Source organism: Punica granatum, chromosome 4 (genome assembly GCF_007655135.1).
Source record: "Punica granatum isolate Tunisia-2019 chromosome 4, ASM765513v2, whole genome shotgun sequence".
Classification (NCBI taxonomy): Eukaryota; Viridiplantae; Streptophyta; class Magnoliopsida; order Myrtales; family Lythraceae; genus Punica; species Punica granatum.
In genome coordinates this window covers 33124807-33253865 of record NC_045130.1, presented here as the reverse complement: position 1 = coordinate 33253865, position 129059 = coordinate 33124807, and the positions used below count along the sequence as shown (strand labels likewise).

General features: G+C 38.7%; 15 protein-coding genes across 17 annotated transcripts; 10 read left to right on the top strand and 5 right to left on the bottom strand.

Annotated features, from left to right (window-relative positions):
- Positions 1 to 2811: 2811 nt before the first annotated feature.
- Positions 2812 to 4386, top strand: LOC116202549 (metacaspase-9). The gene is made up of 2 exons (XM_031534133.1): positions 2812 to 3236; positions 3610 to 4386. The coding sequence occupies exons 1-2, from the start codon at positions 2882 to 2884 to the stop codon at positions 4224 to 4226; spliced, it is 972 nt and encodes a 323-aa protein (XP_031389993.1). The 5' UTR covers positions 2812 to 2881; the 3' UTR covers positions 4227 to 4386.
- A 5970-nt stretch (positions 4387 to 10356) lies between these two features.
- On the top strand, positions 10357 to 16670 carry LOC116204343. The gene is made up of 9 exons (XM_031536429.1): positions 10357 to 10628; positions 11622 to 11992; positions 12199 to 12268; positions 13768 to 14051; positions 14171 to 14263; positions 14375 to 14473; positions 15814 to 15855; positions 15942 to 16173; positions 16272 to 16670. Exons 1-9 carry the CDS (start codon positions 10553 to 10555, stop codon positions 16364 to 16366), a joined length of 1362 nt encoding a protein of 453 aa, XP_031392289.1. The 5' UTR covers positions 10357 to 10552; the 3' UTR covers positions 16367 to 16670.
- A 4306-nt stretch (positions 16671 to 20976) lies between these two features.
- On the top strand, positions 20977 to 25060 carry LOC116204086. Of its 2 annotated transcripts, none has more exons than XM_031536149.1 (2): positions 20977 to 21131; positions 22321 to 25060. In XM_031536149.1, exons 1-2 carry the CDS (start codon positions 21125 to 21127, stop codon positions 24408 to 24410), a joined length of 2097 nt encoding a protein of 698 aa, XP_031392009.1. In that variant the 5' UTR covers positions 20977 to 21124; the 3' UTR covers positions 24411 to 25060. The 2 variants fall into 2 exon arrangements, with proteins under 2 accessions (XP_031392009.1, XP_031392010.1); XM_031536150.1 differs by lacking the exon at positions 20977 to 21131 and adding an exon at positions 21142 to 21338.
- A 452-nt stretch (positions 25061 to 25512) lies between these two features.
- On the top strand, positions 25513 to 27852 carry LOC116202464 (probable aquaporin SIP2-1). Its single transcript, XM_031534034.1, has 3 exons — positions 25513 to 25951; positions 27080 to 27340; positions 27561 to 27852. The coding sequence occupies exons 1-3, from the start codon at positions 25664 to 25666 to the stop codon at positions 27720 to 27722; spliced, it is 711 nt and encodes a 236-aa protein (XP_031389894.1). The 5' UTR covers positions 25513 to 25663; the 3' UTR covers positions 27723 to 27852.
- A 187-nt stretch (positions 27853 to 28039) lies between these two features.
- LOC116202463 (magnesium-protoporphyrin IX monomethyl ester [oxidative] cyclase, chloroplastic) lies at positions 28040 to 30560 on the bottom strand. The gene is made up of 5 exons (XM_031534033.1): positions 29999 to 30560; positions 29486 to 29550; positions 29059 to 29386; positions 28784 to 28882; positions 28040 to 28485 (listed from the first exon to the last, which is right to left on the bottom strand). Exons 1-5 carry the CDS (start codon positions 30464 to 30466, stop codon positions 28222 to 28224), a joined length of 1224 nt encoding a protein of 407 aa, XP_031389893.1. The 5' UTR covers positions 30467 to 30560; the 3' UTR covers positions 28040 to 28221.
- A 383-nt stretch (positions 30561 to 30943) lies between these two features.
- LOC116202462 (histone-lysine N-methyltransferase, H3 lysine-9 specific SUVH1-like) lies at positions 30944 to 34942 on the bottom strand. Its single transcript, XM_031534032.1, has 3 exons — positions 34799 to 34942; positions 31855 to 34273; positions 30944 to 31478 (listed from the first exon to the last, which is right to left on the bottom strand). The coding sequence occupies exon 2, from the start codon at positions 34136 to 34138 to the stop codon at positions 31895 to 31897; it is 2244 nt and encodes a 747-aa protein (XP_031389892.1). The 5' UTR covers positions 34139 to 34273; positions 34799 to 34942; the 3' UTR covers positions 30944 to 31478; positions 31855 to 31894.
- A 15461-nt stretch (positions 34943 to 50403) lies between these two features.
- LOC116205268 (alpha-L-arabinofuranosidase 1) lies at positions 50404 to 56931 on the top strand. Of its 2 annotated transcripts, none has more exons than XM_031537809.1 (18): positions 50404 to 50626; positions 51304 to 51515; positions 51819 to 51873; positions 52304 to 52515; positions 53037 to 53158; positions 53260 to 53413; positions 53615 to 53684; positions 53868 to 54013; positions 54107 to 54152; positions 54263 to 54315; positions 54412 to 54556; positions 54639 to 54757; positions 54851 to 54919; positions 55008 to 55111; positions 55371 to 55427; positions 55759 to 55957; positions 56260 to 56400; positions 56549 to 56931. In XM_031537809.1, exons 2-18 carry the CDS (start codon positions 51333 to 51335, stop codon positions 56699 to 56701), a joined length of 2028 nt encoding a protein of 675 aa, XP_031393669.1. In that variant the 5' UTR covers positions 50404 to 50626; positions 51304 to 51332; the 3' UTR covers positions 56702 to 56931. The 2 variants fall into 2 exon arrangements, with proteins under 2 accessions (XP_031393669.1, XP_031393670.1); XM_031537810.1 differs by lacking the exon at positions 50404 to 50626 and adding an exon at positions 50650 to 50782.
- Positions 56932 to 60850: 3919 nt separating this feature from the next.
- On the top strand, positions 60851 to 64622 carry LOC116204997 (E3 ubiquitin-protein ligase At1g12760-like). The gene is made up of 4 exons (XM_031537403.1): positions 60851 to 61598; positions 63459 to 63578; positions 63776 to 64079; positions 64192 to 64622. The coding sequence occupies exons 1-4, from the start codon at positions 61180 to 61182 to the stop codon at positions 64351 to 64353; spliced, it is 1005 nt and encodes a 334-aa protein (XP_031393263.1). The 5' UTR covers positions 60851 to 61179; the 3' UTR covers positions 64354 to 64622.
- A 17-nt stretch (positions 64623 to 64639) lies between these two features.
- Positions 64640 to 65841, bottom strand: LOC116204998 (50S ribosomal protein 5 alpha, chloroplastic). The gene is made up of 2 exons (XM_031537404.1): positions 65617 to 65841; positions 64640 to 65182 (listed from the first exon to the last, which is right to left on the bottom strand). Exons 1-2 carry the CDS (start codon positions 65705 to 65707, stop codon positions 64830 to 64832), a joined length of 444 nt encoding a protein of 147 aa, XP_031393264.1. The 5' UTR covers positions 65708 to 65841; the 3' UTR covers positions 64640 to 64829.
- A 15504-nt stretch (positions 65842 to 81345) lies between these two features.
- Positions 81346 to 82524, bottom strand: LOC116202351 (calmodulin-binding protein 25-like). Its single transcript, XM_031533875.1, has one exon. The coding sequence runs from the start codon at positions 82305 to 82307 to the stop codon at positions 81663 to 81665; it is 645 nt and encodes a 214-aa protein (XP_031389735.1). The 5' UTR covers positions 82308 to 82524; the 3' UTR covers positions 81346 to 81662.
- Positions 82525 to 90476: 7952 nt separating this feature from the next.
- On the top strand, positions 90477 to 96959 carry LOC116205587. Its single transcript, XM_031538219.1, has 14 exons — positions 90477 to 90631; positions 91275 to 91974; positions 92073 to 92107; positions 92204 to 92282; positions 92371 to 92449; positions 93370 to 93441; positions 93630 to 93745; positions 93965 to 94021; positions 94343 to 94502; positions 94724 to 94949; positions 95082 to 95192; positions 95647 to 95772; positions 96140 to 96191; positions 96570 to 96959. Exons 2-14 carry the CDS (start codon positions 91321 to 91323, stop codon positions 96726 to 96728), a joined length of 1926 nt encoding a protein of 641 aa, XP_031394079.1. The 5' UTR covers positions 90477 to 90631; positions 91275 to 91320; the 3' UTR covers positions 96729 to 96959.
- A 2789-nt stretch (positions 96960 to 99748) lies between these two features.
- On the top strand, positions 99749 to 103391 carry LOC116205442. The gene is made up of 5 exons (XM_031538052.1): positions 99749 to 100217; positions 101308 to 101420; positions 101502 to 101873; positions 102084 to 102846; positions 102989 to 103391. Exons 1-5 carry the CDS (start codon positions 99968 to 99970, stop codon positions 103057 to 103059), a joined length of 1569 nt encoding a protein of 522 aa, XP_031393912.1. The 5' UTR covers positions 99749 to 99967; the 3' UTR covers positions 103060 to 103391.
- A 3873-nt stretch (positions 103392 to 107264) lies between these two features.
- Positions 107265 to 108188, top strand: LOC116206319 (Werner Syndrome-like exonuclease). The gene has a single exon (XM_031539150.1). The coding sequence runs from the start codon at positions 107405 to 107407 to the stop codon at positions 108122 to 108124; it is 720 nt and encodes a 239-aa protein (XP_031395010.1). The 5' UTR covers positions 107265 to 107404; the 3' UTR covers positions 108125 to 108188.
- A 1109-nt stretch (positions 108189 to 109297) lies between these two features.
- On the top strand, positions 109298 to 111334 carry LOC116203828 (cysteine proteinase inhibitor 6-like). Its single transcript, XM_031535773.1, has 4 exons — positions 109298 to 109654; positions 109890 to 110109; positions 110604 to 110749; positions 110911 to 111334. Exons 1-4 carry the CDS (start codon positions 109439 to 109441, stop codon positions 111025 to 111027), a joined length of 699 nt encoding a protein of 232 aa, XP_031391633.1. The 5' UTR covers positions 109298 to 109438; the 3' UTR covers positions 111028 to 111334.
- A 133-nt stretch (positions 111335 to 111467) lies between these two features.
- Positions 111468 to 115073, bottom strand: LOC116203827 (cytochrome P450 98A2). Its single transcript, XM_031535772.1, has 3 exons — positions 114546 to 115073; positions 112401 to 112798; positions 111468 to 112283 (listed from the first exon to the last, which is right to left on the bottom strand). The coding sequence occupies exons 1-3, from the start codon at positions 115027 to 115029 to the stop codon at positions 111639 to 111641; spliced, it is 1527 nt and encodes a 508-aa protein (XP_031391632.1). The 5' UTR covers positions 115030 to 115073; the 3' UTR covers positions 111468 to 111638.
- Between the last annotated feature and the right edge of the window lie 13986 nt (positions 115074 to 129059).

The window sequence follows — 129059 nt, the reverse complement described above, 5'->3', positions numbered from 1 at the left end:
CTTAGTACAATAAAAAGGAAATCCCAACTAAAAATAAAGGGCACGGCCAACACTCCTCAATATCAAACCCTGATACGCCGGTGACTAACTAGTGAGTCAAACTAGAGTAAAGATGCTAAATTTTCTTTTTTCAGTTATAAGTGAGGTCCATAGGACTAGTACAAGTACTTTACTTTAAGAGCCAAACACTCGAATGTTGTCATTGAAGCCATTTCTTGCATAACATACAGGCCCTTCTACAACAGTCCTTTAATAACAACGAGAGCACCTTTCAAGATTCCTACAACTCCACCTCGGCACCTATACTTATAGCCAAGCTTGTCAACGGTACCCAATGAGATCAGATTTTTCTTTAATCCTGGGACATGCTTAACATCACCTAATAATATCACGCTACCAATATGCAACTTGATTTGCACTTCTCTCACCCCGACAACATCGCATTTGTCACCATTAGCCATAAGAACTTCCCCACCTTCTATGGACCGATAAGTAGAAAATAATCCTCTATCATAGCAAACATGGAAAGTGCATCTCAAATCAAGAATTTACGAGATACTTGATGTACCAGATATAGTGAGAATCTTAGCACCTACATTCCCATCACATGTTGCTGTAAGAATATCTCCTCTTAGCACCTACATTCCCATCACATGTTGCTGTAAGAATATCTCCTCTTTCGTAACTTTCCTCCCCTACTACTGCATCCCACGAGAGCTCGCCTTTCTTGCCTCTTCGCTTTGGATAGTCCCTCTTGAAATGGCCTTCCTTGTTGCAGCTCCAGCAAATTAGCTTTCTGCTTCTTGACTTGCTCCTCCCACGAGACCTTTTCTCGCTCGATCTACCCCTTACTACTAGGCCTTCACCGTTGCCTCAATGGTGCTCCATCACCTTCTTATGCAACTCCTTCGAGTTCAACGATGCCTTGACATCTTCCAAGGTGATGCTTGTCCTACCATGTAGCATAGTATCCACAAAACTCTCGTATGCTTCCGAAAGAGAACACGATAACAACAAAGCTTGATCCTCGTCTTCAATGTTGACGTCCATGTTTGCGAGATACATCACGATCTGATTAAAGAGGTGCATGTGATCACCTACGAAGGTCCCCGGATTCATCTTCAACTATTACAATCGTTGTTTCAAGTACAACTTGTTCGTTAGGGACTTCTACTGATATAGCAATTCCAACTTTACCCACACTTTCAATGCCGATTCCTAATTGCATACCTGTCGTAGAACTTTATTCGACAGGCTCAACTGGATGGTGCTCAGAGCCTTCGACATCACCATCTTCTTCTCCTCTGGTGACAAGGTCGCAGGTAGCTTCCTCTCTCCTTTTAGTGCTCCCTCAAGGTCATTTTGTACAAGCAAAGCCTTAATCTTAATCTTCCACAACCCGAAGTCGTTTGACCCGTCAAACTTTTCCACCTTGAACTTAGCTTCCGACATCTTTGTCCTCTCCGAGACCTTGCATTGATACTAATTTGTTGTAGAAGATGCCAAATTTGAGGAATTTAGACCGAGAAGAGAGAAGAAATAACACTATGATATAAGCGGTAAAAACCTCAAAGTGAGGAAAACATCCATGGACAAAATAGGGAGATTCCATTAGATCAATAAACCAAAGATTACACACTCACACTCGTATTTTTCAGCCCCCGTTACAAGACCCAACCCGAGAATAGCCTCACAATCCTCTCAATTCTCACCACTCTCTCACTCTATGAACCCTAGAGACTCCAAAAGAATAAACTTGGGAATTCTCAAGAAGATTACCCGTTATTTTCACATAACGTGTTGTCTTGATACAAGACCATCTTCCCTTTAAATGGATACAATACATTCTCAATATCTTAAAGATATCATAATATAATCCTAATATATTTTCCCCTTTGAAATATTTTAAAGATATTGTACCATTATCTCTAACATCCATAGAGATAAATTTTTTTTATTTAAATATCTAAGAAATTAACAAAATCCCTATAAAACATGAAATATAATTTTAGGATAATCTAAGGTCTCGCCTCTTCCTTTTTGGTCCAATTTCGTTACCACTCCGGTCTTTGGATCTTCGGATTCTTCACTGAATACGAGACATACTCAACAAAATGGTTTGGGATCAGGATACAGAATTTTATCGCGGAATTTTCTAGGTCAAACATATATGGTCTGCATTTGACTCATCTGGGGTGATTATCTGACCTTAATAAAACAACACATAAATTGTAACCAAACTCAAAATCTATGACTGCCATCGCCCTCATGTCCTCTCTATCCATTAATCAATTAATTTAAGTTAGCCTAAATTTATCAGAGTTTGGGAATGAGAGAGCAAGAAAACCCAAGTGGAAAACCTTTCTGCCGTTATTGATGGTTTCTTCCAGGCGATGCAGTAACGTAAAGGAACCAACTTGCAGCCAAAGAAGCTCAAAAGAAATTAAAACAAAATCTTAAGACATATATGCGCGGCGAATTCTTTTATGATCTCCTGCCCGAATAGAATTCCTCGAGACATCACATCGGCAAAATGATATTATGCAGTTCCATGATAATATTCTTACTATCTACATACTTTTACCTCGGAGAAACCGAACCTATATGTAGGATTTCCTTGTATATCATTTAATGAGTTTCTTCAAGCCTTCAGGTTTATGCTAAAACCAGACATTCCTGAGCTTGAAAGCTAAAGAAATGCCCCAAGAAGCAATGCTTGCTTCGATTGCCCAACAACTCATGAAATTAATTTCCGAATTAAAACTCTTTCCTCTATATAATCCCTAAGCCAACGTATAGAATTATCAGACAACAGGACTTTGATCGAAATCCTCTGAACTCTTTCTCAAGAATTACGACAGATTTCGAATTTTCGTTTTCAATGGAGAAGGGGAAGAAGAGGTTGGCCGTTCTAGTCGGGTGCAATTACCCGAACACCCAGTACGGGCTGCATGGGTGCATCAACGACCTGCTTGCCATGCGAGAGGTGCTTGTGAAACGGTTCGGGTTTGACCCGCAAAATGTGGAGCTCCTTATGGATGCTCCGGGCTCTCCGGTTCTGCCCACAGGCACAAACGTTAAGGCAGCGCTCGACAGGATGGTGGACCGGGCCGAGGCGGGAGACGTCCTGTTCTTCCACTACAGTGGACACGGGACCAGGATTCCTCGACCGAGGCACAAGCTTCCCTTATGGCAGGACGAAGCAATTGTGCCCTGTGATTTCAATCTCATTACCGGTAATAATCAATACATAGTATTTCATATAGTTCATGGATATTGTTTCGAGAAGCACGTTTAATAGACGGATTTAAAAACGTTTCATGGACGCATTTACGTATGGCAATACCTTAGCTTAAAATTTTCTTGGCAATTATTGATTTCTAGATCTTGATAGAATTACATTGTTCCCGATCATTATAAGCTTAAGAAAAATCATGAAAATTAATATTAAATATCTCTTTTTCCTTGGGATAAACCACTAAATTAAAATATTTATCCATCTGTGTGTATTTGTGTAGTTTTGTATCCACTAAATTAAAATATTTTTTTGAGTCGATACATTGAGGGGTTAATAAAAAAAAAAAAGTTCAATATAATTTTTTTATGCAGACATGGATTTCCGGCATATGGTGAACCGGCTACCGAAAGGTTCAAGCTTCACCATCCTGTCCGACTCATGCCACAGCGGCGGCCTCATCGACAAGGAGAAGGAGCAGATCGGCCCATACACCGCCCTCTGCGACGGCGGCGCGTCTCTCTCACACGCCCCCAGGACCATTCCCTTCAACTCCCTCCTCCACCACCTTTCCTCACTCACGAAGATCAACACCTCCGACATCGGGACCCACCTCCTCGAGTGCTTCGGCTCCGAGGCCAGCCTCCGCTTCCGCAGGACACTGGAGGAGCTGGACGCCCCAATCGACCTGCCAGTGAAGCCGGACGAGGGGATCCTGCTGAGCGGGTGCCAGGCGGAAGAGACATCGGCTGACATGAGCCCCTCGGCGGCTGCAGCCGGTGGAGCGGGGAAGGCGTACGGGGCATTCAGCAACGCGGTGCAGATAGTGCTGAGGGAGAACGCAGGCCGGCGGCTGAGCAACAGAGAGGTGGTTGCGGCGGCGAGAGCGGTGCTGAGGGCCCAGGGATTCGCGCAGCACCCTTGCCTCTACTGCAGCGACGAGAACGCCGATGCCCCCTTCCTCTGGCGGCCTGAGCCTGCCGAGGAGTGATGAACCTCACGAAAATTATCGAGGAGCCTACCGCTTAATCCCGATCCACACGATAAATTCTCTTATTTTCGCATGTTTTCCATTGCCCGAAATGTACTCCAAAAATCTATATGAAAATAAAATCCGGGGCCAATTTCAATATACATCCTATAATTTAAGACAGTTTCGAAATGCACCCTATGATTTAACGTGTTTTAAAATACACCATGAAAAATAGTCAAACCATCTCAATCCGTTCCAAACTGCTAATAATGCCATTAACACCGTTGATTTTCAGATGGAAAGAGGTCACATGCAATTCATATGATATAATATCACGAGCACAAAATGAACGAGAAATTAAATAGACAAGGACCGATATGTGTTTTACCCTTTTATTCATATATCTCGCATCTCTTATCTATGTTTTATTGGGTAAAGGTAAAACTTGGCCGAAGCAACCCATCCCTTTTTGCAGAGCGGGTAAAATTCTATCGCTATAACAAGAAATTCGCCAGAAAGATATATAGTACATAGAAATTCGCGGAACTTATAACTAAAGGGTGCGACATTATACTTTGAGGATGATCGTGCTGTGCACAAAAAATGACTTATAATAGATAATGGAAAAAATGACGGATTTAACTTTTAAATAATGCTCAAACATCGACTTAGTAGATTAGAGAGAGTCGTGAATCATATCAAAAATTTAAAAAAATTTATTATATATATATAATATAAAAATTATAAGTAAAGCATAAATCAATTGAAATGGATGGATGAAGTAGAACATGTAAGAAGGAGAGAGAGAAAAGGAGAAGCGGGAGCGGAGAGAGAGTGGAAGAGAGAAAAATGGAAAAAAAATGGATAGTTATTGAGATAAATTATAATGTTGTTCTCAATTATGTGGCTATTATTAATTAAATTTATTTTTAGAGGGATTTTTTGAAAAGTAAATAATAGATGAAAGTCTTGCTTTTGAATTTATAATAGTATAGATTATGCTAGCCAGTTGAATGGACTTAAATACATTAATTTATATAGAGTTAAATGCACTTTGTCCTCTAATATATGACGTGAGTTCGTGTTTGCCTCCTACTCTATAAATTTTTGCAGAGTACCTCCCAACCTTATCGGAGAATAAGCGAGGTGCTCTCTCAACCAAATTCCGACAAAATTCTAGCCAAAAGAGTTAAATTCGAAAATATGGCACCGATCCTTCATTTTCCTATCACCAAAGCTTTATTGAGCATTCTTCACACCAAACTCTCATTCACCACAATCAATTAATTTCCCCTGAACAAACAATGTAGTAAAACCCTCTGACCCCTCTTCACTTAAATGACCTCCCCTCCCTAATCTTGGTTTGCAACATTTGCTTCAACAGTAATCTCGTCAATCTCTTGACAACAAATTGAGATGGGACTTGACCTATTATTACCAAAATAAAATGATTTTTAGAGCCTCGCCACGTAGCCTAATCATGTCATTAAACATGTCAGGAGCATTTCTGTAAATTATAAAAGTTTGGGGATATCTGCGTAATATTAGTAAAACTTCAAAAGAACGGCATCGTTTTTTACACGGCAAACAGATTTAGATTCTGAGTCTAGGAATAGACAAAATCTAGATGTAACTGTACATGGTGCTGTATGACTTAAATTATGTGATTGAGTGGCTTCTAGAATCTGAACGATGACGTCGTATCCGAATCATACTACCTCAGAATCTGAGCAGTCACGATGTCGTTTCCAAATCACGACTACTAGGCAGTTACAGATCGAGAAGATAAACATTATCCAAGGTGGATTGCGTCAAAGTTTTGGATAATATTCACGTGGGGGATAAGATGACGGTTAAAAGCAATTGGATAATAAGGAGCCCACGTTCTCAAAGGATCAGAGAGGATATTTTGTAACCACCAAGGAGGAAGAAAAATCGATAAAGACAAGAAGATCCCACAAGATTTCTACACCAACAACTCATTCAATAGACAGAATCTCTGTAGATTTCACAGTTCATGCGAGCTTTATCCTTAGGAAAAATTAATTTAGATATTTCAAGCTTGTAGCAACAGGGTGATCCCCTCAACGATTCAAGTTCACCAGTCTATGGCGATAGAATCATATCCTCAACGACACAGTCACAATTCCATCTGCTTGTTGATAGAAGGTCTCGCCCTCATTCCACAGCCATTCGCTCAGAGCGTTTCAATGTGGTTGCATTCCTTCTACTTCATCTACAGGCGACCCCAGCCTGAGCTCAGAGCCTAAACTACTTGCCTTGATGGAAAGCAGAGTAAACCATCCTATGTAATTTTGGTTTGAGTTGTTTATCCCTCTTTCTTTATGTTGTAATTCCATAATTGTATACATCTCCATTTAATGAAGTATATTTCCTCCTTGATTGTCTGCTTTAATTGAGTGAATCTCTTTAGTACACATAGTCATTCTACGGAAGACATTACCAAAAGATTTAACTTGAGATTTGAAAGGAAAAGAGGTTTTCTAACTTTTCTCTCCATTACAGAGGAATTGTAAATCGCTTTTCTCCCTTCACCAAAATCCAAGAACAATTTATTGGTGACCACAATGGAAGGTAGCTCTTTAAGTTATTAAAGAAACGCCACAAAGAAAGCATTCTCGCAATCCTAATCAAGGTGAGGGTTTCATAGACCCCATGTACTTGATATTCCCCATGACAATGTGGAACAAAATCAGGGAGGTGATCATCCCATGGACTTAGTCATTGAACAACAAACTGAGGTTGTGGGTGACCAACTTCATGTCCATGAAGCAACTGAAACTATGATTGTTGATGAACCCCCTTCTCAGGTCGATGCCAACAAGTCTCTAGTTGAAGAATTAGCAGAGTTTGAGGAATAAATTAGCAGAGTTTGAGGAATTCATTAGCCGAATGAAAACTAATGGAGATACTATGACTAAATTTGTTAATGTTTTAGAAAAGTATAGGAAAGTCTTTGACACTTCCGTGCTTTGCTTCCAGCCACAGTGCGCAGGAAGAAATCCAAAACATGTTTAGACAACTTGATGAGAATATAAGAACTCAAACTGAAAAGATTACGTATGATTTGAATCAAACCTTATCTGAGCATATGGAAGAAGTAACTCGGCAAGTAGCCAATCAGGCCATTGCAGATTCTGTAAATAGAAATGCAGGACCATCTTCCTCGAAAAGGAAGGAACCTATGCTTGATCCCAAACCCTATCCACATGCTAGATCGGTTGGAAGAATTACTCAAAGTCCTATTAGTATTGAATCACACATGGTTCATTTCTCTAAACCAACTGCCCATACTATGTCATATCTTAAGGGTTATGACCAGAGTGATAGAGGACGCACATATGAAGACCCTCCTCATAGAACCTCTAGATAAAGGGGGAACTTTGATAGGGATCATTACCCTAGAATGTCCTATTCTTATAGGAATAATCCAGTTTATGAACGAAGGATTCCCAATCAGAGGACAGAACCCAGACGATATATAAACTTATAAAATTATATGGGGACAGATGTCATTCCTATTAAGGATGAACACCTTACTGTACAAATCTCTCAGTGGGTAGATGATGAGCCTTTTCCTGTAGGTTTCAAAATTCCAGATTTCACTAGATTCTCTAGTGAAGATGACATGTCCGCAGTAGAACATTTGACAGGGTTCTCCTGCCAAAGCAAGGAAAAACGTTCATCTCAATAAGGACCCTTTTTTTCCTTCTCTAGAGATTGAAGAGGTGAATGTGGTTGTTGTTATTGGTTCAAATTGTTTTACTAATGTCAATATTGATGCTTGGCAGGAGGATGACAACAAGACAATGCTCACCAATGAGCTATTTGCTGCTATGGTTTCTACAGGAATACTTCAACTCCCCATAGTGACAGGCATTGAGGTGAAAGACCGGGCAAAATTCTGCAGGTGGCACCACAGCTGACAAGTGCATCGTCTTTAGGAATGTGGTAAAAACCAAGTTAAAGACTCGGGCATTTGCTATCACTCTAGAGCAAGTAGTTGCTCTTGACTTGTTAAATGTGCTGGTGGAAGCATTGTCCACACCAACTAAGGACTTCAGGCAGAATCTGATGAAAAAGGAGTCCAATGTCCAGCTTTTGGTGGACCACATAAAAACTACCATGACCCACATGTGCAGCCCTTGTACCTGAAGACAGGTTAATGCTGTCAGCAATGGAGGTTTGAAGCTGACCCGACCCCAAAGAGGTCAGATTCTGAATGCTACAGTAGAGTCACAAGCGACGTCTACTCAGATTAAGCAAGCAGCCAAATGAAGGGTCATCACCATGGGGGAGAATTCCTGGGAGAATATTCATGCTGGTTTCACCCCTATAACTGAAGGGAAGCCAACTAGAACCACTAAACCTATGAGCAAGAAGAAGAAGAAGCTACCAGAAGTAGGCTAGTTCAGGTAAGCATTAAAGGTATGTGCCTTAAAGCCAAAGTGAGCACTAGGCGTGTTTCACAAGCCTATGGAGAGAGAAGAATGAGAGCTGAATGAAGACAACTTCAACGGCCGGACTGTAACATGGTGTATATTCTCTCAGCTGTGTTTGAAGGGGAGTGCCAAAGAGGAACTCAGGGAGACATGCAAGATGATACACCTATCAATAAGGAGCTAAACCTAGGAGGCTTCGAAGATCTCATGCAGGACTCCAAAACAGGTCAGTATGATTTATTTTATTGAGTTTCTCTAGACCCTCTGACCCAGGTGGTACGTCAAACCATCTAAGACTCTTATCCATTACTTGCAAAATTAAAAGATTTAAAATTGATAAAGTTCTCATTAATAATGGGGCTGTTGTAAATCTGATGCTTGACAAAATATTCAGGAGTCTTGGTATGAAAGACTCAAAACTTGAAGCTTGTGGATGTTATGATATGTGGGTTTACAGGTTTTGGCCTGAAAACCAAAGGCATGATCAGAATCCTAATAACTGTGGGTACTTTCACTAGACCTACTACACTCTTTGTGATAGATATCATGTCTAATTACAAAATTTATTGGGATGAGAACGGCTCCATCTTGTATCCGTTTTATAGAGAGGTACGTATCATTATAATGATTAAATTAAATGTTATTTTTTTATCATAATTTCAGATGTTTAGACTTAAGGCTGTACAAGTACATTAGAAGGTTTAGGATGGTTTGGATTTGGACCTCAAAATAATTAAAAGGATAATAGGTACATAAAAAGAAAATTCATAAATAGAAGTTGTTGGTAAGAAACTCCCTCAGCCATTCTGAATTATAAAAGGCCGCATTCATACGATGTAAACCTTACAAAAAGACACTTTGGTTTAATTGTTCTAGAGGTAAATGAATTTATGTTTTTTTTTTCCTTCTATAATTTATTATTCACGGGAGATTCATAATAAAATATAACTGCACAAATTATATCAAAATGCTTGTGAAAAGGATACTTGTTATTGTATTAGTATTTTATTTTTATTTTTATTTTTTGTTTAAAAAGGAGGCTGTAATGAATGATAATGAAAAAAGTGGAAATAAAATGATACGAAATGTCTTATTACATGAATCTAATTAGAAATTCTTGATTCTCAAAAAAAAAATGTGTAACGAGGGAAAACTATATAATATCCTGTACGTGGTATAAGATATTATCCGATGTTTTAGTTAAGAAAACGATGATGCCTTGTTGGATAACAATAACAAACTCCTTAATAAGGAAAAGACAAATCGGAAATGATTCACGAATTTGTGATTGTGATTGTGATTGTAGAAGAAGACAAAAATATATGGGGCCCACCAGTTTGACTTTTGAAATATGAAATGAATGGAAGGTATAGATAATTAATTATAATGGGATTGTATTTTAATAATATATGGGGCCCACCAATTTGACTTTTGAAATGTGTGTTTTGTTGTGTAGTGTTTTGAGTTAAAATTAAAGTTAAAATCTTAAATCACGACTTTGAAAACAAACGGAGCGGATATATCTTGCACGGCTCAATCGAAGAAATGAAATGACAAAGGCGAGAAGGGCAAAACCGTAAAAACAAAAAAGATCTTAATTTTGATTTAACTAAATGTTTATTTATCTATCAGCCTCCGAATATCGATCCTTGATTTAAGCCCCCTCACCCGAATATATAACGGAACAGCTTATTTCTGTCCGAAGAAATAAATAGAAAATCCAAAAAAAATAACAAATAATAATAAGATAATAATAAAAGTACGGAAAATTACCGTATAATTTGTTCTTCCTTCCTTCTGGAACAATCTCCGTCGTCTCCTCCGTTCTTCTGAAAGGAAATCTCTCGACGGAGCGGAAGAGGGTAAGCTTTGCAGGTGAAGATGGCGGATCAGCTCACCGATGACCAGATCTCCGAGTTCAAGGAGGCCTTCAGCTTGTTCGACAAGGACGGCGATGGTTCGTCTTCGTCTCCTTTTTCCTCTCCTCTCTCTCTCTCTGTTCATTCACGTCCGGCGGTGAATACGCTGCCATATCTTATGTGTGTGCGTTGTTTGTATGCGGGACTGCGAGCTCCTGCTTTGCGGTAGATCTGCTTCCGGTTTGGTCACTTGACTTTGCGGATTCGCGTTGACGTTTAGCGTCTGCCGACTGCCGAGTCGTCGTTGGAGCTTAGATGTAGGCAGCGTCTGATTTAGGTCATCCTTTGATTTCTGTTGCTGTCCGGCTTAGTTCTGCGCATTTGCTCCTCTACAGCGTCAAATTGGTCTTGTTTGAAAGGGCTCTGTATTATGAGCATGGTCGAAAATATGCAGAAATTTCTTGTTGTCATCATGTGCTATTGTCTTGTCGGAGCTGAATCTCTGCCGTATTTCCTTCACTGCCTCCATCTTTGAGTTAGATTTCATGGTTTTCCCTAATTTGAAGCCTTTAGGTCCATTTGATTTGCGATAGAATTAGAAGCTTGCAATAATTGGATGTTTAGTTCGCGGTAGAGCCTGGTTAGATGCAGCGGGGCAATATTTGTGTCAATTACGTGACTCTGATAAAATTCAAAGCTACCAAGAGGAGGACTGATTTGGCAATTGGCATCGAAATCGAAATCAAAGTTCATGCTATAATAATAGGTGGAAATAATTGCAATAGATGTTCTTTTCTGGTATAAGAAATTATTTTCTTTAGAATGTGCCGATGTTGATCGGATTTGAGATATTGTGATGTTAATATCTAATGTTGATATGGCTTGTGATGATCATAAAGAATCTAAGCGTTATTCAATGTGATGCTATAAGAAAATTTGCATTGTCCAGGGATTATGTCGGCTGTTACCTGTAGATCTTGGTTTTCATTTTATTGTTGAATTCGTGGGCATAGGTATCATCTCTGTAGGACTAGGAGTGGATAAACGGGTACGAGCTTACTTGCTTTTTCTATTGCTTGTGAATGCTGCAGGTTGCATCACCACCAAGGAGCTTGGGACCGTGATGAGGTCACTGGGGCAGAACCCGACCGAGGCGGAACTCCAAGACATGATCAATGAGGTCGATGCTGATGGTAACGGGACCATCGACTTCCCCGAGTTCCTCAACCTGATGGCAAGGAAGATGAAGGACACTGACTCCGAGGAGGAACTGAAGGAGGCTTTTAGAGTCTTCGACAAGGACCAGAATGGGTTCATCTCCGCCGCCGAGCTCCGCCACGTGATGACCAACCTTGGCGAGAAGCTGACAGATGAGGAAGTTGATGAGATGATCCGCGAGGCCGATGTGGACGGCGATGGCCAAATAAACTACGAAGAGTTCGTGAAGGTGATGATGGCCAAGTGATGATCGGGTTCCACCCACATTAGAACCAAAATAATATTGCCTGGATTCTGTTGTGATGAGATTCTTGCGTGACGTTTCGGAGTTATATATATTATATGCCTTAAAAGGATGTAATGTAATGTAATGTAATGATCTATTTCGTTGGTCTGTCATGGAACATTTGTTGTACCTCCAACTGATAGTGTGTACCTGGTTGCTTTTAGCTGTTGCTCCTAATTACCTTTTATCGTACACCGAAATGGAGTTGGAGAACTCTCGAACAGTGGCATGATGGTTCATATGATATCGTATTAGTTCGAACTCAGTGCCATATTTGACAGTCCGAGTATATAAGAATAGCATTCGCAACATCTTAACAAGCAGCAATCGCCTCTTCAGCCCTCGATATGTTCTTCCGTATCAAAGCTAAACGCTTGATAGCTTCACTTTCTTCCTGTCTCCATTGGCATCGACATAGACTATACGTCCTGTCTCGACCCATTTCATCTCTTGTGCTTCCATTCTGTCCCGACTTGTAATGCGACCTCTAAAGATGATCTCCACGAATTCAAATGGGAAAAAGATAAAAAATAAAAATAAATAAAAAACCCCCTTGTGGTTTGGGGTCGGAACAAATCGTACCATGTTCTTTTATTTGGGACAATTAACCCCCATGTGGTTTGTTCCGTTAGATATTGAGGGTTACGGCGTTAATTTTTTTTTGTATTTTCAGTCCTTAATTTTTAACCTTTTAATCATTTTGATTCTAAATCTTTTTTTTATCATTCCTATTCTCAACTTTTCATTTTGTTTCATTTTAATCCTATAAGGAAAATCTAAAGGGAAATAGGGGTCGGGGCCGCTAATAGGCTACCCCGACCCCTCCACCGAGGTCGCCGGTACTCACAGAGGATACCGGTAACCTCGGTGGAGAGGTCGGGGTCGCTGATTGGTGGCTTTAACCCTGAATCGATCGAGGACTCCGAGTCGGAGGTCCCCGGTCGATTCGGGGTTGGGGCTGCCAATCGGCGACCCCGGCCCCTCCACCAAGGTCGTCGGTGTCCTCCGTGGGTATGGCGACCTCGGTGGAGGGGTCGGGGTCGCCGATTGGCAGCCCCAACCCTGAATCGACATGGGACTTCTGACTCGGAATCCTCGGTCTATTCGAGGTTTGGTTGCCAATCGGCGACCCCGACCTCTCCACAGAGGTCGCCAGCGTCCTCCGTGGGTACCGACGACCTCGGTCAATTCGGGGTTGGGGCCGCCAATCAGCGACTCTGACCCCTCCACTGAGGTCGCCGGCGTCCTCTGTTGGTATCGGCGACGTCGGTGGAGAAGCCTGGGTCTCCGATTGGCGGCTCTGATCCCTCTTTCCCTTTCTATTTTTTTTATAAGATTAAAATGAAATAAGATGGAAAATTGAGGATATGAATGATAAAAGAAAAAAATTTAGAACCAAAATGATTAAAAGGTTAAAGATTAAGGACTGAAAATAAAAAAAAATTAACGCCGTAACCCCTATGTCTAACGGAGCAAACTACAGTAGATTAATTATCACAAACAAAAGAATATGATGCGATTTGTTCTGACCCCAAATCACAATGAAGATTTTTATCTTTTTCCCAATTCAAATTAACAACAGTCACTCCTCGACACATGGGATCCGATTCCGATACTCTCCATCGCGAAGACAATATAATCTCATCGGGATGGTGTTTAGTCCGAATATACTGAGAACGGTAAACGAGCACGTGGAGCAACTGCCTACCAAACGAAGAGAGGGATGACGTGAGAACCAAGTCCTAGAAAGGGGTTAGTTGGCGCCATAAATCATGTGGGTAGGTTTGACGGTCTGCTTCTGTTCTCTATAGAAGAAGCCATTGAAGTCTTAACCTCCTCAGCTCTGATCTTTCCATCTCTCTCTGAAACCCTAAGAATGGAGATGGAGAATTCAATGGACGAGAAAAAGAAGAAGAAGATGAAGATACTCTGCCTCCATGGGTTCAGAACCAGTGGGAGCTTCTTCAAGAAGCAGATCGGCAGATGGGATCCTTCCATTTTCGCTGCCTTCGATCTCGTAATCCAAAACCTCTAATCCATCTGTTCAACTTCACGATCATCAACTTATAATTAATGAAATCAGCAAATTAAGAAAAGAATCAAAAGAAGATGAATCTGTGCAATCTTTGCTCTCAGGATTTTCCAGATGGGATATTCCCTGCTGGAGGCAAATCAGACATAGAAGGGCTCTTCCCTCCCCCTTATTTTGAGTGGTTCCAATTCAACAAGGTCAGTAATAAAACCGAAAGTATTCTCCGTATGATTTGACGGTGACTCGAATTTCGATCTTTTCTTTTTTAAATGAATCCATTGATGTGAATCTTTTCGTTATGTTATCAGGGCTTCACGGAATACACTAACTTGGAAGAATGCATTACTTATCTGTGTGATTACATCATGACCAACGGTCCTTTCGATGGCCTGCTCGGATTTTCCCAGGTACGCATACAAAGTCGGACTGAAAACGAAAGTTTTCTCGATAAATTTTTAATTTATACCAATGTACATTGAGATACTTCACCGATGCTGATTATTAGGGAGAGAATCGAGGGATATGATATGGAGAAAATCAATTAGGGATATCAAAGAATATTTGATATTTATGATATTGTATAATCTTTGATATATTTGCACAATTGTTGCATTCCATCTACTATAAATAATAATATATTCACACCATTTGGTGTATGTGACATTCTAGCAAATTCTCTATATTATTTATGGTATCAGAGCGGGACGATCTTGCTACTGCTGATTAAAGCTTCCGCTAAATACGTTCTCCGGCGCGTCCGGGCGCGCCCGGCAACCTCAATTTTGCACTTGTCAACCCAATTTCTCTACCTTTCTTCCACAATTCTACCTGGGAAAGCTTCATTTTCCTCGCCTACTTAGATTGTCTGAAATAAATCTCTCATCCCTACAGATTGTCTCCGTCTCCTGCTTACCGACAAGAATACTTCAAATTCTTTTGTCCTACTGCAGCGATAGTCAGCATTGGATTTGAGTCACACAATTTTGAGTTTTTCCTTCCTCTCTCTCTCTAGACTTGTCTGCGGAATCTCTCTCGTTTCTTCCGCCCCAAATCTCGACAGTTATCTTTTCTGCAACCACTGGTCGTGCTCGACCTTCCTTAAATTTTTGGTTGTCCCGAACCCCAGTCACGGCCTCGTCTTCTCAAGTCTCTCTTTTGCCAATGCTCATACCTTTTCTCTTTGTTGGCCTTTCCCTCTAAACCTTTCACGCCCAATCTCCTTTAAAACTGGGCTATTGCATTTTTTTTCCCCTTTCAGCCTATTCTACTTGTGGTCACGGGCTTTTACACTGCCAAGGACGCTATTGCATTTTTTTTCCCCTTTCAGCCTATTCTACTTGTGGTCACGGGCTTTTACACTGCCAAGGACGTGAAAGCCAGCTTTTCCAAACCATTTCTAATTCACTTCATCAGGCGGCGACCAATCAACTCAATGGTCCTCTTACGGAGGGTCTATTCACACTGCATTTGCTAAAATCAGTTTCAAGCTCAACGTGCGGCCTCCCCGTTGTGCTTGCGGGGAGTATTAGGGAGAGAATCGAGGGATATGATATGGAGAAAATCAATTAGGGATATCAAAGAATATTTGATATTTATGATATTGTGTAATCTTTGATATATTTGCACAATTGTTGCATTTCATCTACTATAAATGAGAATACATTCACACCATTTGGTGTGTGTGACATTCTAGCAAATTCTCTATATTATTTACTGATAAAATATTTCTTGTTTTGTCTAATAATAGGGCGCAACGCTCTCAGCTCTTTTGCTTGGTTACCAGGCGCAGGCAAGTCCCTAGTACTCCAAATATTGTTTATTTTATATATTATATTGAGCAGGTTAATTTATTTAACTAATTATTCGAGTAAACAGGGTAAAGTGTTGAAAGATCATCCGCCTCTGAAATTCTTCGTATCAATCTCGGGATCGAAGTTCAGAGACCCGAGCATTTGTGACGTAGCGTACAAGGACCCGATCAAGTTAAAGTCGGTCCACTTTGTCGGGGCCAAGGATTGGCTAAAGCTGCGGTCTGAGGAATTAGCCTCCGCATTTCATAATCCCCTCATAATAAGGCATCCTCAAGGCCATGTCGTACCAAGATTAGGTGAGTATTTCTCGTCTCAGATCTTTTAGTTTGAAGTTTTAATTTTAAACATCAACTGCTGATACCGAACTATTTTGTTGTCTTCAATGTAACACCAGACGAGGAGGCTACCCGGCAGCTGAGCGACTGGACGAAGGGAATAATTGTCGAGCATGGCAACGGTCCAGTTACCAGTAAGGCTGCAGAAACCTAAAATGGACGAGATGGCATAAAGGAAGAGAGTCTCGCGGTCGGAAACCAATTAGATCAGAATGGCGGGCTGAAAGTGGAGATTGAAAAGAGAGATGTTGAGATTATGGAGCCTGCCAAAGCCTGAAGACTAGTTAGGCTGTTTAATTATCCTTTATTTTCCGAATTCGGGTGACTATAAGTTTATAACTTTCAAGCTAAAGCCAACTTGTTTCTTCGTGTAACCGTTATATATAAAACATAATAAAGTCACGCAGATCGCGAAGATGTAGGAGCGAATTAATTTTATGAAAACATTTAATTTAGGACCGGAATGGCTACAAACATATTGGAGAGCAAATGTTGACGTTCTCACACAGTTTCAGTGACTGTGGAGGACGACGATGTTGAATTGTTTATCACCTAGGATTATCCTTTTTTTTCTTTTTTTGGATAAGTGATGATGTTATTAAAGACCAAAAAGTTCACGATCACATTTACCCAAGACAAAGCTCAAATTGAACAAAACAGCATCAATAAAATACAATTGGACAGAATCAAGCAGAACAGAGCTAAAGGGACATCTTGGAATTTTAAGATGCAGAATGGGAATAACGGATACTCGACCCCTCACATCGGAGCATATCGTAGCCACGACTCCATCTGGATCACAGGAGGTCCCTTGGAAAATTCTTTTGAGTTTCTTTCTCTCCGAATTCTTGCACTTTGGGTGGAATCCGAGATCACCTCTCATGGAAGCTGCATTCAACATTTGAGAGAGTATTTCCGTTACCAAGATAAAAAAGATAGGGGGAAAGATGGTCCCCTTGACGAATACCTTTGCCTCCTTTAAAATAACCCGTTAGAGAACCGTTGACAGAGATAGAGAACCAGGATTATTCATTTTTCATTTTTAAGGTTCCTCTCGTTTCACTCTTTTCATTTCCTTCTCGATTTGTTTTCAGTTTCGGCTTATTAATTATTTTCGCCATTTTTTCCCGAATATATTGGTCCTAAATCGATGTTTTTCTCGCGTTTTCTCCTCCACCAGCATCGAGGATTATCCCCATTATGCAGAATAAATTTTGTATAGTTTTGATAGATCATGCTCCTACTTGAACACATTAAGAGTGCGTTTGGATTTAAAGTTAAGTTGAGTTTTGGTTTTAATTGGTTTGTAATGATTGTATTGTTGAATTATAAGAAAAATATGAAAAAGTAATAAATAATTGAGAGAAAGTAATGATTAAGTAATGATTGTGTTGTTGAATTGTGAAAAAGTAACGACTAGTTGAGAGAATTTAATATTAAAAATTAAATTGAATGGTTAAAAAAAATTTTAAAAATGAAAAAAAAGTAATGATTGTGATGTTGAATTGAAAATAAGTGAAATTGAGTTGAGTTGAGTTGAAAATTTTTTAAAAAACAAACACACCCTAATTCTTTATATATATATGTTTTAAAATTTTTGAAATTCTCACGCTATTGTCTATGGGGCTCGTGGTTGATTGTGGTTTTATAATGGGTTGTGAAAACCTTAGATAGTATTAGTACCCAATAAATAGAGGATGAGTTATCAGAACAAATAAAACACAATTATTTGGAAAATGAATGTAACATATATCTAAGTATATATTGTTCAAATCTTAAAATTCAATCTTAGTCATCGGAATAATCTAATTTAATTTCCATAGTCAAAGAGAGTGTAGCACATAGGGGCACGTTTTCGCCATGATAACTAAGAGATTCCAAATTTCATACTCGTTGTAAGACTATCCATACCTCTTTATTAGTTATTAAAGATTTCAATTTCATTGTATCAAATCCATGGACCTTCATTATAACCGAAAATAGGTAAAACAAAAGTCGTATACGTTCGTGTGAAATAATTGTATCGTAGAATTTTTTTTAAGTGCGTAGACAAGAATTGCATTCCCAAAGTTGAATCTAATCACTCTTCAACTTTTGCTTTCTCATTTTTTTAGAATGCTTTTCTTTTAGAAAAAGAATGTTGTTTATGGGACTTCAACTATCCAACTGATAGGATCGTCCGACCATTGAGCTCGACTTACCGGTTTGAATAATCTAGTGGCTTTCGACTGCTTCTCTTGCCTCATTAGATTCATCACATTATGACTGTCAAATGTAGAATCTCTTAAGTCATATTTGGTACATCGAAATGGAATATAATAGGATAAGTGCCATGATACGAAATATAATTATCGAGAGAAAAATGGTCTTTTTTTGGTTGAAATTAATAATATGAAGGAGTATAATTTAAGACATGTACTTGTGTACGAAAATATTCTCTCTTTACATATATAGGAACTCGAAAGAAAATATATGATATATATAAAAATTAGTTGAAATAATGAAATGAGCATTATTCATTCCTTTCTATCCATCCATCTATTTATCTATCTATCTATAATATATTAAAACGTAGTTACCTTAATTCCGAGTTAGGAAGTTGTATCGATGCATTCCATCCCTCTCTCTTGCAATTGTTTTTAAGTTGGATGTAACCTATTGTTACATTTTGGAGGAAGAGAGGAAAATTGGAAAAAAAAATGTGATGCAATATCAAACCTTCGTTTTCAAAGTATGTTTCACAATCAAGTGATGATGAAAGTATATATAGAATAACATATTTTTTCAGTGTACACTAGCTATCTGGTATTTAGAAGCTCAATATTTCGTTTTATCTAATCAAAGGAGAATTGATACTAGTTATAATGTACAGGTCAATGCAACATTTCTAAATGGTAAAATATAGAAAATTTCAATCAATTATATATGGTTTCAATTGCATCTTAGTCCGTCATGAAGACTATACACGCACAAACACATAGACTGTTATAGTATGTTTGATTTTAGAGCTGAGTTGAGTTGAGTTTTGATTTTAATTGGTTTGTAATGATTGTGATATTGAATTATGAGAAAAAGTGTGAAAAAGTAATGAATAGTTGAAAAAAAGTAATGATTGTATTGTTGAATTGTGAAAAAAATAATGAATAGTTAAGAGAATTTATTATTAAAAATTGAATTAAATTGTTAAAAAAATGGATAAATTACAAAAAAAAACTCAAGTTTTGTAAAATGTCTCAATTTTGTTCTAAATTTTGTTTTGTAACAGAAAAAACCATAAGTTTTCTAAAATGTCTCAAAAATGACCTCCGTTATAACTTCCGTCAATTTTTGCTGCTGATGGTGGGTCTCTTTAACAGTCCACGTAGGTCACACGTAGGCTAGTGGGTCCCTTTAACAGTCCACGTAGGTCACACATAGGCAAAAATTGACAGAAGTTATAACGGAGGTCATTTTTGAGACATTTTAGAAAACTTATGGTTTTTTTTATTACAAAACAAAATTTATGACAAAACTGAGACTTTTTACAAAATTTAGGTTTTTTTTTGTAATTTACCCTAAAAAAATTGAAGAAAAATAAAAAAAGTAATAATTGTATTGTGGACTTTTGTTGTGTAGTGAGTAAAGTTAAAGTTATAGTTAAAATCAGATTGCGAAATCAAACGGACCAAAGTTCCTATCAACAAATTAATTATCGGGATCTACCTCAAAATCGTCTTATTAATAGGCAATTAATGTACACATGCTCAAACTTACATCTAAATATAAAAGCCCAGTTTAATAACCCTACTTAGCTCTAATTTCTGAAAATATTTTTGTTTGACTATTTTTTGGTTACGAATATATATATATATATATATATATATATGGTAAAGGAAATTATAGATTTAATTAGCATTTCTGTACGTATAGAAGCAAATGCCCTTGCATTCTTCAAAAATGAGAATGTGCACCATTGTCGTTTTGATATTTTTGATAATTTGGATTATCCAATATCGGAGAACTCAATATTTTCTTCAATTGATTTTACCGTACAAAATTTTCAGTTTAGATAAGACAACTATATAAAACTCCATTTATCTAAGTGGGACTGAAACAATAATTATATAAAATGGATAATAGTGTCTTGTTCGCCATGGAGAAGATTCTATGCACAAAATAATAAGTTTCGGACGTTCTTCTATTTAATAAGTGGACTAAAAAGTAAAATCTCAAATATAATAAATTAACGCGAACGATTCAATTCAGCTGACTAACTAAAAAATTGTTAATAACTTTTTTCCTTAAATTTTTCCGCTCTTGGGCCGGCAGAAACAACAACGGAAGCTGCATGGAGGCGTGGCGCGATAGCTCTCGATCAGTCGATATTCAAAAAACGGTTCACATACAAGAATACGAGTTAGATGCAAGACGACGATAAATGGCGACATAGAAAAACTATTTTCGGCAAAAAAATCTGTTTCCATTCCGTTCGAAACATTCCGTCGGTGAAATTAATTATGCCGAACGAATTGGACATTTGGTCCAAATCCCAATTATTCACGCATTATGTAGGCCCGTGACGGCCGTCCTCATCGGCCCGGGACCAGTAATAATTAATTAAAAATTGAAATGAACTTAATTAATTAAAAATCATTTATTTATTATTTTAAAAAAAAAGATGGAAAAAGAAGGCCACCAACGTACTGCCATACTGAAAACGAAAGGCTACTGTTTCGCTGTCTGTCGTTTGTCTTTCACTTTAACGAATACAACGCTGCGTGACCACAGAAACGACGTGTCGTTTAAAGACTATAGAGAGAGAGGGGAGAGAGAAGGATTAGAATGTTCTACTGCCCGTCTCCGATCAGAGAGAAAGGATCTGAGAGAGTGAGGAGGAGGAGGAGGAAGGAGAAGAAGACCTTCTGCCCACGTGATGGAAGGTATGGGATATTCTTCACCCTCTCTGATCTCGTCCCTTCAAAACCCTAATCGTCGTTTCAGCTCGGGGCGTCTCCGTTTGACTTGATTCTTACTGGGTCGTGGAATTTGGCTGACTCTTGTCGGAGGGCGTCGATTCAGTCAAACCATGCTTTTCTTCTTTCGGAAGGATTGAGCTTGTGGGTCCTGAGCTTTGTCCCTCTAGTCGGGTCAGTGAGTTCTTGTAGTTCTGTTGAGCTGTGTCGAGGAAGATTGCTGCTGTCTTCGACTTGTCTGCTGATGAATTTACATTCTGGGCATCGTGTTCTTGAAGAATTAGGCTTTGAGTTGATGTCGATCGGGATTGATGGTGTCTTTCCTGGAGCTGGGACCTGTTGCGAAATACACGTGCTAGGGTTGATGACTGCGGGAAATGAGCTGTTTTTCATCTGATTTGGATCGAATTTGGCTCCTTATAGTGTACAAAACAGATGCCGCTGAACACCTTTTTTAGAAAATTTGAGGTCGGAATTGAAGAAATGTGGAGAGTGGTGTCAACAAATTATGCCACAGATCACGTTTTTTGGCTTTTTCCTGAATTTTATCCAAAAATCTAACCTTTTTTTCTTTTTTACGAAAGTCCGAACCTTTTTTTTTTTCCTTCACATTGAAATATAGGATTATGTCAACTCATGATTTTGTAAACAAAAGTTGAAAATTTAGGTCAATCTTGGAAAAGCCAAAAGAAGCGACTCTAGGCGTAATCTACCCCAGTTACTGATGCCCTTCACTGCTGAATACTCTCGCCTATTTCCAATATTGATTTGCCATTCCCGGAAGTTTATCTGTTTTCTCTGTGCGCTCATTGAGTTTTTCTGTTGCTGACTTGCCATTTTCTTCCCCTTTTCTTCGTATGAAGATGTTACATTTTAGCTGTAGCACGAGGCTCCAGTCATAACATTGGTATCTAGAATCATCGTGGCCTGAGAATATAAACTTACAGAGTTTTTATGGTATCCCGACTGGGGCTTTGTTGCCCGACATTTTTCTCAGGATGTCTAGAAGCATTATGATTTAAGCCATGTGTGGCTTCTTTTTGTGCCAGCTACTTGCAGATATTCCATCCTGTGTTGTACTAATTTTAAATTCCTGATTTCTCTGAGGTTCCCTGTTATGATTGATCTGGTGTTTACAAATCTTTATCTCTGACAGGTGGATCCCCTGATCAGGAATCAGTGGGATCTGGAACGAGAAGATCTAGCATATCATCAGGCAGTAGGTCAAGGAACTGCAAGGAATTCCTCAGTGGATTTGTTGAGTCTGATCACTTGACTGAGAGACTTAGAGATTGGTTGGAATCATTATTGGAGAAGTCAGCAGCAAAAGCTCCTGCTTTCGATGTACCATTTGAGTTGATCGATCTTCAGAAGTTTGACTATGCGCTTGAAGGGATCTCGTTTCAGCAGCTTATTCGAATGCCAAGTGCTGTTTATGGCTCGAACCCCGATGCTGTAGAAGCTAATGTTTATCTTGCCATTGAAGATTTTCTCCACACAAGTGTAAAGGGGCTCTGGGAGGCGTTTTGGGGCGACGATGAAGCAGTTCCTTTCTCTGTTGCCAGTCTATACAAGCCAAATTTGAAATTTTATAGAGCCGAGAAAGCGATCCCTGATGGAAAGCTTGCAGATCTTTGTGCCACAGCGGTAATGCTTAAGAACCCAAGACACCCACATGGGAAATGGGACCATATTCTCGAACTGGCTCTTCTAAAGCCGGTTATCATGGATTGTACCGCTGATGGTGAAATTCAGCCTGATTCCCCGGTTTTGGCCGAAGCCCTTTTCTATGCTCTTCGGATGCTGTTATCTCGGAGTTTGAGTAGATTGAGTTTTTCTCGAGGTTTCGATTCCATTTTTGTTATTCTTGTAGATTCTCAATATGGTGGAGTCGTAAAGGTTGAAGGCGATGTGAATAAACTGGATTTTGATGTGAATAATGTCTACGATTGTGCTGCTGAATGGATAAAGAGGCACTGTAAAATCTCGGTCTCTCCCATTGATCTGATCTGGAACAAGCTTGGAAATGCCAACTGGAGGGATATCGGTGCTTTACAGGTTCTCTTTGCAATTTTCCACTCGATTATACAGTTTGCTGGAATGCCAAGGCACTCCATTGAAGATTTAGCTGCCGATCATAGTTCTCGTCTGCAAACGAGAAGAATGGAAAGGCAGCTAGGAAGCACAAAAGCAAACGAAAATGGTCTGTTTAGGTTCCAGCAGCGGAGCGCTTCTCCAGAAATTGTCGAGGTTCAAGACGATTCAGTTAGAGTTGAATCTAGAGAGGCAATGAAGCTAGAAGTAGGATCTGTACTGTGGTTGGAGGACTCGAATTACCAAAAGGGATATCATATTAATGAAGTCTTGAGCAATGGAGAGCTCCCATACTACGTTGCTTCCCCTGTTGAAGAACATGGGAAGTCTCTGTTTCTGTACGTGGGCTCTCATCCTTCTCAGTTAGAACCTGCATGGGAACACATGAATATATGGTACCAAGTCCAGAGGCAGACTAAGATACTTACTGTGATGAAACAGAAGGGCTTATCAAGCAAGCATCTGCCTCAGTTGAGCGCTTCCGGTAGGATTATTCACCCAGGTCCATGTCGGAGGCCCAGCTCAAGCAGAAACTGCGATCACCCATGGTGCGGCACCCCGATTCTAGTGACAAGCCCTGTGGGAGAAACAGTTGCCGATATGGTCAATTCGGGTCACTTTGGGGCCGAAGAGGCTATAAGATGCTGCCATGACTGTTTATCTGCTCTCTCGACTGCATCTTCTGCCGGGATTCGCCATGGGGACATTCGACCCGAGAACGTGATCTGTGTGAGATCCGGCTCAAGACAACCTTATTTTGTGCTGATTGGCTGGGGACATGCAATCCTCGAAGATCGGGACCGCCCTGCAATGAACCTTCACTACTCGTCTACCTACGCCCTTCAGGAGGGAAAGCTGTGCTCAGCATCGGATGCTGAGAGCTTAGTTTACATGCTCTACTTCTCTTGTGGAGGAGATTTGCCCGATCTTGATTCTGTTGAGGGGGCTCTTCAGTGGAGAGAAACCTCATGGTCAAGGAGAATGATTCAGCAGAGGCTCGGGAACGTATCGACAGTTCTGAAAGCATTCGCTGACTATGTTGACAGTCTTTGTGGAACCCCCTATCCTATGGACTATGATATTTGGATCAGACGGTTGAGGAGAAACATGCGTGAGGAGGACCACGGGAAGGAAGTATACACATCGAGCTAAAGTTTCCCAGTATACAGTGATGGAAGGAACAATTGGACCATATGAATCATCATCTTGGTCATGAAATTTCGGGGTGGGAAAGGAGTCGGTGATTTAAGGGGCAAGAAGATACAGGGACTAGATGTTTCCCTGATGATTATGCGATGATTCTAGTGTATCATGCTCCTATTGGTTGAGAAAGTCATACAGCACTCCTCGGGGTCGTATGATGGAAAGTCTTCGGGATTCAACTTAATACTGCATGTTGATGCACTGAATCAGAAAAAGTCTGCAGCGCACGGGTGATCTCTCGGGCTAGAAATGGAGCTCTGTTGTATTCGATTGTTTGTCTTACTTCCTTTTTTGCATTTTGATTGTATAGATAGATATAGTTGTTGGGATGGCGAAGCAGTCCGGTGTAATCGTTAAACGAGAGTGTGCAAGGTGATGTTCTTCTGAGAGTTGTGCAGTGTACAGGGGATTATTCCTGAGTTTCCTACCTCTTGTTCCTCTCCCTCTTTTTCCTTGTGCATTGGTGTGTTCACAGAATTCTATTATTCGAGCCACTGAGCTTCATATGTATCGATCTCAAGGATCTCCCGTTTATATATCGATCAACCTTGGAGGTTTTGCATTATATGTAATAAAAATTATGATCGTCTTGCAGTTTCCTAATGTACGTCTTCTTTTATAACGTTTTCTGATAATGGAGGTCGACATGCACATGAGATTGACAGAGTTGTCTATTACCTATAGTTAGGACACGCCCGTGAGACTGCCAGAGTTGTCTATTAGCTATAAGTAAAGTTAGGACATGCCCGTGAGATTGACAGAGTTGTCTATTAGCTATAATTAAAGTTTGACGATTTAAACAGCTCGATGCTTGTTCTATTTAAGTAAAGTTTTGAATTTACGAAATGCTCGATCTATTTAAAGTAAAGTTTTGAATTCGAATTTCGTTAAAAAAGAAAAAAATTATGCTCGGAGACCGATCCAGTTTGAACTCAAAGGTCAACTCCCGACGGCCATTCAAACATGGAGGTCTCATGTGGGACCCACCCCACCCTCCGAAAGTACCCTGAACGTCAAATGAGGGAAAAAAGAAGGTAATAACGGCCGAAAAGGAACGGAACGAGACAGCCCATCATCCCGTCTTCTTCCTCCTCCGAGAATCTCCATTATTGCCTTCTGATAAGCAGAGGGAGGGAAGAAGGGCCGAAGAAGGGGGGGATAAAGGTCGTGTCTTTCTCTTGTCTGGTGGAGCGATAATCAAAATGGCGTGGAAGACCCGGCTGGTGTTCTTTGATTTCGTCGTGTCCTTCATGTGGGTATGGTCGGGCACGTTGATCAAGATGTTCGTCTCCAAGGTTCTAGGGTTGGGTCACCAGCCCGAGGCTGAGATTGCCAAGTACTGTCTCTCCATCGCCAACATGTTCTTCTTCGCCTTCCTGGGTAAGGTCACCGGAGGTGGGTCCTACAACCCTCTCACCGTGCTGTCCTCTGCCTTCTCCGGGGGCTTCAGCAGCTTCCTCTTCACTGTCGGGGCTCGTATCCCTGCTCAGGTTAGCTCATCATTTTCCCTCCTCTTGCCCTTTTAGACATATATGTTTTAAGTCGTTGTTTGTAAGATTATTCAGTTTTTCAAGACTTCAAACCGCAGCTCTTTTCTGGAGTTGAATTGGGATTGCTTCGAGCTTGGAATTTGAATTGTTTAGGAGTAGATTTGCAGCTGGAAGGTTCCTAGGATTAGTTATCATATGTTGGTTAGGAATATTTTATAGTTTGACGTGGTTTGGTATAGTTCGACGTGGTTTGGTCGTGGTTAAGTGATTTGTCATGGAATGGTTTAGGATAGTTCGGTGCTACTGTTTGTTGGAGAAGAGTTTTACTGCTGAAAATTCAATTGTGCAGAGGTAGAAACTGCACAGATCTCATGCTAGCACATAGACTTGAAGAAATCATATACTATTACGTTGTCAAAAGTCAAAACTGGAAGGTCAATTGGCTTAATGATTCGGGATCGCCCTCGTTGCGATTGGATCGGACTCTCGGCATGTTTTTTATGTGAACAGATTGCTGAGGTAGAATTTAATGCAGCTTCCATAGACTCCGGATTGAGAATGTCAGGCCTGTTATTTAACGCCATTAATGCCGTTAACATCTCAAGAGGAAGGAATAGAAAATTGGGCTTCCTACTACATGGGTTAGGCTGATATATACTCTTTGATATCAAATCTGTTTTTATGCACCCAAGAGAGTTTATCCTGTAATTGAGTTAGCGAAGACCATGAAAAGCAATTTAAGCAGCAAAGGCGGATATCATTGTTGGGGGATTGGTTGTCAAATAAAAACACATGCCCTTGATCTGACTGACTTTGAAAATCAAAAACATGTTCCATGATGTTTTTCCTTTTCTTCGAGAGAAATTTTCAGAATCTTTCCTCTGCTCTAGTCGAGGTATTTCTTTAAGAACTCTTGGATTCCTCCTTAAGATCACTTAACCTGTTGATAAATTCTGTAAGCATCAACTGTATGAGTAAACAAATCTTTCTTCATGTAGTTTCACTTTCTTCTTATGTAAGCTAAGTTCGCAATACATGGATTTTTATTTCCTTGTATGCGATTCACGTCAGTTACTAAATTTAGACAAGTGCTTCACGTGCACTAATGCTCTTCCTGTTTCTGTTCAGGTGTTCGGTTCGATCAGTGGAGTCAAGTTCATCATTGAGACCTTTCCTGAAATAGGGCTTGGGCCCCAGCTAAATGTGGACATTCATCGAGGTGCGCTAACAGAAGGATTCCTGACATTTGCAATCGTTACAATCTCGCTTGGGCTTGCAAGGAAAATTCCTGGGAGTTTCTTCATGAAGACTTGGATCTCGAGCGTCTCGAAGCTAACTCTTCACATACTCGGCTCGGACTTAACGGGTGGTTGTATGAACCCGGCTTCTGTAAGTGTCTGCTCTACTGCCATGTGGACGTTCCTGCAAATTTCTGACATGTTAAACTTTATTCGGTGACTTTTTGTTGCACTTGGTTCGTAAGCTTAGGGCTGTTATCAGTCGCGGGACATTCCTGAAAATTTTCCAGCTATCCAAGGAAAAAAGGGAAAAACATACTGGCTCAAATTTTGTCACTTGTCCTGGGAACTGAATTTAATTCTTGTTGCAGGTCATGGGATGGGCCTATGCGCGCGGAGATCATATAACGAAGGAGCATGTGATGGTTTACTGGCTCGCCCCGGTTGAGGCTACTCTGCTGGCACTATGGACATTCAGGCTTGTGGTTGGGCCACCAAAACAAGAGAAGGAAAAGACAACGAAATCGAAGTGAAGTACAATGATGTAAGCTTTTCGTGTAGGCCAAAACCAATCAGTCAGGTTTAGGAAATTTCAGTTTATCTTGTATGTAAATTGTTCAGAATACAAACTCTAATTGTTGTTGATTGGCTTCGTCCTCCAGTCTCTCGTAATGGTCATCACAATTACCTTACCATCAGAAGCTGATCGGATTTCTGACTATCTCTTCCAAAAGATCTAGTTGAGACCTGATAAAATCGGGTTAGGATCCCAGAAACATATGTTGCATACGATATCCTGTCTCATACGCAAGGTATAAGGTTAGACGATTCATCTTGTGATCTAAGTTAATATCTGTAAAGGAAGGAAAGTCGATTTACTCGAAAGAAGATGCTCTAGTATCACAATAAGTACAAACTCTCTCCCTACGAATTTGATGACCCAATTTTACAAATCTTTTATCATGAGCATTCTTCGCTCCAGAACTCTAAACTCAACCATGGAATCGCCAGATTCTCCATAAAGAGGCCAAATTAGTACACAAGCTGGGGTTCAAATTCCGCAAAATCGACGGAACCAGACTCCACAGGCGGCATCAAATATGCAGCAATGAGTTCTGAAACCAAAGCAGCGATAAGCGGGACCCTCTTCAGGTTCTTCACCAGGGGAATGTCCTCAGTTTTACCAACCGCCATCAGCTTCTCGTTAATCTCTACCATTCGATCTAACTTCCTCTTGAATTCAGGGTTCTCAACGTCGAGCACTGCAGGGAAGATCCTTGCTGTAGTGCGGTTTGTCTGCAAACAAAAAGTGAGAATTTCCATTCACCTGAACATTGATTCTGATCCCAGATTTGGAAATTAAACTAAATGCAGTAATGCAATTGACTATAGAAACTAGTCGCATGTACAATAATTGGCCTTAACGGGAAATCTACCAAAGATCACGGTCGAAAGAAATTAATTGAGTCGAATGATTCTTAATTATTATGGGCTTTGTGATACTTAACATGGCATGAACAGCAACAGGCTTATGCTGTTATCATTGCGTTGGTTGTGAGTTCATGGCAATAGCAGCTGAAGTATAGCAGCTTACCTCAATAATCACATGCATGTCGAATTCCTTAGTGTCAAGCCCAATGCCTTCATAGAAAGCTGTCCTCTGACAATCGTTGAGGTACATCGTCACGTAAACCTGCATCACAGTTCTATATCAGATCGAAGGCCCCTACAGAACAGACACATCTCATGGAAAGAATAGCCTATATCAACTTCGACGGCACCAGCAATGATTGAGGTCTAGAAAAGCAGCTCTCATCAATCGGTAGACCGAGTTCAGTAAGTCAGATATGGGCAGTAAAAGAGATTTACCGAGAGGCAGAAGAAGCGGGACCAGAGCTTGGCCTTCCAATCATTGAGGAACTGGGGCTGGGCCTTGAGAAGGGCGGAGAAGAAGTCCCCATGGCGGTTCTCATCCTGGCACCAGTTCTCAAAGTATTTGAAGATGGGGTAAAGCTGGTACTCGGGGTTCTCCTTGAGGTGCCTGTAGATCGTAATGTACCTCCAGTACCCGATCTTCTCCGACAGATAGGTTGCATAGAAGATGAACTTAGGCTTGAAGAAGGTGTACTTCCTCGCCTTGGTGAGGAACCCCAAGTCCAGCGCCAGGTTGAAATCCGATAACCCCTTGTTCAAGAACCTGTAATAGATAGCGCTCGTGTATCAGCTTAAAGCTTCTAGATCAGTCGATCAGTGCTGCTTCAAGATTGTAACGGGAGCTTTATCGTTTACTACATACCCAGCATGCCTTGCTTCGTCCCGAGACATGAGCGAGAATATCTCAGCCACCACTGGGTTGGTTTTCTGCAAAGTAAGAGCCATAGAAACAGGTCAAGAACTGATCTAGTGTAACTTTCAAACTCGTCCCTAATCTGTTGCAAGGGGGAAAAAAAATAAAATCCCTCAGAAACACCAATGATCTTTGTACCTAAAGCTTCTTCTGTGTAAAATCAGACCCGAAAAGAAAGCCGATCATAAAGACTAACAGGCAGTGAGCTCAACAGACACTAACTTGCCGAGAAAGTGAGAAATTTGCACATAAATGTACTGATTTAACCACTCAACAGCTGCGTAATGTAAGCAGCGCAACTGAAAGTTACCCAGAACTACAAATTACAGGCAATGCTCACACAAGTCGAATCCCAATCCCGAGCAAACAAATTCCAAGAAAAACAGAGCAATCCCAGTAAGGGAAGTTGAAAAATGATTGAAATTTTCACAGACAATCAATGCGAAAGGATCAGTGTTATACCTTAAGCCTCCTTCCGAGCTCCTTATAGAGGAGGAACCCGGAGAACTCGGCGGTGCAGGACCGCTCAAGGAACTCGACGAAGATGCCGCGAAGGGGGCCCTGCATCTTGTCGGCGGCCTCCTTGAACTCCTTGTTCCGGACGAAGTGGGTCTGGTTGTAATCAGTCTTGAATTCCTGCAGCAGGGCCACGAACTCGTCCTGGTTGAGGTTCTTGTTGATCTCGGCGTTGAACAGCATCTCCATCTCGTCGAAGTCCGTCGTGTAGAACCTCGGCGCGAGCAGGGTCTCCTTGATCTCCTTCTTGTTGCCTTTCTTGCTCGGCCTCTGCGGGGCGGCAGGCTGCGCCGTGGCCGACATCATCCTCACTACATTGAACCTGCGGGAGGGCGAAGAAGCCCACATGCGGTTCAGCCTAGAGGAGGCTGAGAACTTGGAGATGGGCTTCAGGAGGGCCATTTCTGCCGCCATTGATGCAGAGCTCCGTTCTTGGTTTGGGCGTCCACTGGCTACCAGTGAGCCGTTGGAAGCTGAGGATATAAGGCGGGGGAGGGAGGGATAAGGTGAGCCGTCAGCTGTCGGATTTTCTGTCTTGCTCTGCCAGTGATTGGATTGCGTTCCATCCAACGAAATCTGTTGGTCCGAATGAGGGACGACAAGTGGCGGCATGCCATAGGCCTGTCCGATTGCTGATTGGTCCTGATAATGCCACCTGGCAAGGAAAAGCTTGTGGCCTCCCTTCCCTTGCAGTTGATTCTTCTCAATGATGCTTCCTGAAATCCATAGTAGTTCTGTGGGCCTTCTCAAAGTTCAGCGTAGACACCGGGCATCGGTTCGATTCCAAAATATCGGCAAACTGTTGGGTTATGGACTCGGCTCGGCTTATCACATGAGTGGTTACTTCAACCAAGCTCGCAATCTCTCACTCACAATGAACATCCACTCATGTACAATGTTGTAATACATTTCTCTCTGATCATACACCATGTTGATATTCCCGAATGGGACACAACACATTCAACACTTGCGATCCCACTGATCCGGAATACCGAACTACTCAAACAAGAAACATCAAAGATGAAATTGAACGGCGGAGCAGTTCAGGACACTTGGAATGTAACCAACTAGGAAAGGGAAAGGCATTTGATTCATTGAGAATTCTGTCGAGAACACTACGACTCACACTGTTCTCCTAAAGCTGCGCTATCGCTGTCAAAAATCCACAAAAACAAAGTTATCTGTATTTCGAGTTTGCTGGTGTATGTTAGTCTATTGTTCTTTGCTGCAATAGATTGAACTCCTGTTGCTTCCTTTGCTGTCTCTGTGTGTGTGTGTGTGTGTGTGCACTTTCAGAAGACACTATACGATGTTTTCCCAGTCATATCAAGTAGTTGTCCTGATTCTTGTTCCACGGCACTTTACAAAACTTGGCCATGCTGAATTGCCTCGCTTCCAGTAACAGCGCCGCCCGCTCAAGATTTGCCTGCAAGAAAAATCCACTATTTTTTGAGAAACACAGCAAACAGAGTTGAGAACAAACGAACGAGTGCTTGAACATCCTACCATTCATTCCTGCTCCAATGACTACTTATAAAACTAAACTATATCAGGAAAATGGATTTTCCATTGGCATTGATTAGTTTCAGGAGTCGCGATTACTGGGGTAGAGCAACCTGCACAATTTATTCACTAACATAACATCAATTTGATAATTTCATACTTCTTTGATCGTTGCAGGACCTTATGATCATTCCTCCTAGTCAGCAATCCATCAAGTCGAGTGTATAACCCAGGAATTTAGAGTACAGATAATCGACCTTGTTCGAAGAAAGCGCGATCAGAGACAGAAAGTTCCTTACCCAGACCTTAAGACCCATTCATAGTTCAGGGCTGTTTCGGTTAGTAGAAATAACCTCTGCATTTGCTTGAACCACACAGGCAAACTTTCTGCCGTTGGCCTTCGTTTTCTGGCTGGACAGTCCCATAGTCGTAAGTCAACTCCGTCAAAGGAGGAATGTGTCTGAGTGCGTAGAAAACAACATGAACATCTAACATGCTACTATGAGCACGTGTCACCAGTTGCCAAGACACATTTGGAGAGCAACTATGGTTCATGAATCGAGCCACATTCCCAGTTGCCCTTGAACTGATGATTAGTGGGAAAGGGACATCCCGCACCCCCTCACAATCACCAGGCAACACTTCAAGTGGCTGGTAAGTACGGGTTGCGTCGAAGACATACTCATCTTCATTCTCAACCCTAAGCTTATCTAACTCCGATCTATCAATCATTTCCCCAGTATATTCACATATAAAACCTCCACTTCTAATAGGGTCCCATGATCTCAGGCCCCAGCCTCTGTCCTTTGTCTTGAAGACCTCTAAGCGGACCTTTAAACCATTCTGGGACAACCGGTTCCGACAACTAGGCAGACAACGGCAGGAGACACCACACTCGTAAATCATTGATATCCTGTTTATAAGAACACCAACTGAGGTATAGGGGAGAAACCCCCCGTTCTTTTGAATACAGGGACAATTTAAGTTACCAGGTTGGCACCCATCAGTGCAACTACAACCCGCACCTGGTTCTGGTGGATTTACGGGATGTGAGCAGCTGAGAGTAGTTACATATGTGAAATGTGCAGGCCCCTTCTCGCTATCCACATTGTTTACGAGAGAAACTGGAAAACTTTCTGCCCCTGAAGTGAGATCAGGCAAAATGACCCCATCTCTAGAAGCAGTGCTGTCCCTCCATTGCTGAATGGACTTCCATAGAGTGAATGCTTCTGGCTGGCCCGGGAGCCTAACCAATTTATACTTGAATACGTTGCAGCCCGACTTTCCCCTGTCGACCCATGACTCTTGGATCTTATAGAGCCCATCATAGACATACACCTTCCCAGTCGGGTTGGCTACATCTTTTATTCCACGAATCACTCTAATCTCGTTCCCTCGACTTGCACTCTTCTCTAGAGCGAGGTTACCCCTCTCAAGCTTCTGGTCTGTCACTTCCTTTGTTTTCCGGTATATATTCCCACCCTTCTGGTCTGTCACTTCCTTTGTTTTCCGGTAGACATTCCCACCCTGGCCACTGTAAATTAATGCATCGCCATCTTCCATGTTGTCCTCATATCCTCCAGATGAAACAATACTAACAGCAACCGGCTCTTCATCTTGACTAAGTCTGAGGCCCATGTAATCAATTCCGGCCATAATAGGAGCATGCAATCCTATCAAACAAAGTTCCATTCTCACGAAAAATAAATCTCCCACTTGAACACCTGGCACTGGTCCAATTCTTTTCTTGACGTTTGTGCGAATGCCTTTGTTCATCAAGATTGTACCTGAACGTAAGTCAGGACGTCTCGTTACACCAGGAACTGGCTCTTTGGATTCTTCAATTTGTGTTATTTTCCATCTGAGCAAATCATATAACCTTAGAATGTAGGCAACTGACTCGGGATCACCATCAGCTCGCCGAAAAGTATCAAAAACCATCGCAGCAGATGAATTCAAGATATTCTCGGCAACAGCATCTGTATCCACATTAGGGGAGGAGATACGAACAGGGCTACCTTTAGCCTTTTTTGGGGGCCTACCCCTCTTCTTCTCACCCTTGCTGCCATCTTTTGTTTCAGCAACATGCATGCTAAAACTACTCAAGTAAGGAGAAGTCTGAATTTGACCATCATGACCATTTTCATCTCCAACCCCGTAAGATGTGCTGCTCTTCTTTATACTAGTCCTCCTAGATGACCCTGAACCCCCATTTTCCTCCTCTGTTGTTTCCTGAGCTCTATAGGTATTTATAGGAACTGCTACCGAGATTGGGGGAGTGTTTATCCCTAAATGCAAGTTTTGACTGCGCGGTCTAATGGGAGTTTGCGGGCTTTGTTCAGGAAACTTCAGTGCTTCAGGAGGTACAAAGTAGGGGTAAAACGAGGAAACGGGGGGAGGAAAGGGGCCAGCAGGACCAGGACAAACAAAAGAGCCAGGAGCTTGAGGTGGTAGAAAAGGAGCGTAGTTAGAAGTCGGGAAAACCGGTTCAATACATCGCAGTGGCCTCACATCTAAAACTCTGGACTTGTCAACATACGAACCAGGGTTCGTACCTGAGTCCCGACCTAAACTGCGGTCCATCAAAAATGCCCCCAGCTTCAGGATTCTCAAGTAAGAGCTCCCCTCAATCTGCTGAACCAACCTTATATCTCACAACAGCAAACTTCGAACAAGGACCCCAAGAAACAAATCGAACAATTAACACAAATCAATTCCCTGCAACAAGAATTCAGACATCCTCGTATCAGACAGAGATCATTACTGGCCCAACATAAGCAAGGAAACCCTCAACCAGAGAGACAAAACATACTGTAAAGAACAAAGTACAAGCAGTCGTGAAGCTTGAAAATAGAACAATTAGTCGTCCCCCTCACCCGACATTCAACAAAGGAAGAAATTCAACTAACAGAAGTAATTTCAAAGCAAAACAGTGGAAGCCAGCTCGCTGCTAAACACGCAGCGGGGTGGTCGAAGAATCCCGAAACTCCGACTCATCTTTCCGGGTTTTCCCTCACTCCCCCAGCATCCAAACGCTACCCAGATAGCACAATAACCGAATTCAACTACAAAGGCAGAGTTTTCAAGACAGAGATATCATTTCGCAGCAGCTTGAGATCTCTCGCGAGCAGCTCCGACAGATCAGAAATGAAACGAAATCTTGGGCCGAAAGGTTTCCCTATTGGGTGCGAGCCCGCATGGAGAAGAAAGCGAAGAGAAGAGAGGAAGCGGAGGCGATCTTACCACACTGTGGAGAAACCGCCTTTGCATGCTCCGAGAGCTTTCCGGCGAACTCAGTTTTTGAAAAACAAGAACTGCTTTTGGCGTCCTTCACAGTTCGGAATTCGGATAGCCGCCCGGTCTCAAAAGAGAAGGAAGCGAAAAGTTTTTCCTTTTTTATTTTATTTCTTTTTTTTGAATAATTACCTAAAAACACAAACAGTTCACGCTTTATTAATTATAGCACGAATTTTTTGACCTAACAATACGCGATCTATTAATTTGAATCAATTCTAGCAGGACTCAATTTTTCTGTTAATTTAGACGAGAATCTATTATCACGCCCTCCAATTGATGTAGTTGAGGTCACTGGCTATATTATAAGGCGACAGTGGGCCCCGATGAGGATTTATTGCCCGAATTTGAAAAAGAAAATGTAAAATCTAGAAAAAATGAAGGGGAAAGTGGTGAAAGTCTCATCGGCAGCCACCATCCTCTAATTGGGGTCACTGGAGACCCTTACCGTCAAAAGTAACCCCAATTGGGCGAGTGGTGGTTATCGTTGTGACCCACTGATCGAAAAAATGAAAACCGTGCTAACATTGACATCATATTAATAGTTCATGTATATTTAGGTCAAGAAAAAAAAATCATGCTAAAATGATAAAATATGAAAAGTTTGTGTTTTTTAGACAATTAATCCCTTTTTTAAAGACTATGTTGTCGTCGATACCAATTGATTTAAATGGTCCGTCGTTTGTTCCTAGAAGAAGATCTTTAGATTTGATATCTTACGAATGGAAAAAATTATTGACATAAGGAATTTTGGCAATTTAATTTCGAACTAAAACCAACGAAGTCTTAGTTGAGTAGTAAGTAATTTTAACCCTGTAAAGGGGAGGATACAAATTCGAATTTCGAAAAATATAGAGGAGAATAAAATTACATAAGTAATGTTTTCTATAATTTTAATTACCAAAAAAATAAAAACTAAATTAATAAGGATTTATTGTTCTTGTGGATAGGGACGCCAATACACCCAATAAGATCGTTTGTTGTTTGTCTCGGTCTCCGCATAGGATCAGCATGCCTATATTTTTTTGTCTACCGGGCAGCAGCATACGTGATGGGATTTGGGATTAACTTCAACTCGCTGCCTTGAGTTCTTTCCTGTTACATTTTGGCCCCACAACTCTATTTTTTTCAATTGATAAAAAAAAATATTTCAGACTCTTTAAAATTCTCGCTATAATTTGCCTATATAGGAGCGAACCTATCCCCAAACCATTACATGTCCTCTTTGCTTCGCATATCTCATATTGATATTGCAATATAAATGTTAACAAACTCAATCGACTAGGTATCATATAAGATGAATTTTGTAATAAGATATCTTACTTTTACCTCGTTACATCAAGTTTATTGGTTAAAGACTCTAACATTGGTCAATTCTTAAAACCTAAGCGGCAAAACCCCGTGTTCTGATTCTAGCAAGTATAAATTTTATCTAATATAACTGCATCACACTAAATCTTTTTTATTTTATTTATCTTGCTCCTTCGTATTTTACAAGTCTATAACAAAATTGTGATATGTAATAATTTAGTTAAAGTAAGGGAGTTACCCACGAGATCGACTGAGATTATCGAAAATTGAGAATTTTTAGACGTTTGTGAGAACTTGGATCTCAAGTATGGGTCCTACACTACTAGGGAGAAACTAAACACAAATCAAAATGTGGGGGTTCCAGGATAAATATCAGTGGCCTTTAAGTTATTTGTTGACGGGCTTTCACTTTCAGTTAACGCCATCTCGTTGGATTTCACACGGGCCCACCCCACCAATTTTGGGCCTCTATTTTGTGGGATGTTCATTGGGCCCATCTCGTTCATTTATATGATGTGACACCAAATCTCAATTTTTGGCTTTGTTGCATTTGCATAGGTAGATAGGAGGCCTCATTGTAAAACTTCGGCTCCAAATTATGGGCAAAAAGATTAGCGGAAAAGAGGTTGGCACAAATGCAAAAGAGAAGATTTAGATCCAAATTTTATTGGAAAATTTTGGGAAGTAATTTTTATGAACGCACGAAACCAGGCATGAATGGCATGCTTTGATTGTAAAAATCTCGTCTGTCATAAAAAAAAAAAAAAGAATGAACATAAGGGAAAAAGAAAAAATAAAAAGATTGGTTGTTCGAAAGGCAGAGAAGAAACTAATTCCTACCTTATTAGACTCGTCCTTTGGTGATCATTTTACCTTTGGCGATCATTTTAACTCATTCAATTGATCTAGTCGAATCTCACAAGTTGGAAGAAACCATTGCCTACATTATTAGGCTAGGTTAGGGGGAAAAAAAAATCTATCATGACGTATAATGTGGTGACGCACGCCCCGCTTAGTAATCAAAAAAGTTTTAAGTTCGACTTTCTTGGTGAAACAACTCGCGGCCCACTATTTACTGATAAAATTTTTATTTCATTATATTAAACTTGTGAGTTGCAATATTAACTAGCAAAATGGTGGAATACACTATCAGATATCTTAAAAGTGAGTTATTACCTGACTCAAGATGTGTCAACTTTGCATGAGTGATAGAAATAATTTCTGAAAACGCTTTTGAATTTCGTGTGTGATCCAAACTGGCCCTTATTCTGTTTCGACTAAATGGTTTTCTCCATTGGATGAATTTTCACAAATAGAATATGGATATATATACTCAGAAAATAACTTTTTTATATATTATAATATTTATCCATAGAGTAGAAAATTATCGTTTTCTCATCCGTGTTAGGACGATGTCTCTCCAGTCCAATGGCCGTCGAATGACCGTCCCAACCTGGGGTTAGCTTGGGCACAACGTCCAAGCTACGACTCAGGTTAGTAGGACTAGATCATTTTCTTGATCCGCATCCTAACTAATTCAATTCAAGCCAAATGAGTTCTGACTAATTCAGCTTAAGCCAAATTAATCTACTAAAAGGTAAAACTCTCTCACTCGTAAAATTTTTCCATTTACAATATTTAAGCTCAAGACTTTACTTAAAAGAAATAAATATCGAACCGTTTAAATCAATTGACGTTAATAGCACTATAGATCTTTAACGTGCAGAAGTGATTACTAAGGCGTGTCACCTATTCTCCAGAAAATATATATATACAAAAGCAAAATGATTCCTTCGAGGAGGAGCTACCATCTTTTTTCCTTTGTGGAATCCTTAACGCCTCAATGGGAGATGGTTTTCTTCGCATACCCTACCATTGGTAGACTTTGGCTTATATAAAATCAAATTGATCTCAAGATTTTCAGTATTATTTGCATCACGAGGGGATGAATACAAATAGTAAAATATTAATTTGAAAATACAAGTACAAATTTTTAAGATATTCTCTCCTCATCATTTATTTAACTTAACTTAAATGGCGATTGGGCATAGTATTCGATTTTGTAATATCTGATTGGGCGATTGGGTATATTTTGTATATATATACAAATTCTTAATATTCAAAGTTTACTCAATGAAAAGCCCGCAATATATTAGACTCGATTTTTGGCGATCATTTTACATCATTCAATTGATTAAGTAAGTGTTATCAGAATCGGACCGGACAATTCGACCGGTCGGACCGAAAACTGGACCTATGTCCGATTCGGTTAGCTTAAAAACTGAAAATGCACAAACAAATTAGTGACTCCAAAAAACCGGCCGATTTTTAGATAAACCCACCGAACCCATTCGAACCGGCCGGTTGCATGGGTTCATAATTTTTAAAGGAAATCTATATCCCGACCCGAAATCGAAAAGCTCAATTGAATCAAATCAAAATCAATTGAAACGGTGAAACTTTAAAATGAAACCCTAGTCTTCTACTTCTTCATCTTCACTCTAGTCTTCAGTTTAGTCATTGTCACTCATCATCATTCAATGACTTCCGCCAAAGGCAGAACTTCCTCTTCTCCTTCGAGCTCGAGCATCACAAGATTACAACAGGTTCGAGCTTCCTCTTCTCCTTTTGTCTCTTCTCGACTTCTCCTTGTCCAGAATGGTAGCAGAGCGACAACCCAGGAACGGATTCCTCACCAGCAAGAGGACAGGAGACGGCCGTCTCGAGGCACATCAGCTCTTGAAACGACAAGGGGCTAGAGTCCAAACGCAGCAGAGCTTCTTCTTCCTCTTCTCCTTCGAGACACATCTTGACCTGAAAATGTAAGCTTTGCTTGTAGTGACTGGGGCAAAATGGTGCTTGAGATGAATGATTAGGAAAAATTTAAGAGGGGGGAAGGGAAGAAGAGAGACCGCGAGTTTGAGAGAGAGAGAGAGAGATATAGGGCGAGAGAAAGATCGATCAATTGGAAAGAAAAAGGTCAGTGAACGAGTAGTTTATCAAAGATATTTCATCTTTTAATTATTCTCTTAACCTTGTTTTGAGCAGTAGTTTGCAACGAATCGAATCGACAGGGATGGAGGCAACAGTGAGTTTGATTTGGTACATATTTGATGAAATGCCTGTGTGTGAGAAAGAGGTGCTATTGGTTTCATGTGCAGGGGAGGACGAGAGTTATTTTTGTGAGAGATTTGTAAGCGAGTGTTGTTGTTGTGGTTATGGTCGTGGTGAGAGCTTTAAGCGTCCGAGCTGAAGGAAAAGACGTATGTGTCTTTTTGAGAGTCTTAGGGTTTCTCATACAGCTTTCTTGTCGCTGCCTGCGCTGGTGCCTCAATGGAGCAAAAGCTTGTGGTGAGTCCCTATCCTTTGTCCATTGTCCACTGTTGTTTAGGAGGTGGTCGTTTTTCAGGTAATAGGAATCGGCAGCAATATAGGTGAAGATCTCAGTTTGTTGTACTGCTTTTAGAAGTTCATTATGCGGAGGAAATGGGGAGGTGGTCCCTCTTTTGGTTTTTTCCCGAGCTGTAAGCTAGACTCTTGGCCATATATGTGTTTCAGTTTTGATAAATGTAGAGGTTTATCTCATCGATCTGATATGGAATTAAATTATATATTTATTTAGGGGTATTTACCTAAAATGGCACATGATTTGCCCGTTTTCTCAAATCTATCGTATGCTTCTTTTTTTGTCAAATCTATCCCATGGTTTACTTTTTGCATCAAATCTATCTCGGTGTTATTTTTTCCGTCGACATCTAACGGCCGTGCTAACGTGGCGCCTACGTGGCAAGTGTGGCCCACTATCTCTCCATGTGCCACGTCAGCACGGCCGTTAGATGTCGACGGAAAAGATAACGCCGTAATAGATTTGATGCAAAAAGTAAACCATGTGATAGATTTGACAAAAAAAAAGCATATGATAGATTTAACAAAACGGACAAACCATGGACCATTTTAGGTAAAAACCCCATTTATTTATAAAAATTATTGTTGAGTAATTTCATAATTTATATTACTATTTTTTGGTATTTTATATTATTTTCTTAAAATAATAATAATTTATTTATTTTATAATTAAACATGCGATCTGACCCATCAAATCTCCGGTTAAATCCATAAACCCATGAACCCATAGCTCGACCGGTTCAATGTCCGGTCCGGTTTTGATAATACTGGATTTAGTCGAATCTCACAAGTTGGAAGAAACCATTGCCTACATTATTAGGCTAGGTTAGGGAAAAAAAAATCTATAGTGACGTATAATACACTGACGCACGCCTTCGCCTAGTAATAAAAAAGGTTTTAAGTTCAATTTTCATGTTGGGACAACTGGTGCCCCTCTATTTGCTGATAGAATTCTTATTTCATTATATTAAACTCACAGGGTGCAATACTAACTAGCAAAATGGTGGAATACACTTGCAGATATCTTAAAAGTGAGTTATTACCTAACTCAAGATGTGTCAACTTTGCATGACTGCTAGAAATAATTTCTGAAAATGCTTTTGAATTTGGCGTGTGATCCAAACTGACCCTTATTCTGTTTCGACTGAATGGTTTTCTCCATTGGATGAATTTTCACAAATGGAATATGGATATATATATATGTATATATATATATATCTACTCAGAAAATAACTTTTTATATATATTATATATTTATCTACGCGAAAATTATCGTTTTCTCATCCTTGTTATGACAATGTCTTCTAGTCCAATGGGCGCCAAATGACCGTCCCAACCTGGGGTTAGCTTGGGCACAATGTCCGAGCTACAACTCACTAGTAGGATAGGACTAGATCTTTTTGTCAGTGGGCATTCTGACTAATTCAATTCAAGACAAATAAATTATGATTAATTCAGTCTAAACCAAATTGACCTACTAAGGGATAAAACTCTCTCACTCGTAAATTTTCTCCATTTATAAGATCCAAACTTAAGACTTTGCTTAAAAGAAATAAATATCTATCCGTTTGAACTAATTGACGTTAATAGCACTATAGATCTTTAACGTACAGTAGTGATTACCTATTCTCCAGAAAAAAAAATATATAAAAACAATGATTCCTTCAACAAGGAGCTACCATCGTTTTTTCTTTTGTGGAATCTTTAACGCCTCAATGGAAGATGGTTTTCTTCGCATACCCTACCATTGGTAGACTTTAGCTTATATAAAATCAAAATAATCTCAAGATTTTCTAGTATTATTTGCATCGCAAGGGGATGTACACAAATAGTAAAAAATTAATTTGAAAATACAAGTACAAATTATTAGGATATTCTCTCCTCATCATCTATTTAACTTAAAGGGCAATTGGGCATAATATCCGATTTTGTAATATCTCATTGGGCTTTTTCCCTGTATCCGTTCTTGTTTGTGGATTTTAATAAAACTACTTAACATTTGAGGGAAAAAAATAAACTTAAAAGGGCGTATACTGCCATTGTACATATGTACTCTTTTTAATAATGTAAATGTTAAATGTGTATATATATATATATATATACAAATTCTTAATATACAAAGTTTACTCAATGGAAAGCCCGCAATATATATACAAGCATAACCGGTTAGTGAGTTTCTAAAAACTAGTTGGATGTGCAGTGAAGTTACGGTGAGCTTTTGGAAAGAAGCGAATGCACGGCGAACTATAGCTAGCTTCTTGATATCTCTTCTTGACTTGTCGTCTCATCAACCGTAATGTCAGTCTTCTCGACCCTAAATAATCGTCATCATTGTCTGGTCACTCATCTTTACTCCAATATACATCTCTATCACTTCACTCAACTAAACCAAACAACATAAGCAAAGGCCAATTTGATCGGATTCCTAATATTAAGGATATGGTTTGCCCTTTTCAAGGAGTTATAGAAACGCCACTTTTCCTCGAAAGCAGACATTTTTGCTTCTGAGAGATTGTTTATGCTCTGCACAGCCCACAATGGGAAGAAGATATGCTATCAAATGTTGGATTTTGACACAATTTCTGGACAAGTGTGGCCAAAAATTCGTAATATTCTGTCTTGAAGTGAACGCAAGGCATAAGGGAGTGAGACACTTCCACGCAATGATTTTGGCTTTTGGCTTCTAATTATCAAAACAAGATCTACACTCGTGAGCTATCCCTATGGGATGATACGAGTCGTGTTTGTATCGATTCCTCGTGCACTTATGGATGGGAGTTGTTAGCGATGGCAGTGGTGTAGATCAAAATTAAAACCGCATTGCATTCTCTCTATATCTATCTATATGATTTGTTTAGGTTCTTATTCTAACTCACTTACCAAGTTCATGGCAAACCGATTTAATTTCTTGGTCCATTTAATAAAATATTTGTAAATTAAAGAGATAGAATATTAGATTTACGAAAAATTTTCCTTGATTCGTTATTTTCATTGACTTGTCATGGATAAGATATAGATATGATGTTCAGTTTTAGACGGTGGTGCAGGTGCGGACATGAATTTCATAGTATTTTCTTAAATTAAACTCTAATATGTCGCTTAAAAATTTCAGGAACGAAGGTAAAAGAATAGATTTACTTCAAGAATTCTTGAAAACCTTTTCAATAAAAAGTTTGGAACTAAATGCATTTGATTCTATGTAAAAGTTCGAACGTTACATTGTATTTTACGACGTCTGTTTGTAGATATTGTAAAAGTTAACCATTTTAATCATTTGCTAAAGTTATTACTTTACAGTTGTGATCGATAAAAACTTTACATTCAAAACAGTAGAATTGTTAGATTACGTAGGAAATTACGGTTGTGAAACCCACAATCACATCTACAAAAATAAATCGAATATTATATTATCACCCACATTCTCCATAATCTAATATAATTTACCAAACACAACAATCTCACATTTCAACGTTTAATCCAAGCAAAAAATTCAATAATTAAATTTTCCCTCAAATCTTCATATTTCATAGAATCTAACGATACTCGAACCAAATACACCCATGATTTACGTGGCAAACTTTTATTTGGGAGTCGATAAGATGGTGGGGTTTTAACTTATGCACGTCCTTTTTTAAATTGGTTTCAACTAGGAATATTGCGTAAGAAAATTGATGGAGTGACAACTTATTCGATTTTTATTATTGATAAATTATTTAACTTATTTAAGAAAAGTAACAAAAAAAATGAGTAACGCAAAATTTTATTCAAGAAAATATTTTATCTTTTAATAAGATTCTGGATCTTTATTCACATTTTTTAATATAACAATAAAGTATTATAATTTTTCTAAAATTTAAATAATAACAAAATCAATAGAATTTCAAAAGCTGAAAGTTATCGACAGGAAACTTCAAATTCTCACTTTTAAAATTTCATATTTACTAGAAGGTTTCCCGCTTTATACGTAGAATTAGATGACTTGAACTACTAAATGAACAAATTTATATTTACAATATGATTTTAAGTTAAAAAAAAAGATATCAAAATAGATCTGTAATAAATTAACAGTTACTATTAATATTTTGAACATTAATTAATAAAGGAGGGAAAGTGGTGGAGAAAAAATAGATAGTTGCCAGTTATGTACATTTGCGATTATAATCCTAATCTAACGATTGTTATTGATCAAAATTATTATACGAAGGGTATCTTGAAAAATTTAAAGTTACACCATTACATCCATCTTCTATATAGTAATAATAGCTATTAGATAGATAATTGCTTGATGATTACCATCAATTAGGACTGGGTGCTTCCAAGTTTATTGAACTAATTAAGAATTTGCTATATGAGTTATTAGGAATTTCAAACTACGTACAAATCTGTCGAGATATGTATGTATATATATAGTATCGAGGATTCTACCCACACATATACCAACTTCTAATTTCCACCTTAGCGCCTAAAGTTTCTATAAGAATTCTTCAATGTATATGGTCCAACTGAATTTGGGAAGAAGAGTACTAGAAAATTCGAATAAAGATTTATTAAGCCCTCCTTATACTATCAATAGTTGTTAGAAAATCCAAATATTTTTGGACCTATCAAGTTTTGAGAAGTCCATTACGTAATATAATTAGTATATTGCTGCTCATACTTTCCACGGATGTACAGCACTATTTTTTCACTTCACGGATAGGCTCTATATTCTCTAAATTTTTATCTTACTAATATACTAATGACAAAGAAAGAATAAATATTATGGTAACATTAAAAAAATATATAATGCTATACTATAATATAATATAATATAATATAATATGATTGCCTTTCAGCAAAAATAATATAATAGATTATAATATTAAAATAATGCCGGATTAAAAATCTCCGATAGTACAAAAACTTTTGTATTCTCCCTCTCGTTACTCAAAAGAATACAAGTTTATTTATTTTTATAGATATTTCGGTAAATTACCCAAAAAAATCATGAACTTTCACTCTCGTATCAAATCTATCACGCACTATTATTTATCTTATTTTTATTTTTAAAAAAAGATAATGAGGGGATTGAACAACAAAAATGAAAGGTAATAGAATCGATTATTTCGTTTTCCTCTTTAATGAATTAAATAATATTTTTTTTTAAATTTAAATCCTCTAATTAAATAAAATATGCACATGGACGTAATTTCTATTTTTCTTATTTTATTTGGTAAAGATAAAAATATAAAAATAATAATAAATTATTAAAATAATGTAAATGTTTTATAATTTTAATATACAAGCACATTCTTGAAAGGTCATCCCGCAAGAAATGTATTTCATTATTTATATAAATGCTTTGCTAATTTCAATTTCATAAATATGATTTAATTCTAATATTTAACAGTAAAATTTATTTAACACTCTTTAGTGATTCTTTTTATTTTTTATTTTTTGCAATGTTTTAGATATATAGGGTTGTCCCAAAATAATTATTTATATATTTGAATTTTAAAAGTTTACAATTGGAATATCATCTGTGAACCTTAAAATAGTATATTTAATAAAATTTACATTTCCTTCTTATTATTGTCTAACATGGTTTTAATTGTTTCAAGTTAATAAGTAACTTCTCATTTTTTTCGATCACAAGGAAGGCTCGTAGGTTTAGTACAATAAAATAGAAATGTTAATAACTAATAAAAGAGCACGAGTAGTTTAAAAAACCTGCAATCTCTTAGTTATCAAGCGAGAGTGCGCATCACTGCGCAGCTATGCTACTTATTTTAGTAACTTTCTTATTTTATATTCACCTTTATCTATCCAGAAAAAAAAAACTTCATATTTTATATGATGCTTGATGCATTCGTTGATTAGAATATTGCAAAGATATAGCCTGCTTTGTCTGTTTTTTAAGAGTTAGAATCTCTTAATGAATTGTTCCAATTTCTTAACAATTTTTTAGTTTTATTAAATGTAATTATTTGCATTTTAATCATTGTCATTTTACAAATTGTTAACTTTTGGTTTGATAGGTTTGCTTGAGACATTCATTAATTAGAATACATTAAAAATAATATCTCCCACGAAAGAATGAAAATTTTAGGAGAACATTTTCTTCAAAGTAATTATTTCCATTGCTTCATTCATCAAAAATTATTTCCATTGCTTCAGAGTAATCATATATACATTGATCCTTTTTTTTTCAGAGTAAATTTTATTATTGATTTTTTAAGAATGAAGTCAAACACTTAGGGCCTGTTTGGTTTTGAGATTTTATTTTAAAATCACAATTCTAACTTAACTCTATCCACTACAAAATAAAATAACTCATACAAAGTCAAAGAGTGGGCCCCATTTATACCACTTTTTTTCACAACAAAACAACATAATTCATACAAAGTCAAAGGGTGGGCCCCATTTTTTCCACTCAAAATTAAAATCAAAATCTGATTTTAAAATCCTACTATGAAACCAAACGCAACCTAAATTATCATAAAAATAATAATTAGAAATAGTCATATCGGAAAGCTTATAACACATGTTAATATACCATTTAAAATATGAATTCATTTTTACAAGTTAAAATTAATATAAATATTTTTCTAAAAAAATAGTTTAAAATTAAATAAATACTCTATTCGGATTTTTTTTATGTTCAAAAATCACAAGATGTGTTTTTAAATTTGTATATGTGGAAAATAAAGTGCAAGAGAACAAAGATTTTCTCGAAACTAAGAATTAAGAGAAAAGGGAATTTCAAATGTCAACAGTTAATAAATATCTTAATTTTAAGGGAAGTAAATCAAATTACGAGGATTTTTTTTCTTCAATTAAATTTTATAGATAATATTAATAATTAAACAAGTTTAAGAATCTCTTTAATGAATTTACCTTTTAAATTTTTTTTTGTAATCACAAATCAATTTAGAAAAAAACAAACAACTTTTTAAAGTTACGTATATCTACAAATAAAATTCTATGTAATTAGTAACTAAAGGAAAATTATACTAATATGCAATAAGTATATTCAAATATTAATATTTTTTGAAAAAAAGATAAATATGTTTAAAAAATTTTAAAAGTATGAATTTATGATAATATAGCTAATTTTTTCTGCATTATATTGCTGTACGGATTCTAATACTTTGATTATTATGCCTTCATTTGATATAATCATTATATTGGTTTTTTAAATATAAAATAAAATCTGACAGATGATTTTCATTTTTTTTGTTACAAAACTAAAGCTAAACGTACACTACTCACAGTGTGACTAAATATTTTTTATGATCTTTATTAAGTATCTAATAAAATATAATTCATTTTTAAAATAAAATGACTCATTTGTATCGTTACGAAATCTCATACATGTTTATCAATAAGGAATTAAAATAACAACATTTATAAAAAAAGAAAATTCAAATGATCAGAAAAATAACGAAAATTTTACAAGAGATCGAGAGTGAAGAGGAAAGGAGGGAGGTACAGTGAAATAAGAGAGAAAAGAGAGGGAGAGTGAGAGAATGTAGGGAGGTTTTGGAGAGTTTTTTTTTTGGTCAAGCAGTTAAGTGGACACTTTATAAATCCATAGCAAAAATAGATATAAGTAAAATGCCCGATTAGAGATTACAAGAGTGGAAACAAACGGTTCATTCATCGGGCAGATTACAAAGGCTAATAAGAGAAACATCATAAAGTATATATACAATTTTAGTTTGCTCTCTTGAAATTGCTGACTTTGATTACTATCTGCTAATAATATTTCATCGCGATCCCTGATAGTAACCGAGAAGGGAGACATCATAAATTCATGATGAAATTCCACTCCATAATGAAGTAGGATAGTCATGGTGTCAAGGGTCGTATTTGAGTGCAAAATCCCACCAATAATCATAACCAACAAACATAATCAGTCTACCAATCCTTAACGGCCAATTGCCATGTAATCAAACCAAGGAAGCCCAAAGCTTCCTCGATCGGTCAGACCAGTGATAACAATGGGGGTTGAGACCTATAATAGCCAACAAAAAAAAGAGCAAGCCACTAAAGGTCGTTTCTTCTTGGCGAAAAGTAGTCTAACAGAATCATGTCGAGGTGGACGAGGATACTATCGCAAGTAGAAGACGGGGAGGCCGAGAGAAGAATCCATCACCGGAGGGAAAGGTGGAGAAGCTGATCGATCAGAGATCAGGTCGGACTAGGGCGTGACCACTGCATCGATGCTACTGCCACCTGAACGGGGAAGGACAGAGCAGATTGAAGCCGTCGGTCTTTGCCGGTCATTGTGCGAGGCCGTCACTGTCGACGCTGTCTCGCCGCTGCTACCATGTGCACCGCACACTCTCCGTCTTAGATATGATTGGAGAGTCGTTATGTGATAATCAAATGGGAGGGGAGACCACCACCATACGAACCTTACTAAAGACTGGAAGGAAGAGGTGGAGAGCCGTTGCAACCTCTGGGACACCATCAAACACCGTCACCATCGTAGATCGGAGGGCGGAGATGTCGAAGACGCCACGAAGGAGCGACCACAGCCTCAGGGACGACCCAATCTTTGAGGAGCTTCGAGCTTGACCGGAATTTCGACCTGTACCATGAAAATCGACCTCGAAGAGGATGTTCCGGTTGCCGCAGATCGATCAACGCAGCCGCGACTATTCCTACTGCACCTTCATGACCTTGTCGGGAAGAGAGAGGAAGGAGAACTGAAGAGAAGGGGAATGGCCGAAAGAAACCACCACCACGACCAGGAGAGAGAGTAAAGCCTCAGCTGTCCTGAAGTGAAACCCGACGTGCCCGGCCGGAGTCGGACGCTCCTGTGAAAAGCGCAGATTTTAGAGTTTCTACTGTTGGGAGCGGAGGTTTGCGGAGAGAAAGGGACATGAAATGCCTCGCATGAGGTGTTGGAGAGCTAGTAGTTAGAAAACGTTTAAATTTAATAATTTATTTAATGGTTATTGAATTTTCAATTTTATTTCTAATCGACATATTTGAGAGAGGAAACTCAAACATACAACTTTTCTTCTCCCATATAGTAATGTATGGCAGTTACCCATTACAATTTTTCAAAATATGACATTTAAGAAATTGGAATATGTTTGTAAGTCATATCGTTTTGTTTATTTATATTTGATATTATTACGTACTTTGGATTATATTTAATATGTTATTATATGCGCTAACATTTAAATTTTTTCAATTTAAGAATACATCGCTTAATGAGTAATTCATTTCTGAAGTCAAATTTTCAAAAATCCCCGAAAAATAACAATTATTGTCAAAAATCGTGTATCACAAGGCGAACAACTAGTATTATTGATTGATTATATGTATAAAGATCTATAGATTGCAGTCGTAAGGCCATGGTTTACAAGAATGGACGTATGAGTCATTTACATACGATACAATCGTTGGAGGGATCTGATGATTAAATAAAGCGATAATGAGCTTCGAGGAAAAGACTTACGTACGTATATACGCAAATCTGATATTTTTACGGACATCACATTTAATTCTACCTTTCTCTTGCTAGATTGTAGCAAGATATCGACTAGTATTAATCCGAGTCAATGTCGGTCTCACTTGGGATTAGTGTACGTGCATGCTTAAACAGAACAATAAAGCTACATGATTGTGGATAGTTGCAGTTCCAATAACGCGACGCCTGTGAAACTTTTTTCGTAACAAGATATTGACTACTAGTGGTATGATCATGTATAACTAATAGTCGATCGCGGGATGCATGCGAAATATTTTTGTGTGAGACTTGATTTTCATTTTTCACACATTTTTCAGTGAGAAAATGTCTTACATAGTTCAATTTTTTGTGGAGTCCTCGTGTAGCTAGCTCTTTCATGATAATTTCTCGATCGAAAATTCATATTTCAACTAACCATACACCTTACGAAATGAAAATAATATATATATTTTTGTATTAGATTACAAGATTATAAAAATATATATATTTGATAGTAGAAGATTACCAAGATTACAACAAACCATCGGTGGGGTTGCACAAGCCGGTCCGGAGAGGCCGACGCGTGCGTGCGGTTCACCGGCGGGGGGCCCACGAGCACCAATTTTTCCTTGAAACTGCCCGAGACTATTGCTTCTAATCCACTTCCACCTTGTCTGCTTACGTGTAAGCCATGGCAAAAATTCTCAAAAAATTCCATTTTGATCCCCCAGAGTCTGATGCCAGTATCACCCTTACCCTGTCTAAGCTCCCGAAACGACCACTCACGCCATCTATAGATTTTAATAGAGAGCGTGAAGGGTGCAAATCGTGCGTTACTATTTCTTTTCAATTTTGACGATGCTTGAGAATCTAATATGCTTCGAAGCTCTATGATGTTGTTATAAGGGCCTAAGAATCATCAAGATATTTAACCGTCTCTTAATCGGTTCATTTTTTTTTTAGTTAACTTTGTTCATTTGATAGGTAAAAATGGTGGGCAGCAATGATGGCAGTTTTGTCGTCTCTCGTTTCGTAATATTTGGACTCTCATGTTAAACCGCAGACATATAAGACGAATCGAATAATCAGCGCAAACAAGGGGTCCCGTTAGCGTAGTACCTCCAAAAGTCTATTATATTTCACAGAAGTCGGTGTAGATTCGAATCAGACACCTTAGAGTTTATCAAACCACATGAAAATAAGTTTGGAATTACTAAGTCATCACCTTTGGTGGCGTTAACAACTTTGTTGCTGTTACTTTAAGTATGTTGTTGCCAAAATGAGGACACCGGACACTTGCGTGTATAAGTGTGAGGGTCATAGTCGAAAGCAGGACGAAGATTGAAAGCATAGGGACTAATTTGCTTAAAAGTAAAATTAAGTGTGCGGAATGGTGAAACCGTTGAACTATTGGGCCATCATTAAATTTTCAGGCGGAAGTCTGACTCTATTTAAAGCGAGAGGCCGAGCTGTTCTGATGAACAAAACACAAAACTAACTCTCTCGTAATCATCCAATTAACAAAGACTTATAGTCTTCGTCTGTTGCCTGCGTGACTGACGGTGTCTCTGTCTCTGTCTCGGTCTCTTCGAGGAGGATAAGGAGCATATTTACAGGTCAATCTTCTAAGCTGCTCTCCTGATTGCAGTTTGTTTGACCGAGTCAGTGTGATCGGCCGATGTTCTGCGATGATCTCGAGCTCTGTTGATGATTGTTCTGCTCGTTTTGAGTGTAAATTTCTGTTCTGGAAACGGTGATTCGATGCATTTGAGGTCGGACATTTCTTTCCTCGACGGCTCATGGCTCTGAACGAGTGGATATAAGAGTTTTACCCAATCGAGCTGCTGTTTCGTCTGTTTTTGCTAAGTTTGCTGTCACTTGTCAGTAGTTGTTGTGATGTCAGTCTAATGATTGTCGTGTGATCATGAGATTATAGCGTGTCACCTCGCAATTGACTCGTATCGTAACCTTAGTTTAGGGAACGAGGTGAAATTGTCAGAAATGTAAAGCTTTTAGTACTCTCGTACAGCGCGTGGGGCGCGGTAGCGGCCCCAGACATGGTGTACTTGTTTATTGTTCAAACCTGCAGTATCATCTTGGATCCTTTATATTTTGATTGAGTTTGAAAAAATGACGTCTTTCGATAGCAGTGTATCTTCGGGAATGGTCTTAGTCATGACATGAGAAGATTCTATACTGAGGAATTGGATCACTGAGTGCATCCCTTCATATCCAGACATTTATGTATAACAGTTTAAGAGAGCATACCTCTTCTTTGTTATTGCTTTATTAGGTCGGGCGGAAATTGACTGCAGCGAAGGAATGATGGGTTTTCGCAAGGATCCATTTTGTGGCCTTCTCGTTTACATTTGCATTGGATTATGCTTTGCATCGCAATGCTTTGCCGATGAAGTTTCTGCAGACCAGACAGCTCAGCTGACTGTAAATGCTTCTGATGCTGCGGGGCGACCCATACCAGAAACACTCTTCGGGATCTTCTTTGAGGTCTTTCCTTTAAGCTATGATAGCTTCCTTTTGGATCCTAAAAATGATTTTCTCTAAACTTTCTCTAAATATCTCTTTCGAATTTATTCTAATGACTTGCCACAGTGAAGTTAAATGGCAAATATCTGTACTCTCTATATTGTCATTATTTATTGATTTTTATGAAGCGAGCAGGTGACTGAAGCTTCCTTTTCTTCATTTATATATAGTAACTGTTTCAGAACTAGTACACGTTTCATCTCCTGTTCTTAGCCAGGAGTTCTTTTCTGGAAGAGTCATGTTTTGAGGTTTTTGTTTCTGCAGGAAATTAACCATGCTGGAACTGGTGGGTTGTGGGCAGAGCTTGTGAGCAATAGAGGTTATGTCCAAATTCTAGCTGTTTCTTGATATGATAAAATCTACGGACTACCTTCAATTTTTAAGCCAATATAATGAACTTTAGACCAACGTGGTTGCTGACTGTTGCTGTGCCTTTGCATAATCACATGAAGAAAAATAGAAGATGACCTATGGATCAAAACATAAGTGTTTTAACTCTTATGTGGCATATAACAGCACGCCTATCTGTTTGGATTATGATTTCTTTCAATAAGTAATATCAACTTATTGCTATTTAGAAACGTCCATTTCTTAACACCCCTATAAGTCGTTTTTCTTAGACAGGTGGTTTTTGCATTACAAAGAAATGAGACATTTAAAATAAAAAAACGTGACTTGCAATATATGAGCTGGTGGAGTCTTTTGTTCATCCTGAGATAAAGCCATCTTCTGACAGAGTCTAATTCCAGGTTTTGAAGCTGGAGGCCCTAACATTCCTTCGAACATTGATCCTTGGACCATTATCGGAGACGAGACACATCTGAATGTGTCAACGGAGCGTTCCTCATGCTTCAGTCGCAATATAATTGCCCTCAGGATGGATGTCCTTTGTGACGCTAGTGGTGCCAATACTTGTCCAGATGGGGGTGTCGGTGTCTACAATCCAGGATTTTGGGGCATGGTAAGAACAGAATACCAATTTATTTGATGCCTATTAACAAATTCATTTTTCTTCTCTCATATTTCCGTCTTTACATTGCATACTTTTTATGCAATGTCCATAAAGTAACTTTGGAAAAGCTTCGAATTAGAATTGCAATACAAGATTGGGTCATTAATCTACTCGATTCTATCATACCACGAACTTAATGATTTATATTCCACAAAGTTCTCCACATTGAAAAAGTTACTGGAGCCTCATGGGTAAGATTATAGGTTAGGCTTCCGGATTAATTGTCAATCTTTCTCTAAAATATTGAAAAATTAGTACGTTTTATCTGCCTCAAGAGTCTTTAAAGTTTATTCTGCAATTCTTCATCGTGATGAAATAGGGAGCCACCTGGACCAACCCGAACGAAGTTGTTGGCTGGGATTTGGTCTTTGTTGATGTAGCACTTCAACGTGCTTCTACCTTTTTCTTTTTTCTTCCTCCTATCCAGTGAGGATGTTGAGTTCTAACTTATGTGCACATTGTTCTCGCAGAATATCGAAAAAGGGAAGACCTATAAGGTGTTGTTCTATGTGAAGGCGTTAGGATCACTCAATCTCACCGTATCTTTAACGGGTTCAAGTGGGCAGCCAACACTTGCCATTGCTAATGTTATGTAAGTATGCTTGACATCTATTGAGTCCAATGTACATTCTAGTAGTAGTTCTCCGAGCTCAGGGTGTTGCATATTCTGAAGTCATCATTTTGTTCTTGCAGAGCTTCAGCTTCTGGCGTCTCGGACTGGAGCAAGATGGAGGTTCTGTTGGAGGCCGAAGACACGAATCATAATTCGAGACTTCAATTGACAAGCACCCAGGAAGGAACCATATGGTTGGACCAAGTTTCGGCCATGCCTTTGGACACATACAAGGTAGAAAATTCATTAGAATGGATACAATGATGCTGCTATAGATTTCGGTCAACCTCATTGATTTGAGGCAGTGAAATATGTGAACGTTCTCCATTCATTTACTGGACCTGCCATTTATGTTATGCTAATTGACTATGCGGCATCTATCAAATATAAAATGCTTGTTTCTTGATGTGCTTCCAAAAAATTCTGCTGTCTCAGGGACATGGTTTCCGAACTGATCTGATGAATATGCTTCTAGAAATGAAACCTCGATTCCTCAGATTTCCTGGTATGAGGCAGCATTTTTCAGTTGAAGTTCCTCCAGATTGTATACTGAGAGATTAAAGTCGCGTCAGGAATTTAAGACTCTGATTGCATAAGCAGGAGATTCAATGATTGTCAGAAACTTTTCTCCTCACTTGATTTGAGCTATTAGTTGATGAGGTTGGTTTGTCTAAACCGTTTCTGCTAGGTGGGTGCTTTGTTGAAGGTGAATGGCTAAGAAATGCATTCCGCTGGAAAGAAACAGTGGGGCCCTGGGAAGAGAGACCGGGTCACTTTGGTGATGTCTGGATGTACTGGACCGATGACGGTCTAGGTCATTTCGAGTTCCTTCAGGTCAGTGGCTGTTGTCTCAGTTGGATTCTTTCTTTGTCTTGGTAACTTATTTTGATTATAATCACAAAGGCTTCTCTCTTTTTCCTCCTCCAGCTTGCTGAGGACCTTGGCGCAGCGCCAATATGGGTTTTTAACAATGGTGCTTAACGCATTTTTACGACTTTTTAACTGAAGCTCTACATATGATATGCCTCTTATCTTTGCCTCTGTCTCAAATTTTACTGATTTCCGGTTCCATGTTTCCTGTAGGAATTAGCCACCAGGATCAAGTTACTACCTCTAGTGTCTTACCTTTTGTACAGGTAAGCAAGGAGTAATATCGATTTTATACGGTTCCACACGTTCTTAATTATATAGCAACGACAGCCAATGAGGGGTCTGCTATACTTTAATTGCAGGAAGCCCTTGATGGAATTGAGTTTGCTAGAGGTTCTACTGATTCTAAATGGGGTGCTCTGCGAGCTGCCATGGGACATCCCGAACCTTTTGATTTGAAATATGTCGCTGTTGGAAACGAAGATTGCGGGAAAAAGAATTACTTAGGTTTGCCTCCCTCAGCAATGAATTTATGGTTTTTTGGTAGTTGCTTTCTTTGACGTTCTAACGGTCAAGTTTCGTTTTCCAGGAAATTACCTCAAGTTCTATGGCGCCATAAAAGCAGCCTACCCTGACATTGGGATTATCTCAAACTGTGATGGGTCTTCCAAACCATTGGATCATCCTGCTGATTTTTATGATTATCATGTATAGTTCATGGAATTTATTTCATTTCACACCGTAATGGGTTTTTGATAATATCATGCATCATTGAATTTGGTTTTCCGGTTCCTCTGCTAGGTTTATACGTCTGCCAGCGATTTGTTCTCGAGGTATCATACGTTTGATAAGACACCTCGTAGTCCAAAGGTTGGTCATATAGTCCTTTTTGTTGATAATTTTAGACTTTTCTTTTGGTTGATTACATAGTTAATTCTCCTCGATCGAATACTGTTAGGTGTTTGTGAGTGAGTATGCTGTGACTGGAAAAGATGCTGGCCGGGGAAGTTTGTTGGCGGCCCTTGGTGAAGCTGGTTTCCTTCTTGGGATTGAAAAGAACAGGTTTGCTCAGCAGATTTTGACAAAGTGAAATTTGTTTTGATCTTACACCGGTCGATTATGAAATTTGCATACAGATTGACATACTATCAAAGAAACATTTAATTAATTGTACATTACAACCATTTTTGCTGCACCGACATAGACATCCTACCCTTTTCTGGTTCACATTGTTTTTTCTTTTTTTGAGAAACAACACCAAATCGTGTTTTTAAGTTTCCAATGAACTAAATCACTGAGGATTTCATTTCTCTTGATGCAGTGATGCCGTCTCAATGGCCAGTTATGCACCACTCTTTGTTAATTCGAATGATCGGAGGTATTCCTTGCAGTTCTGCTCTTTTACATTATGTAGACATAAACTGCTCCTAAGTTCTCCAACAGACTTAGTGAAGGAAGATTATCTGATTCCCTTCCCAATGTTGTTGAGTTATAAAAATTATCACGGACTTGTTTTAAGAAGTTTTAGTTTTTAGAGCATCAGTAGTGGGTGCCCTCAAAATTTCACATTGTCCCTGGGTTTCGAGTGCTGATGCATTTGCCTTCCATTCACTCAATTCCACATTTTCACTTACAAGTCTAAGCTTCTAGGTCAGATTGTAGTTGGCCTTTGGGGTTTCACAAATTTGATCGAATTTTGCACCATCTAGGTGGAACCCAGATGCAATTGTGTTCAACTCATCGCATCTGTACGGAACTCCGAGCTACTGGATGCAGCTTTTCTTCTCAGAGTCAAGCGGTGCAACTGTCCTTGATACGACACTTGAAGCCGGTTCCTCCAGCTCAGTGGTCGCCTCGGCAATCTTGTGGAAGAATTCAAAGGATAACAAGGAGTACATAAGGATTAAGGTTTGTATTTGAAGCTTGCATGTTTGGAGTTTATGCATTCAATGTTTATAGTACACGTGCTTCTGGGTAACAACAATATGATTTCAGTCTTTTGGTGCCTCTTTAGATGACTAAATTACCTTTCTTTACTCGTATTCCATGAAAAGGAATAAAACATTCAGATGATTTTTGTCTATTTGGGGACGACGGGTTCAAATGCAGAGTTGCACGACATTTTGTTTCACAGAATAATAATTTCTGAGATGTTCTCTCTTTTTGGTGATTCCGAGGTCATTCAATCTGATAATGAACTCTTCTTGCAGGCTGTAAACTTCGGAAGCAGCTCTGTTAAGCTCAACATTACTGTCAACGGATTGGATCCGAATTCTCTCTCAGGGTCATCAAAAACAGTCCTGACTTCTACTAAGGTGATGGACGAGAACTCGTTTGGGCAGCCAAACAAGGTAAACTTCATCTTATTAAATCTGCCTCGTCTCAATACTTTCAGCATTCAGACGCCCGTGAAAGTGATCAGAGACAGTTTTAAAATTACTTGAAAGAGGCCCGGGATTTATCGTCTGTAGAAGTAACAGTCATGTCTTCAAAATGCAGGTGGTCCCCGTGCTGAGTCTACTCAAAGCTGCAGGCAATGACATGGACGCTGTTCTCTCTCCATATTCTTTCACTTCGTTCGATCTGCTGAAGAAGTCGAGCAGCATCAAGGTCCTTGGATCGGACGACTCTTCGTCTAGATCTTCTATCTAATAAGATGACCACGTAAGCTTGTGTCCACGAATAAAATGGCCTCGATTGATAACATGTATATTCTCCACGTAATAGTCATTTTAATTCCGAGGCCTGTAAATTAACTTATAAATAATAGCTTTCTCAGAACGACATTATCTCTTCTCCTCTTCTACATTTTGCTCTTACATGGGATGGATTAATTGTTGCTGTTAGAATTTCTTAACATAATGTTTGTTTTTTAAATTAAATTTGGAAAGTCAAATGCTTTTCTGCAATTATTAAAAAAATTCATGGGCATATAAAAAAGTATGCGTCTCTCTATCTCTCTTGCAGTATATCCACCGTTGGATACCATTAATTATATGATTGTCCATAGGCTAGACTCAGCTGTTTTAATAATCCTATAAAATATAATATATATCTATTATTTTATGTGTAATTATAGATTTCTTCCAATTATTATCTTTCACCTTAAAATCATGAAGATTGTTTCTTTTGCTTTGATTATTTTAATCTTTATTTTATTTTAATTGCGTTATCAATTTGGCATTGCTTGTGTGGAAGAAATGGAATGGCTTTTCATCATTTATACCCTTCTTTAGATGAGTGAAAGGTGAGCCAAATTTAAACTTTCACTTCAAGGCTTTGGAGAAACCAATGAGATATGAGATGGTAAAGGCCCAAAGAAAACTCTCCCTTTGCTTTCGCCTTTGGGATCGTCAGTTGTCAATTACGTCGGTTGATTATATGCCGTTTTATTGGAAGAGTTTTTTTTATATATAAACTTTGATATTCGAAAGTTCAATTGGGTTCGACTAATCCAATCGAGCTGGATCAGTCCATTAAGAGGTAAAACTTTCTCAATGTGAATTTTTTCAATTTACAAGACTCGAACTCGAGACATTTTATAAGGGAAACAAGTGTCAAACTGTTTGAATCAATCTATGTTGGTTCAAGAATAGCCACTTGCTTCTCTTAAAAGTTCGTCGAAAAAATTGCCAGTTGTCTTTAGATTAGGTCCACAAGAATGTGAATTGCCACTCCTACAGTGATTCCATTATAATTTAGAGATAAACATAATGATAAATGTTACGGCTGCAGCTGCCATCAGATGATAATATGATCTCGATTATGTACGCTGCAAAGTTGTCCAACTCTCGAATGAGATATACCGTACAATATATCCACCTATAAATACTAATTATATAGTTATAACATTGTAGTTAACTAATAAGTTAAGGTAGTTGGTATAGTTGTTGTACTAACAATTAGAGAAATAATTAAGTTAGATACTCGTATATTATCCTTCTAGGGTTGACTTCTAATTAAGCTTTTGAAAATTGACTTTTGATTTTTTTTTCCTTATTGTACTGCGCGGTGTAAATTCTAATATATTAGTAGGAAATTCTATATATATATATATATATATCTTAGATGGATAAACAAATAATAATATAATTAAAGGAAATCTGATACCTTGTCATGCCATGAGACGTGTAGACAAAATTGAAGTACCACTTGCACATGATAAACCCTTTAATTAAACTATAAAGACATGGCCACAATTTGCACTTTTTAATCTTAGCTTTGAAATTAATTTAAAAAATAACAGTTAATGTCTGAAATGTTTACTAGGCGTATGATTAAGATTCACCAACAAATTAATTAAAAAAAAAGCACATACATAAAGTTGTTTATATCATATAGTGTGCGGTTGTTCTATCCAACGATTTCACGGGTGGACCCTCCATCGGATAAATCTTTGTATATCACCAGCAGGCATCCAAGGCATGATCTTCCTCCGATCGAGGACACATTGGAAGCATGATTCGAAAAAATATTTATAAATGTACAGCTTTTAAGAGGTATTGATAGAAATTCATCTGAATCGAACAAACTAACTCGATGATCAAGGCAGATTAGAAGAAGAATGCTTAATCCTCCTTGTACCTAGCGATTCTTTTAAATATTCACATATATTAAATAACAATATCCAGATATATTTTGTAGTAAATAAAAAACGGTCATTAAATAATGTAAGAAACAATCAACAACTTATATTTTCTTAAATAATGTAACCACGTTTAATTTAATATTAACCAATCAAGGCGCACGCATTAATTAATTATTTTTATTTTTCAAATCAATGCTCGTATCTGCAATAAAAATTATTTCTTTTTATAATATGTCCCAAAGGAATAAGGTAGAAAAGCCCATATAAAAATTGATTTATGTGATTTGATAAAATAAATGTGTCTGATACATCTAAAAGGTATATAATAATTTTGAGAAATGAGATTTTGCGCAAGATATCGCTTTCGACCTAAAATTAAGATGTTTTGATTTAATTTTCATTAGTAAAACCCTATGTATTTTTTTTTATTTCTCCTCTTTCACCTTCTTTTTAGATTTACAAATCTCGTTTACAACTTAAATATATATATATATATATATATATATATATTAATATCTAGTATTCATCTAAGGTCGACCGGCCCTTCCTTATCTCATGTGCCAAAGTATCTAACAAAACCATCAGTGTCCAAGATGGTAGCCATTAGTGGGCCACCGAGACATACATCCAATTGCTGGTACTAGGTTCCAACTTGGCAGGGGTGCTATTGGCCCACCAAACCTCAGCTAGCGGCCGAGATTGACATGCTGGCGTAGGGGCCAAAGCGCATCGGCGAGGTACCGCTGGCCCACCTTCCTCAAGGTGGTGCCAAGCATGCGCTTCGGGCAGTCGACAGGCAACAAGGAGCGGGGTTTAGCCCTATGGGGCATAGGTGTCATGTTCTCGATTTACTCTGAACAGCCCATGTTTCGATTAATTATAGTACAACATACAATCTGAAAATACTAACGGTTTCCCTCAATCACATTAGTACGGATTACGAAATTACGCTTTTTTTTTATAAATAGTTCTAGTAAAAAAAATAAACAAAATAAAATAGAATTTGTTGGGGGGGAAAACCCAATGCGAGTGGATTTAACACTAAATCAATTTATGCCACAAAGAAGACATTTTTTTTTTGGTAAATACTAAGACACAATTAATGGTGCAGCAAAAATCAGAGAATAATTAAAGATTGTCTTAAGTTAAAGAATTATCAGGGGATTTTACCCGTAAGAACCTGAACAACAACAACAACAACAGATACCTATAATTATCTCTGATTAAATATTTAATTGTTGTTATTACATAATATATAATTTAGACAGCTTGAACTGAATGGACAGTCTGGATATTATCCGATTTTATATCAGTCCCCACTCTCTACCAACAAACAAAAACAAATCCCAATTACTGAAAATTTGCTTTTTTTAAGGAGGAATTAAAGATGGAAGGTAAAAAAGCAATTTTATCAATTGCCAGCCAATTAATTGGATGTTTATGTTAATCCGTCCGCATCAACATTCCCAAGGGTGATGTCGTTGGCCACTCTCCACATTCCTGGACATTAGAAGCGCCTTGTCAACACGAGATATCATGACAATCGTGCACCGGATTAAATACTCGCTCCACGGCAGATTTTAATTTCAAAAATCACATCGATAGCCGGTTTGAACTATATATCATTGGCTACGGTTTTGTATAGACGGAAAAACACCTAGCGAGCGGATTGGATTCATTGAAACGAGGAAAAATGAAACACGCGTAACAATGAGAAATACTTGCTATTTTTTTAAAAAAATTTGACAAGAAAGACGAGCCTATATTCACAAGAACCAAGATATCTTATATCCTTAGGTTTACATGAGCTACGCACTTCGATCGTCGTCGATCGAGCGTCTCGAGTGAACTAAAATAGAGAAGAAGCGAGAGTATACAATCGGGATTACCACGCAGTAACACATTCTGCTCCTCTCCAGCATAGTTCCAGCGTAGTTTGTATCCATAATCTTATAGATTACGCCAACAACTATCGAAACGCATATGCACTTTTTAACGCAGTGACATGCCATAACAGCGCTCGACAATACCACTCACATGTGCGCTTGTACGCGGATTTAGCTCGAGCCTACAGTTTTGCAAGGGGATTAACTACTAATTATCAGAAAAACCCCAAAAGCAGAAAAATTATTTGGTGTAGATATACAAAAAAAAAAAAGTGAGAGAAAAAGATAAAATAAAATAAAAGAGAAGAAAAACTGAAAAGAGAGGAGAAAAAATTGGTTAAGTGCCACCGCTGCTCTTCCACCTCCACTTACCTCGCCACCACCACCAACACCAACACCAACACCACCTTCTTCCTCCTTCATCCTTCATCCTTCATCCCCTGCCTCTGCCTCCCTGCCTCCCTCCCTCCGTCCCCAAAGCACCTTCACCTGCTTCCTCTCTCTCTCTCTAAAAGCCTTAACTTCCCTCAACTATAAACCCTCCTTCTCCTTCATCCCATTCCTCACCTGAGCTTGAGCTTCCATCTCCTCTCTCTCTCTCTCTCTCTCTCTCCCTCTCTCTCTGCGTCTCTTTCCCTTTCTCTCTCCACCTGAAGATGAACGAATACGACCCCCTGCATGGAGCCGCCACCGGGCCTAGCGACCCCCTCCTCCGCCGCCCGGTCGACCCCCACCACACCTCGATCCTCCTCGACGACTGCGCCGACGATGACCGATCCGACGGCGAGTCCAGCGACGACGCCTCTTCGTCCTCCTCCTCTGGCTCCGGCCTCTTCTCCGAGGGCTTTGCGACCCTCTCGAGGCCCATCGTCGTGCTCGATTTCGTGTGGAATCTCGCCTTCATTCTGGTGTCAGTCGCTGTGCTCCTGTCCACGTTGAAGGAGCGACCGGCCACTCCCCTCAGGCTCTGGCTCTCCGGCTACGCCCTGCAGTGCGCTTTCCATGTGGGGTTTATATGCGTCGAGTACCGGCGAGCTGATTACGATTGGCTTTCATCTTACGGAACTGAACGCAGGTAACCTTCCTTCTGCTGTGTCCGGAATTTTTTATTAGCATAGGTCTGTTCGCTCTTGTTTTCCATTGTTGGAGCTGAAGTTCAGTTAAATCTTAGAATCTCTGTCAATTGAATGTAGAATTAGCGCATTGCAAGAATGATACATAGCCGTAACCGAGGTTCCGAACTGGGATTTCCATGCCTCAAAGATTTCTAACAGAAATGAGCTGAAACTAGTAGAACTGATGGCCAAAAAGAGCAGCTTTGGTCTCCGATTGCTGCGTGTCACTGGTTTAGCCTATCGATAGAATTCAGTTGTAGAATGGTGGCCAAGCAAGCCGCGTTTAACCCGTGCAATTGACTCGACAAGATCATGGGTGCCGTGTAAGATTCGTTTTGATTGGAGTTTGGCTGGATATTCTTGCCAAGACTAAGCTAGAGATCCCACAAGCTGACTGCAAGTGGTGGCAATGTGCATCTGACATGTTGGTTTTCCATCTCTATCTCTGATTGGTTGTGGTTCGTATTTAGACAGAGTGAAGGAGACCTAGGTTATCATCAGTGTGATCTTGCAACTTGCAGTTAGCTCATTAAGGGTAGACTATGGAGGAAACCCAGAGATTGTCAAAGTTCTATTTTCCTCAGCCACAAGAAATGCGACTAGCTGAATTTTCAGCAGCTGGAGAGTTTTTGTTCTGCAAGTGTGTCTATTTTTAATCATAGTATTCTTTAGTTCTGATGTTGAGGGAAGTGGAAAGCTCTCTTAGTCTAATTTTGCTGCCCAAAAGGTACGGTGGTTGGAGTTTGTAATACTTAATAATAATACTATTTTATCACTCCGTTTGGTTATCTCTCACTTTTGTCCTCCCAGCTTTTTGAGAGTGATATCTAGCCCCTCTTCAAAGCTCAGTCCTCTTTGTTTGGTGAGTGGCATGTGCTGTTTCTTTTATCCAGCCACTGGTAAATCTGAACCAGTAGGCGTGCTCTTCGGGAGATTGATTAGTCCAGATGAGCAGTACACAAGGTGATAAATGTTGGGACAAAGCTTGTGGTGGCAATTTAATTACGAAAATGTTGGTTGGATTAAGGTGATGCGGTGATCCTGCAAAGTGAAAGGTCGTAGTCTTATTTGGGTGCTGTAAGTTAGACAAGGCATTAATTTGCTTTGCGGGGGTGTCAACAAGTTAGGTTTTTAGGTGGAGATGTGGCAACATCTTGACCCGCGCCAAGATAGAGCTCCATCATGCTCTTTAGTATCTTCTGGGATTAGTTTTGTTGCTACCCTTGGATTTTCTTGACTCTTACTTCCAATTATTGCCGGGATGACAGTTCAGCGAGCTACTTTGCCAATTTTGAGGTGACATAGATCAGTAGGACAGAAGGTTGAGACAAATATTAAGCCTAGTAGCTTAGAGCAGCAAGCTTTAAAATTTCATGGAAAAAATAGGAATGCGACACAGATGAGGAAAAAAGAAGGATTTTAATGGAAGCTATGGTAATATGGTTAGGAATTAAAACATCAGTGTGATGTAACAGAATATCGCTGTTCTAAAAATAAATAAATAAATAAGAAAAGGACATAAGTTAAGCTTGTCTAATAGAGAGCTTATAGAGCTATATATATGATCTGGATGCAAAATACTGAATTAAGATTACATATTCTGGCTAATATCAGTCACATAGTTTAGGATTCTCGGGATTGACTGATTTAGTGATGGGTAAGGTGTTGTTAGAAATTATGACATTTAACTACATCAAAGTAGATGTCTCTATCTATTTATCAGAAAAAGATGATCCCCTTTGCGTCTTTTTCTTCTTTAATTCAAATCCCTTTCCAGGATCTTTGTGATAACGATTTTTTCTTATTTGTGTGGTTTTTAGATGGATCAAGAGATTGGAGTCTGCGAATACAATTATATCGTCGATGTGGTGGGTGTTTGGATTCTACTGGATTGTTGTGGGCGGACAAGCCCTTTTGCAAGATTCTCCTCGCCTCTACTGGTAAGTAATATCAGATTTTGGCAACTCTTAAAATGTAATCTGGGGCTGCTTCAGACTTAAAACATGGCATGTAATCATTACTTTACAGAATTTAAACGAACACAGGGATCAAAGCACAACAGACTTGTCTCTCTTCTTCATCCTGGGCAAACCATATGAAGTGCAATTAATTGTTGTCCTTTGCATGCGGTTTGCAGGTTGACTGTGGTCTTCCTAGTGTTTGACGTGTTCTTTGTGATCTTTTGCATCGGGATGGCTTTTCTCGTCTTCTTAGCTCTCTTTTGCTTCATCCCGGTTGTAGCTATGCTCTATGCTGTTGTTTTGAGGCCAGAAGGGGCTTCTGAAGACGTCATTAGGAATCTCCCGAAGCATAGGTATCGGCAAGCTAGTTCATTGGATGCATTTGATAACTTTAGCAAAAAAGGAAGTTCTGGAACTTTCATGGGAGTGAGCAACAGCAACAGTTGCAGTTCCGAGCTTGTTCTTCATCCCGATGATTCGGTAAGTCCCTGTTCTTTCTTCTGTTTCCTGATATTGTCTGTCTCTCTTGCCTGAGAAATCTTAAATGACCAATCCTAGCAAGTTCACAACTCGAATTTTTATTGGCTTTTAGGAATGCTGCATTTGTCTTTCATCATATGCTGACGGAGAAGAACTACGCACCCTGCCCTGCAACCACCATTTCCACTGTGGTTGCATCAGCAGATGGCTTCAGATAAACGCAACCTGTCCCCTCTGCAAATTTGACATCCTTAATAGAGATTCGATCGTTTGAACTTGACACAACATCGAGCAGCTCCAGATAGAGAGGTTCCCGGTGAGGTGAAGCTTTTGGTTTTTGGTCACTGTTCTCGCAGAATATGCTGACATACGAGAGGGCAGAGGAGATGGAAACAGAAAATGGGAAACAGGGCATTTTACGTAGATTTAGCTCGGAGAGAAATATGTATGTAATGTAGATGTTAGACTTGTAAATAGAATTCTTGTAGAGTTATCATGAGAAACTCAATTGAGGGAAAAAAAAAAAAAAGGTGTTTCTTCTTATCTGAGGCTTCTTCCTGTGATTGAATTACCCATTTGATTTATCAAGGAGATTGCCTCACTTCATCTGATTGGTATAACAAATCTCGAAAACGGTCGAATTTACTGAATACAAAACATTACATCAGACAAGAGTGTGCTAACTCGGGGAATGAACCAAAATATGAATCCGTCGAACTCGAAATGGCCATTGAGGTGAAGAGGATTTGATCACACATTCTTCAACTTCTTCATCTTTGAAGGCGGCCACCGGCCCTTCTTCCTCATATGCCTCTTCCTCATGAGCCGCTTCCTCCGTAGCCGGATCTTCTTTGCCATCTTCATCCTCATCTTCTGCTCCATCCTCTCCTGCAGCTTCGACTCAAGAGGCAGCTTGTCGACGGGCTTGGCCTCCTCCTTGCTCTCCGGTGGAGGCTCGGCACCATCAGCTGTGGGCCCCACACCGTCGACATCAGAAGCAGCTCTGATGGAAAGGTAGCAGCCCCTTTTGCTGATTGAGAGAGGGGCAAAGTGGGATAGGGAAGTTGGAGGCAGGTTAATGGGTTTGATGGGCAACCTAGAAACTGAAAAACAATAACAGATGAGATTAGGTTTTCGACTTTTCCTTTCCATCAAGGATCCCTTTTCGATGGAAAACGATTCCGTTTCATCGGCAAAAATTCCCTAAAGTTTGCGGAAAACGACTTCCAGTTCATATGGTAACTCATCTCATCACGAAACGAACTGTTCTAAATACAGAGAACAGGGCGAACTTACTAAGGAACGGCGCCCGCTGATAAAACTGTTCGATGAAATGCCTCACAGAAAATCAGCTTCGACATCAGTGTCACTGACCGAAAAGCATAGTAAAGCGGGCATCGCACAGCAGAATACACAACACATCAAAAGCCCTAATAACACAGTTGCAAACTCACTGTCCTTTTCCCTTCCAACATTTTGCCCGGCGAAGGGAGATTGGTATCTGACAAGTGAAATGGATTGAGTATCAAAGCTTTACCTGAGGCAGCAGCGACGGCGAGAGGAGGAGATGGCCAGATGGAAGGCGAAGGGAGAGACGTGAGGGGGCGGTGACAGCAGAAGAGAGCCATATTCTTCTTCTTCTTCTTCTTCTTCTTCCTCCTCGACTAGTGAAGCTTCGTCCGCATTATCGGAAGCTTTTCTTCCTCTCAGTTGTGGATAAGCTGAACGAAGACTCTCTCCTCCCTTCTTCCTCCTCCTCCTCCAGTTATCTATTCAGTTTGCTTCCGGCCCCAAAACGACGCTACATTCGGCCACGGTGGGGTCGTTTTTCACTTTTCTGTTGTTTAGTCCTCCCTTCTGCTTCAGTGTGATGTGATTTGAGTCCCTCAACTTTTAGAACTTATCGAATTCGCTTCGTGGGTGAGGAATTTCATCCACCTTTGGAGCTAATTGATGCTAGAGCAAACCATTTATTTTAGGAGCCAATCAATAGTAGCAAGTGGCAACTTTCGGCATCCTCAAGCGAGAGTTCCCTGCCAAAGACTGATAAGTGAGTCGATACGCAATTGAGAGATCATGGTATTGACAACAAGTGAAGTTTATCTAGGCGCAGTTGACATTAGACATTCCTAAGGCTATTGGGGTTAGCAATGCCCTGTGGATTTCTAAATCGAGACTGGTAATTAGATGTACTTTATAACAATCTTGGAGTATATTTAATTTAACGAAAAGAAAAGGATAGAGGGACTTGTTTGGATCCATTTGGAAGTTTTAGGGGGCTAATATAAAAGGTTCAAAATTAGAAAATCTACTGGTGATTGTTAATGCATAATATAAGTACCCCGTCCTTTTCTTATGGGAAAATAACGTCATGTATCACGACCTTTACATATTATCTTATTTTTATCCCAACGCCGATTTTTTTCTGAGGCATCATAACGTTAATAGTTTGGTTTCAAATCTATTTCGCCGTAAAAATTTCGTACATTTTTTACGAAAATGCTGATGTGACGGGTTAATTACTTGACGGAACTGACGTGGAGAGTGTGTGAGTCTCAATATAAGGAAAAAATTACACCATATATCCCAACTTTTTTGTTTTTTCTTAGTTTTATCATAACTTTTAGATACTTTGTCAATTTTATCCCAATATTTTGACAGTTTTTCAGTTTTATCTCAATCTTTCATTGTTTTCTCAATATTATCCCAACAGGTATGAATAAATTTGAGAAATTATGAAATGATTGCTATAAAATTTAGAAAAAACAAAAAGGTTATGAAGTGTACTGTCTAGAATTGCATAAAACATCGAACTGCCCGATCTTGATCTGCAAGGTTAATGCCTTCCCGTAGCTTTTGAATACCAACTGCCTGCGGATCAAAGCATCCGGGGGAAACAATTCAGTCGTCCTTAGCAATATTATGTGATAAAGAGGACCCATTGGAAGCCCTGAATCAAACCAAAAAGAGAGGTTTTTACCGCATCTACAATCCCATTGACAAAATGGGGTCTTGACTAAGTTGCAGAATTATCCTCCAACTCCAAGAACAATCTCTGGAGTTACTTCAAGAGACAAAAAAATTTATCTTCCTTTTATTGAGTTACTAGGATTTTTATGCTGTGGGTTGCATGGATTCATCTTCATATATCTCTATATTATTTCTTATTGTAATTTTTTAAAATTTTAAGCACCAATTTTCTCGTTAAAATCGATGATGTTTATCAATTATTGATTTCAGATTTTAAATAATAATCTTCAATAAGTTCTACTTTAAAGTTAAATAGTAAAACAATCATTTGAAACTAATCACCTTAATTAATGAGCATCAAATAGTTAAATCTATATATATATATATATATAAATTTAAACTACTCCGACAAGAGTCTTCCATTCATGCTACGACAAAGGTTACACATAAACAATTTGGATAAGCCCTCAACTCGTGGTTAAACCGCTATTTGTATTCCCTACATTAATACTTGCATTGATTTATATAAATACTCAAAACATTTTTCAAAGCATAGATTATTAACTATTATTAATTTGGCACAAAATTCAACTTGATAATTACAGAAGATAAAATTCAACTTCATAATAAAAGAAGAAATTAATAAGATAATATTTTATATATCATTTATTTTTTGACCAAATTTTCTTATATTATTGTTGGTTATATTACTTGGCACACTTTTTTAGTTGGATTAAGCTTTTTTCTCTTATACGTCAATATTCTTATACGCGGGTTAAGTATTACATATTGATAGAATACCATTTAGTCAACGCAAAATTTTAACTCCATATTGTCATTCATATACATTTAATCTATTTAGTCCTTATTATCTAGCCCAAATCTATAATTATATTAATATGTAAAACGATTATTATTCACCCACTATTTCATATATATTGTTGATAAAATCACTACTTGGTTTGGTATATAGTAAGCACTCTAAATTATCTTCTATTATTATTATATATTTGATGAAATATTTAATTACTATAAAATTTGTAAATTCAATTTACAAAATATTACAAATAAAAATCTTGAAAATAATTCTTAAATGTAATTTATGAAATATCAATTAAAAATATTACAAATCATCATTACGTAATATTTTTGAAATATATTCCACAAAATTCTTATTAAAATTTATAAATGCAAAGCCCAATTATCTACAAAATCATGAATTTTCGTCTCGACTTCAATTCGGATTCTCCCGATTCCGACGGGTGGAGCCACGACCCCGACCAGCACCCCCATCTCGATTAAGGTTGTCGGGGTCCTCTGTGGCCTGGATTTCATTCAAATTAGCGAATAATTTGACGTTGTGCTGGAATTGTTATCACATTGAAAGTTTGTGCATTTAGGTTAAGAAAAAAAGTTCATGCTAGAATTGTTAAAATGTAAAATGTTTGTGATTTCTTTTGTTATTAACCCTTAAATCTATGATGAATTTGCGAGAGTGCCAAAAACTTTCATATTCTCCCTCACCTTACTCAAGAGTATGTAAGTTTATATGTTTTATGGATAGATAGATAGATAAGTCCCATATATGTGTAATCAATTTATTATCTAGAGATTTTATAGCGGCTGGCTAGTAAAAGCAAGATTTCAACCGTATACATTTTTTTTTTTGATAATGAGGAGTTTATTCTGTCTTGGCCCACACGCACCCCACAAGTCCGTGGATCCATGTAAGTCCAAGTGCAAGTACATGTGTGAGCGATCTCACCAAGGGCTACGCGCAAGGGGGATCTGAACCTTTGATCTTTGTGAACTACTCACAAAGCGTACGCATGTCCTAACCACTTGCGCTCACCCTTGGGGGTTAACCGTACATGTATTTGAAATCTTTTTAATTGAATATTCAGCACTCATACTTTGATTTTTTATACTGTTGACTATGCATTTCTCGACGAAGCTCAGTCATGCATGTGAACAAGTCGAATTCGGTTCGACATTAGATCGAACTAAATCAACTGATTCAATAAATTAAATAACAATTTTATACTTTTTAGGAAAAATAAAAAAATTTAGCTCTATCGTCGTCTTTTTCGACTTTCTCCTCCCAAAAACCCAATAAAATTCTGAAAATTGCAAATCAGACCAAAGGTCTAAAAATAAAATATTCAACATTCAATCGATTCCACTTGGGATCGCCTCCGACGGCTTCTATCGATTCAAGCCGTTGCCACCTGTACCACTCCTCCCCACGGCCACGCATCCCATCTCAGATCTTGAATTGTTACAATAGAACTTCCGACTGAATCTTTCCTCATGACTGATTAGTAATAATTTGGCTGAGTTGACCAGAGTTGATTGAGGGGATTAATTAAGTAATTGACCGAAGATGAATAGAACTAGGTTGGGTATTGGACTATGTTAGTTTAGCCGAATGGGATTAAAGTTGCAATTGAATGGCTAAGAAACTAAATTGGTTGAGTTGACTTCAGATTGTCGGGGGGTTTTATCAGTTTGATTAATCAATTAGGAGGGTGAATTAAATCCGTGCCCGAACGGCTTTTTAGGGTTTTAGGGCTAGATTTTTAATTTTTAGGATTTAATTGATTAATGGGAGGTGTTCACGCGGGAAGGAGAGGCGCGGGAAGGAGAGGTGCGGGTCGGAGACGGCTTGATGGGAAGGAATCAGAGAGCCGGAGATGGGAGGCATGGCTGCGGGGAGGAGAGGTCCGGGTCGACAACGGCTTGAATCAATTAAATGTTGAATCGATTGAAGGCGTCGAAGGTGATCATCTACGTAATCGATTGAATATTGATTTTTTTTATTTGATTTGCAATTTTGCAAGGTGTGCTATGTTTTTGGGAGCGGAAAGTTGAACAAGAGGACGATTTGGTGCTAAATTGTTTTTTTTTTCATTTGTTTTTTTCTAGAAAGTGTAAATTGGTTATTTATTTATTAATGTATTGAATCGATTGATTGGGTCCGGTTTAATGTTGAACCAGATTTGACTCGTTTATGGGCGCAATTAGGCCTCCTCGAGAAGATGAAGTCAGTGAATCTTTATGTAAAAACAATTTGGACATGTGTACAATTTGGATCTTACATAATTCTATCCAACAGTTGAAAAGAAAAACACCCAGGGTAGTTGTTTTTCGAGCCAACCGTGATAATATCACATTTTATTAAAGATTGAGGAGTGAATATTTATGTAAAAATAATTTGAACACGTGTATGGCCTGAATCTTACCTAATTTTATCAACGGTTGAAAAGAAAAATAACCATGGTAATTATTTTTTGAGTCAATCGTGGTATCATCACCCTTAATTATCTTATAAACTCTAGTAAAAAATAATTATCTTGTCATAGAAATTATATTAACACCAATTGAGTACTTATTTTTTTTATATTTATAGACATATTAAAATAATCTTTTAATATTAATAGAACTTACTATGATATTTATTACACATATGGTTTGTTTTACTATATATATTGTCATACAAAGTTATCACATATATTTAGTTTAAATAGTACAATACAAATTTGTCTCATCTTTTGTTCAAATAGTCTTTATGAAATAATTGTATAATCATGTACTTATTATTTGAAATATTTAATTTTAATCTTTATATTTTACAGTAAGTTCGTAAAGTTAATGCATTAATAATATAATTTGTTTTAGTACTATATGTCTAATCAATTAATCATTTGTAATATATAAAAGTTGAGGCACGTAGACGACAAAATGCCATATAAGCAAAATCATAAACATGCAGCTCCACGTTGCATTGAACTTTCGGTTTTAGTACAATGAACTTATATTATGTTTTGTTTGGTCATAGTCGACGTATTTTTAGTTATGTGTTCATATTATTTGTATGTAATAATACATAATTAATTTTAAAAAAAATTAAAAGTTTTCTCGATAATTAGAAATAATTTCTCGATATATGTGAAGTGTGCCATATGCCTATAAATATAGAATCTTGAGTCTCCACCTATAAATATAGGTGAACTTTGGGGAATTTTATCCGGCTTAAGACTCGCATGGTCTATCGGTTGTCGATGCCTAATTTTGGAGATCGACTCCTTGGTTGTGAAAGGACTCATCATAGGTTCTATTAGATGTTCAATCTCTCTTCATCGGCTTGTGATCGTTATCTAGGAACTTCTCGCCAAAGATTGGAACGTGATTGTGCAGCACACCTTTCAGTAAGGAAATTTTGTGCTGATTGGCTTACTCGTAGACCTGTTTCTATTTTCTTTGGGTTTCAATCTCTTATTTCAGTACAGAATGTTTATCTTTTTTATTAGGTGATTTTGTAAGGGTACCTTACCTCGCTTTTAATTTTGAGCATTGATCATTTACCAAAAATTTGAAAATTTCCAAATTAATAGACGGATATATGTATGTATGTATGTATGTATGTATGTATGTATGACGAGGGTGCAATGCAGGCATGACGTAGCTACGAACAGGACACAAACCATCAGTTAACGGATACTTCCTTTTCGATTGACTATTCCTCAGCCTTTGCCCTTAAAAGGATTGCTAAAGATCTTTTTTTTTTTTTCCTACTATTGAACTGAACAAATTATTTAATTTTCGAAGAAATTGTTTCAAAAATTAACCCTACGTATAGGTGGAAATTTTGTTCATGTCCCGGCTCTGTACAATTTGGTTTGTTGATTAAAAATTTCGAACTTTGCACCCGCGTTCAAGAGAATAACTCCGAGGATTTCATTTTACCGTGCAATTGTGGACCTCTATATAGTTTAAGAATCAAATTTTTATATTGAATCAAGTCGAATAAGAAAGAACCGAACATCTCGAATCAGTTCTGATTCAATGCAATCTTTTTGGAAAATATGCAGTTCGGTTAATGATTTTATTATATTCACTTTGGTTAACCATGGTTCATCGAACCAAACAGTTTTAATTAAATAATTTTTCTAAAGATAACAATTTAAATAAAATAAAATTCCCTAGACTAATTATAATAACTTAAAAAAAGAAATTGAAAAATAAAACAACAAAGTTCTAAGAGTTGCCTCAATAGAGCCAACCCATTTATTAATATCCAGGTTTAATATTTTTTAGAAAATTCATTTAATCGTTTAATTGGTAGAAAAAATTATTACAGTACTTTATGTGTAATCTGGCATGCTCATTTTGTTACGTATGCATATTAATCGCATGCACTAATATCATGTAACTCCTACATATGTGTGTGTCTAATGAGTTAATCTAAATGCTGTGAAAAATTTTCTCGCATCTCCCTATCTAATTCTGGTTAAGTGAATAAGAAAAACTGGTATTAATATTTGGTTGAAATTTTATTTTCTAATGAAGTAGTTACAATCAGGGCTTATACCTCGGAATGGAATTGAGCCAGTTTGATTTGGTTTGGCACGTTTTTTGAACTGAACCATGCCCACCTCAATAAAAGCTCCCAAGTCCCAAAAAATCAACATTCAATCGATTCAGCCTGGGATCGCCTCCGACGCCTTCTATCAATTCAACATTCAATCGATTCAAGCCGTTGCAGACCCACACCACTCCTCCCCACGGCCATGCATCCCATCTTAGATGTTGAATTGTTACAATAGAACTTCCGACTGAATCTTTCCTCATGGCTGATTAAATACTTAGTAATAATTTGGTTGAGTTTACCAGAGTTGATTGAAGGGATTAATTAAGTAATTGACCGAAGATGAATAGAACTAGGTTGGGTATTGGACTATGTTAGTTTAGCCGAATGGGATTAAAGTTGCAATTGAATGGCTAAGAGGCTAAATTGGTTTAGTTGACTTCAGATTGTCGGGGGGTTTAATCAGTTTGATTAATCAATCAGGAGGGTGAATTGAATCGGGGACCGAACGGCTTTTCAAGGTTTTAGGGCTAGATTTTTAATTTTTAGGATTTAATTGATTAATGGGAGGTGTTGACGCGGGAAGGAGAGGCGCGGGTCGGAGACGGCTTGATGGGAAGAAATCAGAGAGCCGGAGATGGGAGGCGTGGCTGCGGGGAGGAGAGGTGCGGGTCGACAACGGCTTGAATCAATTGAATATTGAATCGATTGAAGGCGTCAGAGATGATCATCAACCTAAACGATTGAATATTGATTTTTTTTATTTGATTTGCAATTTTGCAAGGTGTGCTATGATTTTGGGAGCGGAAAATTGAACAAGAGGACGATTTGGTGCTAAATTGTTTTTTTGTCATTTCTTTTTTCTAAAAAGTGTAAATTGGTTATTATTTATTAATGTATTGAATCGATCGATTGGGTCCGGTTTAATGTCGAACCAGATTTGACTCGTTTATGGGCGCGGTTAGGCCTTTTTGAGAAGATGCGTGGTAAAAAATATCGAAAGTCAAAGATTAAGGAGTGAATATTTATGTAAAAACAATTTGGACACGTGTACGGCTTGGATCTTACTTAATTCTATGCAACAGTTGAAAAGAAAAACACATGTGGTAGTTGTTTTTCGAGCCAATAGTGATAATATCGCTTTTTTATGAAAGATTGATTTATGAAAAGATTGAGGAGTGAATATTTATATAAAAATAATTTGGATACGTGTATGTCCTGGATCTTACCTAATTATATCCAAAGATTGAAAAGAAAAACAACCATAATAGTTATTTTTCGATCCAACCGTGGTAGCATCACCCTTTATTATCTTATAAACTTTAGTAAAAAATAATTATCTTGTCATAGAAATTATATTAAAACCAATTGAGTACTTATTTTTTATATTTATAGACATATTAAAATTATTTTTTAATATTAATAGAATTTATTATGATATTTATTACACATATGGTTTGTTTTACTATATATATTGTTATACAGAGTTATCACATATATTTAGTTTCAATATAAATTTGTCTCATCTTTTGTTCAAATAGTCTTTATGAAATAATTGTATAATCATGTACTTATTATTTGAAATATTTATTTTTAATCTTTATATTTTACGGTAAGTTCTTAAAGTTAATGCATATAATAATTATGTTTTAGTGCTATATGTCTAATCAATTAATCAATTGTAATATATAAAAGTCGAGGCACGTAGACGACAAAATGCCACATAAGCAAAATCATAAACATGCAGCTCCACGCTGCATTGAACTTTCGGTTTTAGTACAACGAACTTACATTATGTTTTGTTTAGTCATATTCGACGTATTTTTAGTTATGTGTCCATATTATTTGTATGTAATAATACATAATTAATTTTTTAAAAATTAAAAATTTTATCGATAATTGAAAAGAACTCTTCGATATATGTGAAGTGTGCCATATACCTATAAATATAGAATCTTGAGTCTCCACCTATAAATACAGCTAAGCTTTGAGGAGTTTTATCCGACTTAATACTTGCATAGTCTATCGGTTGTCGACGCCTAATTCTGGAGATCGACTCCTTGGCTGTGAAAGGACTCATCACAAGTTCTATTAGATGTTCGATCTCTCTTCATCATCTTGTGATCGGTATCTAGGAACTCCTCGCCAACGATTGGAACGTGATTGTGCAGCACACCTTTCGAGAAGGAAATTTTGTGCTGATTGACTTACTCGTAGAGTTGTTTCTATTTTTTTTGAGTTTCGATCTCTTATTTCTGTATCAAATGGTCTGGGTCATCTTTTATTAGGTGATCTTGTAGGGGTACTTTACCTAAAAATCGAAAATTTCCAAATTAATAGACGGATATATATATATATACATATATATATATATATATATATGTATGTATGACGAGGGTGCAATGCAGGCATGACGTAGCTACGAACAGGACACAAACCATCAGTTAACGGATACTTCCTTTTCGATTGACTATTCCTCTCATAATTAAGATGGTTCTTATGGTCAACAACCTCAACCTTTGCCCTTAAAAGGATTGCCAAAGATTTTGTTTTTCCCCTAATATTGAACTGAACAAATTATTTAATTTTCGAAGAAATTGTTTCAAAAAATAACCCTACGTATTGGTGGAAATTTTGTCCATGTCCTGGCTCTGTACAATTTGGTTTGTTGATTAAAAATTCCGATCCTTGCACCCGTATTCAAGAGAATAACTCCGAGGATTTCATTTTATAGTGTAACTATGGACCTCTAAATAGTTTAAGAATCAAATTGTTGAACTGAATCAAGTCGAATAAGAAAGAACCGAACATCTCGAATCAGTTCTGATTCAATACGACTTTTTTGGCAAATAAGCTGTTCAGTTAATGATTTTATTATATTCAATTTGGTTAACCATGGTTCATCGAACCAAACAGTTTTAATTAAATAATTTTTATAAAGATAACAATTTAAATAATATGAAATAAAATCCACTAGACTAATCATAATAACTAAAAAAAAAAGAAATTGAAAAATAAAACTGAAAAATTCTAAGAGTTGCCTCAAATAGAGCCAACCCATTCATTAATCTCCAGGTTTAATATTTTTTAGAAAATTCATTTAATCGGTTACTTGGTAGAAAAAAATATTACAGTACTTTATGTGTATTCTGGCATGCTCATTTTGTTACATATGCATATTAATCGCATGCACTAATATCATGTAACTCCTACATACGTGTGTGTCTAATGAGTTTATCTAAATGCTGTGAAAAATTTTCTCGCATCTCTCTATCTAATACTGGTTAAGTGAATAAGAAAAAATGGTATTAATATTTGGTTCAAATTTTATTTTCTAATAAAGTAGTTACAATCAGGGCTTATACTTTCGAATGGAATCGAACCAGTTTGATTTGGTTTGACATGTTTTTTTAACTGAACCATGCCCACCCCTATAAAAGCTCCCAAGTCCCACCAAAAAAAAGAAGAAGAGGAAAGTCCCAACTTATAATTGACGTTAAATTAAGAAATTAATATGGCTCTAGCTGTTGTCATGGGTGATGTTACAGTTGACCCTTTACTAGTCAGTCAATGATGCCCTCACCCGGGCCATTGGATTCTATCGGACTAACTATCGCGAATATTTGAAATTATAATAGACAGAGCATGTGAAAAATTCTCTGATTGTCAAAAGTGGCACAAGTTTTCGAGGCTCAAAGTTCATACAATTCTCAAGGGTGAAAATATTTATACATAACGAAATATGATACAGTTGGTAAACTGTGCTTTTGTAGATGATTGTTATGCTAAGAAATGACTATGCTAAGGAAAAGGTAGAGCAGTAAAATTGTGCAAAAACAGCTGCTTATTTTAAGAGAAATGACTACGGTATTTGTAAATTACTAATTTAGAACAGTTGAATAGATGTTGATGCTCAATCACCAGTTAAGGTGCTTGTTATAGGTAGTTTTTGAAATTACCTGTCAACTGCTTAGAGTAAATCACGATTACATTTGCCAAATCAAAAACAAAAAGTAATTATTGTAACACGACATTACTAAACAAAGAGAAATGATCATTCCTCCTATTTGGCATATTCCGAATCTCTCTGCCTAGGAAAATGCCTTTGCTGTTAATGATATTAATAGGCATGACACTTAGGGAGATCCAGCTATGCCTAGTTCTTTTTTGCCCCCTATCGATAGCTATGCCGAATTCAGAGGAAATAGAACTGCTCCCAAACGAATTATACAATCCAACAAAAGCAATTTTTATAAGTACTTATCATCTAAAACAATTTTTATAGCCATCGGCCAATCCGTTTGAACAAACCACGACTATAATTGCCAAATTTGATAATGAGAAGAAAAAAAAATTATGTAGTAGGGCACTCCCAAACGGACCGTGCGGTCTAGCTAACCCCTCGTAAAAGAGGATTAAAGCTATGTTTGTACGGAATCAATCTTAACTAACAATAATATACTAAAAATATCTTTAATATAATCGGAAAAATTACCAATAATATTGTAAAATAATCCCTGGCTTGATGAGCTGTTGACTGTGGGAGATGCCCAAGTGCCGTCTTGTCACCGCAAAGAAGCGGGAAACATTAATATATATGTGTAATTATGTATATGTATATATTTCTTTTGATATTATGTTATTATATCCCTTGCATCAACATCAATTTTGTCTCTTATATCAATCAATTTGAGTTTTCGAAATTTTATTTGCCGGTTGATTGAGTCAACTATTCCAATAAAAAACAATTATACGTGAATCTCACGTTTGGAAGCTACATAAAGATCAGTTTTCGTTATCTTCTTTTGGTGCGACGGAAACACCCGTAGAATGATCTTTTAATCGCCGTTTGTCTTTTATGCTCAGCATGAAATAGCTTAAATTGTTACGAAATGAATTGTTATTGAAGATCACGAACATCAATTTGCATGTGAATCACGAACATCTCTGATCCCTTTTGTACGTGTTTTTGATTCGGAACTTCAATGCCTATAATAGCACTGCTGCTGTAACTCATTGAGTAAAGATGGAGATCTTATATATCGTGCTGCACTACAATAGCAATGCCTGCAATAGCATTGTTAATATTCAAAATTCCAATATATCTCGACCGATGCAGTTCAAGCCGAATTGACCTATCATGAAATAAAATTCTTCCAATCGTAATTTCTTTTTATTTACAAAATTGAAATCTAAAACTTTATTCGAAGTAAATAAGCATCGAATCCTTATTAACCCACGTTGGATTGAATTTGTTCTTCTTATTTCCTTAAGGTAGAGGAGAATCTGCATGCAAACAAATTTATATACATTCATATATATATATATATATATTATAAATACATATGTATTTTCTTAATGCTGGAGAAAATGACTCATTGAGTTGTAATCACGAGTGGGGACAGGGGGTCCCTTTAGTTTTCTTGCAGGAACAAGTAAAGATCAGATCAATATTAATAAATAATTAATATATAAAAACCCTAATTGGTTTTTGTGTCTCATATGTTTGAGAGGGACATGGCCAATTTGGTGCCACCCATCTCGCAAGACTTCCTGCGAACCACGCAAGAAGGGATCTTGTCGTTGTCGTATGTATCGATATCCTCCCCTCGCATATATATCTTGGACTGATCCTTGTCATCCTTTAATTAGTTAATCTTTTTGGGAAATAATCAATCCTTTAATTGACTTAATTAGTGTTTCAATCTTGGGAGAAATTCTGAATTTGGTGACGGTAGTTGGTGTCGCTTGAATCATAACATGTGATGGTTTAGGATTCACGACTCACGAACATGAGATTGATTCACGACTCACGAACATGAGATTGAAGGAATTATTTAATGCAATTGCTCAACTTCATCCCTCCTTTTCTTTTTAACCGATTTTCTTCATTAACGGAACATCGTTATATTATTGCGATGCACGTGATTGAACCAAACAAGGACGTGAGAAGGAAGCCTTGGGATGGATACCAGCAGAACGCAAATAAATGTAGCACTCATGAAGGAAGCCTTGGGATGGATACCGGTAGAATGCGAAGGAATGTAACACTCATGACGTCTATAGTAATTGTTACTGCCTATTTGGATGAAAGGGAATCAAATGAAAAGGGAGGAAAGAGCTGTACTATATTAATCGATGGATCTACGATGTTCTTCTTATTTATCATTGCCATTTTGGGCATCGATTATAACTTCTAACCCTTATTGGCATCCATTATTTATTATAATATATGATAGTCGGCGAGCGTTACAAGTAATTAAGTGTTACATAAGCCTTTTCTTGATATATTTAGCATGTGATTGTGTGGCTCTTTAACTATTCGATCATAATGATTAATTAAAATTAATTATTTTATTGAAATATTAAACAAAATTCTCGATGTCAAAATATTAAATATTTTCCCGAAAAATAAACAGATTTTTCAATCACGAACAAATATCAAGAGTAATTTTTAAAAAAAAAAGTTTTTACATAAATTAAATAGAAATTTCAAAAATATCGAGAGTGGGGACCTGTACTTGGTTTTAATTAATAAAAAGGATTTGAAAGGAATACGAAGACTTGAGTCAGCCTGTGGCCTATTATATCACCTAACCTCATTGCATGACTGACTCATCGCAATAGCCTTTTCTATGACTTTTTGACTTGATCAAACTTCGGCGACCTTTCATTGTATGAGCTTAATTAAGATGCCCAGTGGATCAGCAAATGTGAAGTTGGAAAGAAAAGAAAAGAAAAGAAAAGGCCATAAAAAGGAGAATAAAAATAGAATTTTTTTATTAGAATTCATTTGAAATTAGCTTTAGTCTTTTTTTTTCCCCATAGGGCAATTAGACCTTTTGATCCGTACAAGAAATCGAATTATACATAAATGATCGAACCCTTAAACGCATTGAAAATGCCATGAGCGTTCGGAAATCGAATTATACATGTTTGATAGTGGAAGACTGTGGCTGATCACTTACGGGGACTTCCTTGAATTTAGACGTAGTTCTCTGCAACAATGCAACATACAAGTAAATAATCTAGGAAATTCTAACATGGCACTAAGTCATCGAGATACATTTATTATTTACGGTTCAAATGTGTAATATTTCGGTTCAAATATTCCGTTTATTTTCGAATAATAATTCAACTTTACCCAACTCAATTCTATTATTCCCTAAATTCAACAATATAATCATTATTATTTTATCTTTTTTATCATTTAATTATAATTTCTTATTTTTTCCTAATTTTTATTTCAATTTTTTAATAATAATTTACTATTTAGTTTCACATATATATATATATATCATTACACATCAATATATTTGTCAACACTTAAGTACCATTTTTAACTCAACTCAATTCAACTTCACTTATATTCAATTCAACAAAACAATTATTACTTAATCATTACTTTATCTCAACTATTCATTACTTTTTGACATTTTTTCTCATAATTCAACAACACATTCATTACTTAATTATTATTTTATCTTAGCTATTCATTATTTTTTCATATTTTTTTCATAATTCAACAATACAATTATTACAAACTAATTAAAATCAAAACTCAATTTAACTCAACTCTAAATCAAAACACATTCTTATAATCATTGCATAAAATCAAGTTGAGTTGGATCACGATTCAACTTGAAAACCAAAAGCAAGCTTAGTATTTTTACTATTCGTATGAAGAGTATTTACTAAATACTTAAATTAAAATATTAAATATTCAAACTGAAAGTTCAAATGGGTCATCGTGGCTTAAAGTCGGGCATATAATCTTAATCTTAGGGAATGGTAGAAAACCCAACTTGTTATCATGACCAGAGACTCGTTGGTAAGTTCTTGGTCGTTGATCGTGCAAAGTATGGGTGATAGATTCTTTTCGATAGTTAACTTTTAGGTGGAGATAGGTATTTGACAATTATCAAAGTTTTTCTTTTATTTTTCACTTAACATTATGTGGGCAGATGGGATGATTTGCCAACTGAGTTGCTTGTGAATTCCACGTGCAAAGTTATCTTTGGAGCGAAAGGATGATAAACAGCGATGATTGGACCATTTCATTTTTTCTGGGTCCAATTTCAATATCAGGGAAAGATTTAAGATGCAATTATTTAAAATGACGATATTATATATACAAGATAAATTAGTTACGATGATAGTAAAATAATTCAATATTAAGTTAGTGTTTTAAGTAAGTTATATGCGTTTTAAAAAATTAACTGTGAGAAATTACTTATAAATTATTTGCAATGTCAGTAGATATATGAAGTTTGAACAGTTATTTTTAAAATATCAGCAACTTATACGAATTTTGAAAAAAGATTACTTAAATTTTTAGTAAAATACGTAATTACAACGTATTATACTTTTAATAATTGCACTATAAGATTTCCTATTCTATATATATATATATATATATAGGGGCGGAGCCATTAAGGCTCAGGGGGCAATTGCCCCTGACTTTTTCATTTATTGGAGATTTTACATATAAATTTGTAAAATTTTCAACTTTTTCCCCTAAGAAAACACCATTGCCCCTCTGAATTATTTTAGCATTTGATTTTTGTCTCAAAACTTTTAATTTACCCCTTAAATTTTATTTCTGGCTCGGCCCATGTATACATAAATCAATTTCTAGATGATTGATCGTGTTTGGATCCATTTACAAGCATCTTAACTAGTTGGACTCCCAGTCAAAGATGGCCAATATAAAATCCATGTACGAATCCACGAGAATAATCCTTCTAACATGAGAATCCAGATTTTGATGATCTTCGGGAAATACTTGTAATTTTCTTTTTCGGTAATAAAAAATACTTGTAATTTTTTTTTTATTATTTACCAATACAGCATGAGAGAAAATGCACGAAAAAGAACACGATGAAATTTAAACTCAAAACCACTTTATTACGAGTAGGAGTCGGAGAGTTACGTATAGAAACACTCAATTATTATATATGATTTTAGTGCAATGCTATTTTATATTAGGACAAGAAAATAAAAATATCAAGTGAAAGAAAATGCCAAGAATGACTAACATGCATAGATCGTAGCCATTAGTCCCGACATTACGCTACACCCCGTATTAACAAATTCTCCCACATGATAAGACTATTTATACAAATAAAAAAAGATCAAAGGAAAAAATTACATATATATATATATATTTATACATACATCCATATAAGCTAAATATACTTATAAATAAAAATATAAACTAAATAAATGAAATTGCAAAATAATCGTCAAATGGCTTTCCACGACTCCAGAGTGGGAAAGCACCCGGCCGAGTCAAAACTCAGGACACCGGCCACTCCGCCGTCGGCCGCCCCCGGACTAGGAGCCGCAATGAGAGGCACCGGCCCCTCCTGCCGGACTGCTCCTCCCAGGTTCTGAAGCCACGCCACCGCGTCGAGAGTCGGCAGGCAGCCGCCGTCCGCGCCTGGTGGCAGCTGGCGGCCAGTGGGTCTCTGGGGCTCCGGCTTCAGCACCGGCGGCTGGGCGCCGACGAACCTGACGCCCGTGACCTGCTGCACCATCTGCCGGAAGTTGGCCGCGTCAGCTGTTATGAAGGTCGTCTGAGACCGCTTCGAGGCGCGCGACTTCCGCTTCGAGACCCTGCCCCGCGGGGCCGAGGGGATCGGGTTGTGGGGGCGCTTCGAGGCCGAATCGGGGTCGGACGAGGCCGAGACGCTCGAGGCTGCACGCGTCGGAGCTGCCTCGGGCTGGGCGGACGGGAAGGGAGAGAGCGGGTGGTCGTCGGACTTGAGGAGGGCTTTGGTGAAGGAATCGGTGTCGCGGGAGAAGAGGTCGGCGAACCACGGGTCGAGGAAGGCGGGTCGGATCTGGGCCCACGGGTCGACACTCGCCATGTGATCCGACGATGCCATCCTCAGCTCTTAGCTTGATTGTTGAGTGATGGGCCAATTGGGCCGGGAAATCGATGGAGTGGTAGGTAATCGGACGGATGAGACGCCGGGAACGGTGATGCTCCGGCAACGGTCGTTGGGGAAGACTGTGAATTCAGTACAGTTAAGACTCCGGCCGGCTCTGTGGATGGACAGAGAGAGTTGGAGGGGGGAGAAAGAGAGAAAGAGCAGAAATAGTAAAGAACGACGCGGAGGTGGGCACGGTTTATATAAGGCGGCGACGCAGGACTAGAAATTGAAGGTACACCGGGTGTATGCGCCATCTGTCTATCCCACATAGTAGACCAGTAGGACCTAGTGCTGAGGTATGAGAGATGGGGCGCATGCACCCGGGAGCAGGACAAATGTTGGAGGTTAAGAAAGAGCTTGTTTCCTTAAGGGGTGACACACGTCGGCTTCACTCTTTCCCCGCGGTGATTTTTTTTTTAAGTTTTCACCTTGAGTAAATAGCATAATAATAAAAAGCATCTCATTTTCGAAAATTTTTATGTTTCGCCTAGGTTTAGACGCTATCTAGGCGCGCGACAGCATCGCGAGGTCTTCTCGGACCTGAAGAACATATGCTTATGGAGAGTTCTCAGTTACCGTATTAAAAATCCGTATCACCTTCCTCTTTATAATTTGCTCGCGAGCCACCGTGCAAATTATAAAGACGATAATCCCTCTTGCCTGTAAGATTGGCAGCTCGCTCCCAAGCTAAGTGCCACAAAGAAGAAAATATAATTTTCATTTCAATAATGTTGAGTAAGTCGGTTGGTAACGCGTTGATGTTCCAAGTACTAAGTCAAGGGTCGTCATAGACTCCTCACATGCCATGCGAATACTTTAGCTCCAATCATAAGGTAAATCACCGGGGATGATCTCAGGATTGGATCGAGGTAAATTTTCTTAGTAAGAGGACAAATATCAACAATTTGATAAAAAAATAAAAGTTGGCACGGAGTATGTACATTCTCTGAAAAGATCAACATTTCAAGGGGCAGCAGTCTCTTTTGCGGCCTCTTCGGTCTATCTTGAAATGAAGTGACTTTAAATCTTGATCATGAGCTGTTTACAATGTATTTCGTATTCCCACATTTCAAATCAAATTCTCCTAACTGAAAACTTGATTTATGAAAAGACACATTCTAGTAGCGAAATAAATTTATTTTGACATGACTATATTCTCAAAATTTCTCTATGAATTTTACAATATCCTCCTAATAATCAATTTAAAAATTCTCATATTTTAAAATTACATTCGTAATAGTATGAACTGTAATAACTTAAATAATATTTAAAATTATTTAATAGATGTTAATGAGATTTTAAATTAGGAGAATTGTTGAACATATTATTTAGGAGAATTTAAACATTTTTGTTTCTCTTTTCTTTCCTTGTCAATTGAAATCAAATATAAATAATTAAAGCAACCAATAATTAATCGGCTCGGAAAAATATCCCATGGTGAAAAAAGGTAATTATTTTATGGCCAGCCCAGAGAGAGAGAGAGGGGGGGCACATGGGAAGTAACGCTTCTAGAAGAGAGCTAAAGGAGAAAGATTGGATAGAGCGCCAGCGGTGACGTAAGGGGATAACGTGGCGGGATATTACTTGGAAAAGAAAATGGACGAAAATGTGGGGGAGGATTATTGACTCTGAAAAGCTGATATGTACAGATGAAAAGCTACGAAAAATATTAGATGTGACAAAAAAATATATCGTACTATCTAATCCGTGCTTATCACGAACGGGGCTCAATCCCAAACGCGAATTTTCTTTAGGGGATTCGATATTTTTTTTTATATAATATTTTGAATTTGAATTAATAAATAAAAAATGGATAATTTTAAAAGTTTTATTTTTTAATAAATCGATTCGATTTGAACTAAAAATTAATCAGATCTTTAATACCTTTAGATATGAGGTGATGCAAAAGGAAAAATGGACTCAATTAAAAGTAATAGTAAGAAAACAAATATGTAAATAAATAAATAACGGAGCTTGTACATTCATTTTAGATATATTTTGCTTGTTTCTTTTATCATAGAATATTGATTTAAGTTGCTACGAGTCAAGTTAATTGGCTAAATTATACCCTTCATCTTTCTATAAATCGTCATAATTACTCATGATGTCATTCGATGACACTTATTCTTTCTTCCTTTTTTTCTTTGGATAAATGGTGCAACTTTTCTTAATAAAAGCAAAAGGAGCATGGACACGGCTTCAAACACTCATCTAATGACCTCAGGTTTTTCTATATTCAACGAGGAAATTTTTTTATATAATTCTATCTTAAATGATATGGTGAGAAAAAATTAATAATAATTTTTTATTAAATAATAATTATAGTAATTATTTGAATAATTAGTATCAAGTCACTAGTTTCATATAATTTAATTGATGTCTCATCATGTCACGTGACGATGTAGGATCACCTAATAACTTCTCATACAACAAGGGAGCAAGTTAAGCTACAGCTTCCAAACATCAAAATTTGTCTAAAGTCGAGAGACTTGACTATTATTGAATTTTCTAATTTGAGGTCAACATTTGAAATAGACAATATTTTCATCCTCAGAGCTTCAAAAATTTGGCAAATCAATCCAACAACATTAACGGGGCGTTTGGTTTCAGAGTTAAAGTAACTTTGATTTTGATTTTGATTTTGATTGTGGAAAAAAACAAATGAGATGGTATTATAAATTTGACTTGAGAAACGTGTGTTTTTGTTGTGTAGTGGGTAGAGTTAAAATCAAAATCATAATTCTAAAATCTGATCAGGAAAAATCATATTATTCATCTCAACCCAGATATATATACATATATATATATATATATATAAATAATGCCCATGAGATCTTCAAATAGGTTGTGTCAAAGGATCTGCTCTTCATGGAGGAAAGCTAAAGGAATTCATATTGCTATCGAAATGCTAATGACCCAGGCCAACTCTGTTTAAGATGATCCTTTATTGATCCTGCAGGTAACGAACAAATAGTCTCGCGTTTCCTGCTCTTCCCGACATGCTACAAAACTCACAATCAATTTTTAACACAATTATGCCCCGATTTGATACTCTTTTCTTAGTGCATAATATGTTTAATGGTCTCGTTCTTGCTGCTCTTCCCTACAAAACTCACAATTAGGATTTGAGACACATATGCCCTAATTTGATACTCTTTCCCTTAGTGCTTAATCTATTTAATAGTGTCAACCGTCATATAAAGGATACATTTGGGATGTGCTCCATGAATCGGATCGCCTTGTTCCACGCAGTTTTTGGCTTCTTACTTATGCAATACTGTCAAGAGCTTGACATGGAAAATGAACCTAACTTGTGAAGTGTCCAGATCACCAGTCTTTGGTACGTAGAGTATGTCCTTCAACTTAGCATTTTACTTCCTCTGGTTGATCCGGTTCACTGCTTTGATGCCATTGCCATACATTATCCTTTAGAACTTTGCTGACTATATATATCATGCTCTATTATAGAAGCATCCCACCGGGAGCCGTTCGTCATGCCAGAAACTAATATTTTCACCTATCCCCACCTTATGTTCAATAAGAGGTATAATGAATTGTCACAATTTAAGTAGCTTTCTCTGGTTCCGGGAGCAATCTCTAGGAACCTTTCAATGTCCAAAAATATTAAGATTAGGAAATTACATCTTTTGTAGAGTTCGTAACCAAGTCATCTATCATCCATCATCAACTATATTGAAACTCGAGTCCATCATATAGTCACGGACATGTTTCGAAGTCGAACATTCCCTAACCAAACGAAGACAAATTCCTACTGTCAATTTTATTTATTTGCTTTTCTATCATCAAGTTTGGATATCATAAGGCCCATTACGCATTTAAATCTGACGCCTTATCTTAGGTAACCACGATCTCCAACACGTATGACGAATGAAATGGACACGGTATAAGATCCCGTATAGAACAGGCCTATCTATTTCATCTGTGACATTTTTTCTTACCTTCCTCAACTTGGTATATATCTTTCAAAGGACCGTGTTTTAAAGGGTCAATTACACCAAAAAAAAAAATCCGAATTTCAATTCTGTATCAAATTTAGTCCCACTTTTAATTTGTCGATATTTTCCATCTGTTTGCTTACGGGTAGTTGATGTGGTTAAACATGCGTACAGCTCTATCAGTCTCTACGAAAGCAAAACACGATGGACAACTTGCAATGAGCAATAATATATCGGAGACTAAATCGAAAATTTGGTTATTTTTATGGGACAAATTAAAAGTGAGTCTAAATCTGAGATAAAAGTGAAAATTTGGGTTTTGTAGGGTAACTTATCATTTTCAAAATGAAATGGAATTGTTTTGCTTGGAATACACGATCCACTCTCTGGCTGTCACATGACGTTTAGATTGCCAGGCGTGTCAGGACGCAGTCCCAAGATATGAGTGAGGGACTAGCCGTCCTCACCGGGGCTAAAGTGTTGCACCACGATCCTTGGGGTTCGTAGAATTAGTCAGTGACTAGGTTTTCAATTGCAGAGGTATGATGAATTCAGTTGGAAGGTTATAGAGGTGTTGCAAACGCTGTCATGGCTTCGAGGGTTAAGCCATTTAAGTTCTCCCAGACACGCACGTGATGTTTGACCCAATATTTGTATGAGACGGCTTGGAAGTCGATCTATGCAGTATCGAGACGGCTTGGGAACCGGTCTAAGTGATGATGGTTACGGGTTAGGGAAGGCTTGTGAAGATGTGTCTCAGCTGATTATAGCCGAAATGAATGAGCTTCGGCTAAGAAGCCTCGACTCAGATGACGCCTCCTTGTAGGGGGGTCTCCGCTGGAGGCAGCTGAAAGATGAAGTCACGACCCTAAAATTGATTGTGGAATGATAGGACTACAGTCCCCAGAAGGTCCGCGTGTTGGCGGGTCTTGACCACAAGGTAGCCGAAAAGAGGGAGTCTTAAATCAGAACCCCTGACATGATGGAAACCATTCTTAGCCCGAAGCCTAGAGATGGGTAGATAATGTAAAGCAGATGGGCGGCGGGATGCTCTAAGAAGCTATTGCATTTTTTGGATAAAAGGTGCGTGAATGATAAGATATGTAAGGTGTGCGAGCGGAATTAAAGTGCGGGAATGATATATTTATAATATGCAGTGCAAGGAAGGATAGATATTGAAGGTGTGGTTGAAAGGAATGTAAAGATAGATAAATGTTGGCGACTAGGTTTTCGATTGCAGAGGTATGATGAATTCAGTCGGGAGGTTATAGAGGTGTTGCAAACGCTGTCACGGCTTCGAGGGTTAAGCCATTTAAGTTCTCCCAGACACACACGCGATGTTTGACCCAATATTTGTATGAGATGGCTTGGAAGTCAATCTATGCAGTGTCGAGACAGCTTGGGAACCGGTCTAAGTGATGATGGTTACGGGTTAGGGAAGGCTTGTGAAGATGTGTCTCAGTTGATTATAGCCGAAATGAATGAGCTTCGGCTAAGAAGCCTCGACTTAGATGATGCCTCCTTGTAGGTGGGTCTCTGCTGGAGGCAGTTGAAAGATGAAGTCATGACCCTAAAATTGATTGTGGAAGGATAGGACTACAGTCCCCAGAAGGTCCGTGTGTTGGCGGGTCTTGACCACAAGGTAGCCGAAAAGAGAGAGTCTTAAATCAGAACCCCTGACATGATGGAAACCATTATTAGCCCGAAGCCTAGAGATGGGTAGATAATGTAAAGCCGATGGGCGGCGGGACGCTCTAAGAAGCTATTGCATTTTTTGGATAAAAGGTGCGTGAATGATAAGATATGTAAGGTGCGCGAGCGGAATTAAAGTGCGGGAATGATATATTTATAATATCTAGTGCAAGGAAGGATAGATATTGAAGGTGCGGTTGAAAGGAATGTAAAGATAGATAAATGATGCGAGGCGTTGAGCTGATTGTGTGTTTTTGCGAGGAGAGGTTACAATGAATGGCCTCATCTACTCTTATAGGCCGGACCTAGGAGACGTAATTCGAGCAACTTTTGGCCTTATTCTAATGAAATAATGAAGACAAGCAACAATTTAAAAATTACGTAATCATCTAGCTAAAATTAGGAAATAAATATATCACTAGCTGGAATAAGGAAATTGCCTAATACTGGATAATTCTCTAGTGAAACTTCAAGCATGCCCTAAATATATGATATTTAACCAATGAAACGCTCCTTGATCGTTCAGATTAATAAGGAAATTAATATCACTAGCTAGGAATAAGGAAATTGCCCAATATTGAATAATTCTCTTGTCAACCTTCAAGCAAGCCCCATAGATATGATATTTAACCAAGGAAATATTTTGTGGTTGTCCAAATTAAGATACCAGCTGTGTCTTCTTGCTTTTACACGCATGTCTAGCCCATCTAGGAAGGAATCTAGTAAATTTCCTAGTGTGAGCTCCTTCCCTTGTGTACCAGCTATTCCCATATTTGGCTTGATTTGCTAAGGAAATAATTCCAGAGCCACATATAAATGCCGACTTTCTCACATGTATGTCCAGGTCGTGTGTCAATTTCGTCTTGGAAAGAATCGGGATCCTTTCCTCGTGAGAGTTGTTCAACTAAAGCTCTCAACTAATCCGAATAGATTAGCTCAGCTAAAAGTTACCATAATCTCCTCCTTGAATATCGAACCCAACAGCGGCTGTTTGGATAATGCCGCAGATCCTCGAGTCGGGACATCAAGTGCTTGATCATGGGTTGTCTCTTCACACCAGCCCCCTTGTGCGTCTGTTAGGCTGTGTCGTGGACCTCTAATTAAGCCAAAATTCGACCAATTAAGCTCAATCTTAAGTCACATACCTCACGTGTCCCATAATTATCATTAGGTGCAAAAACTGGATGTAAAGAGGAATATATCTGTTGTGTTTGATACTGGAGTAGAGTTTGATTTAATTTGATTTAGTTTAATCTCACGGGATGAAGACAAAAGTAGTTGAAAAAATTTCTTATTGAAATTGAAGAATAAGATAAAAAAATTAATAATTGTATTGTTAAATTGAAAGAAAAATGATGAATAGTTGTGAAAATTTAATATTAAAAATAATTGTAATAATAAATAAAAAATATGTGAAAGAATTTATTAATAAATTGAAGAAAAAGATAAAAAAAAAGTTAAATGCACTTTACCTCTCAACTTATTATGAGAGTTTGGGTTTGCCTCATGACCTTCAAATTTTTGCAGAACACCTCCCGACGTTATCGGAAAATAAGCAAGATGCCCCCTCAATCAATTTCCGATCAAAATTTCGGCAATAAAAAAAGCACATGCCACTCACATGTGAAGTAGCTGCGACCCATCTCCCAACGGCGATGGTCTCCTCTCCCCGACGGTCTCCTACTAGGCTCCAATGTAGACAGCGGCGACCCATCTCCCCGAGGCGACCCATTTTCCTATTCAATCTGCTGAATTTGTCCTATATACCCCCTTTCAATCTGCGATTTGATGTAATCGTTACGCAATTCAATTATTTTTTGTTTTCCGGAACCCGACAGACACCGGAGTTTTATTATTTCCCACGAGTTTCGTTTCTTATCGAATCCAAACATGGATCAAACAACTTTTGCTCCATTTCGAGTTAGCAGAAAATGGGGAATTGTTGGTGTGTTATTTAAGAATTAATTATTCTCACTGCGTTGCTATCTCTGAGCAGGACAAAGTACGAGGAACAAGCAAAGAATGGTGGTGTGAGACAATTTTACCCTTTTATTTTGACATGTAAGTGGATGTGCTCTTTTTTTGTTGTTGGAATTTTGATCAGAAATTGGTTGAGGGAGCATCTTACTTATTTTCCAATAAGGTCGGGAGGCATTCTTCAAAAATTTGAAGGTGAGGGGGCAAACCCCAACTCTCCTTATAGGTCAGGAGGTAAAGTGCATTTAACTCTAAAAAAAATAATGATTGTGTTGTTAAATTAAGAAAAAAACAAAATGAAATTAGGTTAAATTAGATTTTATTTCGTTACCAAACAGATCATAATCATATTATAGTAAAATATTAAAATAATGTTGAGAGAATTATTAAAATTGGGCCGCAATTTATGGGCCGAGCCCATAGCCCAAATCTTAAGCCTCTTTCGTCTTGTTTGTCCGCTCGTATTAGCTTATCCTTGTCCTGGATAACTTCATAGAGGCTACTCCAGACGGCGGTTACGTTAGATGGCAGCAGCATCAGCTGCAGCGGGAGCATCAGAGAACGTAGGAGTGAATCATCGGCGGTCCATCACCGGAGCCCGGCCACCCTTCCCCTCCGGTCTTCTCCTCCTTATTCTCTTGGAGAATTCAGGCATGTCTTCGTTTTCTTCTTCTTTTTTGGCTCTTTCATTAACTTGTCTATCCTGAGAAGAAAGGGGGATGCCATGGGAACTGATTTTGCTGTTAGAGATTGAACTTCCTCTTGCTGAGAAAGATTGAATTTCGTTAGGACGAGTACGGGCACTGTCGTGATAGGAATGGTCAACGAGCTGAGGCTTCTCTGGTATTGATAGAACTTCGGGTAGTGATATTTTGTTTACAAAGGAGTTGAGGAGGGGTTCAGTCTGCTCAGGAAATTAAAGGGCAAAGATCATGATAGTGGGTTGGCTAAGTTTGAATAGATGCAATGATGCCATGTTTTATTGTGTCTAGACGCCGATGATTCGAGTTATTGGTTGTTCTTGGAGATTGTGTCTGCAGATTTTGCCTCCATTGATGTTGGCTAGGTTGCATTGCGAAGCTCTAGTATCTTATAGAACATGGGTTCGGGTATTTTCTGAAAAAGCTCCAGTTTTTCACTGTTTAATTGAATTATGCTGCCTTCAATTATCGTTTACCCTATAATACGGGCTGAGTATCCATCAAAATCGAGCTTTTCTCACAACAGTCTTATTGCAGTGGATACGTATAATACTGCTACTTCTTTTGTTCTGATATATGTATACATTTTTTAGGTGTCGGTGCAGCATAGCAGTATTGTCAGTCAAGGCATTGAAAAATATGAGTAACTTTAACGATCAGCCATTGCCTCCTGGAGTTCAATCTTATACCCGACAACCACATTTCCCATCGCCTCCAATTCCATCTTCTTCATATCCACCACACCATGTTGGTAATACCCCGAATCCTCAGTTTCACTGGTCGAGTACTCAGAGTTTCTACCAGCATACTGCAGCACCTCAGTACAATTTTGGTTTGCATGCTCCTTCACCAATGGGGCAGAACTCCAACAACTCTCTAAATGGTGGCATGCCACAGTATGGTACTACAGATCCGGCTGAGGATGCTTCTCAGTTCGGAAGTGATCATTCGGCAAATCTACAGGGTAATATGAGCACTGGGGAGATCAGTAGTGCTGATCAGCCGAGAGAACTTGGGTCTTCTCATCAGCTCATTGCAAATAAAGGGCACTCGGCGGATCCATTGCCTCCTAGTTCTGACAACCAGCAGCCTCAAGAGCAAAACATGGAGTATGGGGATATTGATGCAAACACTGGAGGAAGCTATCAATCATCATCTTCTGATCTAAATACACTACAAAAAGAATTCAATAGCGCATCTGCTGTTGGTGTATTGCCTTGCTCTGACAGCAAGCCCGTGGCAATTGCAAGTGACATTGAACATGCTGCCCAGGATGCTGTTCTGCGAGAACAAGTTTGTCCTTTTCCTTTGGAAAAACCTTAACATACTGTACTTTATAATTTTCATCTCATTCTACTGTATGGCTACTTAACTTGATTGGCGTTTTTCAGGAGCTTGCAACTCAAACTGTTATACGCAATCAAAGGTTAGCGTTTGGTTTTTCTTGTGAAAGATATTATTTTTTGTAAATAGTCAAGAATGGAATCGCGTATGCAGCTGAGTGGTCTGCTGTTGATTCTAGAGATGCAAGAGTTGCAAGCGGAGCATCTACGGATGGTTCAGACATCTTCTCCGAACGTCACAATCCTAGTGCTATAAAAGTATGTGAACTTTTGTCTTTTCCACTATATACATCCACCTATGGTTTGCTATCAACCTACCCGTATAATTGTTTGTTCACTTGTTCAGGAGCATCTGTTAAGGATGGCAACAGAGCACCGTGCAGAGATTGCCTCGAAACGTGGGGTTCCTGCTGTTCCTGATAAAGGTAAACTATTCGGTATATCTCTGAACAACAATACGGTCATAGTTGTTGTTTTCCTAATTCAAATGTGTAGTCTCAGTACCTTTGTTTAATATCTTGAGGCATTTTCTTCTTTACAGATCATGATAGTGCATTTGTTGTGTAGATACTAAAAATAAAGACACGGGATGACTAACTGATCAATAAAATGATAATCAGGCGTCGTTAGTTCTGAAAACAGGAGTGATGAAGTACTGTTGAAATAAAAATTAAATTTGCTCGGTTGATAAATTAAATTGCTTACTTTAATGGAAAGAAGAAGAGAGAGATTAATTCTCCTACTATTAGATGATTAGTACAGGTAGTTCTAATGGTAAAATGCTATGTTGTGGGCATTATTAGATGTCTGAAGAAGTTTCCTCTGTGGAGCATTGCTGTTTTTAGTTAGTTGTGCTGTGATTTTGAGCAAAAGTTTGGACCAGTAAAGTTTCTGACTAGTAGCTACTATTGGCAAGGCAGTAAAGCTTCAGGTATTGGCAAAAGTTAACCACCAACCATATTGGTATTTGTTCCTGGCTCATTGTTGTGGGAAAATCCTAAATAATCTTAAACTGCCATGTGATATATAATTCATGAAGTTAAAATGCAGATTTCATGTGCTGAACCATCATTTATCCAAGGGGGATTTGGTGTTCAGTATAGTGATGGTGTCTTTGTTATTAATCTGATAGTGACTGCAAGATACATTGGTATCCGTCAATTGCAGTCAAATAAGTTATATGATAATAATCTTTTCTTTCATTTTCTATAGATTATATTCTTGTTGAAATTGAATATTAACGTTCAAATTGAATATGTTGATAGAATTACTGAAACAGTACCCTTACCTTATAGCACGGAGGGGAAAGAAAAAAGAAGAATACTAAACTAGTGCTTTTGCTCAGGAAACATAGAGATAGGAAATGGGTATGGTGTTCCTGGTGGAGGTGCTTATTATACGTCTCAGAGGCCGGAAGGTAATCTCTCTAGTAAGATTATATCAGACTTGCCACAATTTCTTGTTGGTTTTTGTGAAACAGAAGAGTGTTTTCCTTTTTCTGATGTTTCATGAAATTTTTGAAGCTGTAGGAAATGAAAACTACCCGTAAGAAATCTAAGCATGATATAGATTCTAAGTAGAAGGTTTTGTTTTTCTGAATAGTAGATTCTGAGCAGAAGCCTGCAGCTACGGGGTTGCCAGAGTATCTTAAGCAAAAGCTGAGAGCTCGGGGTATACTGAAGGAGAATGCCTCTGAAGGACAACCTGTGAGAGTTGAACATGTATGTTGATGTTGCTAATCCAGTATTTTTTTTTCCTCGAGTTTATTACTCTATTAGGATGCCACTCTTGCTTGATCATAAGGATTTATGTTACTTTCTCCATTGATTACGTCTATTTTCCATACATATTTTAGTTGCATGATGTCTTCATTGTTGCATTTATGTGCAAGTTAGTTTACGAACTGCTAACAATTCAGGTTTCTTTAATTCTGCATGCAGAATGCAGCAATACAGTCAGCTCATCAGCCCGAAGCTGGAAGTTTGCCTCCTGGATGGGTACGCATCAGTTGCATTCTCTTCTTCTCTTTGACAGCTCAGCTGTTGTGGCACTATTCCGTACTTATATCTAGGAGGTTTTGTTCAAACTGGTTGATATAAAAGAATGTTGATCGCAATGTTTCCTTAACAGCTAGAAATTACAGGGGTAAAAAAGAAAATGTGGGTGCAAAAAGGGAATGGATGAAGTTTTTATGTTTTAGTGGCCCCGAGGTCACGTTGCCCCACAAACACACGTTATGTGATTGAGATATCATCCATGATTGGCAGTATAATTTTGAGGAGGTATCTTCCAGAAGTTTAATTTGCTCATCCTTGTAGGTGGAGGCACGAGACCCTGCAACAGGTTCTGCTTATTATCACAATGAAAGTACTGGAAAAAGTCAGTGGGAAAGGCCTCAAGAAAAAGTTCCCAATAGTCAACCTCCAGCATCTGCACCACTCCCTGAAAATTGGATCGAGGCACTTGATGAAACGACAGGTGCCTACTTCTTACCAATACTTGTTTTGTCCATTCAGGTTGCTCCAATTTGTGAGACTTAATTTTGGAAATTCCAGAAATTGTCTTTGCTTATTATGTGCCTCTAGAGTATACTTTAGGCATCTTAATCAGAGTGAAAGCTTAATTTAAGAAGCTCTGGATCAACTGCTATTTCAAATCTTCCAGTACTGAATTCTGATGCCGTTGCTACTCGTTTGCAGGTCACAAATATTACTATAATAAAGTGACTCAAGTATCACAGTGGGAGTATCCTGGTTCCTCCCAGAAAGTTGCCTCTCGAAATGAAAATAGTGGAAGCTTAGATTCTAGGAATGAAGCTAATAGTAACAGTGGTGAACAGTCACCTCAATTAAACAGGTGCATGGGATGCGGTGGTTGGGGCTTAGGTCTTGTGCAGACTTGGGATTACTGTAATCACTGTACTCGGTAAGCTTTCTTCTATACTCCCCTGTGCTACTTTGCGGCTAAAATTTTCATCCGAAAATCTAAACCATTTGCTGGATTTTTATTTTATTTTATTTTAAATGTTTTTGGTTTTTAAAATATGTTTGTGTGCAGAGTTCTCAATCTTCCTGAGAGGCAGTACTTGTCAGCCAATTTGAATAACCAGCAGCTTGGCAACACAACTCAAAGCAAGGAAGGTCTCGAGAAAAAGACTCCCAACCAAAGGTCCATTTTTCTCTTTTAGCTTTCAATGTAATCAACCCTGTACCTATAATTAGATTTAGGATCAGCTTACAGATCAAGATTGATCAAATTTCATAGCTTTTCGGTGATTGTCCCTTGGATTTAGATTTAAATTAGCATCACGTCTAATACATTGTTAAGTGGATGCAATATAATATGTCTTTATCATAGTGACAATTCTTAAACGGATGGGGATGTTATTGGAGGAAAGTTTATTTTCAGCTTTTTCAGCCAATATTTATATAGAATATTTTGTGAGTAGCAATTAACAGTTTGGAGAGTATCAACAACTTTAGGAGCATTGATTCAGCAGTATCGTTGATCCTAATACTCGAGTTGAAAGGGACTATAGATCTGTCCCATCTGATGATGTTTTATGAAGTTTATTAAAATGTTACAGAAAAGTAAATGATCATGTTGACTTCCATTGTTGTAGGTCTAGTTCAAAACCTCCGATGGGACGGGGAAATCGAAGAGACAGCAGGAAACGTGTTTATTCTGAAGATGATGAGTTGGATCCGATGGACCCCAGTTCTTATTCAGATGCTCCTCGTGGAGGCTGGTATGTCTCTCTCCTAACTTTTTAAGTAATCTCTCTTGCACAAACAAAAATCATTACAAGAAAAAGAATAATATGGAATTCTTTCCCGGAAGTGATATATATTACAAATGAAAATTACCATGGGCTTTCCCCTGAGTGATCTAGAATGCTTATCGATTTCCCCCAATAGTCAGAAACATTAACATCGTGTTTCATATAGTGAAATTGTAAAAGATCATGTCTCGCTCATCAAAATGTTCTCTCGAATCAGCCGGCAAGCAGCTTTTTGAAATTTCTGCAGTTATTGCAATTTTCTCATTTCATTTATCATGATGGGGGGGCCCTTGAATTCGATAATTGAGTTAGACAATTGGTTGTCAATTTGCAGGGTTGTAGGGCTGAAAGGAGTACAACCACGAGCAGCTGACACCACAGCCACGGTAACTTCGAATAATCTATCATAAACACTTGTTCTGTGTTATAATGTGAAAGGGAAGTTGAAAAAGAAAATTAGTAAAACAATAAAAATAAAAACCAAGCTCAATAACTAACCCAGAAGTCGACTCGTAGCCTAACTCTGATTGTCCTGATAAAATGACTCATAGCCTACCTGGTGCTTTTGTGAGAGGCACCTGGGTGATGGAAGCGGGTGGCTGAATCCCGATAGGCAAATATTACCACCCTTGATAGGCTGACATGTCCGTTTCTAGATTGTCCTCTCGCTGTGATCTACGCTCCGATCACTCTGTTCTATCTATTGATCGATCTTAATTTGGCTTTGCCATAAACTTACACGATGATTATCCTGCAAATTTCAGGGTCCTCTCTTCCAACAACGTCCATATCCCTCCCCCGGAGCTGTGCTGCGGAAAAATGCCGAAATCGCTTCCCAGAGTAAGAAGCCAAACTTGGGTTCTCGTTACGCTCCTATAACCAAGAAGGGGGATGGAAGCGACGGGCTCGGTGATGCTGACTAAGCTAGCTATGCTTTTATACACGCCACGGAATGCGAGGGTTGTGCATATTGGTGATCTTCGCCATGCTTACGGGGGTGCCATTCTCATCTCAGCCGAGGCTCCAATCGACCCATATTTATGTGCAAAAACTTTTGTAAAACAAAGCTTGTAATATTTATCTGCTCGAAGCATGCCATTGTATGATCAGTTCTCTGTCTCTTAAGGTCGAACGAAAAATGTTCCCTTCCCGAATCGAACCGGGCGAATTTGGTCCAAAGAAGTTCATCAAGTTCTGCTCGGTTAAAGGAAGAACGTGAATGGATGGAATGTTGCCGGTATAGAAGTCAAAACTCACGTGGCCAGTCCGGTTCGCTACTGAACCGAACCGGGGTGGGGGAGTGCAGTAGTAGTAGAATAATGAAAGGAGCGAGTAGAGGAGAGTAGATCACGGGAGACTGGCGGTGGGAGGGGGCGTCCCCGTGACTGGCGCGTGGGCCACACTTATTCACTCTCCCCAACCACTCCGATCAACCCAAAATTATCCATACGAAATCCACATCCCACTGGTATACTCAACAATATCATACCATCGATATAATCAACAATATTACGTTTATCCAGCAAAAAATAAATAAATAAATAAATAAAAATATATACATATATTCAACAATGCTATATGATACATGATAAGACGACAATTCAGTTGATAATGCTTCAAATTTTGGGTTAAAAATTCGAGATTTGGGAGCAAACAGGGGGAGAAGATCTCCCATTTTGTTGTTGAATATGCTTATGGTAATAATACTGACTTGTCGATGAGGAATTTATCTCTGGTACTTCATTGGGGTTACGCTATCGTGTTCAGACATTTGATTACTGGTGCGGGTCAAATCAAATATTCGTGGCAGGATTCCATTCTAAGTGGTTATGTCCTGTGAGACTTGCTATGCTCGTTGCTGCTGACCTTAACTTAATAAAAAATATATATATATTATACAATATAATACAATACTCGTATGAATGGATAGGTGAATAATCTCATAGATGAGATGAGGGACTGGTGATTACGATCGCGAAATCAACGGTTCAAAGTGGCCCTGCCCACCGTAGTTACCATGGGGAGGGGAGCCGAATTCTCTTCCTGCCATGGATTTTGGATTTTGAAAAGAGGGGGCCAATTATTATTTTTGACTGTTGAAAAAGGCAATATATATTTTTGACCCAGACCATGGAGGGGTCAATTAGTTTGGTCTTTTGTCCAATTTGATTTGGCACAAGGACAAATTTCGAGGAACCAAAAAGCCAGCTCACTTTCAATCGATTTTTTCTTGGCAATTTCTTCAATTCCCAAATTGGAGTGGCCAATTCGTGTGATCCTTCGAGGTTGTGTCTAATTCAAACTTAATAATGCAATATTACCAAAATTACGTGGCCCTTTACGTTCTATATGATCAACTTCTTAAAACGAGATATTAGCGATGCACACTTATACACGTTTTAACGGGATCATTGCTAGTGAGAAGATTCCTAATGGTGCTTCTTTCCGAGAACACGGTATAAAAGAAAGTAAAAGGTCGATAATTAAGTGAGAATATGACCAGCTGCTCACCGTGTTTAATGGGCCTGTTCATTATTCCATGAAAACTTATCACACTTATTATTCATGTTATATAGTGAGGTAAGATTGATAGGAATTGCTCTCCACGCAGATGCTTCGAGCAGGATTTGCATAATCTCAAGTCAAATTTATAATCTCATCTCATTTGTCCTTTTTCACAATCAAAATCAAAGTTATTTTAATTCCGAAATCAAACGCACCATGCACATCTTTACTACAACTTCCGAAGAAAAAATTAAATAAATAAGTGATATTGTTTAACATAATTTATTGATTCGTTCCTTTAGCTTGTGATATTTACCTCTCCTAGCGAATATATCCTAGAATCGTCAATTTAAAATGAATGACCAATTCTAGACGTATCCATTTTTTAATCGAAAGCCGAATTAAGAGTTTAAAAACATGCATTAAATGTGAGGTCAGCCTTAAATTGAATCTGTTATTAGTTTCAATAATTTTACTTTTGGTAAAAAGTAGATGATAATCAATTAGCTCATGTTTCCTATTGACCTTGGAATTTTATTCAACATAAGGTCTTCCTTGCGATAGGGGGAAAAAATATCTATTAAAGAAATGGATTAATTACAAAATCAGCCATCCCTTTTTCAAACGGCAGTCCAGCTAAAAGTGACCGGAGGGTGAGAAAATTAATTAAACTCTTTAATAATAAATCCATTAAAAATGTTTTTAATTAAAAATTACCAAAGAAAAGAGAAAAAAATATAATAGAGAATGGAAAAAGACAAGAAACCAGAAAAACAGACGAACCACCCATATCTCATAACTAAAAGAAATGAGATCACCGTCAACGTAAGTTTGTTTAAGTGATTTAATATTTATTTCACTTAAAAAAAGTCTCGAGTTCGAATTCTTATGAATACTAAATATTCACGCTGGGAGAATTTTAGTTTTTAATGGACCGAGTCGGCTCGACTGTATTAGTAGGGATCAAATTAAACTTATTAATATTAAAAATCACACCAAAAAAAAAAAAGAAAAGGAATCACCGATGTTGGCATCACTCTCTCTCCTCATTTTTCATTTTTATATTCCTATTTTCGTCATTTTCTTCTTATTCTTTTTCTTATTATTATTTTCCCACGACAAGGGGTGTTGAATTTGCTCGACCAATCTTCACTACTTATGCAGACACCTTGCAAGTTCACCAGATATGTAGGTCCTGTCGCACATACTGTGTGGGCGACACTTATAGAGTATTCTGCTGAAGTTTCTTCACGAGGAGTTGAGACTTGGATTTGAATTTTCATCGAGACTGCTTGAGCAGTTTGATTACCTGGCCAATCTCATCGATTTTTTTAAAAAAAAATTAATTCTTTATTTTTATATTTTATATTTTTTTAAAAAATTATTTTTTAGTTTTGAGCTGAAGTTACTTCGCTTCCACCTCTCACACAGAAAATTCTGCAAGAAGAAAGGAAAAAAAGAAAAGAAAAGAAAAATACTCTCAACACAAAACACTACCCAAACCTCCACTCTCTCTCTCTCCTCACTTTCTCTCTCTAGAACCCACGAAGAAAGAGGAAAGAGGAAGAAGCAGGTGATGGGTGCACCGAATTTGAACCCACCAAGCTCTCATCTCAGCTCAGCTCCAATGGCGTAGTCAACTCGCATTGCCTAGTTAATGGGTAAGGGCGCGGCCGAGGAGGGGCAGGAGCTGCCCCTGACCGACCCCTCCGTCTCCATCACCTCCGAGCGCACCGGCCACCCCCAGATCCGCTGCGGCTGCGGCCGGATTCTCCGCCACGTCGGCCTCAAATGCGTGCTCGTCCTCATCCTGTCGGTGGCGGGGTTCCTCTCCGCCCTCTTCTGGCTCCCCCCCTTCTTGAACCTCGGGGATCGGGGCGATCTGGATCTCGACAGCAGATTCAGAGGTGGGTCTTGTCCCTTCCCCTCGTCTGTTTCGGTTCCCCGGCGTTGATTGCGGAATGTGCTTCGTTTGGTTGAGCAGCCGAGAGAGATGAGTGAATGAGTGAGTGGGTAGCTCTGTGCTTTAATGGCGGCCGACATTTTCGTTTCTCGGGAGCTTCTCGCTTGGGCAGCGCCCTCGCTCGCAGTATTTCCATTGTTGTCTCTAATAATTTCTTCTCCATCCTCCTTTTAGCTTATATGTTGCCGATTTATGTGCTGTCCAAATTTAGCAACATGGCACAATTTAGTACAAGTAGGTCCAATTCGGGTCAATTTCACAATCGAAGTCCGCTTCTGGGTCGTGCCGGATGAAAAATTCCCGAAGTCGTGTGCTTTGTTCGTGATTGATTACTTGGATAACGTGTCAAACCATGCCGATTTCGTAAACATACTCAGTCAATTGGTATAAACCTAAAATGACGCTGCGGTCTGTCTCTGTTTCCTTTTATGCCCTTCTTGCGTTTGTGCAAGCTTTTGTTGGCCAATCAATAAATGCTCTTAGTATTCTCTGCTTGTTTTGGAAAAGTGAATGTTTTGACTGGGTAAAAACTACAAGAGATGGATGGAATGTTTCATGAAATGTTTGTTCTGATGTCTTGCTTTGTGGAATCGAGTCGCAAAGTGCTTCTTTAAATTGTCCTTTCAGATGCTTATGAGCATAATGACTGGAAAATTTCACTGGACATATCGGGGTTTCGTACTTCCGAAAATTGCTCCTTGGAATTTGGCAGTACCTTTTATGCTTATCTTCCATTTGTCATCCTGAATTTCTTGCCGGGATTGACAGGCTTCTGTTGAGATTTGACGGAGATCTGGTCGAGATTAATTGCCGATTGGGTATTTATTAGTTAAATAAACTTTTGTCTGTACAGAGAGATCAATCATTTTCTTGCACGAGTGGGTTGCTCTTCAGAACTTGAAGAACTATCCATTAATGGCTTTCCGTGGAGAGGCTCGTTGGGAATTTTTTTAATTCAGCGTTTAAACTTTTTCTTGGCGTCATGGATCACATTCCTGATGACTCATTGCTGATTGGTTTTATCCCATTTCCAGGTCATGATATTGTAGCTAGCTTTTATGTGGGAAAGCGGGTATCTTTGCTAAAAGAAAACATTATGCTGCTCGAGGATGACATTTTTGGGGAGATGAACGCTCCCACTATTAAGGTAGCTCTATCTCCACTGATTCCTCCTCGGTTACTTCTTGATGGCCTTTTTTTGCTCATGTCCTTCCCTTTGACAAAACAGGTGGTCGTCTTGTCCATAGAACCTGTGCCTGGACAAAACATATCAAAGGTTTACTTTGCCGTTGACCCCGATGCGGATAGTCCAAGAATATCTATAGCTGCTCAGAGTTTGATTAGGGCATCCTTTTCATCTCTTGTTTCACACCAGCTTTCTCTACGTCTGACGGCTTCCTTGTTCGGTGATCCTTTCTCGTTTGAGGTGGAGAAGTTTCGTGGAGGAATCACTGTTATCCCTCCACAAAGTGCGTTTCTCCTGCAGAAAGTTCAAATCTACTTCAACTTCACTTTGAACTTCTCTATTGAGGAAATACAACTTAGCTTTTATGAGCTGACAAGCCAGCTCAAGTTGGGATTGCGTCTATCGCCTTATGAGGTAGTTTGTCGACATTGATTTGGCATAATTAATGGCCCATTTGGTGTGACCAAATGATATTGGAATGAAAAAAAATTAAAGAAGTTAATGTTTTATGATATCAAATGAGCCGTAAATGGTCAAAATTCAAATTGTTTATGCACCTTTTGGTTTCAATATCCGAGATTAATATTTTTAATTCTTTTTTTTTTTTCCTTTTTTTGAATTCAGAACCTATACATCAGGTTATCAAACTTCAGGGGTTCTACTGTGGATGCCCCCACAATCGTCCAATCATCTGTTCTACTGGCTGTCGGGGCCCAATCCTCAACACCACGATTAAAGCAGCTTGCTCAGACGATCACAGGTAATTCTCACTCGAGAAACCTTGGCCTCAACAACACTATGTTTGGGAGGGTCAAGCAAGTCCGTCTTTCATCAATATTGCAACATTCCCTGAATGGTGGTGATGGTGGGGGCGCCCCTTCATCTTCTCCAGCTCCTCAGCCATTCCCACATCACCACCATCATCACCACCAGCATCATCACCATCACCACTCCGATGACCCACCTCTTGGCCCCACAATGCCACCAAGAGCCCCAACTCATGGAGGACACTCACCAACCTGGAGAAAAATTTCCCCCGCACCTCAGCCTTCTTCATCACATGCTCGGAGAAAACATCTGCATTCACCTGCACCCTCTACTACTCATGAGGCGAAGCCTCCTGGGTGTAGATACAGGCAGAAGAGAAGGTCTGCTGGCCCAGCACCGGAGCAGTCCCATGTGACCCCAACTGCTTCACCAGCATTCGCTCCTCAACATTCTGTGGCCCCACCGCCAGCACAAAGACATCCACCCCCAGCAAGTTCAGTTTCTATACAGGGTCCATTACCACATGCAGCGTTTGGTAAAGTCCAGCCCCCGTCAAAGAGTAAATCAGATTCAGCGCACTCTGACTCAGTACCCTCAATTTCCCCATCACCCTATTCATGTGAGTATAGTACCAAACTTTGTTTTCTGGTCCTTTTTTTCCTTGTGGTAATTAGTCATGGGACTAGATTGTGGAGCTCCTGAATTTGGTCAAATGTTTAAGTGGCAAACTGAATCCTTATTTGGTTGTTTTCTCATTGCAGCTTCTACGAGTCAATTATCTCCACTTAGATGGGTATTTCTGCTGTTTGTCGTGCTGGTATTACATCTATAATGATGGAGGAGAAAAAGTGCACCTTCCACTTGAAACTACTTCTCCTGTACCGGTCGAAGGACTTGAATAAGTGCTGCAAGAAACCAGACAACCCTGCAAGCGGGAGCAATGCAAATACGTTTCGATTTTGTGATTGTAAATATACTTTTTTTAGAGTTTCTGCTGACAGATGCAATATCGGGTCAAAGCCACATCGGTGGCAGGCCGTTGATTGCATTGCTGTTGTTGTGTATTCTCGTGCGGAAATGTAGGGCAGTAAGTGTTAAAAAAAAAATGTATTACATCGAAATTTTCGCTCTTAAGATCGCATTTAAGTGAATCAAATTTTCTTACCTCAAAGAGTGTCTATTCTGTAAACTGCTGTGGCCGAAATGGAGTAGACCTATATGCGATATATGAATAGTACCACTTGCATGTACTTGTCTCTTTTCCTTTACAGGCTGAGGAGGCTTTCCTTGGATGGCTTAGATCAGAAGAATTGATTCAGTTGTAGCAAGGCCATGGAACTGCATAAATCATTTGGAAAAAAATTAAATCCATGAAAGAATTTTTCACTGTGGTGATGATGCAACGGCCTACCTACGGTGCAGATTTTCGCTGATGCTTGTAAAAGGCTAAGGTATGGTCTCTCTCTTTCTCTCCCTACTCTCTCCGACTGTTGTGATCTACTCCATGCTTACTAATTATAATCGTAACAGAACTGAGGTTTATTATATAATTGAGGATAGATGGACTTGCCGAGGGCTGTGACTTTGCTTTTACATGCACGGACATATTATGTCACTTCTTGATATCTTTGCATCCTCGTTAGAAGAAGAGAACACCCAAAGAAAGAAGGGTAACAAGAACGAGATGAGACTTTTTTTGCTCTGAGGATTTCGGTTTTATTTTGTCAGGTTCAATCTTTTGCTGAACTTCCTTTGCTTAGGGAATTGTCATCTTGGGTTTTCTTTTGAATGTTCATTTCCCTTTCCTAGCTGCCATAATAGTATGATATCTGAATTTAGAAATTCGTCCCTTTCCTAGGCCGTGATTTTTCCTTTTTCTTTCATTCTTTTGGATAAGCATCTTCTTCCCATTCTTGATAAGTTGAACTCCAGCACACTTTCTAATAGCCGAATTCGGCTGCTTAGCTTCAATACCACTGCAAAGCAAACAAATGAATGCAGTCGTAAGCCATGAATTCTTTTGAAGTTTTTCCTCAGGGAACTTGGTTTGGTTTTGAGATGAGTTTGCTCTGGTTTATTTGGTTCGGTTGAAGTTGGTAACATTTGCGTTTACTTGAGATGGTGGATTCGTTACATTCCATACAAAATGCCTCGACTATTACTGTTTCGAAGCCAATTCAGATTCTTCAAGTTTTCTTCAATCAGCTTTCAGCGGAGTCTTCTGTTGAAAACACTATCTTAACATAGTCAATGGCATGGTCTGGGGGAAGGAGAATTGCTATTTCTCATTGTCATAAACTATGTTCGAAATTCCCGGTAATGCTCACATAAGCATGCGAGTATTAAGAGGATCGAAACACTGTTCCGCCTAAGCTCAATTAGTGGCTGCTGTCATTTCCTCTCAACTGGTTAAAGTTTTCATGTGCATTCCAGTTCGACCATAGCAATGTGACAAGTTACACGATAAGATTCCGAATTCTTTCAGGATGGGAAAGTACGAAACTGATGACTTATATTAGTGATGTTGATAGTGAATCGTGACGAGTTATCACACAATTACAGCATGACCGATGACACGTATTAGTGACGTTGCTTGTGAATAGTAATGAGTTATCATACAATTACAGCCGCTATGCCAACATCAATGACACAAGGACATACCTCTAAATGGTTTAGGTGGTTCCACGCTTAGTAATGTCTTGATTTGATTTTTGTGAATGAAGAAAATTCATGATTGAAAGGATTTTACTCCGTAATGGGGCGACTTTACTCAAACCTATGATTAGTGAGGATTGTCAATCTTCATGACACTTGGCGGCGTACACCATATATATATTATAGCTAAAAGTGAGGCCAGCTGGTCTCACTTTTTTTTTAGCGCGTACCATGGTATTCGGAAGCTAAATGGGTCCCCGACTAATTTAGTCAAGCCGAGTCAGTTCATTAAGAGGTAGTGCTCTCCCAGCGTTGATTTTGTCTATCCACAATACTCTATTTTTTAGAGTTTTACCACTAAGGGGTAAAGATCCATCCAAAAACCGGTTTCTACAATTTTATTTTTAAATTAATTTTGTCTTCATAATTATATTACCTTTAAGGAGTATCCTCTTAAATGTAATAAATTCTTCACCATAATACATAGAGATAGATATATGGATAGTGTAATTAATATATATATTTTCTGATTATATAAGTAATCTCAATTTGTATGCTTCTCAGAGCTTTATTGAAGAACAAATCAAATGTAGTGGCTAAAAAATAACAATCTCCTTTTTTTTAAGATTTTATCATAAGAAATTTTTAAAAAGAATTAATTGAAATATGAAGTAAATTGACGATTTTAACCTTATTAAATATAACCTCTATTAATTATGCTAGAAGGTAATTTTATTATATATATATATATATATTTATAATTTTATTTTTCAATTTTTATCTTCAATTGAATTTTGTACCGGGGAGTGTGAAGTATCGTAATAGTCTACATCGATATCCATGGTTGAAAATATCGGTTTAACTTTAGAAAATAACGACTTACATAAATGATCGAAGATATTCTATAATCTATTTCAATAATAGATTTTCACGTTTTCCCGCAATTCCTTGAATAAGTAAACCGATTGGTGCAAGTTCTCGAATTATCATTCACTAGTGAATGACGCATCAGCGTTACGCGCAAGCATCAAATATATAAAGAGACGAGGAAAATAATTGGGTAGAACAACATACAATAACTTACATTGATACTCCATTTCATAAGTATAAATTAATGTGAAAGTAACCGAAATAATTAATTATTTATCTAGACAAATTTTGATATATATTTGTGAGTTATTGAACAAATAGAAAAATTAATGGGGTAAAATACTCTCCTCCCCTTAAGTTTTGTGCACTCCATCCCATTCTTAATCAAAATAAGTACTCTACCTCATTGATCTTGTTGACTTAATGAGATAAATTCCTTTTGACCATCAACCTTTGTTTTCTTTTCACTTTCATCCTAATTCTTTGTTCGTTTGAATTATTTTCACCCTCAATATTACATGGTTTATTCACTTTGGATTTACTATTTGAATTTTTGATAAACTTATTAATATGTAATATTTTAAAAATAAAAAATATTTTGAAATAAAAAGAGAATAGAACAATTCATCAACAACTATTGAAACCTTCAATGGTCTAAAACAAGGGTGTCTGACGGTCAAACATCCACTCCTCAAGATCAATATCTAGAACCACTACATTTGACGCCGAGAAATCATGTCCATACCGAATACTCGTGTTTCGCAGTAAATGCTACCACTTTAACCACGAAGTTACCACGACTATTTTCACGGTTTATAACCTCGGCCTTAGTACTGAGACTTTTAAGGTCCTAATTTAAGATATCAATGTTACAAGTAGAGCGGGCCAATGACAAATACTCCACCATAGGTAAAAAAAAAAAAACTTTAATGATCATCGATGATCTCGAACATAGTAGTTACAAGCATTATTTTCCTTTTGTTTTTATGTAGTTTCTTATTTTCAAACTTTTTTCATCCACAAAAGCTTTGCATGTCAACAAATTTAATGATGATTTAAATAATATGACCAAACATGGACTAACTGTGTCACCATGAAAGCAATATTGAAAAAAATGAATTACGACAAAATTGAAAAATAAGCTAAAGATTAAGGACCAAAAGAATTTCTTCAATTAGGTCAATATGGGCAATGGGGTGGAATATTAATTTTACTATTAAAAATTGGTGTGAAGTGTCTATTTTGATGAAGATTGAGTTGATGGAGGGAATGTATTTTATTCAAATTAATATTTGAGACCTCAGAGAACTAAACTGAACCGCATCTCCCATTAGCTGCCTTTTAGTGGAAAAATGGGCATTCCTTAATGGCAGTTAAAATATACACACCTTGGCATATAACTGATTTGATTTCTTGAAAATATATGAGGGTATTCTTGGTATTCTACCTTGCATATGATTGATTTGTTCAAAATATGTGAGGGTATTCTTGGTAATCCACATAGTTGAGCCATGAACCTCTCGCTCGTTCAAATCTTGGTATACTTATCTTCCATTAATCATCGTAATCCGTGCGTGCTATCGACTGTGATTATTCATACAGCTTAAGGCCTACCAGAGCCATTAATCCCCCTCTCCAGTGCAATAGAAACAATGCAGCCTTCGTCGAGTACTCCGTCGACGAGTGCAGTAGGAGTGTCGATGCAGCCTTCTTCGAGTACACCAGAAGCGACGATGCAGACTCCATCGGCTAGTACAGCAGAAGTGTGGTTAGCGTTCCACACCGTGACTTTCTACCACGATGTGATCAACACACGGGTCACCAATGATCCCTCTGAGGTCGAAAGGTGGATCAACGTGATGGAATACATCCACCAAGGGAATTTACATAAGCTTGTGGTCGGCCTCGACCTCGAATGGCGCCCGAACCTCACTGGAGACAGAGCCCAAGACAACCCAGTTGCCCTCATTCAGCTCTGCGTCGGGCACCAGTGCCTTATCTTCCAGGTCCTCTGGGCGAGCTCTGTGCCGGACTCTCTCCGCACATTCATGGGCAACCCTAGATACACCTTTGTAGGGGTTGGCATCGCGGAAGACGCGCGGAAGCTACGGTCAACCTACTGGCTGAATATTGAGCACATTGTCGATCTCCGGACGCGTGCATTCTCTATGTTTCGGGATGAGCGGTTCTTCAGCGTCAGCCTCAAGGATCTGGCGGAAATTGTCCTTCATAAAGTGCTCGAGAAGCCGATGGAAGTGACGCTGAGTCGGTGGGACAACAAGAGGCTTTCATTCAGTCAGGTCAAGTACGCGTGCCTTGATGCCTTTGTTTGCTTCGAGTTGGGAAGGTACTTACGTGCATCGGTTAACTAATCGATCGCCGATTGATATCTAGAGCGACGAGAGACAATTCATACAGCTCGAAATGCAGATTAGTTGGTAGCATTTGGTTTTGTTCAATTGATTGCCCATACAGATAATGGAGTTGATTCCTTTTTGTGGCAATGCGAATACAAGATAGGAAGTTCAGTGCAGATACATTTACCTTTCGACTCTTACGCGCGAAACTTCTCGTACTCTTTATTTCATCTCCTCTCATTTTCGATGAAGATCATGGGCTTTCTTCACAATTATTGATTTTCATCGGAAATCCTTCTTGATAAATTCTTGATTTTCATCGGAAGTTCTTTGTTACCGACGTTCCTTCAACTGAGGATTTCTCAGTGTTCGATCTTCACAATTTGTGCTTATTGTTCTTGATGCATTCTGGTTTGATTTCTTAAGTACATGGCATCCAATCCTTTCTACGCATGGACGAAGTATCGCCATTACCATTTTGTTCGGGTCTCGACTAAACCGATCATAGTAATATTTTAGCATCCACTCACTACTCTCTTGAACTCTCAATTTATCCGATCAAAACCCGATTCATTGATGATACCTGATAGAGCCATCTTCAAGTGAGTTTAACGCGATTGATGAGACGAGGAAAGTATGTATGGTATGACGGGAACCACACCATGCAGTCCGCCTTTCATAGGCAAGATCAGAAATTATTTACAACATTAATTCACTATTGTACACAAGTAAACAACAATTCGTTCTTCTTTTTGCTGAAACTATGAGATTTTCTGTTTATTAATAGAGACTAATTTCATTCGAATGCAGCATCTAAAATTTTGCCTCCAAACGATTCGCGAAGCACAACCAGGCGATCCGAGCTCGGCCCGACTTGCATCCATGGGCTAAGTATGGTCATCGCCTTAGCTTAGCCCGCTCAAAATGATTTTTTTTTTTTCCTTATGTTGAAATAACCAAGTACGATGCTTGGGTCCCGTGGCTGGCAAATCTTTCCCTGTCTTAGCAGCTAAGTAAGACAATGAGAGCATATACGTACGCCGGGGTGTTCGCTTCCTCTAGGTTGAGGCTGGTGTGGGACCCACATCACTTGACCGTAGGACGCATACGCCGGGCTTTTACAATTTCTCCCCATCATCGGGTCTAACTCAAACTAACTACCGTTCAACTCTTTTCCTCCGACACGCAAAAAAACGCCTTCCGACTTCGGAGACCGACTGGTTCCGCGATAAGACCCGCCGACTGCTTCGTCTTCGAAGAGAGGGGCTGTCAACCGTCCGAGAAGCCATAGTCGAACTCTTGCAGGCGAAGGAATCTGGGAAGGAGAAGATGAAGCTCAACAGGCCGTGCGCGGTGATCATAAGCTGCGTCGTTCTGCTCTGCGCTGCGAGTCAGTTAGGGTTCTGCAGAGAAGAGGAAGGACAAGGTATGCTAAGGATGAGGACCTCGAGGCTCGGAGGGATCCGCGATAGCCTGGGGAACCAGAATGGAGGCGTGATTGAGAGCCTCGCTCGCTTCGCCGTCGAGGAGCACAACAAGAAAGAGGTCGGTCATTTCTTTTGGCTCTGATCTTTGGCGATTAGCGGATGCTAGGGTTTGCTTCTGTTTTCTTGGATGCCTTGTTTGAACGAATTGGCAAACATTTCGTATCACCTTTTCCTTATTAGGGTTCACGAGAGCTGAATTTTCCATAATTTCACTTGAACATCCCTGTATATGAGTTCTTGCGTTGCAGTTGCTGCAATTGATTACCGCTTACTGTGATCTGTATCGCTTGCAGAATGCTCTTCTCGAGTTTGCCCGAGTTGTGCAGTCGAGGGAGCAGGTGGTTGCTGGCAAGCTGTACTATCTGACCCTGGAAGCAATCGATGCCGGTAAGAAGAAGATATATGAAGCTAAAGTATGGGTGAAGCCGTGGATGAACTTTAAGAAGCTGGAGGACTTCAAGTACTCCCAGGATTCCCCTTCCTTCACCACTTCTGACCTCGGGGCTAAACTAGGTATCGTACTTTTTTCACCTTGTGATATCTTGTGTTAGGCTGAATGAAATTGGTTTTGGACAAGTCGATGTGGCTGTGGGAAGTGTAGTAAGGCTTTCAATTTTGCAGTCGGCTGATATGCTGTTGAGCATATGTACTGTTTTAGTGTATTAGATGCGTGGGATGTGGTGAGAAAGCGAATTTGATTTTTATGTGCTTTACTTGCAATGCTTTGAAAGACTGGCGAAGAGAGTTTAGGCTCAGCAATTTAATAGGAGATCACTTAGATAGTTTATCGTGGATTTGATTGTCCTCCGGTAACTTGCTAGGAGTCTACCAATTGAATGTTCGATATCAGATATCGGATATATTTATAATTGGTACATATTCGACCAAACTTTATTAATTGCCAGAATTAGTCTATGGAGGTGTTTCTTCGGTATAACTGAAATAGATAGTTACAAGTAGTGTGACTTTGGAAGTATTATTTGTGGTAAAAACATCTCTTAAATCAGGTATCCACAAACTCGGATGGCGAGTGGTGCCAGTTCATGACCCTGAGGTCCGAGATGCAGCAAATCATGCTGTTAAGACCCTGCAGCAGAGGTCTAATTCTCTGTTCCCATACGAACTGCTAGAGATCCTGCTGGCTGAGGCCGAGGTTGTGACCATCATATTAATACCTTTTGTGCCTGCTATTCTCTTCTTTGATAGGGCTTGCTTGATCATTGACAAAATCATATGCACACGAAATGAAAATATTTCATTTTTTTATGCTACTTTTTGCAGACCGATTGAAGGGTTTTCTCTGGGTATGTGCAGGTAATTGAAAGATCAGTGAAATATCAGTTGCTTCTGAAGTTGAAGAGGGGAATGAAGGTCGAGGAGTTCAAAGTTGTTGTGCATAAGAATCGTGAAGGAAAGTATTATCTGAATTAGATACATCGGGTGCTTCTGCGTCTGTTAATATCTTAGCATGGAAGTTAATATCTGAAGACCGAAGCTGCAATAAATATAGTTCTTTGTGATGCTTTAAAAACCGAGAAACTGATACAAAAGCTAGTGTCTGCCAACTTCTGTATATAATGTATAAGAATGATGTTAGCTCGTGTACCTTATGCTTTTGTCATATGATTTAGCTTTCGGGTGTCTTTGTATATTTGCTTTGCAATAATATAATATTACGAGTTTACCCATAAAGGCTCGAATAAGAGGGAATATCGTCTCTCTCCTTCTGTTTGTTGTGTTCCTGGCTTCCAGCTTTTGCTGTGGAATCTGAACTAGTGGTATTGTGTAACAAGCTTGCATGGTTACATGGAGCGGAGTGGCTATTGCCCTAGTCGGCCTTTATTTCTTTTTTCCGTACATGATGAGGCCTCTGTTAATATTGGAGTTTTACTAAGTTCTTGAAATCATGAAACAAATGATATTGCATATTTTGTTAAGTTTGCAACAATGACTTGGGATTTTACAAGCTCTTGTAAGTTTTGAGAAACCAAAACCCATGATGTCTGAAAGATAACATGAAAGGCAATGCTCTCTAGCAGAACCTACATTTCGTAAGGGATGCGTTTGTACAGGTCTGAGGGCAGCCTTGGAGTAGGCACGGCTTGCAAAGGAGTCCTCATGTAAGTGACTAGCCCGGGATTCTCGGATAGGTCTATCTCCTCCGGCTTCACACCTGGTGGAGGGCTCCAAGTGAAGTGGTGCAACAGATGGCCTAGCATGGAAGTCACCAAGTTGATCCCAAGCTGGGCACCAGGGCACACTCTCCGGCCAGCCCCAAATGGGAGGAGCCTGAAGTCATGCCCCTTCATGTCCACGTCCTCCTCGAGGAACCTCTCGGGCCTGAACTCGTGTGGGTCCTTCCACACGGCTGGGTCACGGGCTACAGCCCAAACATTCACGTGGACGTTGGACCCTTTGGGGATGTCGTACCCACCAATCTTGACATTGGCATTGGCCCGGTGGGGAAGCATCAGTGGGGTTGGCGGGTGTAGCCTGAGCGCCTCCTTGGCAATGCACTGGAGGTAAGGGAGGCTCGAGAAATCAGCCTCGGTCATTACCCTCTCGAACCCAATCACCCGGTCCAGTTCCTCTTGGGCTTTCTGCTGCACCCTGGGGTTCCTGATGAGCTCCGCCATTGCCCACTCTACCGAGATGGCTGTGGTGTCCATGCCTGCTGTGATCATGTCCTGCATTGATTTGAAGTAATATCACGTCAGTCTCGAAGACTTGATTCCTCTGTTTTAATAAGGGAAAATGTTTTCTGAGCTTTTCGATGTCTCGACGATATAGTAGAGTTCACATACCCAAAGGAGACCGATGATAGTGTCCTCACTCAGATCATACTTGTCCTTGAGAGTGAGCAGCGCGTCAACAAAGTGCTGCTTGGCCCCGCCGCTCTTCTGTCGGGCGAGGGTGTGCTCCTCCATGATGGCGCGGGTGAGCCGGTCCCGGCGGGCCCCGTGCTTCGCAAATGCCTCTTCTTCCAATGGGAACATCCACCTGAGCCAGGGGATGTGCTCTGCCATTGCAAGGGACGCGCCGAGCTTGAGCCCGTTGGCCACAATCGCCTTGAACTCGAGCCCTTGCTCGTCTATCACACCCTCCGAGTTCATGAACCTCTTCCCGAACGCGAGCCTAGTGATGTTGTTAAATGCCACTGCCCCCAAGTAATTCTTCACCAACAGACTCTTGCCTAAGTTTTCTGCAACCAAATTGTAAAAAAAAATAAGAAAAGCAAGGCAAGTACTACTAAGATTTTTATGTCCAATCCATTTTAAAGATGTTATATTTGTTTTAGGAAAAAGGAAATAAATGAAAACGTAAAATCTCATTAACCAGAATCAAATTCATATTTTGATTTTACGTGGGATTCGTGTCATTGCTTCGGTTTTCTATAGATGAAATTCATTCAATTAAAAGAAAGTGGCAATGAAAGGATAAACAAGCAGTCGCACAATCAACAGGACAATCATGAGTTGTCCCTGATTAAATTAATATTGTGGAGGCAGGTAAATGAATAGAAATTAATCATAGAATGAGCTGTTTCAGTTTGATGATAAGGGAGATTCCGAGATCATTGTTGTTGAGAATATTAAAATTACCAAAAATATTAGGTGATATTTGATAATTGTATACTATGATGATGATGATGGTTGGTGTACATGTCCATGTCCAAGTCCAACCACCACGTTATGCTCACAATTGGTGCACCTAAATGATAACTACTTGACCCCCACTTTATGGCCTTAGTGGGAAAACTCCAATTTTTAATTCCACATCGTTTCAAAATAACCCCATAAGAAGATAAAAAAGAAAATCGATATGAGATTTCGAAGGAAAAGCTGATAGAAGAGAAACGTTATGATTGCGTAACATTGTCGATTCACGTCAAACTTGATGAAAACCGGCAATTCTCGATTTATATGAATAAATTAATTTCGAACTGGATGATAAATCTTGAAATTAATTTCTCACGTTGATCTTGATTTACTTGTTCATATGCTAATTATTCCGCTTTGACATCATATGATCATCGACTTCTTTGTGCAATCTACTCAACCGTTTTTATAGTTGACAATAAATAGAAAGCAAGCCCAATTGTCTCTATTACTTTCTTTTAAATGCAACACAAAGACCCACTTGGAAATATCATTTCTAAGCTCAACTAGACATTGCCGGATCAATAAATCGACCTCCAATGAGTTTCGAGAAAATTCGACGAGTTTTACAAAATCTTCCTTTTTTATAAATTCTTCTGCTCACTCAATAGCATGAACTATAATATCACCATCATCTAAAATGCATTTGTAAGTATGTCTATTGACGAGTACAACCATGTCTTGTCCTAAGCTTTTGCCACATTTTCGGAAATTCTCATCGGACGAGACCAACCGGGAGCACTAATTAGCCGACGTCGCCAACTCGCACGATACGTCAATATCTACATTGTTTTATATTGTTCTATCAAACTCCATCAGGTCAACCTCGTTCTATTGGACCAGTTCAACCTCTTTATACGGTGCGGCTTCCCATTTAGGTAGTCGACAGGTTCCCTAGAAATGCCCATGAAAATCACCTCGTACCTTCCTTCAACAAATTTTCTTTTTAAAATCTTTTTTCCCTTGATAATATTCAATTAATTCTTTTTATTGCCATATACTTTTTCTTTTTTAATTTACGTGCAAGCAATGGTAAGATAATTCTCTATTCATTCAGTGCTCTTGGCCAGAAAAAAGGTCGATCATAATTAATTAAGGACGCGCCTAAGAGATGCCGTATATAGTCAAAAAGAAAAAGGTCCAAACGAACTTATAACAATGTAAATTAATTAATTATGCGTAAAATATTTGAATAATTGTTCTTATATTCACCATATTAACAATAATAGGATAACAGTATAAATTAATTAAATTAAATGAAGAGATTATTAGAGAAGAGGAAAGACATACCAGGGTTGGTGCAGTGCTTGAATATAGACTCGACCATGGCTGTGACTTCGTCTTCCCTTATGGGCCGAAGAGCCTCAAGCCTCTTCGGCGTGAAGAGCTCGAGTGTGCAGACCTTCCTCACCTTGACGTAGTGAGGCCCGTAGTCGGCCCATATCAGGTCCTTCCCGTCCCGGCTGAACTTGGCGGCAGATCGGCTCCTGTGCCGGTCTGCCAGCTGCTGGTCGTTCTCCTTAAGCACCTCCTTGGCCAGCTCCGCGTTCGATACGATCACATTCAGGGTCGACCCGAACCACACCGAGATGATTGGGCCATACTCTCGGCACCATTCATCGTAGCACCGGAACCTCACGGGCTTCACGTCATAGAGGTTCCCGACGATGGGCCAGGCCCGGGGGCCGGGCGGCAGCTTAAACCTAAAACGTTGGTACAATGCGTAGGCGAGCGGGATCGCGAGGACGACGAGGATCAATAAGGGGAGAGCCATGTTAGGGCGAGGAAGAACTTCTAAAGGGGTGAACCAAAAGTAAAGGGTGGGAGGGAGTTTGATATATATTTGGACTTAGGAGGGGAGTTGGTGAAGTGTCATGAATTTATATTTTATTTATATAAAAATAAAAAATCTCTATGGTTCCGATTGAAATTGACGTGGATTTTTGTGTATTATATTATTTGAAGGATTCTTTTTGGGGGAAAAATTATAAATGCTTGGGGGTTGAATCGGATGGATTGTTTCAATATACAGGATCGTGGCATTCATTAGTCATTGGCTCCTGTCTATATAGATCGCCTCTCTTTTTATGGGATAAAATAGATGAACTTATTTATTGTGATCTCGACTAATTCGACTTTAATATACGTATCTGATGCCCAAAACATGTAAGGGCTAGCGTGTAAATTAAATTGACTAATAGGCTGAGAAAAGAGGTATAGGCCTCGTCTGATAAAAATAGGTTTAGATTTTGATGTTTATAGATGGGATTTTCATCGCTTATTTATTTAGAGTTTTATTTTTCCTATACAAAATTAATCGGTCTCTTTTATAATTTGAAAAGAAACTCTCACAGGCCTGACTTTGTTGATCAAAGCACTGTAACTCGTGTATTTAACAATGAGAGGGAGAGCATCTGATCACGATTAGCAAGAAGTAAGTGTGATATCACATATAATCGCTCTTATCGGAAGACCATTTCATTTCGACAAAAGATCCACTCTCAGATTTCATAACCTTGGGTTCGTTACCCCGATCATCTAGGGACGAGGAACACTAGTAATATAATGAGAAGAAAAACAAAGAGGTATAGAAAATCATATATGCTGACGTACATAATCGAATCTCGAATTTGAAGAACCTCTTAACTTCAAATGGAGAGTGAGGGATTGAAATCGTTATTGTCCATTTATTTTTTCTCTCATTTTTTTATCCAACAAGCAAGAGGGAGGGCACACATCACGTCACGCCCCACTTCCGTTCAAAGATTGGGAGACGTGTCCACACGACACAGCTCTCTGTGCGGCGGCGCGTGTGGGAGCACGCGTGGCCTGGTCTCCGGAGGTTGGTTGGTGGGAAGGGGGAACAGAGTCAACAGACACGGTCTGACTTGGAAAAAACTTGGGACTGGAGGAAGAGGGAATCAAAGGTTGGTGAGGTCAGAGGGGGCATAGGCCTCTCCATTCTCTACTATTGTCAGCCCACTGGAAATTCCAATTCCTTAGCCAGAAACAGACGACAAATTAATTGATTATTTGAATTTAAAGAATTCGGCACCCACTCACTCACGTAGATTGATTCAATTAGTTCGATACTAATTTTACTTAAATAAAATTTCGAATTCGAGTTTTATAAATTAAGAAAATTCATATTTGAAGAGTTTTACTCGTAGTAATTCGATTTGATTCAAATTAAATTAGTGAGAATTTTTAGATATCGGGACGCATATTAAAGAAAAAATAAAAAAGAAAGAATTTTGGTATAGACTCCGATAGGATAAGTGCCACTGATACCAAACATGCATGTACACTAGACACAATACGATTGTTGGGATATTTGTCTAGCCCTTTTCTTAATAGAGCGAATATCGACTCTCACTGTGTCCGAAATTTTGTTAAATAGAAACCTTATTAGTTGTGGCATGTTATGTGCAATTGATGCGGGGTTTATAAACTAAATGGACTTTCTCACCTAATAGGTTAATCTTTTGAGTTGTGCTTTCCCGTTTATTTTATAATAATAGGTATCAGAGTCAACCTCGAAGTGCTAGCCATGACCAACGTGGCCGTGATCAATGAGGACGTTGGTCATTAAGGAGGGACGAATGTTATGGAGTGAACCAATTGTAAGGTATGAAACTTGTCCCAAATTGATTGTATGTGCAATTAATGTGGGATTTGGATTGAACTCTCCCGTTTAATCTATGACATGCCATAACCTAACGGCAATTCAGATCGGACTCTATTCTCTATTGGGTCGTACATCTTACAATTGTAAGAGCTTCGGAAGAAAGCTAACGAATTCGACATGATTATACATATCGATGCGCACGGAATGGGAAAAAGCAAAGCGGTTACACATATATTTAACTTCAAGGGCAAGCAATATAAGAAGACTAAATGCAGGCATGCATATGCTAGCAATGTCAGTTCATGTTTTCTTCCCAACTATGGATATGGTAACAACCATCATATCCCATTTAGGAATCTTGATGGGCAAGATTCATGAAAGGGTTTTAATTAGAGTTCAAAATCCTACTCGATGAAAACCTCCCCGAAAACCACCATTTCAATTCCTTTGAACATCCATAAGGAGCGACGCATACTTAATCCCGGCCCACATCATTTTAAGTTAAAACATGCGTTAAATTAACGGTTTATGAGTTAATTAATCCAACCGACTCACCTGACTAGAAATTTGTAGGCTCAAACTCAGTTGCAGTAGTTATCTTAGTGTGGTCTCTGAGCAGATAATTAACTTAATCAATGTCAGCATGTGATGTGGCCCTGGCCAGAGCCAGTTAAAGTACGTGTGGAATTTGGTATTGGGAATGTTTGAGAAAATCAGTGACGATTAGGATTGGGCCATGGGGAGAGGGTGTGGTGGCCGGCGGTGGCGGCCGGGTGGTGGTGGAGGAGTTGGGGAGTGGGGGCCCAGCTGGGGTTGGTGAGGGGGGTAGGTGAGATAGAGAAATCAGTTCTCTTTATTAATTCATTAGTGTCCTTTTTTTAATCTTATTAAATTATTTTTTATCTTATAAGAATATGGATAAAAGACGACATAATATCGTAATGCGCCATTTCGCTTGATAATTAAGATATTATAGATAAAATTACTTATGCCTTATATTGAATATTAAGATTTTTATTCCGTTGTATTAACTCTATAAACCTCCCATATAATATAAAAGAGATAGTATAATCCAACAACGTACATCTGGTGATAAAAATATTTCAGGATGAATATTTATTGTGAACTTATTCATATATTTTTATTTATTATTAAGAATTTTTATATTATTATATTAGACCTATAAATCTATCGAATTATCGGAAAAAAAATATGATATGCTTTTTTTTGCGGGCAAGGCAAAACTTGCCAGTGGGTGGGATAATGGGATTGGTGGGTGCAGATTGAGCTTGACAAGGCAAATTTCGCCATGGAAAATGATTGTTTTTCTCTTTGGTGACCTAACGTTATCATCATCATCGTCTCTCCTTGTCCTTTCCTCATCCGAATTAGCAATTGCTATGTCTATCCACACCGTTTTGACTAATGCTATGGCAAGGGATAATTCTCTCAACCACAGCCATATTTGTTCTTTTAGTTGGCAATAGACGTCCCCCATTTTTTCCTTTTCTTTTCGGATGGAATTTTTTTTCCCCGGACCACAATGGAGGTGCGTGAGGCTAATATAATAAAGTGTAATAAAAGAGTATGGGTAATTTCTTATTATAAAAATCAAATATGAAATCTCTGAAATATCAGATAATGAGATTTGTTGAGTAGAGAAAGAGTGCATCTAGCAAAAAAATAAAATAAATAGTAGAGGAAGAGTGGGAGCAAAGTGAATAGAATTCTATTAACTGCGTTTTTCCTAGTGTTGCCCTCCGCGATCTTTACGTAATATGGAATGAACAGGTCCGGAGTACATATAGAGTAAGAGTTTTACATCTATATTTCACCGCAATCTGGCCAGAGCAGGTATCATACATATAGAGTAAAGGAGTGCCAACTATTATTTCTGATCAAGCTACATGAATGTGGAAGTCTTAAACCTATACGAAAAGTTAAACTTAAGTTTTAAATGTATCGGTTTGGCTCAAGTAGTCCAAAAGGTTCAGTCCGAAGCCATTAATCGAAAGTTAACGCCGTTAAGTCGGTTTATGTGATACCTCCTGATACATTTAGGATCAAGTTTAACTTTTCGCAAATAGTTTTACAACTTCCGCGTTCATTTATCCTTTTTCGTTATAAAGCTTTGTTTGTTCGGTGTGCAAATCGTTGGTTGTTTTTCAGCCAAATGAGAGGAGAAGAGTCATCCATACTCTTCGCCAGAACCTTCGAAATGGTAGGAGTTTAGCATTGCTTATGGATAAGTGATTACTTACCCAAAAGGGGGGAAAAAAGAGGTTATTTTTATGGGCTTTTAAATTGGGATATCAGCATAATTGGGCTCTAACTCCAGCATGGGCCCAAAATCAAGCCCATTAAAGCGAAAAGTTTGGTAGAACGACATTGATGAGATCGGATGTCAGCTTAGAACGGTAATGTAGGTTTGGATCTTGGAGACTGACATGGAACTTCTAAATTTGATCAGGCCGTTTATAAGCTATAAGAAGAATCCTGGCACGATTGCTGCAACTCGGTCGATAATTCAATGAACTCGATGTCAGTTATGATCAAGCACGACAACAAAATAAAGGACCTATAATTACGGATTTTTGGAGACATAGCGATTTGTTTTCATTATAAATTGGGTGCAAGAGTCTATGGAGACGTTGGTTTAATGACGTTCGTTCAAACTTCAACTTATAGTGACATGTCAGTTCTGCGTTACCATAGACCCAAATTTATATATGGTGATGACTGAGAAGGACACATCGCAAGACTTTAGATGGACGGAGACCCACGAGATTCTACCGGTGGATTCATATATGAGATGACAACTTTCTATATTTTGAGATGTGAATATCAAGCTCTCTTATTATTAAACCAATCCCTCGTCAGCGAACAATTATCGTCATTGCACGCATTTTGCATTCACACAGTGGGTCCAGCTACTTTGGACACATGTGACTAAGAAACCTACCATTTCTTTCTTATAATCTCTTATTACGTAAAGCTAATTCGCTATTATCAAATTCGTCAAACGCAGAAGTTTGATATTCTGTGTCTTTAGCTTGGTAAGTGGTACGGCTTGGCCCAGGATAGCATTTCGATGGGCCTTCATGGATGGGCCTTGACCATTGACCGGTCTTCACTGCTTTCACTCTTCTGATCTGAATTCTTTGGGCTTTTCATAAAATGAGGCTCAATGAGCCCGCAAACGTCCGTACATATCGTTAACGGTTATAGGGTCTGTTTTGTGCCTAAGCCAACTGAATCTCTTCCTGAACCGGTCCAATCTGGGGGGCGAGCTCAGCGTATCCATGGGAATTATTTTTTTTTGGATAACTCATTCAAATTTCATTAATAAAGATGATCTTATAAGGCGAAGATCACAAGAGGTTTACAAAAAGATCAGAAACAACTCCTACAACCACATACAAGGATAAACACAAGGAGACACTTATAAAAAGATACAAGATAACCCCTGCAATGTGCAGGCAATAAAATCCGAAGGTCTATCAACACTCGATTTGGCTAAATAATCCGTAAAATTGTTGAATTCTCTAGGAGAATGTTGATACTGAACGAAAGTGAAGTATTTTTCACGAACTCTCTCAAGATTTTGAACTTAGGGTTCCATGGAGAGAAGCAAATTCCCTTACCAATCCAAGTTGCAATTCTTTATAATCAGGGGGATTTTTTTTTTAATGATAAAGATACTCCCGTAATTTCTTAGACTGTTTTCTTATTCTAATTGTATTAGAATAATTATAAAAGAAAATTAATGGCTTCTTCTCAATTTTTGTTTTTCAACTAGAGAAATTGAAATCAAGGTTTTCATAATCGCGATTCTACCTAGAATCGGTTGAAGGCCGTAAAATCGTGAATCGCGATTCGAATCGTGAATCGTAAGATTCTACCTGTAATTAAAAAAAAAGCATATATATATGTAGCATACTTTTCGGGAGCAAAAAAAATCGATCCTTGTTCATTCAAATAAAAATCACAATTTCAGTACAATTACATCAGTAATTCCATCAGCACAATTTCATCAGCACAATTAGCACAATTTCATCAGATTCAGCACAATTACAACGCAAGTTGTTGTTGATACAAAATTTACAAATACAATTCAGCAGATTCAGCACAATTACAAGGAAATCAATCGATACAAGTTGTATCAAAATTTCACAATCCTTGATGTAACTATTTAACTGCAAATCAGAATTTCACAATCCTCGATACAAGTGATCCCGTTCAAATAACAAATCAATAGGGCCAAGATCGGGGAATGTTAAATGAGCATGTTGGAAAAATAATTGGAAATTGAGCATATTTACTGAGAAATAGGAGCTGACCTGGTTGAATCAATTGATTGACTACTAGTCCCCCTGGTTCACTCGAACAGTACTGATGAGTGATGACGGCGATCGTAGACTAGGGGGGGGGTGTCGGTGTCGAGGAAGGTGATGTCACTGGGCGGTGACGGCGGTCGGAGCTCGGGCACTGGGTAGAGGCAGAGGCGCAGAGCAAGCAACTGCGGAATCGGAAGTCGGACTCGGAGCCACGGCACGGACTCACGGTCACGGAGCTTCAAGCTCGTCGCCATCGTCGGAGACTCGGAGTTGGAACTACGGACTCACTGCCAGAGTAAGAAGAAAACAAGAAGAAATGGCTGCATAGAGGAGTACAGATCGTTGGAGAAATCGGAGAGGGGGTTCGGTTAGGGCACAGAGATGTCGGGATCCTCGGGGAGAAAGGGAGGGGCAAAGAAGAAAGGGAAAAGGAGGGGAAAAAAAAAGGAAGTTGTCGGGCTCAGGCCTGGGCTTCGCTTGAATCAGGCCTGGGCTTCGCCCGAATCAGAGCTGGGCTTCGCCAGTCTGGACTGAATCCGGAATCGCTAAATCGGCCCGATTCCACGATTCCGCGATCCAACTCTCGATTCACATGCGATTCTGTATTTTCCGACTCACCCCCCGACTCAGAATCGTATGCCCCTCCTCGAATCGTAGAATCGTACGATTCTACGATTCGAATCACGATTCTAAAAATCATGATTGAAATTGAACAGATAATATGAGCCAATCCCCTTGTTCTTCTTCTACTTACAATTGATCTTTTCCTCTCTTTTTTTTTTAAAATTTTATTTGCTTGGTATATTTATCTTTTCTCATCAAGAAGCATATATATCGCTATTGGTTCGCATCATGGGATAATGGATTCTCACACACACACACGCATGTATATGTATACATATGCATATATTTTTATATATACATTCATCTGTCAATGGACGTACGTCATCGACTTCCATTTGCACCATTGCCCTTTTCTAAGAAAAGGTGCTTTAATTTTTTTTTGGGTTGGGTGGGTGTGTGGGCTTGGGGGGGGGGGGGGGGGGGGGGGGGGGGGGGGGGGGAGGAGAAATATTTGGAGCTACGTAGCAAAGTAGAGGTGATGAGGAGAATTTTAGTGCATGCATGCGCACAAAAACAAAACCCTAACTTTAGCAATATATACTTATATATATATAGGAGGCTGGGGGGAGGGCCTACTTTCTCAAGAGTGCTTCAGTTCCAATTCCAAATGATGATGTTTTCCAAACTATATATATATATATATATATATATATATATGATTGAAATTCGACTCGAATTACCATTCAATACCGGAAAATTCTCTTTGCTATAACTGTATGCCCGTTTCATATTTATGATATATTTTAAGTATACATACATATTTATATATGTGATGTTCATTTTCTTTTGGTTTCCATTAACACATCGAAAATATCTAAAACTGAGCAGACACTTTGGTGACACTTGTTTGAAAATTTCTTCTGAAATCCGAGGATCTAAATTAAATTATCATCATCCTTGGTCAAGTATATATATGCATGAAAGAACAATGAAATATTACGATTTTTTTAGTGTGTACGTAAACATGATTAATATATATTACTTATCTATGGATATTTATGAAGAGAAATAACATTATTCCTTGGAGTGTTTTCCTCCGTATTGATTAATAAATATATATACACACATATATATTGGACAGAACTAAGAAAAACATTAAAAGGCGTTGTCAACTTTTTTAAGGATGCTTTGAGAATTTCAACCCACACTAAATTATGTCGCCTTCTAAGATAAATGGGTGACATCACAAGACATTGTGATATATATATATATATATATATTGAACAGAACTAAGAAAAACATTCCACGGTGTTGTCAACTGTTTAAGGATGCTTTGAGAATATCAACCCACACTAAATTATGTCGCCTTCTCAGGTAAATGGGTGACATCAAAAGATATTGTTCCGTGGGTAGATATGTATGTGTCGAATTCGCATATCATTTCTTCCCTCATAGAATATGCTGATTATTGATTAACTCCCCTTTCCCTATTCTAGATCTCTCATCCAGTCCACGTTATTTATGTGTTTATTTTTCTATTCTTTTATTTTTTTTCATATAAAGGAAACCCATAGATCTATTATATCCAAAAAGAAATCCTAATAAGTAATAAATGGGCATGAGTACACTTACGACGAGAATTGAATATGAAATCTATTAATTATCAGATGAGAGCGTATACTATTGTTGCACTATACTCTCTTTCTCATTTATTTGTATACTCTAGAATTCGAGTATTAGAAGAAGTGAAAGAGGCTGTGACACTTGCTCCAATATTATACTTCACGTATCCATTGTTTCTTTCTTTTTTTTTTAAATTTTTTACTAGATTTATGAATCTTTTTATAATAAAAATAAGTATTTAGAAAAAACTAATTTATATTATTATTAAAAAAAAGAAGACATTAAACAAGAATAACATAAGCAGGAAAATTAGATTTACGATAAAGATTGGAGGGATGCTTAGACTAACTCGAATTTTGGCTAGTTTAGTGTCTCCCTGCAATAGGACAAAGGATTTTATTTGGGAGTGCTTAGGAAGGAGACAAGAAAGAGGATATCCGGGGTTCATCATTAGATATGTGGAGAATCGAAATCGCATAATATCATGCAATTATGTCAATTATTATTAAAGAATTTGGCAAGTGATTTCCCATGCAACTTAATCTTCTTTAATCTCTCTCTACAACCACATATATATATATATATATATATATATATATAATATTAATAAATTAGTTATTGATTATTCCAACCTATCTAGAACATGCTTTTGTCATCATGAAGAGACGCTTTGACAAGATCACGAGTTTCACAACTTCTCCTTGAACTTTAGGGACTTCAAACATATCTTTTCCTTATTAGTCTAATAGTTATGCAACTGATATTCGGCTATTCTCCCGCGAATTCTGAAATCAAAATTATGAGTTCTCTCCGTAATTGTGAATTGAATGTTTTGATTCAAATTATTATGTCCAAGGCAATTTCTCAGGGTTGATAAAAAATTAATGAGTTTCCTTTTATTTTATTTTTGTGAATATCCTAGATCGAATATGATAATAACTAAGGTTTCAATTATACCGCACATGGGTAACAAGTTGTACGACACAAACCTTTTTTTTAAAAAAAAAAATTCGGTGAGAAGCATAAGATATGTTGTATTTCACTAGGAAATTCCGATACATATAATTTAATTACCTTGCAATTTATATTTTAAAATTTCAAATGTGTATATATTATATATAATTATGTATTTTTGTCTATTGAACTGATACAATTTAAAACCAACGAAGATGAAGACGAAGAAGACCTTTGCGAAATGGAGAATATAACAAACCTACATTGTGACGCTACTCCGAGGTGAACTATTGGTACACTATTGCTGCTCTTTGTCATTTTGAAGTGATCCAGATATGCTATTGGAGGTGTCTCGTATCAAGTCCAAAGGATTTAAAAGATCTAAAGACTTGAAAACGAGGATGAAAGATTAACCGAAGTTAAGGAGAAGCGTTCGACGGTTTATGTTGCGGCACAAAGTACAGAGTTGAACAAGTAGCTAATGTCGCATCGGAGGCTAGGTATGAAATTTCCTTGCGATTCCCTTTCTATTACAATGTAATTTCGTTGCAATTCAGAATATTTTCAAAGGAGAAATTATCTAAGGTGTGTGCTCACCCAAATTTTAATCTCGTCGGGGTATGCGTGCGCGCGCCTATGCAACGCGGCTTGGGAGTATCCACTTTCCCGGGGACGCGCGACGGACGCACGTGAGAAAGAGTCGCCACTTGTCATTTTACGACCCAAAAGTCGAGGGCCGGCAAGTTACCCGGATCTAGGGGTACGGAGTACACTTAATTGCTAAGGCATATGGTCTACGAAACCCGAGGTTCTGAATTCAGGGGTTCTATTACGTGCGGGCCTATATCCCGCACGCCCTTTCGGTACTCTAGTTTGCTAGGCTTGCTTTTATTGTTTATTTATCGCGTGATTTAGGGTTGCACTTGACTCGCCCGTTTTGATACTGTAAAATCGATGAATTTGATCAAGCTGGGCCAAGAACCCAAAAGATGAGTAGGCTTGTGCGTCGAGGACTCGGTTCACTATCCTAGTGTTTACAGTTCATTAGACCACGGTGGTCGACTCCCTGCGTGAACCGAGACCGCGAGTATTCGGGCTTACTCGTCTCTAGGTAGTAACGGGCCAACTTGACCGATTCGACGCTCAGACCTCTCGCTTGTCGATCGGGATCCTTACAAATGAATGAATAGATGTACAAATAAGATCCTCGCAATGTACACTCGAATAATTACAAAGTACAACTGAATAAAGTAAATGGATCCCGATCGGTTTGCATTGGGCCAATATTTCGCTCCGGCTCACCGTGTGTTTTGAATGACCGATAAATAAATTAAAGCAACGCGGGCTCAAGGAGCCGGGGGTCGGGTCCGACCGGACCAACGGATAGCAAAAGAGTCGATGGATTCTCATGTCGGCCGTTGGAGCGGTCGAGCTCCCGGGCGATTGTCTAACCTCGATTCACACACCCGATCCAAGTGGTCTTCCACATAGATACTGCTTGGAGCAAGGTGGTGGGTCGGGGCTAGACCCCATTCCGCACTCGGGTTGCGCGCGCTCGGTGTATGTGGGGGTGCTAGACCCCGTGATCGATGGTTTGGGGCGTTGGACCCCGTGATATGCGTGGCCTAAGGTTTCGGACTCGAACCGCAAGGAATAACAAGTAATAGTAGAAAACAGATAAAAAAATGATAGAAACTAATAAAACAGATGAAAGCAGAAAAATATAGACAAGTCGTGTATTATGCCAAGTTTATGTGATTTAGCCAATTATTAACCGGGATTAATTGGCAGACAATCTCCCTACCCTAGGCAAACAAATGAATGTGCTAGGATGCAGTTCTAGGTCAACTATGTGTGTGAATTGATTTTAAGACTTCGTTCTGTAAATGACACTGCGGTTTCACTGAATATGTCAAACTCGTGTTTTGACTCTAGATTTGGAACCTATAGTTCCACCTAACCATTATCTAATGTTTGTATAAGCCGAGTGAATGATTAGTCCGGTTTTACGCGTTTTGTGACAGAAATAACAACGTTAGTTACTGAATCTACGGTAAGATGATGGAAACACCGAAAGTGGATAAAACGGGCCACGCGAATGAGACTCGCACCCGAACGGGCTGCCCATTCCTACCCATAGATCAAGGTGTTTCGATCTCCTTAACGCCTAAAATGTCGGTGAATTATGAAACAATGGTTATGCCATTTGGTTTGCGAAATGTGAAAAATTGAGATCACGTGACATGAAGGGGTCTAAGGGAGACTTGTGTGCTCCGACTTGAACCGCCTCAAATTGGGTCCGGATTCGAGTCAAGGTACGCAAGTCCACCCTAAACCTCGATTCTATTCGTATTACGTGTCTCGGTATTTTGAAATTATGAGTTTTGAGAAAGGCGTTTCCATTGGTTCATGATTCGTTGACGCGCTTACAAATTGATAGCCGATTCGTACAACTTTATTTGAGCAGAATGATACGTCCCATTTCCCGTTTGTGAAGTGGTTTAATGATTGAGACCTCAAACCTCAATTGTTATGGATCAATGAAATGATTCTTCGATATTAACATACCTAACATACGAATTAACATGAAACCAACGATTAAATGAAAATTGTGATTACAATCAATTCAAAGAATCGGTTTTGACCGTTTCTTGCATACATAAAACATCAAACACGATGACAACGTACATTGTTACATAGCCGGTGCCGCCATGATCTTGGGAACGCAATCAAACATACAAACAAGCACAAACACAATATTTAGAGGAATCGATAAAACGGCACCGACTCATGGGAAGCGAAAAATGTAAAAAACTCGGGAAACGACTTGAGTCGGGGAAAGGAGGCCATCCATGGCCCGAGGAAGCCAATAGGGGCTCTCGGCCACCTCCCTTGGGGTGAGGCCGAGAGGCTCCTTTGGCTTGCCCGAGCTAGCAAGGTCTCCTAAACTCCGATCAAACTATTTTCCGACATGCTAGCACTGTATACGATGAAGACATGCATAATACGATGTAAAAACACATCAAAACATAAACTTGCATACGAATCGGTCATGGACCGCCTTATCGCCCTACAAATGCAAAGAAAACGTAAAATTCTTAACTTCTCTAAGTTGGGAATGATTATACCTAGCCCCGGGAAGCAGGAAAAGCCGAGGAAAGTCGAAAAAATGGGTTCGGGAAGTCAGTTCTGCCCCCTGGAACGAACAGACCTGAATCAGTGAAATCGGGTCTGCGGCATACCCGACTGGCAGTCCGGCTTGTTGGGGCTGTATCAGTTGATCGGGGTGACCTTTTCTTGCGGGGTTGGTTGCGTTGGATTTCCAAGAGACTAAGGATCGCTCCTGCGCTGGTTTCGTGAATATTGCAAGCGTAGATTTTCCGGAAATCAAAAGCAAAGTCGGATTAGTAAAAAATGACAGACCCAGTCGGGGCGAAACAGACCCGACTGGCACCTGATGAAGAAACCGGTCTACAGGAGGCTCCCGGTGGTCTTTTGATGCAAGGTCGGTGGCATTGGACTCCTAATTGACTGAGGATCACGCCTATGCATGTTTTGTGAAGATTGCACGAGTAGATTTTCTGGAAATAAAAAGCAAAATCGGATCAGTGAAAAATGACAAACCCAGTAGGGGCAAAACAGACCCGACTGGCATCCGATGAAGAAACGGGTCTACAGGAGGTTCCCGGTGGTCTTTTGATGCAAGGTTGGTGGCATTGGACTCCTAACTGACTGAGGATCATGCCTGCATTGGTTTCGTGAAGATTGCACGTGTAGATTTTCCGGAAATCAAAAGCAAATTCGGATCAGTAAAAAATGACAGACTCAGTCGGGGCAAAACAGGCCCGACTGGCACCCGATGAAGAAACGGGTCTACAGGAGGCTCCCGATGGTCTTTTGATGCAAGGTCGGTGGCATTGAACTTCTAATTGACTGAGGAGCACGCTTATGGTGGTTTCATGAGGATTGCACGCGTAGATTTTCCTGGAAGATGCAAAGAAAACCGGTTAAAAACTGAAAAAATCTGTGAAGGGAGAAAGGAGGGAAATGGCGGTGGTGCACGGTTGAACGGCTCTCGGGCCGTGACCACTTCGTCACGGGGGATAGTGAGGGTTGTAAGGAACCCCTAGAAAGTGATGGCACGACTCGCCATAGTCGTGGGAAGGAAGAAACGTCGGATGAACCTGACTAGGTCCCGGGGAGCACCTAGGAGACCGATTCTGTGCTGGAGCAAAGCGGGCTGCTGGAGGCTTCAAACTGAAAAACTAAGCTCAGAAATGGACTCGGGGGGTCGAATACATATGGGATATGAAATTTGGTCAAGTTTGTTTCGGGTTGGATGGCAGTCGCCAGAAAACGGTTGAGTTTTCCGACAATTTTGGCCTTGAACCAGGCTAAGGAATGGCTATCCGAATTCTGAAAATTTCTGGGGTTTGAGAGGCTTTGGGAGGTTCTCCTAGAGTGAGAGAGCTTGAGAGAGAATGGATGTTGTGTTGTGATTAAGCTAATGATGCAATGGACTTATAAGGGCAAGCTTAATGACAAGGTTAAGTGGAGTTAAGTGCAATTGAGGTGTACTTAGGGCATCCGAATTTTTAGAGGGAAGATTAAGGTGGGGAAATGTCAAGGTAGAGTGTAGGGGAAGTTAGGGAAAGAGTGTGGGAGAGGTTGAGTGTGGGGAAGGGGTGGAGTACACTC

Bases quoted from the DNA above. Each gene is read 5' to 3' on its own strand.
- LOC116206319 (XM_031539150.1), top strand. From the start codon at position 107,405: ATGCAGCCTTCGTCGAGTACTCCGTCGACGAGTGCAGTAGGAGTGTCG.
- LOC116205442 (XM_031538052.1), top strand. From the start codon at position 99,968: ATGGGTAAGGGCGCGGCCGAGGAGGGGCAGGAGCTGCCCCTGACCGAC. The intron at 100,218-101,307 runs GTGGGTCTTGTC...TCCCATTTCCAG, and splicing joins TCTCGACAGCAGATTCAGAG to GTCATGATATTGTAGCTAGC. The intron at 101,421-101,501 runs GTAGCTCTATCT...TTGACAAAACAG, and splicing joins TGAACGCTCCCACTATTAAG to GTGGTCGTCTTGTCCATAGA.
- LOC116203827 (XM_031535772.1), bottom strand. From the start codon at position 115,029: ATGGCTCTCCCCTTATTGATCCTCGTCGTCCTCGCGATCCCGCTCGCC. The intron at 112,799-114,545 runs GTATGTCTTTCC...ATTTGGTTGCAG, and splicing joins CAAGCACTGCACCAACCCTG to AAAACTTAGGCAAGAGTCTG. The intron at 112,284-112,400 runs GTATGTGAACTC...AAATCAATGCAG, and splicing joins CTATCATCGGTCTCCTTTGG to GACATGATCACAGCAGGCAT.
- LOC116204343 (XM_031536429.1), top strand. From the start codon at position 10,553: ATGGCGGATCAGCTCACCGATGACCAGATCTCCGAGTTCAAGGAGGCC. The intron at 10,629-11,621 runs GTTCGTCTTCGT...TGAATGCTGCAG, and splicing joins GTTCGACAAGGACGGCGATG to GTTGCATCACCACCAAGGAG. The intron at 11,993-12,198 runs TGATGATCGGGT...GGTTGCTTTTAG, and splicing joins TGAAGGTGATGATGGCCAAG to CTGTTGCTCCTAATTACCTT.
- LOC116202462 (XM_031534032.1), bottom strand. From the start codon at position 34,138: ATGGACCGCAGTTTAGGTCGGGACTCAGGTACGAACCCTGGTTCGTAT.
- LOC116202549 (XM_031534133.1), top strand. From the start codon at position 2,882: ATGGAGAAGGGGAAGAAGAGGTTGGCCGTTCTAGTCGGGTGCAATTAC. The intron at 3,237-3,609 runs GTAATAATCAAT...TTTTTTATGCAG, and splicing joins TGATTTCAATCTCATTACCG to ACATGGATTTCCGGCATATG.
- LOC116203828 (XM_031535773.1), top strand. From the start codon at position 109,439: ATGAAGCTCAACAGGCCGTGCGCGGTGATCATAAGCTGCGTCGTTCTG. The intron at 109,655-109,889 runs GTCGGTCATTTC...TATCGCTTGCAG, and splicing joins AGGAGCACAACAAGAAAGAG to AATGCTCTTCTCGAGTTTGC. The intron at 110,110-110,603 runs GTATCGTACTTT...CTCTTAAATCAG, and splicing joins TGACCTCGGGGCTAAACTAG to GTATCCACAAACTCGGATGG.
- LOC116202464 (XM_031534034.1), top strand. From the start codon at position 25,664: ATGGCGTGGAAGACCCGGCTGGTGTTCTTTGATTTCGTCGTGTCCTTC. The intron at 25,952-27,079 runs GTTAGCTCATCA...GTTTCTGTTCAG, and splicing joins GGGCTCGTATCCCTGCTCAG to GTGTTCGGTTCGATCAGTGG. The intron at 27,341-27,560 runs GTAAGTGTCTGC...TTCTTGTTGCAG, and splicing joins GTTGTATGAACCCGGCTTCT to GTCATGGGATGGGCCTATGC.
- LOC116205268 (XM_031537809.1), top strand. From the start codon at position 51,333: ATGATGGGTTTTCGCAAGGATCCATTTTGTGGCCTTCTCGTTTACATT. The intron at 54,316-54,411 runs GTAAGCAAGGAG...CTTTAATTGCAG, and splicing joins GTGTCTTACCTTTTGTACAG to GAAGCCCTTGATGGAATTGA. The intron at 55,112-55,370 runs GTTTGCTCAGCA...CTCTTGATGCAG, and splicing joins CTTGGGATTGAAAAGAACAG to TGATGCCGTCTCAATGGCCA.
- LOC116204998 (XM_031537404.1), bottom strand. From the start codon at position 65,707: ATGGCTCTCTTCTGCTGTCACCGCCCCCTCACGTCTCTCCCTTCGCCT. The intron at 65,183-65,616 runs GTAAAGCTTTGA...ATTGTTTTTCAG, and splicing joins CGCCGTCGCTGCTGCCTCAG to TTTCTAGGTTGCCCATCAAA.
- LOC116202463 (XM_031534033.1), bottom strand. From the start codon at position 30,466: ATGGCGGCAGAAATGGCCCTCCTGAAGCCCATCTCCAAGTTCTCAGCC. The intron at 29,551-29,998 runs GTATAACACTGA...CTTACTTTGCAG, and splicing joins AGCTCGGAAGGAGGCTTAAG to AAAACCAACCCAGTGGTGGC. The intron at 28,883-29,058 runs GTAAATCTCTTT...ACTGTGATGCAG, and splicing joins CCCGCTTCTTCTGCCTCTCG to GTTTACGTGACGATGTACCT.
- LOC116205587 (XM_031538219.1), top strand. From the start codon at position 91,321: ATGAGTAACTTTAACGATCAGCCATTGCCTCCTGGAGTTCAATCTTAT. The intron at 92,283-92,370 runs GTATGTGAACTT...TCACTTGTTCAG, and splicing joins ACAATCCTAGTGCTATAAAA to GAGCATCTGTTAAGGATGGC. The intron at 95,193-95,646 runs GTCCATTTTTCT...CCATTGTTGTAG, and splicing joins AAAAAGACTCCCAACCAAAG to GTCTAGTTCAAAACCTCCGA.
- LOC116202351 (XM_031533875.1), bottom strand. From the start codon at position 82,307: ATGGCATCGTCGGATCACATGGCGAGTGTCGACCCGTGGGCCCAGATC.
- LOC116204997 (XM_031537403.1), top strand. From the start codon at position 61,180: ATGAACGAATACGACCCCCTGCATGGAGCCGCCACCGGGCCTAGCGAC. The intron at 61,599-63,458 runs GTAACCTTCCTT...TGTGGTTTTTAG, and splicing joins TCTTACGGAACTGAACGCAG to ATGGATCAAGAGATTGGAGT. The intron at 64,080-64,191 runs GTAAGTCCCTGT...ATTGGCTTTTAG, and splicing joins TTCTTCATCCCGATGATTCG to GAATGCTGCATTTGTCTTTC.